The following is a 144,179-nucleotide window of genomic DNA, read 5'->3' on the forward strand; positions in this document are numbered from 1 at the left end:
GGTTGGTTGCACCACATCGCTCGGATGCTGCGCAACGTGGTTGATCTGCCAAACCAACACATATGTCATGCAAGAGATAAGAAGGCACACTCCCTCGCAAAAACGTAGAGGCGGTGGGGGGAGAAGGTTAAGTAGAAATGGAGGGGAAAAAAGTAGAATAAATCCACGTTGGACTATCAGCCACGGCAGAGACCGATGCGAAGTAGAATCCATGCCCACCTTACCAATAAATGCCAAAAGCCCTGGGTATCTAATCCACAAGAAACCAAGCTGCCAGCGCCAGACCCATCTATCCAGCAAGCAGCCGAAGAGCGAGCCCCTGCTAACACGTGCGTAGAGGGGACGAGAAACCTGCTCTTCAGCCCCGCTCCCGGATTCCCATTCGCTCGCTGCTTCCTGGCCCCGCCCCTTCTCGTTGCGGATTGACTCCCTAAGGATTCGTGGGGCGAGGAGAGCTAGTCCCGCCCCCACAGCGTGTTAATAGGTGAAGTTGACACCGGGTAGCCACCGGCAGCTCTTTAAAGGGATCGAAGCCGAGAGCAGGTGGGACTGTCAGCACTGGGGGTCTGCGGTGCGAGTCATGCTCGTTTTTAGGACTATGCATGTGCCGGGGCTCTTGGAGCTGGTGGCGGGAGCCGGTTGGAGGTGCAGCAGGAGAAGGGGCCAGCTCCTAGCCCGGAGAGAGTGGTGGTGCACCCGCAGGAGGTGGGATAACCAGTACCAGGCGAGCAGAGGCATCATCAGCTCGGGCAGAACTGAGACCCAGAGCAGGCAGGACAGACTTGGAGAATCAGGTGAACTTGACAGCGACCCTCACCAGAGGACGGAGCAGTAAGGATTTTGGTTAATGTCTGTCTGAAAAGCTGTATGTTCTTTAAAGCATCACATCAAGAGAGAGAGAGAGACAAAGATATATCTATTCACTGCTTTGTGGAGCCATGTGAGCTCTTTATTAAAAATCATTTTGTACATTCGAGGAGGCACTTTTGACTAAGTTGAGTAGCGGTGGTCAGTCCCTTAATAAATACTTATAGCGCTTCAGTACCTGAATGTATATATTTTTGGGATTAGACTTGACACCTCAAGAAGCAACGATCAGTGTGCGTTAGACAACTGGAGCGAGACAGATGCTGTTTTCTGGCTGCCGCTTTATTTGCAGTTCATAATCCAGATTACCCAACAGATTGTCACTTTTAGGATAGAAGCAATGATTTCCTGAGTGCCAGGTGTCTGGCTGAGGTGGTGTATGGAGGGGAGGGGAGTATTTATTTTTGATTCTTAATGGGAACATCATGATAGCGCGGGGTGGAGTCTGTTCAGTTTATATGGGGGGGCGTCTCTTTGCTAAACATTTCGACATTCCAGAAAGATACCATCTTTTGGAATACAGTCGATAAACACATGCACTCAGCAATGTACATTGTCACTAGTTACAGCTAGCCAGACATGGCAACAGACTGAGTATTTTTTACTATTAATATTGGCGTCTTCAGGGTTGAGCATAAAGAGATGTAACTGTGCTGCAAAAATACTGTTACTCAGATTTTGGGTGGGCCTAGGCAAGAAGTGGGTGGGCACCAAATGTTCTCCCCCCCCCCCCCCCCACCACCAAAAGATATCTCAGCTGGCAGGAAAATGCTTCTTTCCACCTTGTCAGTCTGCAGAAGGCATGAGCTGAAAACTGAACATGCGCAGGTGCCGGTATCGTGGAGAGTAGAATTTTGTTACTATCAGGGGAGTCTTCAGCTGACAGAGCTTGGGATCGCCACCAGCTACCGCTAAACATGTGCTACTGTTGGGTGGGCCTGAGCCCTAAGTGGGCGGGCTCTGGCCCACCCAGGCCCACCCGTGGCTATGCCACTGCTCAGGTGGGGCACTCAATCCAGCCCATTCTACGGACAGTGCACAGACACACACAGAGGCCCAGGTTTGGTTTTCATGGGACAGTGTCTCCTAAATGAGCAGATTTTGCAATGCCATGACATCAGTGAATGTCACTCCTAAACTGGGATACGTTGGGTACAATCTCAGAGTCTATTAGATTAACTGCTAATATCAATACTTGCATTGTGCAGAAACAAACCTTCTTCTAGGGATCAAAAGATGGATTATGTACCATTGTGTTTAGTAGGTGTTTTTCTTCTGTACAATTAAGACAATTTCTGCCATATTTTGTTAAGTTTCAGTTGGCATCTTGCAGCCAGTCCAGAATCTTCTTTCTCCTTGTGTTTAACAGAAGGATCACTTGATACGGACAATTCTATTAACAATGCTGATCTGGTGGTTTTCTCCTTTTACCAAAGGGTCCAGTTTTCCTCTATCAAGCTGCTTAGCGATGGTTGTGGGTATGTCCCATATGTCCCAAGTAATCCCATCTTAATTCTTCACAGTGTTTTCCTGGCACAGTAATGTTACAGCGCTTGCATAGCTTCCATAGGATGAGATGTTCTATGTTGTGGGCCGATGATCAGAACTCCTGCAGTGGAACAGCGCAGAAACCTAGCTCGCCAATGCTCAAAGGAAATGATAGTCAAATTATATACATGCTTTAAAATCTAAATAAATAAATAAATAAAAAGCAAAAGCGGGGGGGGGGGGGGGGGGGGGGAGTGCTTGGCGCATGCGCGGAAGAATTTGGTGTTAAGCTCAGCTCCTGAGCGCATGTTTTCTGTGCCTTTAAAATATAAGTGTTTCAATTTTTAAAATTATTATTATTTTACTGGGAATACTTATATTTAAAAACAGGAAACGGGTGCCAATGCGTGCTTTCACTTTTGGGTTTGCTCTGACTCTCAGCACTTATGGGCTTGCATGAGCTTCCTTCTGCTTCCAAATTATATAAAAAGAGGCAGATTTTAAAGAGAGAATCATGAGAAATCCTCTCTTCAAACACCCTGATGCAGTGGTTCCCAAACCTGGTCCTGGAGGCACCCCAGCCAGTCAGGTTTTTAGGATATCCACAATGAATATTCATTAGACAGATTTGCATGCACTGCCTTCACTGCATGCAAATCTCTCTCATGAGTATTTATTGCGAATATCCTGAAAACTTGGCTGGCTGGGGTGCCTCCAGGACCAGGTTTGGGAACCACTGCCCTAATGCCTGCTCTGAGCTGGCGTTATTTCTTTCAGTAGTGAGGTGGCTTTGTTTTGTGTGCTATTCTCTGAGCATTGGGAGGGAATAGGAAGTAACCTCAATACACCTATTTGACTGCATTAGCATGCTATTTGTGCGAATCTTTGGCAGTGGCGTAGCTACAGGGGGCCTGGGCCCCCTCAAACTGACTCCGAGGCCCACGGTTTGGCTGATGGGGGTCCCAAACCCCCACCAGGTAAGGCATCTGTCCCATGCTGTTCTTACATTGCTGGTGCCCGGTGCTGAAAGTAGGACAGGGCGCCAGCAATATAAGACCATCGTGGGACAAATGGTTTAGCTTTCGGGGGTTGGGGACCCCCGCTAGCTAAGGTACCTTCTGGAGAGGGGGAGTGGTAGCGAGGGGAGCAGCGGCGGCGAGGCAGAAGTGACGGTAGGGCAGAGGTGGTAGCGGAAGGGCAGCAGCAGGGAGGCGGGCCAAAATGTGACCCCCCCCCACCTTGGGCTGTGGCCCCCCCTCCCATCGAGGTCTGGCTACACCCCTGATACAAACAAGCAGGTCCAGGGAGCGTGCACAGGCCCGGGGATGACTATGGTGGGGGGCCCCGGAGGTGCGTATAGGCCAGGGGGGTGCACGGGGAGTGGTTTGCCTCGGGCCTGGCTTTGTCTCTTGGCATCCCTGTATGTGGGCCTTTTATTTGGGCCTCCAGCAGACTTTTTGAGAAACTTTCCATGCAGTGGTCAACTTTATAGGCTTATGGTAGCAGTTGTTTCTCAAGAAATTTTGAGGTATTGGAAGAATGCATCTGTACTGAATGTTACCTTTTGGTGGAACTCTGTATGTTTGATATACTGATATGAGGCGATAGCAGCAGAACGAGCTGGTCGCTTTGATGCCTTTTCTGCCATTTGGCCTCCTCTTTGTCATCATATGGGGTTACTGAACTAATTTGGGTGGAGTTTTGCTGTGGTTGTAGGGGGAGGGTGGGGTGAGGTGGGGGTTACACCATTTGGCAATGTTGATTTGTGCTTAAATTGAAACTAATTGTGAACTTTAAAAAAACATAGCATAATAAGAACATAAGTACCGCATACTGGGACATCCTGAAGGTCTATCAAGCCCAGCATCCTGTTTACAACAGCGGCCAATCTAGGATACAAATACCTGACAAGATCCCAAAACATTCTATGCTTCTTTTCTTTGAAATAAGCAGTAGATTTTCCCAAGTCCATTTTAATAATAGCTTATGGACTTTTCTTTTAGGAAGCTATCCAAACCTATTTTAAACCCTGCTAAGCTAACTGCTTTTACTACATTGTCTGGCAACGAATTCCAGAGTTTAATTAGCAGTTGTAGGTCTGCAGTTTCATTGAGGTATGTACCATCTTTTCCAAGCAATTTGCTATTCTTTAGTTTGCCAATTTGTCTATCACGTCATCCAGGTTCGCTTAGACTTGTTTCAGTTTCTCTGAATTGTCAGCGTTCTATTCCATTTCTGGCACAAGTAGCTCCCTGACACCCTCCTCAATAAACACTGAAGCAAATAATTTACTCTTTCCACTGCTGTGGTCTTTGTACTCCTTGTCATTCGGTGGTGAACTTCCTCAAAGCTTCTTGAAAAGTTTTTATTGTGAGTTTTTGCTCTGTGACAAGCTTTTCAAAGTCATTCATTCAGTTGATCAAACTCATTTCTTTTCTGGTGAGGAAGAAAACCAGCTTCTTAGCCAGCCACAGTTAACTTATGTTCAAACACAGTGTATCAGAGGGTTGCAGTATTCAGAGCATCTGTATACAGCTTCACAGATTTCAACAGCAGTCAGAACAGACTCTGGAGCCCTTTTATTAAAACTTAGCTTACACTAAACACTGCATGCCCTATTTTATACTTATGGGACACATAGCGCTTAACACATGCTAAGCTTTGGTAAAAAGGCCCCTTTGGTTTCCAGTCACCAGATTTCAATATTTGATCCCTCACTGATAAGTCAAAGGGGGTGTCTCACTAAGAAACCAGTACTTTTGGTTTCTCTTTCACCTTCTTCCTTTCAACACTGCACACACATTTTTGTTGGCAAAAGGAAACCAAAATCAGAATTCCTGTTTCCACACCAAACACATCTGAACAGCGACACAACAACTCCTGAAATATATACCTTTCTACCTAAAAGGGTTTCCCGCAGGAGCATAAACAGAAAGCAACTTTCTCCTCAGTTCTCTGCCCCCCTCCAGCAAAAACTCCTTTTTGAATCTACTGCTTGAGCTTTCAGCCAAATTTAGCTGTTTCTAGGACTCCTGCTAATTCTCATGCAGGAGCTTCCCTGTAAGGATGCTGTCCTTTTTTTTCCCAATGTACATGCTCAGCACAAACATTCAACCAAAACCAATATTTGCAGATTTTTAACTATTGTTACCATTTATGTTTATCACTCCCTAGTCACAGTTGCATATCACATCTCCTGTCAATCTGGACACTGTACAAACTCACCCGAGATTGGAGTGTTTCTCCCAGCATGTACATTTATTTATTTAGATGTTCCTCACACCTTTTCAGAAGTAGCTCAAGTTGAGTTACATTCAGGTACACTGGGTATTTACCACAGGCTCCAGCCCCTGAAACAAATATAGCACTGCTAGAATGCTATGCCTCCATCTCCAAACCACAGGTCAAATTTTTTTCTCCTATCATACCTGTAAAAATACTTGAAAGTGTAAAAGTACACACTGATAGTTCAACAGGCCGATGCTCAGAACTGCCACAGTAAGCCAACAGCACTGAAACCTAGCTTGCCAGTGTTCAAAGGAAATACTACTGCTGCCACTACTTACATATGCAGCAGTGCTGTACACTGAACATGTAAGAGACAGTCCCTGCTCGACGGAGCTTATGATCTAATCAGTGGCGTAGCCACAGGTGGGCCTGGGGGGGGGGGCCCACCCATTTAAGGCTCAGGCCCACCCATCAGTAGCACGTGTTTAGCAGTAGCTAGTGGGGATCCCAAGCTCTGCCAGCTGAAGACTTCCCCCTGATGGTAACGAAAATGCTACTCTCCATGATACTGGCACCTGCACATGCTCAGTTTTCGGCGTAAGCATGCTGCAGACTGCCAAGGTGGAAAGAAGTGTTTTCCTGCCAGCTGAGATATTTTTTTCATGGTGTGGGGGGGGGGGGGGGGGGGGGGGGAAGGGAGAACACTTGGTGCCCACCCACTTCTTGTCCAGGCCCACCCAAAATCTGTTGTCTGGCTACGCCCCTGGACCTAATCAAGACGGACAAATAAGGGATACGGGAATGGCAAGGTGGGAATTGTAAAACAGACATGGGTACTGAACAAGTGAATAGAAGTTAAAAGCAGCATCAAAAAGGTGAGCTTTTAGCCTAGATTTGATGACGGCCAGAGATGGAGCTTGACATACTGGCTCAGGAAGCCTATTCTAGGCATATGGTGTAGCGAGATAAAAGGAACGGAGTCTGGAGTTGACAGTGGAGGAGAAGGGTACAGATAAGAAAGATTTACCCAATGAATGGAGTTTCCGGGGAGGAGTATAGGGAGAGATAAGAGTGGAGGGTGAAATGATATTCAAATTATATGTGCGCTCTAAAAACAAAAGCAAGGTGTGGGGATGTGCTTGGTGCATGCACTGAAGAGTTTTGCAGTAAGCTCAGCTCCTGTATGCATGCACCTGGCAAACCCGAACGAGAAGCACACATTAGTGCCTGTTTTCTGCACCTTGTAAATATAAGCTGTGACAAAACTGTGTGTTTTAAACCTGTAAAATTGCCTTTATTAACTCTTGAAGTGCATTTCTCTAGTTTGGTCAGCAGGTGGTGCATGTTTTATGTTAAAGCTGTTTTAGAAAGTGCATGCCCTCTTCTAGTTTCACTTAGTGAAGAAGTGAATCTTCAATACTGAGAGCAGTATACTTTTAAAACTTGTTGACTGGGTTCTGATTTGTCTTGAGTTTGAAATTACCCAGCAGTTGTTGCTGGCTGTTGCTTCAGTCTTAGCCCAGGAGAAAAGAGAGATGGATCTCTTTGCTGAGACTCTGTGAATTACATGTCCTGCTCTCCCCCGGGTACTTTCTAGGAAGTAAGCAAATGTCTAGTTAATGTTATAATTGATCCATATTTCAGTTACCTGTTATTGTTTGTTGATTGCACTTTTTTTTTTTGTTCATTGTTCCAGTGTGACAATAAACCTGTTTAGTTTGTTGACTCGGCCTGTCTGGACTGATAAAGAATCCTGGTGGTTTCTGTGTTGGGTCTGTGAGTGCTTTCTGAGAACTGTGGGACTGCTGGGAGTGTGGCTCCAGTAACCTAGAAATCACCGGGGATAATTTGAGAGCATGAGACTCGCCCAGAGGTGGTTGGGATCCAGTCGGTGGGAAGAGGGTGCTAGTGTAGAGCACAAGCGGCAGGTGTAAGCGGACCTAAGCTGTGCTGGGGATAGACTCTGTAAATATCCGTGGGGTAACCCCAGGTGGGTAGCTAGGCATTTTGTGACATAAGCGTTGTAAGTACAAAAAAGTTTTTGAAATGTTTATATTTAAAGGTGCAGAAAACAGATGCCAATGTGTGCTTTCATTTTTGGGTTTGCTCTGACTCCCACACATTCGTTTCTCACTACCAGCACTTAACGGCTTGCATGGGCTTCCTTCTGCTTCCAAATTATATAAGAGGCAGATTTTTAAAGAGAGAATCATGAGAACTCCTCTCTTCAAACACCCTAATGTTAGTTTTACAGTGGTAAGGACGCCTTTGTTTTGTAAGCTGTTCTCTGAGCATTGGAAGGGAATAGGGAATGTGCTCATTAACATGCATTTGACTACATTAGCATGCTATTTGTGCTAATCTTTGGCATACTCATCTCCCGTGCTAGAGCCTCTGCGCTCACTAATGCGGATGCTAGTCGGGTGCTAATGGCCTCTAGCGCCCGCGTTTGGTTCTGCGCATAAGGGCATGAGTTTGTGAGGCCTTATAATTTGTCATTGATTATATCTGCTCTTTGCTGTTCCCCAAAATCTGCTGCCCTAGTTGACGGCATTATTCTGTCTGATGGTTAAGCTGGCCCTCCTGAGAATGCTATCTTGGAGGTTCTATGTAACAGTCCAGAGAGGGTTCAAAGTACAAAACACAGCAAAAAGCACCAAGAGCCTTCAGAGACGGGACACAGCTCTTGGTGAAAATCAATGTTCCAATGAAGACCCGACACGGGCCGTGTTTCGGCGCACAGCGCCTGCGTCAGGGGTCAACTCTGTTCAATTGTCAAGCTTCTTCCCTGTAGAATAGGGAAATGATCTGTCTGGTTAGTGAGTAGTTACTCGATTCATCAAGATCATAAGGTCCCTTCATTCCTTGATGTGTTGGGTCCTCATTGGAACATTGATTTTCACCAATAAAGAACTGTGTCCCGTCTCTGAAGGCTCTTGGTGCTTTTTGCTGTATCTTGGAGGTTCTAGACGTAGGCCCCAACATTTTAAAATGATTGAGAATGCCAAACATAGTACAAATGGAAATGGGCCCACCCTGAACACAGTGAAAGGAGCTTGCTGTATATTGAGGGTGCTCATCACCTACAGAGATGGTTCTAGATATCAACTCTCTATCTGAAAGCCTGAATTTGGCTTTTTATTTCCATTCCAATTTGTGCAGTTCTGCCCTTTTGAGAAATCCTGTAGGCCAGTGTTTCCCCAAGTCCGGTCCTGGAGTACCCCTTTCCAGTCAGGTTTTCAGGATATCCACAATTAATATGCATGAAAGATATTTGCTTATAATGGAGGCCGTGTATGCAAATTAGGTTAATGCATATTTATTGTGGATATCCTGAAAACCTGACTGGCAAGGGGGTACCCCAGGACTGGACTTGGGAAACGCTGCTGTCGTCAGAAAGCACTGAAGACTTTCTGCTGCGTGGTGCTTAGAACCCTCCTATCTCCTGGGTGATCCTACCTAGCTGTGATTTAATAGCTAATAAGAAGGTGCCCAAAGGGCTCAGTCACCTCTGCTAGGGACTTAGAAACATTTCCAGTAAACAGTTTTATTTTTCTTATTGTGAAAAAGCTGCTTTTAAACAGGAGATTTAATCCTTCCTGTTTTGCCCTTGGTTCTCACCTAATCATGTCTGTAAAGGGGCCAAGTGGCTGATACGAATCCCCCATATTGTGCAGATTCTGCTCACATCAGCAACATCTGGACTTGGGCAGGGGAAGCAACTGGAGCAAGCCAAAGCTGTGATGTCAGCACTAGGGAAGGGCAAGAAGCTAAAATAGCCAAAAAAAAAAAAGCAAAGTAAGGTGGCTGAGATGCTCAATGTGATAAATGCAAATCAAGTCCCTTTATACAGGATTTGAGGCTGACTCCCTGCTATACAGCACAAAGCACACCGCTCTAACCTGCAGGAAGTCCTTATTTTTCTATTTAGACAGTAACTGTCTGCAAAAAATAATAAAGCCAGAGACGAAATGGTTGACCATCTGATTAGTGCCTGTAGCAAAAAAGCCCAAGCTCTGACTATAAATGGTGAAAATGTGCAAAAAAAATATAGTTGTACCTGCAGCAAACAACTGTCAACTATTGGGGTCAAACCATTGAAAAGGCTATAGAAAATGAATAGGTCAAGATCTTGTGACTAGGGTTACCATATGTATGTCCTCTTTTTGGGGACACGACCGGGTATCTGGGCAGGGTTTGCCAGCCTGCCCGTTTGTCCAGATTTACGGAGGAACGGGCAGGCTGGTGGATAGGCAGGTGGGCCTTAGGTTGTCCTATCCTCCCCTCTCCTCCTGTACCTTATTGTAATGCCCTGGTAGTCTGGTGACCTCTTTGAGGCAGGAAAGAGCCCCCTCTTTCCTGCCTGGCATGGCTGCAGACTTGCTCTCAGTGCTGCTTCAAAATGGCTGCCAAGAATTATAGCGGCAGCCTCGTGAGACTTCTGCAGAAGTCTTGCAAAGTCACTGCTTGAACTCTCAGCCCCAAAGAGGTCACTAGACCACAAGGGCACTACAGTAACGTACAGGAGGGGAGTGGTAGTGAATGAATGGCATCGTGGGTGGAGGAAGGCTGGAAAATTGGGGACTGGATATACATGGGGGGGGGGGGGGGAGAAAGGGAATCTGGCTTTCTTTGGGAGTGTCAACGTGAAGGGGGTGGGGGTGTGAGGGGGCGGGGCATGTGTCCTCTTTTTCCTTAGGGCAAATATGGTAACCCTACTTGTGACACTTTTAAAATACAAACTGACAGACACTTGAAGTACAACACTCCTGACTTAAGGGTCTTAGAAAAGAAAAATGTAGGACTAATAGATGTGGCAATACCTGATAATAGTATAATTGATGAAAAACAGCTGGAAAAAATATCAAAATCCCATGATTTACAAATTGAAGTGAAAAGTCTCTGAAGCAGAACATTGATTTTAATACTAATTGTGATTGGAGCTCTTGGACCAAATACTGATTGGACTCCTGAAAAACTTGGAAATTTGAAATGTAAAAGACATAACCTCCATCAATTTTGCTGAAAGTTACCCTCCTTTGAACTGCATACACTTTGTGCCAATATCTCTGATTTCCAGGTCCCTAACTAGGGCCCAGATGAATGGAATTAACCAGTTGGCATGGGATATTCCACACATGACAATATAATATTGAAGGATTTGATGCCAGAATCATCCAGTACAGGCAGAACCAACTGCTCCAGTCAAATCAGAGACACTTCTATCCAACCATTAGTGGAGAAGCTAACAGAAACTGTTAAAAGCCTGACAAAGAAGAAACAGTTCACTTTTGGAAGAACCTATGGGACAACAAAGATTGTAACCAGGAAGTTGCATGGTTTAAAAGTGGAAACTAAAGTGGCTGGAAAACCCACAGAAGGACTAGTAGTAATAATATCAAGATTAGCTGGAAAAAAAAAAAAGAGCAAAGAAGATATTTTCCAGGTGCTGATTGTCTAGTTCTTGACAGCTGCCTGGTTTCTGGCTCAAACATGTATACCTTGGAGGAAAGGAGAAACAGGGGTGACATGATACAGACGTTCAAATATTTGAAAGGTATTAATCTGCAAACAAACCTTTTCCGGAGACGGGAAGGCGGTAGAACTAGAGGACATGAATTGAGGTTGAAGGGGGGCAGACTCAGGAGTAATATCAGGAAGTATTTTTTTCACGGAAAGGGTGGTAGATACGTGGAATGGCCTCCTGCGGGAGGAGGTGGAGATGAAAACAGTAATGGAATTCAAACATGCGTGGGATAAACACAAAGGAATCCTGTTTAGAAGGAATGGTTCTGTGGAATCTTAGCGGAGATTGGGTGGCAATGCTAGTAATTGGGAAGCAAAACCAGTTCTGGGCGGACTTCTACTGTCTGTGCCCTGACCATGCCTGAATAGATATGGATGGGCTGGAGTATAAATTTTAAGGGGCTTCGACAGCTTCAGAACTTGTAGTACAAGAACAGTGCTGGGCAGACTTCTGTGGTCTGTATCCTGAAAATGGCAAGGACAAATCAAACTCGAGTATACATATAAGGTATCACATACCATGTAAAATGAGTTTATCTTGTTGGACAGACTGGATGGACCATACAGTTTTTTTTTAATGTTCTGTCATTTACTATGTTACTATATTTACATCCAAGGATACTGCAAGGAGGCCAAACTGAAGACTTGTTGGCAACTGGGAAGACCTGCCTCCAAAAAGACCCAGAAAAGGGACAGTCCCAAACAACTACAGGCCAGTAACCTGTCTGCCACTAATATTCAAACTGCTGACATGAATAATAGTAGACACAGTCCAGGACCACTTGGGAGGGAAGGGGGAAACAATTTGCATCTACTGGAACAAAAAGGAAACCATTGAAGCATCAGAGGCACAAAAGATCCTCTTCTGTTTGATAAAATGATCCTGGAAAACTGCAAACGATGAAAAATGAACTTGAATGTAACTCAAATTGATTACAAGAAGGCTATTGACTAATTGCCACACAACTGGGTTTTGAAATGCCTGGAAATAAATGCAGTGAGTGAAAAAAAAATCAAACTTTGTACAGAAAGCAACAAGTCAGTGGAAAATAGAACTGACAGTTGGCAGTGAAGTGGATCAGGTGATTCGTCATGATTCTACTGTCAATCATGCTGAGACTGGAAAGACCTTTCCAAAAATTTAAAATCTACGGTGCATGGATAATTTGATTTTCAATAGAGCTTCATATTGCTACTACGTATCATCTGAATAGTCAGTAAAGATATTGCATAGGATTTGGATTAGCCAAATGTGCCACCGTAATTGTGGAAAAAAATGGTTGACATTGAAGGCATTTCTGTGCCCTCTAGTAAGGTCAGCAAGGGACTAGTCCAGGGGTGGGCAACCACAGTCCTCGAGGGCCACCACAACTCAGTTTTTCAAGATTTTCAGAATGCATATGCATAAGAGATCCATTGAATACAATGGAAGCAGTACATGCAAATCAACTTCATACATATTCATTGTGGCAGTCTTGAAAACCCGACTGGGTTGTGACCCTAAAGCAGGGCCGCCAAGAGACAGAGCCAGGCCCGGGGCAGGGTGCTGCAGCCCCCAGCCATTTGGGCCACCGCCGCCTTCTCCTACCTTACTGCACCTGCTCCTCCCTCAGTCTGTCTCTCTCCTGCTCCTGTGCGCCGGGACCAGGTTATTGAGTTACTAACATGGACGTTTTTCTGCCATAATGGAACAAAACAAAAACATCCAGAGCTATACGTTGGACGTTTTGGTCTAGACCTGTTTTATTAACGGATAAACCACAAAAAAGTACCCTAAATGACCAGATGATCACTGGAGGGAATCAGGGGTGACCTCCCCTTACTCCTTCAGTAATCACTAAACCCCCTCCCATCCCCAAAAATGTAATTAAAAAAATTATTTACCAGCCTCTATACAGTGGCGTTCCTAGAGGGGGCTGACACCCTGGGCGGATCGCTGATGCGCCTCGCCCCCCCGGCCAAAGAACTCCCGATCCCCCGCGAAAGAACCCCCCCCCCGCCGGGTGCACGCCGCTGGGGGGGGGTGCCGCGCGCCTGCCGGCTCTTCGTTTTCATGCTCCCTCTGCCCCGGAACAGGAAGTAACCTGTTCTGGTGCAAAGGGAGCATGAAAACGAAGAGCCGGCAGGCGCGCGGCACCCCCCCCCAGCGGCATGCACCCGGGGTGGACCGCCCCCACCGCCCCCCCCTGGTACGCCACTGCCTCTATGCCAGCCTCAGATGTTATACTTGGGTCCATTAGAGCAGCTTGCAGGTCCCTGGAGTAGTCAAGTGGTGGGTGCAGTGCACTGCAGACAGGTGGACCCCCTATCTCTTACACTTGTGGTGGAAACTATGAGCCCTCCAAAACTCACCAGAAACTGTACCCACATAGAGATTCCTCCTTCACCCCTAAGGGCTATTGTAGTGATGTGCAGTTGGGGGTAGTAGGTTTTGGGGGGGCTCAGCAGACAAGAGATGGGAGCAATGGTGCAATGTGTACCTGAGAGCATTTATTTGAAGTTCACTTCAGTGCCCCCCTAGGGTGCCCCATTGCTCTCCTGGGATGTCCATGTGGCCAGTCTATTAAGAATGCTGGCTCCTCCTACATCTCAATGGCTTAATTTTGTGCGTTTTTTTCACTTGGACGTTTTTATTCTGAAAATGGACCAAAACGACAAACAACATGCAGCACAAAAACATCTAGCAAATAGCTATTTAAAAAAAAAAAAAAAAGACCTTTCTCTGTTTTGAAAATGGCTATATTCCCCACTTGAATTTTGGACATTTTTAGCAAAACATTCAAATGTGGACTTAAGATGTCATATCGAAAATGCCCCTCCACAGGTAGTAAATCACAAAGCTTACTTAAAGAAGCCAAGCAAGTGTACAGATAGGTACAAGTAAAAAAATCGAAGAGAAGAGTGGCACCAACATAAACCACTCCACGGACAGTATATAAAAGACACTGAAGGAAAAGTCAATAAATCTAAAATGTGGCAATGGCTGAAGGAAGGACGCCAAGACGACGCCATGGAAAAACACAACAAAGCAGTGGCCATGATACACTGGAATATCTGTCGAAAGTATTATTTGCCTGTCACAGCAAATTGCTGAGGCCACAAAATTGAAACGTAGAAAATGAGCAAACCAAAATTATCTGAGACTTTAGATTATAGACTTGGAGCACAATATATCCATTATTACAGTGGTTCAGAACTGCGGAATACTTGCATATTTTTATGCTGATGACATCTGTTTTTTTTTTTTAATCTACTAAATACTGATTTCACAAAAATCCAACATTGCTTTCATGCTGTTATTGGCTGTCTCTCTGAAAACTCACTTGAGTTTTTTTAAAAATCCATCAAATTCGGTAGCATCTTTGCTCTCGGGACAGACCTCTTTTCTCTCTTTCACTCCCATAAGTACATCTCCTATAGTTTTAGTAGATCAGTTTAAATACCTTAAGAGTGAACATCGATCGTAATCTATCTTTTGGCCCACAAATTTTAGCCATGGTGAAAATGTTTTGGGGCACTTAGACTTTGTAAGTCTAGTGCTTTGAAAATACGCCTCATAGTAACCTGTGGAACTTTGTAAGTCTAAGGTCTTTGAAAATGAGCCCCTCAGTCTTCTACTAATAAAAAAGTTTCTATCTAGATGAATCATCACAGAAAATTGTGCTTTATGCATTAATCATGTCAAGATTGGACAACTGCAATATTGTTTATTTGGGAGTTCCATGTTATGTACTTAACGTCTTCAATCTATGCAAAATACCACAGTAGATTGATATCTCATGCTAAAAGATACGATCCCATGACTCCTCTTGTGATGAAATATAATTGGTTACCAATATCATCCCATATAAAATTTAAACTTGTTCTGGCATATAGAGCGCTGTACAATATGACTCTTGCATCCCAAAACAAAGCAGGGTCAACATTTCTTCTATCACTACCGTCTATAAAATTAGAAGGTAATGCAAAAGACATAGTGAATTCTGCTAGGAAATGGTCTGACCAAGGGACTTGTTTCCAGACTAAGTTGTTAATGCCTAAATGTGCCAAAGGGCCTGTATGAACTGATAACAAATCCAAAGCATGTCCCTTCTCATGGGTAGGATGAGAAGAAAATAACAAAAGTGAATAAGAGGATATTATAGAAAGGTCAACAGTCTCCAGATTAATCCTATCCTCCAAATGGAGATTTACATCACCCATCAACAATAAAGAATCAGTACTAACACTATGCTGAGACAAAAAGTCAATTGATGACTGCCTGATTTCTTTCCAAGGACCAGGCGGTCTATAAATCAAAATGAAACCTATTGAACCAGAGATCAACAAAGGAAGAAGCCTTAACTGGATGATTAAAACTGATTTAAGCCATTCTCCGCAGGAGCTACCACTTCAGGCTACCATCCTATATGTGCTGCAGAGGCCTGCCCCCACCACCCCCCAGTATATCAAAATTTAATAAGCATAAACAGGGCTTAATTTGTAGACAAAAAGGAAGTGGAACTGTGCAGGTAGGGGCAGAAGTAGGCTGGCTGGGAATTTGACCATTGGACAGAAGCAACAGAAGCAGGGCTAGATTAGGGAGTAGAATAAGTGTCCTCTTCTTTGCTCCAGGTCCACACCCTCACTCCGTCTTCCAGGTAGTCTGCCTGGAAGGAAGGAGCTGGAGCAGAATACCCCTGTTGCTCTAGAGTCTGAAAAATGTGGTGAACTGTGTTCTAGGCCATTCCCCCAGAAATTAAGCCCTGAGCATAAACATAAACCACTCCCCCCCCCCCCCAAAAAAAAAAACCAACCCAAAACTGTTTTTGAAGCATTCTACCATCTCCCTCCCCCCTACCATGTGTACTTCTGTCCATAACTATGTTAAACTGACAGCTGAAATAGCAAAGCAGACTGTATAGGCTTTGGGAAATGGAGCCTGATGTTGTCCACATTATCTCAGCAGGAAATCCATGCAAGTTCTTCACTGAGCGTACTTCTCCTCTTACCGATTATTTAAAATAGGGAGTCCTGATCTTTCTCGTTGTATAAAATGCGGGTATCCCAGGGGGGATGTGGGTCATATGTTATGGCGTTGTCCTTTAATTCATTCCTGTCGGGCCACCATTTGTCTTGTATAACTGGTCAGGTGATTGCTTTTCACCCATGGGGACTGGTCCTTGGATGGGATAGAGCATTAGCTGTACAGCGAAGGGGCACCAGGCTCCTACTCCAAAAGTCTTGGGTGATAGCATTAAAATGCGTCCTTCGACACTGGCTGCAAACTGAGTCACCTTCACATTGGGAGTAGAGGAGTGGGCTGCAGGCTGCATGACATATGTGTCTTGGAGTCTGCAGGACTGAGGGGTATTTCTAACAGAAATGAAGTTTTCTGTTGGATTGGGATCCATAAGTAGAGAAGTTTGATTGGGATTCGTAAGTAGAGAAGCAGAGCAATGAAACTTCCTCACAGTTGATGTTCAAACCAAAGTTCCATGCTTTTAGAAGATTACTGAATAAACGTTAGTTTGAACATCAACTGTGAGGAAGTTTTGTTGCTCTACTTCTCTACTTTTGGTGCCCTCGCTACAGTAGAGTATATTCCTTCTGTTTTGTGACGGATTGGGATCCATACCTTATTCCCTTTCTCCAAGAGCACAAAGTTCAATTGTAAATGTTCTTGGACCTTCCAGACAGTTGCAACCTTAGAACTGGGTTCGGATCTGTTCCTTACAAGTTACTACTGTTTGGTTGGATTGGTTGGGGGATGTTTGGAATTATGAGGGGAGGTTACAGATAGATGGGAGATTCTGTTTATCCTGAATAATGGAGGGAGCTATAAGAGTTCAGGCTCGCTCCAGCTTCCTGAGTCGTGAGGGAGGTTGGTGAAGGGGAGATGGTGGGTTGGGGTTTCTGGGTTTCATGAAACCATTGTACCTTTATTGCCTTTCTCTTCTTTCCTCTGTCTGACCACATTGTACTTTGTTTGTTGAAAGAGGATTTCTGTTGCTAGTTGAGGGGGGAGTGGGGAGGGGACTCTGTATTAGTAGGTGAAATAAGGGAGGTATTTTATAAAATTACTGAATGAAGGCAAAGTTTGCTTTTGTTTTCTCATGTAACTTTACACATTTTGTATAATCGGTTTTATGTTGGCTGTGGTTATTACGCATTGTCGTTAATAATAATTGTTGAAACATAAAACTTTAAAAGCAAGCAATAACATTTTAAACTTAATACGCTACTCAATGGGAAGCCAATGCAGCTTTTCCAATACCGGGTAAGGTACTGCACATCAGTAGTAGAAAACTGAACATAATTTTATGTATTAAGGCCTCTTCATGTTACAGAGACAAACAAGACAATGACAATGTTTGCTCTTGGGAGTTACAATTGCAATAAAAGGCAGGGTTATTATGTGACTGGTAAACTGTTTAAACAACTACCAAAAGAAATTTGGCAATGCCACAGCATGGCACTTGCTGAAAAAGTTGCTAAGTCAAATACTCTTACAGAATTGTGCTCATTTTTTTTTCTCCAACCTTCACCAGCACCTGCTGAAACAACAAACAAATTCAAAACTAACAGAAACTGATTAATGGAATCAAGAACAGAAAAGACAGCTGGCTATCTTTAGAATTTTCACCCACAGCCCAGCTGGCTAGGTTTTGGCTGAAAATGAATCTAAGATAACTGTAGAGAGCTGGCTGATGAGTGCATTGCCACTTTAGTCATGTAAATGGTCCTGGGCAAACTTTTCTGGATGCACCCCCTCCCCTCCCAGACTTTATGTTCTCTGTATTGACCACCACTCTCCCTCTGCTCCGCATCCCCTGCAAGCTCCTCTTTCCCACCTCCTGTTACTCTGATACTGCCAGCTGAGTACTTCCGTTTCCTCTTCTGTAACAGCTGACAGGACCGCAGCCCCTTCAAGAATATATATGTGTGTGTGTGTGTTTCAGAAATATCACAGTATGTAATGAAGGTTGATTCTGTGAGAGCGATGTTTAAAAGACTGAGGCATCTAACTATGAGTTAGGCTCTTACATACACCTCCTTGAAAATTTACTGGGGCTAAGTTCCTAAATTTATACTCCTAGTGGAAAACAGGGGTGGATTAAAAAAAAAAAAAAAAGTGCTTAGCACAGATTTTCAGCATTAATGCACGGTAATGTCCGTTAGCGTGCACTAAGCTTCAGTAAGAGGGCCCCTAATTTAAGTGCCTAAAGGCCCCTATTACCAAGCTGAGGCAAAAGGGGGCCTGCGCTGGCATTGGTGCGTGTTTTTGATGTGCGCCGAGGCCCCCTTTTACCGATTCCAGGTAAAAGGTAGGTCTTTCTTTTCTGCAGGAAATGGCCGTATGGCAAGTAAAGCACTTGCTCCGCAGCCAAGGGCTCCCACGCTAACCCGGCGGCGTACACACCGGCACTACAAAAATAAATAAATAATTTTTGTAGTGCCAGATATGATGGCGGACTGGGGGTGGGAACTGCTGTGGTAGCCCAGCAGTAGTTCCTTTTTACGGAAAGGGAAATGGGACTTGATATACCACCTTTCTCAGGTTTTTGCAACTACATTCAAAGCGGTTTACATATATTCAGGTACTTATTTTGTACCAGGGGCAATGGAGGGTTAAGTGACTTGCCCAGAGTCACAAGGAGCTGCAGTGGGAATCAAACCCAGTTCCCCAGGATCAAAGTCCACTGTACTAACCACTAGGCTACTCCGCTCAAGTGGTAAGCACACGTTGGGCTTACCGCTGCTTTGTAAAAGGGGTCCTCGGTGCCATGTGATGCTAACACCACTAATCGGTTAACCATACACTTGTGCTCAGTTAGGCACACTTAATTGTGTTATCTACCAGTGCATTCCTTTATGACTTTATTTGAATACATATATCTAATGCAACCATCGGTATTGACTCCTGAGGCAGGCCGTCTGTGGCCGAAACACGGCTCTTGTTGAGTCGACGATACCTGTTATTAATATTAGAATAAATTACTGCACTACACCCATTTGTTTGCAGGACTTTTGTGTCACCTTTGCTGTTTGTACTTCTGTTCTTGTGTGCGAAGGCTTGTTCTTCCCTTCTTTTGTTTAGAAAAATAGGACAGGCAGAATTTAACGTGCTAATGTCTGTTAGCGCCCGCTAATCTTTAGTAAAGGGGCCTCAAGTTCTTAATTCTAGGCAAGTGAATGGCAGGCCTAACTTTTAGGGTCATAAATTCAGGTGAATTTTCATCTGAGAGCTTCTGCTCCTAATTCTGGTTGAAAATGAGGGATGAACTTAGGAAGTCATTTTATACATATAAGTAGCAATTTCAGAAAGCCACTGCTGTACCTGTAGGTCTGCAGCACTCCATAGGAGTCTAGTGCTGGTCAGTGTGTTTCTAAATGCCAGCCGCCCTGGGCAGTTTTATGCCAGGTTATTCAGCACCAGGTCATTCCTGGATACCAGCACTGAGTATCCTGGTATAATCAGGGCACTGGCATTTATCCGGTTACTGGCGATATTCATCCTGGTAGCAACATATACTAACTGGATTTATCTGGATAGTTATCCAGTTAGCACACTTAACACTAACCTGCTAACTCCTGGCTCTGCCCCTGGACATCCAGCACTGACTGGTGATGAAAGGTAAATGTAAGAAATTATTTATTAATCAATTATTCAGCAGTAAATCAGCAATCACAATTTTTAGTTTCACCAAATGGGAGATACTTATGAATTAGTCTCTGTCCTCCGTGACTTACATCATATATACCTTAAGGTCACATTCCGTTACAGATGCAGTTTTTAGATAATGCTGAGCAAAGCATTGCGTTTAGGCAGTTTGAACCCTATCCCCCAGATTCTATATATGTATTTTTATTTATTAAGATTTATTTACCGCCTTTTTGAAGGAATTCACTCAAGGCAGTGTACAGTAAGAATAGATCAAACATGAGCAATAGGCAATTACAGCAGTAAAAATACAAAATATGGCATGGTATACTACTTACAATGTCAACACAATATGTAATAGAACATTTTAATTGATAGTGAAGGGTATAAGCAAAGATGGAACGTGTAGATAGGTAAGAGAGTAGGAAGAGTTAGAGAGTAAGGTGATTGATTTAAAGAAAGTTGCACATGAGGTCAGAGAGATGGTTAAATATTATCTCAGCTAGGGCAGTGGCGTAGCCAAGGGTGGGACCCACTTTGGGCTCAGGCCCACCCAGTAGCAGCACACGCATGAATGTGGCTGGCAGGGATCCCCAAGCCCCACCAGCTGAGAACACACAACACCTGTCCCTCTTGCATGCCTTGTAAATAACAGATCTTTGCCTGCAGCGACAGATACGTACTGTTCGCATCAGCCCCACAGCCTTCCCTCTGATGTATTCCTGCCTATGCAGAAATAGGAAGTTGCATCAGAGGGAAGGCTGTGGGGCCAGCATGAGCAGTGTGTATTAGTTGCTGCTCGCTGCCAGTGAAAATCTGCTACTTAAAAGGTATGCGGGGGAGGGGGGATGTTTGAGAGACCATATGGCATGCAGGCAAGAGAGGGAGAGACCAAATCACTTGTGGGACAGGGTAGAGTTTTTATTTATTTATTTACTTAGTTAATTTTGTACATTTATATCCCACGTTTTTAGACCCATTTGCAGGCTCAATGTTCTTTTGCCCACCCATCATGGGCCTAGGTCCACCCAAAATTGGGTGTCTGGCTATGCCCCTGAGCTAGGGTAGGAGTGTATTCTGGATTTGTGTGAGTAACTTAATTAGGGTAGAGTAGGGTTAAATGGTCATTTTTCACAATGGAGGAGGGTGAATAGTGGAGTGCCGCAGGGGTCTGTACTGGGACCGGTGCTACTTAACATGTTTATAAATGATCTGGAAAACGGAACGACGAGTGAAAAGATTAAATGTGCGGATGACACAAAACTATTCGAAGTTGTCAAAAAGCATGCAGATTGTGAAAAATTGCAGGAAGACCTTAGGAAACTGGAAGACTGGGCATCCAAATGGCAGATGAAATGTAATGTGGACAAATGCAAAGTGATGCACATTGAGAAGAATAATCCACATCATAGTTACTTGATGATAGGGTCCACCTTAGGAGTCGACACTCAAGAAAAAGATCTAGGTGACATCTGCCAAAAAAGCAAACAGGATGCTAGGAATTATTAGAAAAGGGATGCAAAATAAGTCCAAGAATAATACCTCTGTATTGCTCCATGGTGCAACCTCACCTTGGTTGCCATATCTCAAAAAAGATATAGCGGAATTAGAAAAGGTTCAAAGAAAAGTGACCTAAATGAAAAAGGGATGGAACCCCTCACATATGAGGAAAGGCTCTTCAGCTTGGAAAAGAGACAGCTGAGGGGGGTATGACTGAGGTCTATAAAATCCTGAGTGGTGAAGAATGAGTAGAAGTAAATCAATTTTTTTACTCATTCCAGAAGTACAAAGACTAGGGGACACTCAAGGAAGTTACATGGAAATATTTTTAAAACAAATAGGAGGAAATATTTTTTCACTTAGTGAATAGTTCACTAGTTGAGCTCTGGAACTCATTGCCAGAGGAAGAGGTAACAGCAGTTAGCATATCTAGGTTTAAAAAAAAGGTTTTGACACGTTCCTGGGGGAAATGTCCATAGTCCATCTCAATTGAGATGGACAAGGGGAAGCCACTGCTTGCCCTGGGATTGGTAGCATGGAATGGTGTTACTATTTGGGTTTCTGCCAGGTACTTGTGACTTGGATTGGCCACTGTTGGAAGCAGAATACTGGTCTAGATGGACCATTGGTCTGATCCAGTATGGCTATTCTTATGTTCTTATGCCCCTTGAGCTATATTTCAGAGTTAATACGAGTCTTCAAGCTGTAGAAATGTTGGGTCAAAATGTAAACTTTGTGGTCAGAGTCTCTCTTAAATGCTGGCTGTGGCATTTAAAGCTATATGCAGATTTTAAGCACCAGCTGCTGTTTGAATATTGGCTCTGAAAATTGGGGTATTGAAGTACCTGCTGTCATTGACAATATCAGCAACCAGGACCCAGATAACTATCCAGTTAATGTAAGACAGCTTTATGTCCTAATAGTTATCTGGGAACCAGCGCTGGATAAAATCTGACTCTGCCTTGACCTGTCTCGGTGCTCTCTTAATAGCGCTGGGGTGGTCTGGTTACCTGGGTAGGGGGGTAGGGAGGAAGGAGTGGGTCCTTAAGTCATCCTGGGAGTGGGGGGGGGGGGGCACACACACACAAGGGAAGGTTTGCCTAGGGCATCAGATACCCTTGGTCAGGCTGTGAGGAGTTCCCGTGGGTGGGAGATGGGTATTAGACTATTTTTTTTGTTTCTTTTGTTTATGGGGAAACAAACTCCTTGGGATGGATCTTAAGGGCCTAACAAGTACAAAAAAGGTCCTTGAGGGATCCCAAAGCTAGGCCTGGTGACAGACTGCCTCCAACTGCATGAAATTACATACCTTTATACTATATGCCCATGCTAGTCCTTAAACTGAATGCCTTGTAATCCGTTTATTTATTTATTTTTTTAAATAATCTTTATTAGACCATACCAAGCAAGGTAAGTGGAGGAGTGGCCTAGTGGTTAGGGTGGTGGACTTTGGTCCTGGGGAACTGAGGAATTGAGTTCAATTCCCACTTCAGGCACAGGCAGCTCCTTGTGACTCTGGGCAAGTCACTTAACCCTCCATTGCCCCAAGTACAAATAAGTACCTGTATACAATATGTAAGCCGCATTGAGCCTGCCATGAGTGGGAAAGCAAGGGGTACAAATGTAAAAAAAAAAACAGGCCTCAAGATAATTGAGTAAAGAAACTAACAATTTACAATTTCAAAAGGCAATCCACAACAATTCGCATGGACTCTTAGCTATAACCATCAACACCCCGTAATAAAACAATGCCCAGAAACCCATGCTACAGCAACCATCAATACTGGTTTTGTTTATTCTACACTATGATGATCACTGTCACATAAAAAGAAAAAGTATAATCCTTTTATTTAAAAGGAAATGCTTTGTAGGTTCTCGTGATGACTGCTGTTGTCTGCTTAAAATTGTATCTGTTACAGTATATCTGATGGATGACATTTCTTTTATTGGTGTGTATGAACTGCTGAGTTCCAGCTGCAGTGCCAAACTCCAATTAAAATAAAGTGAAAAGAATTTGAAATCATGAAAGCAGAACCCTTCCAGCCAGCAGTGGGAGCAGAGGCAGACTGTGACCAAAAATCAGCCTGGGTAGGAGTGGTCCCTCATCTCCCCTCAGTCTCTCTCTCTCTCTCTTTTTTTCCTTTCTCCCCTCCTGTAACTTGTGCTGCTCCAGACTCCAGCTGCTGTCCTGGAAGCCCCACCTCAGTTGATATAAACAAATTCCAGCAGCAACAGGTCCCCACCCAGTCTGGCCTCTTAAAGGCATAGGAGCTTGTGAGCTGGCAGCTATTCCTATGTTGCTGAGCTGAAAACCCCTGTGCTTTTAACAGGACAGGCTCTGAGGGGATATAATATTTACATCTGTGGCCCACTGAGACACCCCCTCCCCCAACACATACTTAGGGATATATGGGGCCCCTCCACTGCCACTCCTGTAGAGAATAGTGAACAAACTATACATGCAGAATGAGCTGGGAGGCATGGGGCTGTATGATGGTTGTAAGCAGGGCTTTTTTTGAGGGGGTACTTGGGGGTACTGAGTACCGGCACCTTTTCCATTGTCTGCTAAAATTGACCCATGGACCCCAAGTTTAATGAAAGAGCTCAGGCTCTACATGCAAATTCTGCCTTGTCATAGATTCTGTGACTGGTTGCAGGGGGCCTGGCTATTGTGGGGTGGGTCTCTCAGTGATTACCCCACCCCTGAAGGGTGGCCTGGCATTTGAGTACTGGCACCTTTTTCGCTAGAATAAATGCACTGGTTGTAAGAGACACCTCATTGTGTAGACTTGCAGATTTTAGTGTAAAGCCTCGGTTAAGGTGGTCTAGGCAGCTGCCTGGACAGTGCCGGGGATAGTAAGACAAGAGGGGTACACACTATTATTTATTGATTGGGACCAGAGCCAGGACTAGAATTACTTAGGGGCAGGGCAAGCTTTGCATCAGATTTCACACTTCACACATGATGGAAACCACACCAGTTCTCTTGCTGAAACCAGAACTTTACTGTCCTTCAATTGATGATACAGTTTCCACATTGCAAAACAGATGGCCAACTATATATAATAAATATACTCCTCCAGTAATACAAAAATACAGACATATACTCCTTATTTCTCCTTGTTACATAAACCCACTCACCAGATAGGTGAGGGCTTAGCTTGCACACTTCACTTGAAGGTATAATTCAGCAGCTGTTAATTGTAATCAAGACTCAATTAGTTGGTAAATACGGGCTCCTTGCTATCTAGGTGATAGACACTGTGGCTGTACAGTGAAGATGTTAACAGATGGTAAAACAGTTCTTTTCTCCTCCTGCCTGCTATGGTTAGAAGTTGCAGGATACCTGGATGTCACAGCAGAGAAAATGGCGGGGGGGAGGATCAGCGGTGGGGGGGGGGGGGGGGGGGGGGGGGGGAGGGTGAAAGCAGGGGGGCCAGGGCTAAATTTGCGGGGGCCCATGCCTCCATGGCCCCACCTAGCTACGCCCATGGCCGGTATGCAGCCCCGATATTTAGTCTGACAGACATCAAGATCATTCAAAAGCTAAGTAAAGATGATAATTTTGCCTTAATAGGAAAAACGGTAGAAGAAACAAAGAAAATTAAGTACATAAAATATAGTATAATATACATAGGCATTTTATACCAAAGACCGATGTCGAGAAAAGGTGGGAAATATTTACCATATGTGAACTACTAATAGTGTACCGCCAATTAACGGAGTACCGCCTCTGATGGTCTGAAGTTACCATATATGTGTGAATAAGTATAACAGTAATCAAATACTGTACTGAATAGTGTCAGAGTTTTGAGCATCTGCCCCTAAATGAATTTTCTCTCCTTTTCCCTGGACTATATAGGGATGGGAATGTTCCCCATATCTCCCCACTAAAACATAAGAGTAGCCATACTGGGTCAGACCAATGGTCCATGTGACAGCATGTGATTTCCTGACTGGTGCAGGAACAGCACCTTCACAGAAAGGCCACAACAGAAACTAGCTCCAAGCTGTCTATCTGTTGAGTGCTGGGGGCCTGGAACCAGGGCTTTTTTTGAGGGGGTACTGAGTACCTGCACCTTTTCCATTGTCTGCTACAATTGACCCATGGACTCCAAGTTTTAATGAAAGGCTCTACACACCAATTCTGCCTTGTCATAGATTCTGTGACTGGTTGCAGGGGGCCTGGCTATTGTGGGGGGTGGGTCCCTCAGTGATTACCCCATCCCAGAAGGGTGGCCTAGCATTTGAGTACCGGCACCTTTTTTGCTAGAAAAAATGCACTGCCTGGAACACATTGCTGTTGTAAAATGCAGTTGGTCCTTGGTGGCCCACTCCACTGCCTGTGTACAGCCAAAAAAAGGCCTCTCCAAATTGTCTAGAAAAGACTTGTGGGGGAGGGAGGAGAATGGTTAAAAACAGGATGATTTTGATTATCTGTGAGGCTGAAGAGTGGTTCCTCTATGCAGTAATTGTGGTTTTTCTCTTTCTCTTTCCTGACCCTCAGGGACCCTGGTGGGACGAGTATGCTGCTTCACCTCAGTGATCTGCTTTTCTACACCATCGCAGAAGGCCAGGAGAACATCTCTCTGCACAAATTCACCAGTGTAAGATGGTTTTTAAACTCTCTCATGGGCCTCATGAGAAGGGCCTGAAGTGATGGGGGAGGGAGGAATAGAATACTATGTTCAGACTGGCCAAGACCCAGCATTTTGCGTTGTCACCTACCACTGTCTTACACTGGGCCTTGTATTGCAGGCGGTGAAAGCCACAGGGCTGCTAGTCACCGACCCCCGTCTTCGAGACTGTATGGACCTCTTGCAGGAGTCCTCTATCGGGGTTCAACTGGATCGCCATCTGTTCCGAAAGTAAGTGAGGGAACGGTGAAAGGAGGGATAGGAGGGGACAACAGAAGAAATTCTCATAAGCAGCACCACAGCTCTGAATAGTGCTCATGTGACGCGTGGCCAGCTCTTGCTTCTCATCGTGCTGCGTTAGTGAAAATTAGAGCCCTAACAAAAGTCTTTGAGCTCCATCCCTGTGTACAGCCCCCTTTCCCTTTTGTAATTTAAGCGAGTATTTGCAGAATATGGCTTAGGCAGATGTTTAAAGAGTTGAAGGGAGCTCTCAATAGTATGATTCAAGATACGCTCAGCTTCTATATATCAATCAATTAAACCCTAAGGATCAATAGAACCAGGGAATCATAATATGATCTGTCAGATCAGCGTACCCGCCCTTATTTGGCTAAATCATTCAATGAGCCAAGCATACTTTTCAAGGGTGGTATCGCAATCCTCATCAATCCTTATTATATTTATAATGAGTTTGTTCATAAGTACCTCTTTTCAAATTATTTTCTTTATTTTCTTTTTGTTAGGCTAAAGCCATTTTATAGCAATATAACATCAGGCCGAAGCCATTATGTACATAATTACTTCAGATTCTTTCTTCTATATCTATATAAAGATTTAGAAATTGTACATAGCTTTTGTAAAGCTCTCAAGTATTGGAGACAAGATGTCACCGACATAGATCCGTGTTTCGCATTTCCACGCTGTTTCAAGGTAGTCTCCTATATAAAAAAATAACAATTCTTAATACATGGCGATACTACTATGTCCCGGTACATGACTTGATCTTAACTAACCGCAAGTATATCTGACGGACGGCGTCTAAGATGGCCGTCAGTACTTTTCACTCAGGTTTTATAACCAATCGAATCACTTTAAACAATGAGCACCAATCACAATACAGGAACTGAACAGCTGACTGGGACTGAATAATTTTAACAAATGAAGATCATGATATCATCAGATCAATGTTTGCCATTCAATTTCTCGATTAAGTCCGTCTGGTTCTGTTGTATTAAGTGTAAAAATCCAGAATTGTTCTTTAAAATTTAACACTTTTTCAATATCACCACCCTCCCACCCTTCTTTTATATGATCAATAATTCGCCACTGTAGGTCTACTATGGAATAATGACAATCTATCCAATGTTGTACCAGTGGAGCCTCTAATTTTTTATTGAGGATCTGCGGTTTATGTTCGTTAAGCCTAACTTTACTGGTCTCATACTACGTCCCACGTAGATCTTTTCGCAAGGACATTGTATAATATATACCACTATTTTGGTGGAACAGTCCGAATCATTCGCAGAGGTAATCTTACGGTGTGTTTGAGGATCAGTCCATATCAGTCCTATTATTGAAGTTTCACACCATTGACAGTGGTCACATTTTAAATGTGATTCTGTTGTTTGTTGTCTTGCTGACTCATTGAATGATTTAGCCAAATAAGGGTGGGTACGCTGATCTGACAGATCCTATTATGATTCCCTGGTTCTATTGATCCTTAGGCAGATGTTTGGCATTCTATCTGCGTCTGTGCACACACATCAGTGTAAATGCTATTCGAAACATTTAAGTGTGTAAGAATAAAATAAATGGTGTGCCCTTGAAATCAGCACTTTGAGGAGTTGTATTTACTAATTTTGAAAATTGGCCTGTTTTTTTTTTTCTCCCCAACTTCTGCTCTCAGTTATGAGCTGTGTGTGGATTTTAGTGTATTCTTTGATCCAGGGCTCAGAGCAGAAAACAATGAGGCAAGAGAAAACCTAGCATACTTAAGTGAAAACATTTAAAAATTATTGTCTCTTCCCTGGACACAATGAAGAATCTTGCAAGATATTGGGGGTGGCCCCTCCCCCCGGCACCCACAGAACCAGCTGTTATGCTGGGATGAGTCCTAATCCATAGCGTTGTCACTGAATGTGTGATGTTTGTGTCCCTTTACCTGTGCTTCAATTCTAACCCCTAATTCTGCAGTTAACATTTTGTGTGAGCTTGGGCTGGTAGGTTTATCTCTCTCTGTTTGTAAAGAGCAGCATTACAATACTTTTTTCCCCCTTCTGAAGGTGCATTAGACGATAAATCTAAATAATTACTGCTGATGGACATACACAGTCGGTAAACTCAAACCAGCTTGGAGGCAATGGTCATTAGGGCCCAGCAATGCCCTCTTCTTCTGTTCGATCTCTTAAGTATTTGTTTTCTCAAAAGACAGCCTAAGCACCATTGGAAATACGATCCTGAGCTGCCAGTACATAAGAATATAAGCATTGCCATACTGGGACAGACCAAAGGTCCATCAAGCCCAATATCCTGTTTCCAACAAGCGTGCAAAGAAAAGCTACGAAAATGGTATGGGATTTGCGTTGCAAACCGTACAAGGAGAGACTTGCTGACCTGAACATGTATACCTTGGAGGAAAGGAGAAACAGGGGTGACATGATACAGACGTTCAAATATTTGAAAGGTATTAATCCGCAAACGAACCTTTTCCGGAGACGGGAAGGTGGTAGAACTAGAGGACATGAATTGAAGTTGAAGGGGGGCAGACTCAGGACTAATGTCAGGAAGTATTTTTTTCACAGAGAGGGTGGTGGATATGTGGAATGTCCTCCCGCGGGAGGTGGTGGAGATGAAAACAGTAATGGAATTCAAACATGCGTGGGATAAACACAAAGGAATCCTGTTTAGAAGGAATGGTTCTGTGGAATCTTAGTGGAGATTGGGTGGCGACGCTGGTAATTGGAAACAAAATGGGAGCTGGGCAGACTTCTATGGGCTACGCCCTGATCATGACTGAAGAGATAAGGGATGGTCTGGAGTGTAAATTTAAGGGGCTTCGATGTTAGCGTCATAGCTTAGTACAAGAACAGTATTGGGCAGACTTCTACGGTCTGTGCCCTGAGAAAGGCAAGGACAACTGAAACTTGGGTATACATATAAAGCATCACATATCATGTAAAATGAGTTTATCTTGTTGGGCAGACTGGGTGGACCGTACAGGTCTTTATCTGCCGTCATTTACTATGTTACCTGGCAAGATCCCAGAACAGTAAAACAGATTTTATGCTACTTTCAATTACACGTTGAGTGAAGAAATATTTTCTCCAGTTTGCTTTATGTTTACTACTTAGTAGCTTCATTACATGCCCCCTAATCCTAGTATTTTTGGAAAGAGGAAACAAGCAATTCACGTCTACTCAGTATTTTATAGACCAAAAACTGGCACTTTTAGCAGGTGTTCGTTCTACATAGGGGGTCTGACCAAGAAATTTAGCAGTCTTTTTGACTTGCTATGTACAGACTCTGAGCAGTAGCAGGGAGCAGTGTACTACTCCATTACTTTACTTTCCTCTTCTGTGCCTCCTTACTGTTTTTTTTTTTTCATGACTGCAACTTACAACTGCTATTTCCCTCCCTTTCTCCTGGTCTCCATGCTTGTAACGCTAACCTGATTTCCATGATGTAACCTGATTCTTTATATCTGCTCTGAACTGCTTTGATGTACTGCTGGAAAAGCAGTCTAGCCAGAATATTAAACAAACTACACTTCAGCTGACAGAGCCAGATGGTGCCTGCTGTCCTGAGCACAGTTACAGGGCTACAGGTAGCAGGACCAGAAGGGGTGGAAATTGGACAGTGTGGGAAATCCGGGTCTACTGCCGCATGGGACACAACTCTAGCGTTATAAAGTACAGATAGCAGTGTTGATGCATACTGAGAGCACAACTGGAGGCTCTCGGGCCGGATGTGCCATCTTTGTACATAGAGTGATGGAGCTCCCAGCCACGTGTGCAGGGAGATGGGGGGGGGGGGGGGTAGAGTGTGAGAGCAGTAGAAGGGCACCCCACCTGCTGCCCATCCTCAGGACATCTACTACTACTTAACATTTCTAGAGCGCTACTAGGGTTGTGCAGCGCTGTACAAATTAACAAAGAAGGACGGTCCCTGCTCAAAGGAGCTTACAATCTAAAGGACGAAATGTCAAGTTGGAGCAGTCTAGATTTCCTGAGTAGAGGTGTAGTGGTTAGGTGCCGAAGGTGACATTGAAGAGGTGGGCTTTGAGCAAGGATTTGAAGATGGGCAGGGAGGGGGCCTGGCTTATGGGCTCAGGAAGTTTGTTCCAAGCATGGGGTGAGGCGAGGCAGAAAGGGCAGAGCCTGGAGTTGGCGGTGGTGGAGAAGGGTACTGAAAGGAGGGATTTGTCTTGAGAGCGGAGGTTACGTGTAGGGACGTAAGGGGAGATAAGGGTAGAGAGGTAGTGAGGGGCTGCAGATCGAGTGCATTTGTAGGTTAGTAGGAGAAGCTTGAACTGTATGCGGTACCTGATCAGAAGCCAGTGAAGTGACTTGAGGAGAGGGGTGATATGAGTATATCGGTCGAGGCGGAAGATAAGATGTGCAGCAGAGTTCTGAACGGACTGAAGGGGGGATAGATGGCTAAGTGGGAGGCCAGTGAGGAGTAGGTTGCAGTAGTCAAGGCGAGAGGTAATGAGAGAGTGGATGAGAGTTCGGGTGGTGTGCTCAGAGAGGAAAGGGCGAATTTTGCTAATGTTATAGAGGAAGAAGCGACAGGTCTTGGCAATCTGCTGGATATGCACAGAGAAGGAGAGGGAGGAGTCGAAGATGACACCGAGGTTGCGGGCAGATGAGACGGGGACGATGAGGGTGTTATCAACTGAGATAGAGAGTAAAGGGAGAGGAGGTTTTGGTGGGAAGACAATAAGTTTGGTCTTGGCCATGTTCAGTTTCAGGTGGCGGTTGGACATCCAGGCAGCAATGTCGGATAAGCAGGCCGATACTTTGGCCTGGGTTTCGCAGTGATGTCTGGTGTGGAGAGATAAAGCTGGGTGTCGTCAGCATAAAGATGATTGTGGAAACCATGAGATGAGATCAGGGAGCCCAGGGAAGAGGTGTAGATTGAAAAAAGAAGGGTCCAAGGACAGATCCCTGTGGAACTCCAACAGAGAGCGGGATAGGGGTGGAGGACGAACCATGAGAGTGTACTCTGAAGGTACGATGGGAGAGATAAGAGGAGAACCAGGAGAGGACAGAGCCCTGGAACCCAAAAGAGGACAGTGTGTCAAGAAGTAAGTTGTGATTGACAGTGTCAAAAGCGGCGGATAGGTCGATGAGGGTGGAGTAGTGACCTTTGGATTTGGCGAGGAACAGATCATTGCATGCAGACTTTAGATAGTGCCGTTTCTGTCGCGTGTAGGGGGTGAAAGCCGGGTTGAAGCGGATCGAGGATGGCATGAGAGGAGAGAAAATCAAGGCAATGGCTGTGAACAGCGCATTAAAGTATCTTGGAGAGGAAGGGTAGGAGGGAAATGGGGCGGTAGTTGGAGGGACAGGTAGGGTCAAGTGATGTTTTTTTGAGGAGTGGTGTGACTACAGCATTCTTGAAGGTGTCTGGGACAGTTGCAGTGGAGAGAGAGAGGATGAGGGTATGACAGATGGGAGGGGGGTGATAGTAGGAGAGATGATGTTAAGTAAGTTGGTGGGGATGGGGTCTGAGGAACAGGTTGTGCATTTCGAGGAGGAGAGAAGATGGGCGGTTTCCTCTTCGGTGATATCAGGAAAAGAGGAGAAGGAGGCCTGGGTTGGTTGGTTGAGGGAGTGGGTTATAGGATGAAGAGGAGGAGAAGGTTTGGTGGTGAATCTTTAAGCTGTGTGTATCTGTGCCATGAAAGAGATGGAAAACAGCCTGGTAACATCTAACTCCCCCTCCCCACACACACACACCTTCCTCACCCTTTCACAAGCTGCTGTGACTGTGCCAGGAACCAGATGCATCAGCATCTCTCTCTCTCTCTCTCTCTCCCATATACAAAATACAGCAGAGGGACAAATCTTTGATGTCCCAGTGTAATACACAGATTAATACAGTGCCACATCCAGGCATATATGCACAATGCCATACTCGTACATGTAATGGATTTGCTTCTACAGGTTCTCACAGATTGTACACACGCATACAGTTTCCATATACAGACTGGCAATGACACACAGATGACTCTCTCTCTCTCTCTGCATACCTGGAATGCTTGGGGAACGATTTCCTCTATATGTAGCTCTAGTGCAGGCTCTAAGCTCAGGCAGCTGTTCCTGAGTGAATCATTCTGTCTGCTCTCAGCTGTGACTGGGAACAGGCTAGGCCATGTTAATACTGTATTGGGTCCTAGGCAAACATACATTTGTGGGTCCCCTACAATGGGCCCTCATGTACTTTCTTTCTCACCGCCCCCAAGTCACATTCACTTTCCTTGCCCCCCCCTCCCCCTCATTATACCTTTCCAGAAGTAGTAGGGCAAAGTGCGGAGGGAAGGTATGTTTTGAATTTAGCTCATACTTTGTCATAGCTCAAGGTAAGTTACATTCTGGTGCTTTCCTGTCTCGGGAGGGCTTACGGTGCCAATTCTATTAAGAGGTGCTTAGATGTGGGAAGCACCGGTTCTCTAACACCTGGGCACCCAGGTTCCATTATACAATATTAACATAAACCGGGTCTCTGGCGGGTGTAAATGGCTGTGGCCGAGTGTGGGAAGTAGAATGCACATAACAGATAGTATTCTAGAAGTTGTGCGTAGACGTGGGAGACACGCCCATACTCCACCCACATATACCCCTCCCCCTTCAATTGTGTGCATTCTTATAGAATAAGACTTGGGTCGCTTTGTGTAAGTGGCACTTTTTGCAGCATTTGTGCCTTTTAAGTTTGTACCTGAGGATTAAGTGACTTGCCCAAGATCACAAGGAGCTGCAATGGAATTTGAATGGGCTTCCCTGGTTCTCGGTCCACTGCTCTAACCATTAGGCTGCTACTCCACTGCACAAGAAGCTAGCTGTGGGTGTGTCAGCAGTAATAGTTTAAGAGTGAGCAGGGGCAGTAGGCAAGCACATGATTTAATGGTTAAAGGTGGAGAGCTTCCAAGTTACCCAGTTCCAGGAAGGAGACTCCCAGACCTGGATTTCTAATAACCCTACCTTGGTGCATTATGGGACCTGCAGCACTGACTTCAGTGGGCAAAATCGGGACTACAAATAACACCCTGAGTTGGGACCTAAGTTCAGAAATGGGGCAGGCCAAAAAGTCTCCCTCCTGGAGTTGGGTAACTTAGCAGCTCTGGAGTTCCTGGCTGAGAACCAGAGAAGCTGGGCAAGTCATTTTCACCCTCATTGCCTCTGGTACAGCCCAGAAATGCCAAGGATAGATTGCCCTGAAACATGAGCTGTATGGGTGAGGAGTCCGAGGTATAAATTTAAAACCTTCACAAATGAAAGACGCAAACGAAAATTATATTTAGCATTTTTTTAATGCTTCTGAAAGGATATAGACCTTGACTGGCCACTGTTGTTGGAAGCAGATACCGGACTAGATGGACTATTGGTCTGACCCAGTATGGCTATTCTTATATAGCACCAGTGCAAAGCTACTTAGCTTAGAAAAACTGGAGCCTCTGCCGGCATGGCCAGGTTTCGGTCTCTTCTTCAGGGTAGAGGTCCAAAATGTAGTACGCGATCTCCCTTTCAACGTCAGGAAAGATCTTTGCTTTGCTTTTCTAACATAAAAAAGTATAATGGAATAAAAGAAGTTTACAATTTGGATCAATGACAATTACACAGTGCTGCATAAAAAGTTATATGGGATGCAGCATTTGTGCTGTAACATCTGAAGATCCTTCTAAAAATTTGTAAAATATATGTTTTGAGAAGTGTGCTGAAAATGGTGGCAAATAATGATTTAACTGCTGGGATTTTGTTCTAGTATTGATTTTTCTATCCTTGCATATTGAATTTTGGTCCTATCTATTGGATTTAACTTTAGGTGCCAGCATTTAAGCCAGCTCAAAGGCTGGTGTAAATGCTTTTGCCTTAAGTACTGGCAGTTAGATGCATAAATGACTTGCATAACTACAACTTATTGCTAATTACTGCTTGTTAAGGTGTTCTGCCCTTTCACTGAGTGTTTGTGTACTGCTATGGATTTATAGCCTGCCTCACTGACACAGACTACTCAATAATTACTGTGGATTCTTTTGGATTCGTATTAGATAAATGAAACCTTCATTAGAGGTGCTAAATTCTACAATGATTAAGGTATATACAATGAGTAGCTATATAAACACAATGATTAGCTATATAAACAATCATTACATCACTGGTCTCTACATCTAAGCAATGCTAAGAGTTCTTAGACCAAGAAAAGAAGCAATAATACACTATACATACAATCATCATTGGTCCTTACATCATCCAGCCTCTTATCATCAGCTGGGGGGGCCCGTTACAGCGAAAGCCAGGAGCTTTTTAGACCAGGAACAAGTCTTCTGTGCAGTATGCACGTTACTCACAGATGAGCTCCCAATTTCACTGGAAGAAACTCCCCTTTTTATTAGGCTTAGAACTCATGTTCAGAGCTAAGGAAAATTACAGAATGCTTCTCTGTTTAGGTAAACAAGCCATACTGTGGGAACATGGTCACATATTTTCCAAGTCCAAGTGGCCAGTCTGAACTTCTGAAATTAAGCTCCATCTTTCCCTTCACATAACAAACTAATTAGAGCTGTGTCTTATCTTCTGCATTCCAACTTGTTTTTACACAATCAAAGTTAAACAATCATTTTTAAACAGGATTACTTCTAATCAACAATACAGACCCTGAGTGCACTGGTCGGTCAAGACAGAGTTGAAAAACAATCTTTAAAATTCACTTGTAGTACAGCTTGGTATGCTGCTTAAACCGGAGTATAGAACATCACTACGAGAAGACTCGAAACTCTTGAACCAAAATTTTTAGTGCAGTAATCAGCAAGGAACAATAACAGTTCAGATGTGCTGTAGAAGAGTTTTTGCCTTGCAAATGGAAGTTTGTTCTGCACCAGCTCTCTCTCCATGCAAGAGAGAAGCTGGGAGAAATTCAACAACATGCTGAGAGTAATGTTTAAACTTTTACACTGTTGAAATCCTTGATAACATCACAGTAGCTTCAAGGGAGTCATATAGCAAAATATAGCAGTTTCAGTTCACAGAGGAGAATGCTGCAGTCTAACTCTTCAGCCCCGATGGAGAGAGATGGGGAGGGGCAACTTGCCCAGCATGCAGAGAAAACAAAGCGAGCCAATAGAAAGAGCCTCATAAGATACAGGAAGCTGGACATGTGCTCTGAAAGAGTCTATTAAAGGGAACTACAGGATTACGGGGATTTGTAGTTCAAGGGAACAGTGCCATCTAATTACAGATAATATAAGCTGGAATAAACAATGCCTAATATATATATACATAAACACCCTACCTCCATGCAAATGGGGGCAGAACATAATACCAATTATAGGCATTTATCACCAATTAAGTGCCTATTTAGCACCAATTAGCTAATTATGCACATAACTGACCCTACTCTATAACTGCGCCCAATTGCTCGTCCAGCTTTGGGAACCACTTATAGAATTTGGGGGAATATGTTCTAGTGACACATTTGAAGAAGGTGGAGAAGAGGATGTAGGGAAGAAGAGTGACTGTTTTAGGGGGGGTACAAAGAAGAGTAATTGTGCCTTGAGATTGAAACTCAGGACACCATGCACAAAGCTTACTGTGCTTGCAGTGTTTGCTTTAGGCTGGTTGTAGCCAGTCTAAAACAAAAGTTATTTCACGTCTAATGCACAAAGGGGTTCTGCACCCCTATTACCATTCCCAGTAGCAGCATTCTGACAGATGCAAAGATCATTTTCCGTGTACTGAATGCCTACCTTTAACGTGCAAAACAACAGCAGGTCTGGAGCTGTCCATTAAGTTTTGCACAGTATCTCTGGTGGTGTAGTGACCCTCACCCCTCTGGCCCGCCCTTCTCACAATGGTGGTTCCCAGCTCCTGCCTGGTGCATCCTGGGATGCACTTGGAGGGGCTAAGCAATCATATGAGAAACTATGGTGCTTAGCCCTTCCCAGGATGCACCAAGCAGGAGCTGGGTGCTGCCATTTTGAGAAGGGTGGGCCAGAGTATGCAGAGGAGTGAGGGTCACTAGACCACCAGGGATACTACTATTTTGAAGGTGGGCCCAGAACTGGAGGGAGTAGGCGTTGCTCCTGCCCTCCTGCTTTCAACTTTCACAAGAGGTATGTGGAGGGGTGGGGTCACTAGACCACCATGGAGTTTTTTGAGTTGTGTGTGTGTGTGTGGGGGTGATCCAGGAGGGGTCCGATCATTGCTGGTCATGTCCACAAGAGCTGTGCCAGGAATACTCTGACTCTTTTACTGACCAATGTTCAAAACTAACAGCGTGCATATAATTTACATGCTGTTAGTGTTGAGCATTGGTTGGTAATTCTGACTGTGTTTTTCCGGCACTGTTTTGTACAGCACCAGAGTTTTTGTGCATCGAGGCCTCAGTCACAGAAGGAGATTGCAAACACTGTTAATGGACAGGACACGACCCATGCTGGATATGCTGGATCTCAGATCAGAAATTTGCAAGGGGACCCCAAAGCAGTGGCGTACCAAGGGGGGGGGGGGGGGCGGCCCGCCCCGGGTGCACGCCACTGGGGGGGTGCCGCGGCGTGCGCCTGCTCCAAGTTCGCTAAACTTCATCATTCATTCTCTACAGCTCTCTCTGCCCCGGAACAGGTTACTTCCTGTTCTGGGGCAGAGGGAGCTGCAGCGAAGCGAAGTTTAGCGAACTCGGAGCAGCGGCGTGCACCCGGGGGGGGGGAGTCATTTCACCGGAGGGGGGGGGAAGGTGTCATTTAGCGGGGGGGGGGGGCGCATCAGCGCTCCGCCCCTGGTGCCATCCAGGCCAGGAACGCCAGTGCCCCAAAGCCTGCCAGTTTTGGGCAGACATGGGGCCCCCTGTGGCATGGAGGCACAGGACAGTTGGCCTGTTTCACCCCTTAACGTCATCCCTAGGCATGGAAACCTCAGCCCTGGGACTATTCTCTTAATAAGGTCTGCCATCCTCTCACGTTTTTTCTTTGCTCTTTAGTATCTTAGTTTTCCCTTCTTTCTTTTCTTAGGTGTGTGAGCAGTAATATTGTACTCCTGACCCAGGCTTTCCGTAAGAAGTTTGTTATTCCTGACTTCCAAGAGTTCACGGGCCATGTTGACCGGCTGTATGAGAATGCCCAGGCACAAACTGGGGGCAGGGTAAGATGCCAGTCACTAATAATGGTTTCAGCAAGCTAGGCCTCACTCTTGCTATTTTCAGTGAAATCTAGCCAAGCTGTACATCTAAAGGCAGATTTCAACATTTGGTGTGAATCTGAGGTCTGGAGTTAAATCAGACTAACAAAATTATAGGTCAGAACCTTCATGGTCAGTGCTCTCTATTATTGATGGGCTGCAAGTTTGAGTTATAAAAAAAGAAAAGTCTTGAAAATGCCTACTTATGGCTGCAGGGTTAACCAGGGTCTCTACATGGAAGTATATTCAACCCCCCATATGTATCTTAATTGGTATCCTAAAATGTGGTATATATTAGAAATAGAACACTTCTTTTATTTGATGAAGGAGGATTGGCTCTCTTATAAGTTTTGTTGGTCTCCTTTGCTGTAACAAAGACAGCCAATGAAAATATACTAGTTTCTATTTAGTATTGGCCTCTGTTAAGTTGGAATCTTATTTCTTTGCCAATGATTCACTTTTTATTGATTCTTTTGGCTGCTTAGCATCTGTGCAAAGCTTATTTGTTGTCTTGGAGTTCTTGATTCATAAATTTATTTTATTTATTTATTTTTTAAGTTTACTAATAACATTCCAAGAATGAGTCTTGTTACAGAAAATAAAGAGGATTAACACAATTCTTTCATCTTTACAAATCATACCCTATAAAAGGAGGAAAAGAAAGAAGAAGAAAAAAGCAAATTATATATAATCCTATGTTAGTCCACCATTTTAGAAAAGGAGCAGGCACAATACTCTAGGAAATTAAAGTTCAAACAAAATTACACTATTGCAAGCATGGAGGGGGAAATCACAGGAGAACATCAAATCGGATTATGGTGTAGATGTTAATAACGCTTCTGGATTTGGGGGTGGTGTTATTTCCTTCCTAGATTCTAAAAAGAACTTAAATGTACAGGATCAAAGAAAACATATTTCACTGAAGACAGCGTCACTATGCATTTACATGGAAAATTCAGCCAAAACAAACCGCCTAGCTGTAAAACAGACGAGCGTAATCTAAGAAAACTTTTGCGCCTCTTTTGGGTTATTCTAGATACATCTGGAAAAATTCTAATTTTACAACCCAGGAAAGTTTCTTCCCTGTGTTGAAAGAATTGTTTAAGTATCCAGTCTCTATCTGGTTGCAATTCAAAAGTCACAATAAGCGTTGCTAACTTTAACCCAGCATTATCATCCTCAAGTATTTGTGTGAGATGTGGAGAGGCATAATCGAAGATGAATGCCTATCTCCATGGGCGTCTATGTCCGAAAACGGGTACGTGAAGAGGCGGGACAGACCGTATTTTTGAAAAAATGGACGTTTTTCAACTGGGCGTTTGTTATTTTTAGCGATAATGCAAACTAAAAACGCCCAGCTCAAAAACGTCCTAATCCGAGCCATTTGGTCGTCGGAGGGGCCACGATTCGTAGTACACTTGCCCCCCTGACATGCCAGGACACCAACTGGGCACTCTAGAGGTCAGTGCGGTGGACTTCAGACAACGCTCCCACATGCATAGCTCCCTTACCACGGGTGCTGAGCCCCCCAACCCCCTCCCCCAAAACCCACTACCCACAAATGTACAACACTACCATAGCTCTTAGGGGTGAAGGGGGCACCTACATGTGGGTACAGTGGGATTTGCAGACGTCCCATTTACCAGCACAAGTGTTACAGGTAGGGGGGAGATGGACCTGGGTCCACCTGGCTGAAGTGCACTGCAGTACCCACTAAAAGTGCTCCAGGGACCTGCATACACGCAGGCCTCTAGGACTGGTTGCTGCTATATAACATTGGCACACCAGTTGACACCTGAAGACTAATCTCTCCAAAAACGTCCTTTATTGGAATAAGCACGCTTACTCACAGTTAACTGCAGATCAGAGGTTGTGCCCCACTGGCAACGAGTCTCCCTGGTACTGAGATTAGCAGTATGTCAGAGCTGGCAGAATGCTGTACTATGCCCTCTTTCAGCCACATTCAAGGGAAGAACTAAGTTCTGTAACGTGGCTAACACGTGAAAGAGATCTAAAACTGGCTTACAAAAATTGTCACTACCTCATGGACTACCGGAAACAAAACAGGGCACACTCTGACCCAGTAAGCAGGGGGAAAAGCACCATGGGAGTAGAGCCTACCAACTACCAACAATGTGAGCATTTGCCACAAGCTAGTGGAATCACGGAGCCCAATACCCTACACCCACATAACAGAAAAGGTGTCACACTCATCCGAGAGCCACATCAGAACCAGGGAAAGGCTGTCACAGGATAGAACACATTCTGCTCTCATGTGGGTACAGCATTTGAGGCTGGCATAGAGGCTGGAAAAAAAGTTTTTAAAGTGGGGTTTTTTTGGTGGGAGGGGGTTAGTGACCACTGGGGGAGTCCGGGGAGGTCATCCCCGATTCCCTCCAGTGGTCATCTGGGCAGTTGGGGCACTTTTTTGGGACCTGTTCGTGAAAAAAAAAGGGTCCAAAAAAAGTGACACAAAATCGCGGTAAAAACGCCTTTTTTTTTCAATTATCAGCTAAAGACGCCCATCTCTCCTCGGCCGATAACCACGCCCCAGTTCCGCCTTCACCACACCTCCAACACGCCCCCGTCAACTTTACCCGTTTCCGCGACGGATTGCAGTTGGAAACGCCCAAAATCGGCTTTCGATTGTACCGATTTGGGCGCCCACGGGAGAAAGACGCCCATCTCCTGATTTGGGTCGCAATATAGGCGTTTTTCTCTTTCGATTATAAGCTGGTTAATGTCTCAAAAACAGTTCCTTCAACCAGGGGCGTATCTGGAATCCGGCGGTAGGGGGGGCCAGAGCCAGAGAGGGGGGGCACATTTTTGCCTCCCTCCCCCCCTCCCCCGCCGCCGCCGCTGCATCTCTCCACCCCCTCCCCGCCGTCAACCCTCCCCCGTTGCTTACTTTTGCTGGCGGGGGGCCCCAACCCCCGCCAGCCGAGGTCCGACCCGCAATCTCCATATTTCTTCTTCCTCCGTGGCCATGTGCTTCAAGGAATTAACGCTGCAGTGCTGATTGGTTGAATCCAGTTCGGCGTCTGACGTCGCAGCGACGTCAGACGCCGAACTGGATTCAACCAATCAGCACTGCAGCGTTAATTCCTTGAAGCACATGGCCACGGAGGAAGAAGAAATATGGAGATTGCGGGTCGGACCTCGGCTGGCGGGGGTTGGGGCCCCCCGCCAGCAAAAGTAAGCAGCGGGGGAGGGTTGACGGCGGGGAGGGGGGCCAGGGCGAAATCTGCGGGGGCCCAGGCCCCTGTGGCCCCACGCAGATACGCCCCTGCCTTCAACCACAAGCTGAGCAGTCAATTCCTTTTTATAAGGCTGTAGGTAATACATTTTTGAAATTGGGGGAATATGCTTGTTCTGGTATTTTTAATATTGCAAACGTATTTTTTAAAGTTATTAAAGGTGCTACAGATACTTGTTTTGGAAAATGTATTAATCCTAATGTTTTGATCTCTGATGATTCTTTAATGTTTCCATTTTGCTCTGCAACCGCTTATCCTCCTTAATAATATTTGTTTGGATTTGTTGAGAAGATTTTATATCTTTGCTATTAGTTTCAATCTTTTCTTCAATCACAGAAATTTTCTTTTCCAACGTAGCAACCCTCTCATGAGGAATTTGAACTTGTTGTAAAACTGAAACCAACTTTTGTGAAAAAGATGTCTCTAGTCCCATTAGGGCTTCCCATATAGTTTGTAATGTTATGACAGTAGGTTTAGCTGGTAAAAAAAAGACTTAATGATGATAGTTCAATCAAAGAAAATCTAGGAGGCTCCAACTCCTTCCCCAGCAATGTTACAACCAGGGGCGTATCTGAACTGCGGCGGTAGGGGGGGCCAGGGCCAGAGAGGGGGGGCACATTATAGCCCCCCCCCCCCCGCCGCCGCCGCCGCCGCCATTGCCGATCCCCCTCCCCCCAGCCGCTGCCATTGCTAACCCTCCCCCTCCGTTGCTCGCCTACCTTCGCTGGCGGGGGACCCCAACCCCCGCCAGCCGAGGTCCGCGTCCTCCTGCCGCTGCCGGCTGCCTTTGGTCCTTTCATTCTTCCATTGAAGCTGGCGCCGACGAAAAAGTTTCTTTTGAATCTGACGTCGCTGCACGTTGCACGTTGTACGTGCAGGACGTCAGACTCAGAAACAATTTCTGAGTCTGACGTCCTGCACGTACAACGTGCAGCGACGTCAGACTCAAAAGAAACTTTCGTCGGCGCCAGCTTCAATGGAAGAATTAAAGGACCAAAGGCAGCCGGCAGCGGCAGGAGGACGCGGACCTCGGCTGGCGGGGGTTGGGGTCCCCCGCCAGCGAAGGTAGGCGAGCAACGGAGGGGGAGGGTTGGCAGCGGTAGGGGGGTCCAGGGCGAAATCTGCGGGGGCCCAGGCCCCTGAGGCCCCACGCAGATACGCCCCTGGTTACAACAGCAGCCCCGCTGCATTGCTGTGTCATGCCCAAGTTTATGGGAGTGATCGGCGATCCGCTGCTTGAGTCTCCCCCGCTTTAGGGAGAACATGGCCTCTTTGGACCATGGGAAACCCCGTTCAGACAATCGTTGCTCGGTTGCAGGCATCAGCGGCAGCGGCTTCCTAATCTCTGAGCTGAAAGAGATGTCGACTTCAAGCTGTGGGGGCGGTTCACCTCCCGCCGTTCCCACCTGCGGCGAAGAATCACAGCGTCCAAGGGCTCCTGGAGTGGTGAAGCGATCCATGGGCCCTGCTTTCGGCAAGACAGGTGCTGCAGGGCTAGAGCGCTGTCTGCCTCTCCGTTTAGGCATAAGGTAGGCAAGGAAGTTTTTCAAATCTAAAAAGGAGTTAGCGCGAGTCCAGGAGCGGCCTCACAGAGCTCCCTACATGCCGCCATCTTGCTCCTTCATAAATTTATTTAATATCTATCTATCTATCTATCTATCTATCTATCCATCCTGCATTAGCCTGAGTAGAACTCAGGTTCAATGTGGCTTACATAACAATTAGAAATTCATGAATATGTTCAAAATATATCAACAGAAAGTAAAACACTTCATATAATGTTAGACCAGTAAAACTTGAGTTAGGAGCAGATGTAATTAAATATTTGGGGCCCTGTTTACTAAGCTACGCTGTAGGCGTTCAAACTTTTTAGGGTGTCTCTGTCAGCGCACGCGAAAAAAGCGTGGCTTAGTAAACAGGGCCCTTAGTGATTTAAGCCAGATAATTGAAATATGGAGGAAAAGGGTAAGGGCTAGGATTAGCTGGGATCAGGGCTTTTTTTGAGGGAGTACCTGGGGGTGCTGAGTACCAGCACCTTTTCTATTGTCTGCTAAAATTGACCAACGGTCCCCAAGTTTTAATGGAAGAGCTCGGGCTCTACATACCAATTCTGCCTTGTCATAGATTCTGTGACTGGTTGCAGGGGGCCCGGCTATTGTGGGGTGGGTCCCTCAGTGATCACCCCACCCCTGAAGGGTGGCCTGGCATTTGAGTACCAGCACCTTTTTCGCTAGAAAAAATGCACTGGCTGGAATAGAAAGGAGTGGTGTGAGGTGGGATGAGGTAAAAATTAATGCCATGATTTTATTTGAGAAAAGTGCTTATTTTCTTAAAGCCTAGACTGAAGAAGTGAGTTTTCAATAGACTTTGGAATAACAAATAATCATTAGTGCATTTGATGGTTTTAGGTAAGGAGTTCCAAATTTTAGTGCCTTGATACGAAAAGTGAGCAGCATTATGTTATAATAACATTAAAAACAAAATTTGAAAGAAATGATATGGCAGATAACCACGGAATCCAGTCAGGCTGTCCATTGAGTTATAGTTCTTAGTTCTTGCCACTAGAGGAAGCAAACTGCAATCCTCCAATCCCTTAAAGGGGAAATTTAATAAGAAACATTTAAGATGGAGGATTGCTAAACCAAGTGACAAGAGTTGGCCCTTCCCTTCTTGTCACCTGAAGCATAGTAGATTTTAGCTTGCTGCTGCTGAGCGTATCCATGTTTTAATGTTCTACAGCAGTGGCATAGCTATGGGTGGTCCAAGTTGGCACAGCCACCCATTCCTGCCTTAGGCCCACCTAGTCTAGTGACCACTGAGGCCTCCAAAATACCTCAGTGGCAGTGCCTCATTCCCTTCTCTCCCTTTTCTCTGCTTGCAGCCCAGCATCTACCCGTCTGTCTCTGAACAACCCCCCTCCCCCGGTCTACCTCAGACCCAGCGCTGATTCCTGTATTTTACCTGCACCAGCCCTGCAGGCCTCCCTCTACCGTGTCCTCGCCAGTGAAGAAATATGAAGTGACGTCATCAAGGGCAGGACACGATCGAGGGCAGGGCTGGCATAAGTTGCGTATTGGAATCACCACTGGCAATTGCTCGGAGGTAGACAAGGGGGCTGGGGGGGGAGGAGGTTCAGAGAGAGACAGGCAGATGCTGGGCCGTGGGTGGGAGGGGCAGAGAGAAGCAGAAATCTTGGGCAGAGGAGAGGGAGAAAGATGAAAACACGTGAGTAGGAGCAGAGGGGATGAAAGGGAAGAGAAGGAGAGATGGATGTAGGGGCAGAGGAGAAGGTTAAAAAACTGTATTTTCTGTATGTACGGGGGTGAGGGTGGGGTCTGGTTATGCCCCTGTTATACAGAAAGTATTCAATACAATATAAATTACCCTTCCTGTACACAATGAAGGAGCTTGCTCAATATTGGGGGTCCTGAGCACCCACTGTCATCCACTGAGCTGGCTCCAATGGTTTACTGGACAGAAATAAGCAAGCAATATTACAATACTAGTAAAAAAGGCCCGTTTCGTACAGAAATGAAACGGGCGCTAGCAAAGTTTTCCTCTGAGTGTGTATGTTTGAGAGAGTGAGTGTGTGAGAGAGAGTGAATGTGCGCGCGTGTGTCTGTGTGTGACAGAGGGAGAGTGAGACTGGGTGTGAGTGTGTGTGTGAGAATGAGAGTATGTGCCAGGGTCTCCCCCCCCCCCGGTCTGTCTCCCAGTTGCAGTTGCAGGGGGGATTCCCCCCTCCCTCCCAGTTCCAGGGGGGTTCCCCCCGTCCCTTTTTCCCAGTTGCAGGGTCCCCCCTCCCAGTTGCAGGGTCTGTCTGTGTCCCCTCTCCTTTTGTCCTCAATTTAAAAACGACAATGTGAAGCAGCAGCTCCTAGGTTTGCTTGTTTGTGAGTGTATAGCAATGACGGCTGCGTGGGGGAGTTGAAACAGAGATTAACCAATGGGCTTCCTTGCTTACCGTACACTTGCTTGGGTCACTTCCACTCCTGTGTATTAAACGTCCTGAAGCATGTCATAGGTTTGCTTCTTTTGTTTTCAGTGAATGGGATGACGGCTGCGCTGGAGTCGTAGCCAGTGCTGTTTCCTCCCCCCCCCCCCCCCCGCTTCCGAGTCGCCAGTGGTCCTCGACCCCGAGCCCTCACCCACCTCCTCCACATTGGACACTCGCCGCAGCCATTTGCTCGCCGTGTTGCCACCCTCCCTCTTCGTCCTGTGCGAGAGTGTGAACCTGGACTTGGAGAGGAGAGGGAGGGCGGCAGAACGGCGAGCGTGCAGCTGCGAGTGTCCATCGTGGAAGAGGGTGGGTGAGTGGGACGGGGTCCATCCGGTTTGTTGGGTTTTTTTTGGCGTGCCCGCTACTCCTTGGCGCTGAGTGCAGTTATTTCTTCCTTCCCTTATTCCGCCTCCATGGCTGGTAGCTTTTTGTGAGGTCGAAGCGCTGCCGGGCCGCCTCCTCTTCCACATTCCGCCCTCTCTCCCGCCTCCTCTTTGTCGTTCCGCCCTCTCTCCTGCTTTCGGCTATTGATTGGCTCCTTGAATGTGCTCCGCCCTCAACGTCATTACGTTTGACGCGAGGGTGGGGCCCACATCTGCTGCTACAGAGCTTCGAACAAACGAACTGGCTTCATTGACGTCAGTGGTCAATGGAACGTTGAGAGTGCTTTTTATGTCCAGATGGGGCGTGGCCTAGGGCGCAGATGGGCGTGGCTGAGTGCGGGAGTCCGAATAGCCTAGGTCAGGAGCCACAGTTGGAGAGAGGTGAGCTTCAGAACGTCTGAGGGGGATTCAGAATGTCTGAGGGGGATTTTATTTATATAGATAGTTAAGATATAACTTCATTATTTATGCATACAAAAAGGACCAAAGTCCTAGGGGAGGTGAAATAAGTTAAAGAAATATATAAATTAACCTACTAATACAATTATGAAAGAGAAAAAAAAATCTTCAGCATCTAGTCAGTCCAAGGAAACCAGTCTGTTATTTTGTTCTGCTTTGAGCATCCATTTTGTGGCAGAAACCGTGTTCTACAGTGCCTTCCCTAATCTTGCCTCACAATTTAATCCATTTGGCTCAACAGTGTTCCACTTACAAATAAACTGCTGCTCCTTATATTAAAGTATTTTGGAGATATCACAACCTTAAAGTAACTACACACATTGTAACACCCACCTGTATAAGAGCACATCTTTTTTCCTGTTTAAGGATTTGAGTAGACAACCAATTAGGCATTTAAAAGGCTACATTATATTACAATTTTTGAACCTTGGTTTTTCTTTGTCTTGTAATTTTTGATTCTGGGTTTTTCTTTTGTCTTGTATTTAATTTTCTGAGGTTTTATTTTTCCACATTTTTTGTTTGTCAGCTTGCCCAAAGCATACCCGTTTCATCATCTGTTCCAAAAGTCCACTTTCATTGGACGAGCTCACTTTTTCCACACTTCAGCAATCTCGCACCTTGCCACCACCAGAAATGCCAACATCCATTTCCTTCTCAAGACCTCTATGGCTTCCAGTGGAAGAGGAGGCACATTTTGGGATACAGCTCCACTTCAACCCCTTCTTAATGTATGGAATCATGTGATTTGTACATCATTTGCCCAATTACGTTCACTGTTGGCTTTTTCTGATTTTTGCTCTGTTGTGCAAAGTGTGGTGATATTGAGGATAGATTACTGGAATTCTTTGTACTTGGGAAGTATCTGCCGTGAGAATCAAAGCATTGCAGATAGTACAGAATGCTGCAGCGAGGGTGGGATCATAATCACTCCTGCTTTGAAGCAGCTATATTGGTTGCCGGTGCAATATAGGATTCATTTTAAGATCCTGTATTTTCTTCACCAGACTGTGTATGGTAAAGTTGCATGGTATTTTCAGACTGTAATCAAGTTGTTTGTATCTGCTAGGGGATTGAGATCTGATTATACAAATAAACTGTCAACTGATTCATTGATAAATATGTACTATGCTCTTGCAAGGGTGGCAGCCTTTTCGGTTGCAGGTTCCGTGTTGTGGAATATGCTGCCTGGTCATTTGCGCTACTGCTCTAATGTAGACCACTTTGAGAAGTTTTTGAAGGCTCACTTATTTGTTCAGGCTTTTTAATATTTGGCAGCCAGACTTTTGCAGTGTCATTTGCTGTTGTTTTGGGGGCTAGTGAGTATCGTGATTGTTTGAGTTGTGTTGTAATTGTGATTGTTACCCACTTAGGTTCAAGCAGAATGTTTTATAAATAAATAAATAAATAAATTCCAGGCACATCTCCCAAATTCCTAAATGGTTGGACAGGACCACCAGATGTGAAACATTCCCCTATTTGGCTACACTCATGCTAGAATTCTATTGACACAGAAGGAATCATCTTGTTCAGCCTTTCAGAAGTTAATTGCCATCGATATTGGACTTGGCCATTTTCCACTAGCATGGCTGAAATAGACCTTCTCAAAACATTCGGCACAATTTGGTCCCACTCCTCTCTTTAGGCGTCTTTTTACTAAGCTGTGGCTTTAATGTGCCTTTGTGCAAGTTTTTCCTGCACATTAGGAACTGGTTGACGGACAGACGCCAGAGGGTGGTGGTGAATGGAGTTAGCTCGGAGGAGGGAAAGGTGAGTAGTGGAGTGCCTCAAGGATCGGTACTGGAGTCGATTCTATTCAATATATTTGTGAATGACCTTGCCGAAGGGTTAGAAGGTAAAGTTTGCCTATTTGCGGATGATACTAAGATCTGTAACAGAGTGGACACCCCGGAGGGAGTGGAAAACATGAAAAAGGATCTGAAGAAGCTAGAACAATGGTCTAAGGTCTGGCAATTAAAATTCAATCACTAAATAGCTCCAGTCTTATTGAATACAAAATATCTTTATTAAACACGTGTGCTTCAAAACCTGCTCACGTGTGTTTAAAACCTTTATTCACAAACAATGTTCTCTTATATCTTTCATACTCATTCACACCTTATAGTACCTGCATAGAAAATCTATAACAAGGAGGATTTATATATACATGACTTTCTTGAATATCATTACACACTGTGTCAGAGTTCATAATTTCTTGTCTCTCAAAGAGACTTCACAGAATTAGAAATACGGGACCTTTGCATGTGTCCATTCACTCTGCTCTTCCGGTTTCCGGTTTCACATAAAGTTTCATGAAAGTTCAAGACAAACCCCAGCACACTTCTCTGGGGATAAACAACTCCACTTGCAATAGATTTCAGGCACTACATAAGCAGAATGAGACTTTCAATCTCATAACTGCTGTTACTCCAGTCCTTAAGCAAGCATCGGCTCCTCTATGCAGGACCGCATTTCGTTCTCTTCATCAGGAGGAACCACCATATCCCTTTAACCAATTCTGTTTGGCAGCGTGCCAACAAAGGACTTTCTCAGGCCGGGACCAAACAGAATTGGTTAAAGGGATATGGTGGTTCCTCCTGATGAAGAGAACGAAATGCGGTCCTGCATAGAGGAGCCGATGCTTGCTTAAGGACTGGAGTAACAGCAGTTATGAGATTGAAAGTCTCATTCTGCTTATGTAGTGCCTGAAATCTATTGCAAGTGGAGTTGTTTATCCCCAGAGAAGTGTGCTGGGGTTTGTCTTGAACTTTCATGAAACTTTATGTGAAACCGGAAACCGGAAGAGCAGAGTGAATGGACACATGCAAAGGTCCCGTATTTCTAATTCTGTGAAGTCTCTTTGAGAGACAAGAAATTATGAACTCTGACACAGTGTGTAATGATATTCAAGAAAGTCATGTATATATAAATCCTCCTTGTTATAGATTTTCTATGCAGGTACTATAAGGTGTGAATGAGTATGAAAGATATAAGAGAACATTGTTTGTGAATAAAGGTTTTAAACACACGTGAGCAGGTTTTGAAGCACACGTGTTTAATAAAGATATTTTGTATTCAATAAGACTGGAGCTATTTAGTGATTGATAATACGAGTGCTCCAGCAGCTCTATTGAGTCCCTAATTGTATAACATTATCAATTAAAATTCAATGCCAAGAAATGCAAAGTGATGCACTTAGGGAATAGAAATCTACGGGAGACGTATGTGTTAGGTGGCGAGAGTCTGATAGGACGGGGAGAGGGATCTTGGGGTGATAGTATCTGAGGATTTGAAGGCGACGAAACAGTGTGACAAGGCGGTGGCTGTATCTAGAAGGTTGTTGGGCTGTATAGAGAGAGGTGTGACCAGCAGAAGAGAGGTGTGACCAGCAGAAGAAATGGAGTGTTGATGCCCCTGTATAAGTCGTTGGTGAGGCCCCATCTGGAGTATTGTGTTCAGTTTTGGAGGCCGTATCTTGCTAAGGATGTAAAAAGAATCGAAGCAGTGCAAAGAAAAGCTACAGGAATGGTATGGGATTTGCGTAACAAGACGTATGAGGAGAGACTTGCTGACCTGAACATGTATACCCTGGAGGAAAGGAGAAACAGGGGTGATATGATACAGACGTTCAAATATTTGAAAGGTATTAATCTGCAAACAAACCTTTTCCGGAGATACGAAGGCGGTAGAACGAGAGGACATGAAATGAGATTGAAGGGGGGCAGACTCAAGAAAAATGTCAGGAAGTATTTCTTCACGGAGAGAGTGGTGGAAGCTTGGAACGCCCTCCCACGGGAGGTGGTGGAGATGAAAACGGTAACGGAATTCAAACATACGTGGGATAAACATAAAGGAATCCTGTAAAGAAGGAATGGATCCTCAGGAGCTTAACTGAGATTGGATGGCGGGGCTGGAGGTTGGGACCACCTTAAAGGAATAGATAGAGTAAGCAAGTCTGGAGAAACAACCATTTTAAAAAAATGGTGGACACAAAGTCAATTGCTCCCACAGTCGAGATAAAAATCCAAATAAAGAAGATGAAACCAGCTTAATGAATAGTTCGGAAGTAGATCCATATAATATCTGAAAAAATAGACAAGCAGCTTTGAAAATAATTCTTTCACTAATAGGAAGCCAGTGAAATTTGGCAATATATGATTAAACACTATCATACCGGTTAAGTTTGAAAATTGATCTTGCTGAGGTGTTTTGACTGAGTTGCAATTTGTTTTTAGAGTATATAGAATTAATACCTCAAAAAAGAACGCGATAATAATTTAAATGAGGTAAAATTAACATCTGGACATGAGAGGAAAAAGCCCTCTGGCCAAAAAATACCTAATTAGATGCAATTGTCACAGTTTATAAAAAGTTTTATTCACAAGATGATTAATATGAGAACCATAATACAAAGAGGAATCAAGAATTACCCCTAGAACTCAAAACTCAGTTTCTGTTGGAAAAACTCTGTCATTAGAAAGGGTAAGGCAAGAAGATACTATGACTCCCTGATTCCTAAACCATAAGAGTTTGGTTTTATTGGGATTTAACTTTAAGCTGTTAAACTGCACCTATTTCTGAATTTTGTCCATCCCTGAAATGATCTGATCGATCAAGTTTTGATGGACAACAGGGACCATAGTAAAAAAAACAAGATGTTATCTGCATAAGACAATAGTAAAGATGGTGAGAAGAGCAGCCACGTGAAGTAGCTAAGTGAACCAAAGACATGGGCGTAGTTTGACTGTTTCATTGGGGGGGGGGGGGGGAAGGATGGGGTGGGGCATATTAGCATATTAATTTGCATATATGCAAATGATATGCTAATATGGAGTAAGGAAGGAAGAGCTGGCTTTTTTTCGGAATAACCATAATGAATATGTATATCTCATACATATACATTATGGTTATTCCCAAAAAAGCCAGCTCTTTCTCCCTTCCTTCCTTCCTTCTTTCCTCCTTACCCAGCACTCCCTCTTCCTCTCCAGTAGTTTCCCCACCCCCTTTCCCATACCATGCCAGTGTAGACCTTAGAAATGCATAAGCTCTATATGTAGATCCTTCAAGAGGTAGTGCGTCATGATTTAGGCTCTAAAACCCTTTCTGATGTTTTGGTGCCACCTCAGTAAGGCCAACACACAATCTCTCCACTGCAAAACACTATGCACAAACTTGTGCAAAAACCCACTCATAACCTTACCAAACCATAACAGCACTAATTCCAAGGACAGGACGAGCTACAACCTTATGCGTGTAAAGGCAGCACTGTAATTACATCGGGGTCTAAAACACCAGTACACTACGTAGTGACAAAAAAAAACAAAAAAAACAAAAAGGGCTGTAAATACTACACACTAGCAGAATACTGCACCTTGATCACACATGAAAAACACATGACAACAGATATGGCACAAGAAACTTGAAATAAAAAAATATGAAGGCAAAATACTGAACTGGAAAGTTACCTCAAGAAGTCAGCATGCAGCAATACTAGAAAAATTGAAACTTACATGCAAAATATCACAGATGCACATTTCCAAAAGCTGACAAATTCCAATTAATTAATTCTGAATAAAATACTTTTTTCTACCTTTGTTGTCTGATCATTTAGTTTTTCTATTCGCTTTGGTCCCAATGTCTTCTGTTTTATGCAGTGTCTTCTTTCCCTCTCTAAGTTCCCTCCAATTGTACCTACCATACATGTACCTCATTCTACCACAATATCACTTTGTATTCATTCATACCATGTATTTGTTCAGACCGCAATCGGTTAAGGCTGTTAATGGTTATATGTAAGCAACATTGAGCCTGCAAAAAGGTGGGAAAATGTGGGATACAAGTGTAGCAAATAATAATAATAATATTTTTTCACTCACCATGTCCACCATCCTCCTGTGTCCTTATGCGTCCTGTCTACCATCTGTAGCCCTGTCCCTATCCTTCCTCAAATTTTAGTATCTGCCCTCAGTTTTCCGATCCAGCCCTTAAATTCAGCAGTTTTCCCTCCATCCATATCCAGCATTTTGCCTCACTCCTCTCCCCTCCATCCATCCATGTGCATCTACTTCCTCTATCTTCCCTCTCCTCCATCCATGTTCAGCATTTCTCCTCTCTCCCTTCCCCTCCATCCATGTGCATCTCCTTCCTTTGCCTTTCCTTCCCTCCATCCTTGTCCAACATTTCTCCTCTCTTCCCTCCCCTCCATCCATGTCCAGCATTTCTCCTCTCTTCCCTCCCCTCCATCCATGTGCATCTCCTTCCTGACTTCCCTCCCCTCTATCCATCCATCCTTGTCCAGCAACTCTCCATTCTCCCCTGCCCTCTCCTCCATCCACCCTTATCTAGCAAATTTCCTCTCCCCTGCCCCCTCCATTCATCCATCCATGTCCAGCAATTGTCCTCTCTCTCCTGCCCTCTTCTCCATCCACCCATATCCAGTAAAATTCCTCTCTCCCCTGCCCCAATTCATCCATCCGTCCTGCCCTCCCCTCCATCTATCCACATCCAGCAACTCTCCATTCTTCTCTCCTCCATCCATCCATACCCAGCAAAATTCATCTCTCCTCTGCCCCCATTCATCCATCCATGTCCAGCAGTGCTCCTCTCTCCCCTGCCCTCCCCTCCATCCATCCATGTCCAGCAACTCTCCATTCTCCTCTGCCCTCTCCTCCATCCACCCATATCCAGCAAATTTCCTCTCTCCCCTGCCCCTATTCATCCATCCATCCTGTAAACGGGCCCGCTGCTCCAGTATGGGGGAGGAAGCTGCCTCCCCAGGAATAGCCAGATCTTCACAAAACTGCCACCAGGAAATACTTCAAAAACATTCCTTTATTTTCCAGATTCATAAACAAACTTCACTCCAGAGTAGAGACTTGCTTCTCAGGCAGGGCTGTTCTGCCTTGCTTAGTACATCAGCCAATTACACAAAGACTTTGCCCCAGTGGTGTGCTGGTAAATTTTTAACAGGCTCTCTCCCCGGTCCACCTCGGCGCCCCCCCCCCCGTCCACCTCGGCGCCCCCCCCCCCAAAAAAAAATTGCAGAGCTGGCTAAACCCGGGGGGAGGGGCGGCGGCCAACACATTACTCTCTCCAGGAAAAAAAAATTAAATGATCCCAGGTTCCAATCTAATTCATGTTTAATATGGGATAAAATGCCATAAATAAGTAAATAAACAAACTTTTAACGTTGGACATATTCCAAACACTATAATGAAAATAAAATTATTTTTTTTCTACCTTTGTTGTCTGGTGACTTTGTTTCTCTGATCATGCAGGTCCAGTATCTGATTCTGCTGCTCTCTATCAGTTCCCTTGACTCTGTTTCCAGGGCTTCCTTTCCATTTATTTCTTTTCTTTCCTCCTTTCTTCTTCATTTCTGGTCCTCCGCATACTTGACTGTACAGTGGATCCAGCTTCTGCCTATTTTCTCCATCCATGTGCAGTTTCTCTCCTCACTTCCTTTTCCCTCATCTAATCTCCTTCCTCTATCTTCCCTCCATGTCCAGAATTTCTCTTGCTCTCCCCGCCATCCATGTCCTGAAACTCTCCTCTCTCCCCTGCCCCTCTCTATCCATCCATACCCAGCAATTCTCTTCTCTCCCCTGCCCCCTCTGCCCATCCATGCCCAGCAATTCTCTCCTCTGCCCATCCATGCGCAGCAATTCTCTCCCCTGCCTCCCTCTGCCCATCCATGCCCAGCAGTTCTCTCCCCTGCCCCCCTCTGCCCATCCATGCCCAGCAATTCTCTCCCCTGCCCATTCATGGCCAGCAATTCTCTCCCCTGCCTCCCTCTGCCCATCCATGCCCAGCAATTCTCTGCCCTGCCCCCCTCTGCCCATCCATGCCCAGCAGTTCTCCTCCCTCCCCTGCCCTCCCGCTCCCATCCAGGGCTAGCGATGTCCTTTGCCCCCCCATCCACCCCTGCCGCTCCCATCCGTCCATTTCAATTACCTGCCTCGAAGTGCCGCATTATCTAAAGCCTGCCTGCTGCCCGTCTCCAGCTGCCTGACTTCCCTGCTTGCTTCTCAGGAGTTGGTTTGCGCCCTTAGTCCCGCGCCGCGGGAAAAGGAAATGACGTCAGAATGACATCAGAAGGCGGGACTAAGGGCGCGAACCAACTCCTGAGAAGCAAGCAGGGAAGGCAGGCAGCTGGAGACGGGCAGCAGGCAGGCTTTAGATAATGCGGTGCTTCGAGGCAAGTAATTGAAATGGACGGATGGGAGCGGCAGGGGAGGATGGGGGGGGGCGAAGGACATCGCTGCACATGGATGGAAGCGAGAGGGGAGGTAAGCATGGCGCCCTCCTGCCATGCTTACCTCGTGCAGTGGAGCCGGCTCGCCCCCTTCAACAACCGGCTCGCAAGAGCTGTCAAAATTTAACAAGCGTCTCTTGCGAGCCGGTGCGAGCCGGCTCCAGCACACCACTGCTTTGCCCCCTTCCCTGAGGGGAATGCAAGAGCCCTTTGGAAATCCCTGCTTTTTTTTGTCCCAGCCAGTAACAAACAAATAGTACTTGTCCCACAAGCAGGATTTCCCCTCAAGACAGTTAATCACCAAGCAGCCTTTACTTCCAGGAGGTGCAATACTTTTGGGACTTCCTCAACCCAAGGTATTTCAGCCTGCACTGCTCCTATCCTCCTGAACTGAACCCCTCTTCCCACCAGACAGCCTTCCTTCATAAACAAGCCTTCCAACTTCAGAGGTTCTCAAAATAATCAGGTTTCACCAAAAGAAAAACAGGCTTCTCTACTTAAGCAGGGTTTAAACCAAAATAAATTCCCAAAACCATGTAGGTTTCCAAACCTTCAGGGGCTGCCTTCCTCCGCTCTCAAGCTCCCATTCCATTCCTCCTTCTTCCCCTGCTCAGGCTGATTAATTCCCCCTTCCATCCAATCCTCCTCCTGCTTCTCAGCCCACCCCTCCCTATTACAGGTGGGCAGCATGATATACTGATTGCTGGTCCCAGGACTGGCTCCTTCATTCACCCTCCCTCTTGTGGTCAGAGACGGTATATGGCCAGCTTGCCTATCCCCTGGGATCTCACTGCTAGGACTGGAAATGCATTCTGGGATATGTAGTTCATGGTTCTGCTGCTTCACTCTATACATCAGAGATGTAGCCTTGTCACAATCCATGTCCAGCAATTCTCCTCTCTCCCATGGCCTCTCCTCCCCTCCATCCATCCATCCATCCATGTCCATCAACTGTCCATTCTCTACTGCACTCTCCTCCATCCACCCATATCCAGCAAAATTCCTCTCTCCCCTGCCCCCATTCATCCATCCATGCCCAGCAATTCTCCTCTCCACTGCCCTCCATCCATCCATCCATGTCCAGCAACTTTCCATTCTCCCCTGCCCTCTCCTCCATCCATCCATATCCAGCAAATTTCCTCTCTCCCCTGCCCCCTCCATCCATCCATGTCCAGCAATTCTCCTATCTCCCCTGCCCTCTCCTCCATCCACCCATATCCAGCAATTCTGTTCTCTCCCCTCCCCTCCCATCCATGTCCAGCGATTTTCCCTGCTCTCCCTCAGCTCCCCCTATAGCCCTCCTCTCCATTCCTTCCTCCGGCGCGTTTAACCTTTTTATTTTTAGTGGCAGCAACGGCAGTGAAGAAGAAAGCACTCGGGCTTGGCTCCAACTTCTCCCTTCTCTCACACAGTGTCCCGCCTTCTGCGATGATGTATTTCCTGTTTCCGTGAGGGCGGGACACTGTGTGAGGGAAGGGAGAAGCTGGAGACGAGCCTGAGTGCTTTCTTCTTCACTGCCATCACCGTCACTGAAAATAAAAAGGTTAAACGCGCGGGGGGGGGGGGGGGAGGAACGGAGAGGAGGGCTGTTGGTTGGGGTGCTGAGGGCGGGACGGAGGGAGAGCTGCCTGCATCGTTGTGCTGGCCCTGCGTTTGGGGGGGCAATGCCCCCCTCATCCCCCCCCCCCCAAACTACACCCAAGGCCAAAGAGTAGGGTGAGGGAGTGGCACTTCCAAAGACCACAAGGGAGACAGGAAGATTCTTGTATCTAGAGTTTATTAAAAAGTAACAACATACTTGACATGGCACTGTGTTCGGTTCTTAGGCACCTGCCTCAGGAGTTCAGAAAGATGGTATTGTGGTAGGGAAACTCTGTATGGATTGTATTCAAAGTACACACATTCACAAAGATCCCAGAGGAGATTGGTGAGTGAAACGCAGATGAGCTTAAAAAAAATATTCGGCAGTGCCAAACACTGTTTGTATCGCTCCCTCTCTTCCCCCACACCCCCTAGTCTGGTCTTTTTCATTCACTTCCCACACTGTGTGTGCCTAGCATCTCTCACCCTCTCTGGTCCGGTCTCTCACTTTCTTCTCTTCCTCTCCTCCCTCACTTTCTGGTCTAATATCTCTTCCCCTCTGCTTTCCACCAGTGAGTTTGGTGTCTCTATCTTTCCCCCACCCTGTAGGTCTGGCATCTCTCCCTCTCCCCTCAGCCCATGAGTCTGGCATCCCACCCCTATGGGTCTAACATCTCTTCTTGCTTATTCCCTTTTCCAAGATCTCTCCCCCTTTCTTCCCCTTCACCTCTGGCATCTCTCCCTCTCTCCTCCCCAAGTGTCTGGCATCATTTTCCTTCCTCGTCTCTCCCTCCTTCCCAGCTCTCTCTGGTTCAGCGGCATCTCTTCTCCCTCTTGCTGTGGGTAGTGCTGAAGGCATTCTGCTTCCGGCTGTCCCAGTCCTCTTCTCTGCTTGGTCCTGGCTTTTCTGATGCAACTTCCTGTGAGCAGGACCAAGCAGAGAGAAGGACCCGGGCAACCGCAAGAAGCATGCATTCAGTGCTTCTCATAGCTCACTGCTGGTTGAGGACTATGGAAAGAGAAAAGAGGGAAGAGAGATGCCACCAGACCTGCTGAATGGAAGAAAGGGAGAACGGCTAGACTGCGGGGAAGAGAGCAGGGAGATTGAGGTGGTAAAAAATTGGCTTTTGTGTTGCTGGTTTTAAGGGTCTGCCGGTAGCCAACCTAGCTATTGCAAAACTGACCAGGTCGGCCAGTTGGCAATCCTAGTATTTATTTGGATTCAGTTCATACCTTTTTCAGTTGTAACTCAAGACAAGTTACGTTCATGTATATTGAGAGGTGTGCTCTTTTCCTCCGTAGATCGCTGACTACATACCCCAGTTGGCCAAGTTCAGCCCACACTATTGGGGTGTGTCCTTGTGTACTGTGGATGGGCAGCGGTAAGGAAGAGGGGGCAAGGGAAGGTAGTAACTGCACTTGTGCTATATTATATGATTTTAAATTGCACTGTGCCTCATCTAAATGTTACTGTCCCTGCAATGTCTTCTACGCCCTATCTCCTTTTTAATTCACTCTGACTTTTCTCGGGCGCCTTCCTTTTTCTTGTCCCGTTCTGTCTCTCTCCATTTCTCACCTTCTCTTTCCTTCTTTGCTCCTTCATCTTTTGCTTGATTGTGCTCTTTCTCCAGTTCTCTTTCATTCTTTTGTCTGTGGTTCCCAGTCCCCCACTGATCTTTCTCTCTGTTGCTTCCTTTTTATCTCTCCTGCCTGATTTCCCCCCTCCCCCTTCAGACATTCTGTGGGAGACACAAAGATCCCATTCTGCCTGCAGTCCTGTGTGAAGCCCATGAAATATGTCATTTCTGTGAATGATCTTGGTGCGGATTATGTCCACCAGTACGTGGGCAAGGAGCCCAGCGGTCTGAAGTTCAATAAGCTTTCTCTCAATCACCAAGGTCAGAGATCAGTAATGTGCTTGTTCATAAATGTCTGCATAGTCTGGACAAGCTGGGGGGGGGGGGAAGGGGAGGGGAGGAAGAGAATACTACTGCTAATAATAATCATTTCTCTGTCCCTAAAAGGCTCATGGCTTTTTTGTACTTGGAACAATGGAGGGTTAAGTGACTGACTCGCCCAAGGTCACAAGGAGCTGCAGTAGGAATTGAACCCAGGTCACCAGGATCAAAGCCCAGTGCACTAACCATTAGGCTACTCCTCCACTCCTGTCTTTTGTATTGAGATTGTTGTCTGAAGAGGCACTCTACAGACACATGTTTTGTGCTTTACTTCTGACTGACCCCCTGATGCAGATGACAACCGAAACATAGCAGCGGCTGAAACGTGATATACTAATACAGCTGAAGACTGGGAGTTGAGACTGATTGGTTGCAATCTGAGCTCTGTCCAGTCTCTCTATCTACATGTCTCTGTGATCTGGTCAGGATGTCAGTGCTTTTCCATTATCACCATCCCCTCCCCAGAAGCATTCAGCAGTGTCTGTGTGCCAACCCCTCTGGAGGTGAGAGCATGTATTTATCTGATTGTGATGGGAATAACATCAAAATCCCATTTAAAAAGAATGCTCGTTGCACCTGACGCTGAGAAATTGTTCGGTGGAGTATACTGGGACTTCATGAAAGGCAGTATCACTGAAAGCTGGTCTTGTGTCACTCTTTCTGTTTGTAACTTGTGTTCTCAACCTGAAGTGTGTGTCCTAAAGAACAGAGGGTGCTCTGGGCTCTGCAGTTTGGAGGTGGCTATTCTTTGTTATTATACTAACTGTAGAAACTGGAGCTGAAAGAATTAGATCCAGTACAGATGCTGAGAGCATTAAAGTGGGTAAAACACTTCTTGAGCAGAGGGAACAATGAAAGACCTTTGCATAGGTGAATCAGTGTTTTACCCACAGAAACGAGCTTTTGTATTACTGCCCACCCTATACCTGAGTACAAGTGTATGTACACATTTGAACCAGAAAAACAGATTTTGGTAGACTGTTCAAAGGATCAACCTCGATAAAAAAAAAAAAATCTACTTAAATAAAACAGTAAAGTTTCAAGCACTTATTGAATTAGTGTTTCTAGAACTTATTATAATTCTAAATTAAAGCACTTTTCAAATTGCACTTTACGAACTAGGAGGAAAAAGACCTAAAAAATGGGGAAAGCAAATCAATCATTGTACATTAGAAACTGTATCGATTTCCAACATCATCATCGGTCTGAAAAGAACCTTCAAGTTTTTCATTTATATATACATCAAAATTAGCAACTCTGAACATCAATGAGCCATCAACTTAGTGTTGTATTATTCATTTGCACTTATCTTAAAAAGTTCCCAACAGAGCCCATTTAACCCTTCATCTAGGCTTCATCAGGGGTTACCTTCAAACAACAAAGCTCTTGTGATCTATGAAATACTTGATTAAAAAAATCCTCATATATTGATATTTTTAATGTTTTGCTACTTTTTAGTTAATAAAACTAAACATATTTATTTTTAGATGGGCATATGAGGATATGACGAAATGCCTAGCACCTACCTAGGGTTAACCCTGCGGCCACCTAAAGGGTGCCCGCCTGCATCTGTGCATGTGCTTTACACTTGCATACCTTCCACTCCACCGCACTGTTTCTCTTGCCTCTGGGCGAGTCTCCCACCCGCAAGTTAATTCACAGATGGTTTCTGAGGACACTGGGGCCACAATCCTAGGAGTCTCACAGTTCCTAGAAAACACCGACAGACCAAAAACACAAAACACCAGGATTCTTAGTCAGTCCGGGACAACAGAACTAATACACTAATAGGTTTATTATCAGAAAAGTGGAACAATGAACGGTGAAAAAATAAATGAAATTAGAGAGGAAGGGACGTCACAAAGCTAAATGGCTGCTTGATTCTTTAGCTCCGCACACTCTCACCCAAATACTGAGCCAATTGCGGTCAATTGCATCTCCTTTCGAGCGAATTAGCTGAGGACAGGTGGAGAGAGGCGACTCCCAACACGATGAGTAAAAAAAGTACCGCGCCGCTACGGGATAGCGAGCACCTGTCCAAGCAGCAGTTGGCGAAGGGCCTATCCCGTCATGCATCCCCTAAACCGCGGAGCACACTGGAGTCAGAACCGCCCGCCCCTCCGTGAGGAACGGGAGGACCCTGCCCCTACAACAGCCCTCCCGAAGGAGCTGAAAAAGTGCTTCGAGGAGATACGAGCCGAAATTCTCGCTTCCAAGGAGGAAATCCTCGAACATGTAGACTCACTCAGTTTTGATTTGCGAGAATTGGGGGGCAGGGTGGAGGCGCTCGAAGAGAGGGCGGACGAGCAGGCAGAGAAGAATTAGGATGCCGACAGGAGATTGATTAAAATGGTGGAGAAGGTTGAAGAGCTACAATATCACCTGGACAAAATCGAAAACAGGGGGCGCAGGCAGAATCTCCGCTTCTGTGGGGTACCAGAGGTTGGAGGTCCGGAAGATGTCCCGGAGGTGGTGCGCACCATCTGTACAAAGCTGATGGGAGAAAGCTTCGACACGGGAGCAATGGGTATTGACAGAGCCCACAGAGCATTGGGGAAACCCAGAGATAATAAACCGCGGGACATTGTGGTCAGATTCACAGCATATGGGAGCAAGGAGCAGATATGGCAGAAAGCGAGTCAGAATCCGCTACTGGAATACAATGGGACACGGGTATCGATTTATCAGGACCTCTCACTGTTCACTTTGAACCAGAGAAGAGAAATGAAACCAGTTATTGAAATATTGACCAAGGAGAAGATACCTTATAGGTGGGCTTTTCCGTTCGCTATCTGTTTTGAGATCAAAGGAGAGAGGGCCCGCTGTCGAAAAGTGGAAATGGCATGGCAACATCTGTTTGTAGCGGGTCTGGCCCCGACTGAGGTTCCGCCGGCTGGGATGGCACCCTCCACTAAGGCACAACTACAGCGGTGGAAAAGGGTGGAGAAACCATCGAAGAAGAATACGGCCCAGACGTGAGAGGCGGCGGAGCCGACTGACTATGTTGAACTTGGAATCTAGTGCTCCGTTGGGAGCGTAATGTGAGCCATGGACGTAGTTGGTACCGAAAGGACAATGCATAAGGGCTGGACATGGGGTGAGCAGTTGGGAGTGTGTGAAAGCATTGAGGGTGGGAGAAAGGGTGCGGAGAGGGGGGATTGAGGGGCACCTCGTTTGTAAGTATTTTGACAGGAATTTACAAGTGTTATCTGTTTGGCTAGTGGGGCCTCTTTCTTTATAGTCCCAAGTAGTGTGGGGTCACACTGGTTGGTGGGTCGATATCTAAGGATGGGGAGGGGAGGTCAGGGGTTGGAGGGGAGGGAATGGGAGGGGAATTTAGGAAGTAGGGAGGGGTTAGATGGGGGAGAGGGTTGGGGTGGGATTGGTAAGAGGGGGGGGGGGGTGGGGGGGTTCGGGCTTAGACCAAGCATTTCTTTAACAGAAAGCTATGAAAGGATAAAGTGGGATGGTGGACCTTAAATTTCTGACTTACAACATAAAGGGATTGAACTCGCCCTATAAGAGGCATGCCTTGGAGCGAGAACTACGTCTGATGCACCCTCAGGTGGTCTTTCTGCAGGACACCCATCGCCGTAGGAAGAACGAGGGGCTACTGTCCTCTCAGCAGTACCCCTTGGTGTGTTGTGCATCCGATGTGAAAGGGGCTAAGAAAAGAGGTGTAGCCATCATGTTTCATAAAGATGTCCAGGTTCAGATACTGCATGAGAAGCGGGAATCTGAGGGGCATTATCTATTTGTACATGTTATGCTGGAACTGGAGGAATGTACGCTGTCATGCGTGTATGCTCCCAATGAGAGGCAGGAGCGATTTTTCCTCCGTCTTCAGAGGGATTTGCAGGCATTTGCAAGAGGCAGGGTGCTGGTGGCAGGAGATTTCAATACGACCATGCAGCCGGGTCTCGATAGGTCTGCACCTCCTGCTCCAGGCAATTATAGAGTCTCTCAGGCTTTGAAAAACTTGGTGGAAGGGCTGGGGTTATGTGATGTGTGGAGACAGGGGAACCCTAGAGGGAGGGATTATACTTTTTACTCCTGGATGCACTTATCTTATTCCAGACTGGACTGTGTTTTTATTGATAAGACTCTGCTAAGTGGGGGGGGGGGGGGGGGGGGGACTCCTCAATCGGGCATATTTCAATATCAGACCATGCTCCGGTCTGGGCCACCATCCCCTCCCTCAGGGAGGAGGTTGGAGACAGAAGATGGTCCCTTAATAACTGTCTGTTACAAGACCCGGACACGGTGGCTAGATTTGTCCCAGTCCTAAAGGAATATTTTGACATCAATATATGGTATGGGATGCCTTCAAGGCAGTAGCAAGGGGCTACTTCATCAAGTGTGCTAGTCAAAGGGCCAGGGTACGAAGGGTACGTTTGGTTCAGTGTATGGAGAGGTTGGGGGCCTTGGAGGACAGGTACGGGGTGACTGGCTCTGTGGCTGATTACCGAAGGTTCCAGGAGGTGAGGTTGGAGATGGCTGACTTGCATGAAGAGAGTTTGCAGTTTGTACATGCCCGCTTAAAACAGGTATATTATGAAAGCTCTAATAAGCCAGGACGGTTGTTGGCCAATAAATTGCGGAAGATGAGGGCTGACCGGCAAATTCTGAAAGTGAAAGATAACAAAGGGACCCTGTTGCAGACCTCGGCTTTGATTAGGGAGAAATTTGCCCAGTACTACGAATCGTTATACAGGGAGGATGCGGCTGTACAGACTGGGGAAATAGATAAATATTTGCAAGACAGAGGCTTGCAGGAAATGTCAGAACAGCAAAAGAGAGACCTGGAGGCCCTGGTGCAGGTAGCAGAAGTACTCCAGGTAATTAAATCATTGCCGGCTGGCAAGGCCCCGGGATTGGACGGGTATACAAATGAGTTTTTCAAGACCTTTGGGGGGGCGCTGGCACCGTATTTGGTGATGGTTATTAATTCAGTGAGGGAGGGGGCTAGGCTTGGGTGGCGGTAATTCCAAAACCAGGCAAAGACAAGGCAGAATGCGCATCCTATCGCCCCATCTCGATACTTAACGCTGACGTCAAGATATTGGCGAAGGTGCTGGCAAACTGCCTGGGCAGGGTGCCACCTACCCTAATCCATCCGGATCAAGTTGGCTTCGTAGCCAAGAGGCAGGCGATGGACAACATATGTAGAACGTTGAACTTACTATATAGGGCAAAAGTAAAGGCCATCCCATTAGTGTTGTTAGGATTAGACATGGAAAAGGCCTTTGACAGGGTCCACTGGGGATACTTGGACAAAGTTCTTCAGCGAGTGGGGACTGGGCAGTTCTTTAGGTCCTGGATCCGGGCTCTTTATTCGGTGCCCCAAGCATGCGTGAGAATTAACGGGGGGAATTCAGGGACATTTAGGTTGGGAAGAGGAACTAGACAGGGCTGCCCTCTGTCTCTCTTGTTGTTTGCTTTGGCGATGGAGCCACTGGCGGCAATACGTGAGAATGTTGATATCGCAGGAGTCCGGGTAGGAGCCCAGGAACATAAAATAGCACTATTTGTGGACGATGTTCTCTTGTATTTGACAAAGCCTTTGGTTTCACTCCCCAATCTGATGAGGGAGATAGAGGGTTACACCAGGATATCAGGATACAAGTTGAATTCTAGCAAATCAATGGGTATGACCGTGGGCCTCTCACCAAGTATGTCGGAAATGTTGAAGACATCCTTTGCTTTTAAATGGGCAGAAAGGGATTTACGGTACCTGGGGGTGCAAATTCCTAAACATTTGCCTGAGCTGGTTGATGTGAACTACCCGGGACTTAAGAAATAAATATTAAGAGACTTGGACCGCTGGATGCCTATGGGGATATCTTGGCTGGGTCGGATAGCTACCATTAAGATGAATGTGCTGCCACGTCTCCTGTACTTATTTCAAGTAATCCCTAAGCGAGTGTCTCGATCATTTCTGTCAGGTTTGCAGGAAAGCCTAAACAGGTTCATCTGGAACCAGAAGAGACCGAGGCTCTCCTGGGCGCTCTTGTATAAGAGTAGAAAGGAGGGAGGACTGGGAGTCCCAAACCTCTTCTGGTACTATTGTGCGGCACAGTCAAGGGCGGCGGTAGAGTGGTTTCATGCAGATGAACATAAACTATGGGTCCAACTGGAGCAATCCTTGGTGGGAGTTTGTAAACTAGGGCATTTAATGTGGTTGCCGGCTAGGTATAGAGGTCAGGTAGATAAATTTCCGCCTACAGTGCAAACCACATTTTACTATTGGGACCTTATGTTTGGGGAATGCCAGCCCCCAACTTCTGGCCTTGCACCAATAGTAGACAACCCAGGGTTCCCCCCAGGGGTGGGAGATACTGTCTTTTGTAGATGGGCGAAAAACGGTCTAGACATGTGGGGACAATTACATGTGGGAACAAAAGTGATACCCTTTGAGAACTTGGTAGAAGATTATAGACTTAGGATGGATGATCGCTATGCACACTTACAGACCCTTCACTATTTGCAAGGACCCGCCTATGTAGGATGCATGAAGAGGGAGGCCCATCCCCTGGAGCTTTTGTGTGTAAATTTTAAGACCACACGGGGTATGATATCTTCCCTATATACACATCTGATAGCTCGACACAGACCCTCTCTTATACACAGGAGGAGGTGGGAGCAAGAGTTGAACTTTGCTCTACCAGAGAGAGGCTGGGTGCAGCTCATGGGCGTAGACTGGGGGGGCGAGGGGGGGCAATGCCCCCCCAAACGACGAGGCGCCACCGCGCCAGTAGTAAAAAAAAAAAAACACAAGCAGGCACGCGCTCCTCTCTGTCCGCTTGGCTTCCTTGCCCTCTCTGTCTGCATCCCGCCTTCCTCTGACATCATTTCCTTTCGGGTGGGACGCAGACAGAGAGGGCAGGGAAGCCAAGCGGACGGAGAGGAGCGTGTCCGTCTACCCCCCTCTCTTCCTCCCTCCCTCCGGCGCAGGCAGCAGTCTTTTTCAGCGTTCCTGGCAGCGGTAGCAATGTACACGCTGCCTTCGGCTCTGCCCCGAAGCCTTCTCTTCAAGTTACTGTTCCCGCATAGGTGGGGAGCAGAGGGAAGGAGCAAGAGATGGATGGGGCTGGGAGCGTTGGGAGCAGAGGGAAGATGGATGGGACTGGGAGGGGTGGAGAGCGGAGGGATGGACCAGGAGATGGATGGGATTGGGAGTGATCAGGCACAGCAGAGGGAAGGAGCAGACGATGGATGGGACGGAGGGATGGTGAGCAGAGGGAAGGAGCAGAAGATGGATGGGACTGGGAGGGTGGGGAGCAGAGGGAAGCCTACTGGAAAGAAGACACTGCATAAAACAGAAGACACTGGGACCAAAGCGAATAGAAAAACTAAATGATCAGACAACAAAGGTAGATAAAAGTATTTTATTCATAATTTATTAATTGAAATGTGTCAGCTTTTTGAAATGTGCATCTGTGATATTTTGCCTGTAAATTTCAATTCCTTCCTCTATATTAGCATATCATTTGCATATGTATATATGCAAATGAATATGCTAATATGCTCCGCCCATTATTTGCCCCCCAAAATGAAACAGTCAAACTACGCCTATGGTGCAGCTGGAGAGAGGTATACTGAAGTCTGCACAATCGGTGGCATTGCAGGAGAATACACTCAAAGTTTTTTTACAGGTGGTATCTAACGCCTCTAAGGTTACACCATATGTACCCGCCCCCCCTTGGTACACCACTGCTGCTCATTATCTTGTAGACTTCTATCATATCACCCCTCAGCCGCCTTTACACCCAAAAGCTCAGTGGTAAGGGAAGCTTCACTGTTTGCACGTCCAAAAGAAATGAAAGTGCCAGCATATATCTGCGCATGAACCAGAATGGTGTTCTATGCATACATATTAGCCTTCCAAAAATTTCTTGCACTTAAAAGGTTTTGTGAGGCTACTGTTTATACACAGAACACCATTGTCGTTCATGTGCAGATTTGTGCTGGTACTTTCATTTTCTTCAGACCTGCCCACAGAGCTGTTACCTCTCATTCTGTCTTTTAAAGTTACAGGTACTTAGTATGGTCACAGAAAAAAAAAATTAAAATATTGGCATTAAATCCTCTCGACTAACCCTTCTACACTGCCTCGGACCTGGTGGTGAATTTCTAGAGTTGTGTGCACGTTTACTTCTCTGCATTACTGAGGAATACCTAATTACCATTCATTTTAATATACTGTGCACTGTGCAAGTTAACTTCTGTGGTGAACCCTTTTCTGCATTGTGAACTCAGTGATGTGCGCATCACCTCCTGGGAACTGGCGCTTCGGCTTGTAGTAGCTTTTTACATCCTCCCCTCAGCCCCCAACACCGATGGCTCATTCTGTCCAGGTCTTGTGATGCCAACAGCTGGTCCTGTTTCCCTACCTCTATACTTCAATGTCACACTGGCAGGCTGAACTATACATCTGTGGCCAGTAGATGGCACTAGTACATGGCTCCCCTCCCAAATGCAGTCTGGCAAATGTGGCCCTCCCTTTTCAAATGTACTTTTATGTGATCTTTATTAACATTGTCACAATACAGAGAGGGTCCAAAGTACAGAACAGAGTCCAAAATACAGCAAAAAGTACCAAGAACCTTCAGAAATGGACACAGTTGTTTATTGATAAGAATCAAGTTTCCAATGTGGACCCGGCACGGGCCGTGTTTTGGTGCAAATTGCCTGCCTCGGGTCGAGTATATTCAAAGACCAAACTTCCGTTTGATTGACAAGTAGTTAATCAATGCTTAGAGATCATAAGCCAATATTGGCTAATTCAGCATAAAAAGTTTACAGCTTTAGAATTACAAATAGTAAAATTACGTAAGAATAGCTATACTGGAGCAGACAGATGGTCTATCTCGTATCCATGCCTCCATCTTTCTTAAAAAACAACAACCCACAAATGATAGAGAATCAAAAACACAAAACAAAAATTAAAAAAAACCCTCTTTATTCTATCTGTAAAACATGACAATTTTAACACACAGGAGGTGGTGGCCAGTGGTTAGAGCAGCAGGTTCAAATCTCACTGACACAACTTATGATCTTCAGCAAGTCACTTCAGTCTTCAGGTGTATACAAATTATAAGCCCCCCTCTCTCAGCCAGGCAACCCTGTCCTCGGACGGCTCCTGACCACCCATTAAAAATGAATCGTTAGGGGAGGTGGGCCTTTCTGTGCATCGCTAGGAAAACAGCGGTGCATTACTCGAAATGCACATTTGAATGGTAAGTAGCTCATTTAAATAACTTAGCATGCAATTATCATTAGCTCCTACAGTGACACAAAAAGAAACCACAGAACCCTTTTGTGCACGTCTCGCTGAATTCCATACTTGCTAAACTGGCTAGAACTAGTATAAAAAGCATGTTGCTGGCATGTTAATTTTTGTGCATCTGGCTGTGAGACTGAGGATTTCCAGCACATACTAGCTGGATTTTGAACTTCAGGGCCAATCAGAGCATTAGCACAGGGGGGTATTTGACCAATATCAGTGCAGATTGCTTTCCCTCAGGGCTTAGGCTGAAAAGAAAACAGTCACCTCTGCAACAGCTTTAAAACAGAGGGCAGACACCACCTGCTGGCCAAACAAGAGAAATGCACTGGGGAAAAATACATCACAGCCACATATTAAATCACAGACATAAGTCCCCTGTTTTGCTACAGAGCACATGTAATGAGACTGCAGTGAAGTTATGCATTGACATGAGCAAACCACCATTGCTTTTAGGAAGTCATGCCGAGAATTGGTTGTGCAATATTTTGTATTGCGATTGTTGTTTGAGGAGGCACTCTACAGATAAACGTTTTGCTCTTTACTTCTGATTACTAATGCAGGCGACGGCCAAAATATGGGCTGTGTCGGGTTTGAATAAAATATTGCTTCCTCTGACATCAGAGTTTGCTTTTTTTTTTGTCCTGTCTTCTTAATGGTTAAGCCAGCCCTGTCCCCTACACAATGAATTGGTGGCTGAAAAGAGTAAGGGGTGTCTAGATAGTTTTATGAACAGAGACACAGGAGGATGGTAGAAAGGAAAGAAAACTCACATTCCAATCGATATGGAAACCATTTATATAATTAAAAAAGCAAAATTGGAAGACTTGGGATTTCATTATGCAACTATCCAAACATAATCTCGGGGTGAGTTACATTTCTGACAGAGTTGGGAGGTCCCAGTCTCAGAGGGTGCTTACAGTTTGTTTAAATTCTGTGTTAAAATTTCATGTTTTACAGATGGAATATATATGTTTTAAATTTTTGGTTTGTGTTTTTGATTCTTATTCATTTATGTAATTTTTTAAAGAAAGATGCCGGCATGGATATGAGATGGACCATCTCTCTGCCCCAGTATGGCTATGCTTATATAATTTTAAAGCTGTAAACCGTTTGTTCTTAATTAGCCAATGTTTGGATTGTTTGTACAATATTGTTTGAATGTGGTAATGTTAAAGATCGCTTTGGGAGGGCCACATTTGTCAGACTGTGTTTGGGAGGGGTGCCACGTACTAGTGCCACCTCCTGGCCATAGATGTACAGTTCAGGCTGCCAGTGTGATATTGAAGTGTGGAGGTAGGGAAAGAGGCACAGCTGTTGGCATAACAAGACAAGGACAAAATGAGCCATCAGTGTTGGGGACTGAGGCGAGGATGCAAAAAGCTACTACAAGCTGAGGTGCCAGTTCCTAAGAGGTGTATGTGCACATTACTGAGTTTGAAATGCAGAAAGAGGTTCAGCACGGAAGTTAACTCAAGCAGTGCACACAGGTGCACAGTATATTAAACTGAACGACAATGAGGTAATTAGGTATTCCTCAGCAATGTAGAGAAGTAAATATGGGATTTTAACATGCACACAACGCTAATAAAAATTCACCACCAGCAGGGCCGCTGAGGGGGGAGGGGCTAAATTCCCCAGGCCTAGGACCAACAAGCTTCTTCTTGCTGCCCGGCTTCCAGGTTTGTCCTCCCCTGCTCCTGCATGCCGCCTATGACCTGGATGATTGCATTAGTGCAATATTGCGTTAATGCAATCATCCAGGTCCTGACTTCCGGCAGGAGCAGGAGAGGACAGACCATGGGAGCAGGCATTCAGGAAGTGGCTTGCCGGGCCTGAGACAACCCCCCCTCCCCCCCCGGAGGCAAAGACAGAAAGGTAAGGGGTGGGCGGGCAGAAGTAGCATTGCGAGTGGGGTGGGGGCAGCCTGCGGTGGTCTGGTTCTGCCCCGGGCCCGGCTAGGTCTCTCAGCAGCCCTGACCCCCAGGTCCGAGGTAGTACAGAAGGGTTAGTTGAGAGGATTTAATGCCAGTTTTTTTTTTTTCTGTGACCATACCAAGTACCTGCAAAGACGGAATGAGAGATAACAGCTCTGTGACCATATCTGAAGAAAATGAAAGTACCAGCACACAAGTGCACATGAACGACAATGGTGTTCTGCATATAACCAGTAGTCTCACAAAACCTTTTATGTGCAAGAAATTTTTGGAAGGCTAATATGTACGCACAGAACACCATTCTGGTTCATGCGCAGATATGTGCAGGTACTCTCGTTTCTTTTGGACATGCAAACAGTGAAGCTGCCCCTTACCGTAGAGCCTTTGTGTGCATGTGTCTGGCTGGCTTTCCCTGATTAGCACGCAAGTTCTGCAGTCGATGAATTTGCATCTCATCGGCTTACTGCGACTGTTTTCTCATTCATTTCCCAGTATCAGCCACACACTCAACTATTGCTGCATGGCTTTCTGCATCAGCCCTTGAGTCGGTAACCTGTGGCAACCATGTGTTAACACATGTTGTTAATGAATAGGCAGGAAATAATGTGTTAACTCATGTTTAACTATGGGTTAATGAAACAGCTTCTTAGAGTACACTAACCAGCTTATTTTCGAAAGAGCAAGACGCCCATATTTCGACCCAAATCGGGAGATGGGCGTCTTTCTCTCATGGGCGCCCAAATTGGTATAATCGAAAGCCGATTTTGGGCGCCTCCAACTGCACTCTGTCGCGGGAACGAACAAAGTTGACGGGGGCGTGTCATAGGCATGGTGAAGGCGGGACTGGGGCGTGTTTATTGGTCGAGGAGAGATGGGCGCGCTCGGCCGATAATGAAAAAAAAAGGGCGCCAGAAGTGAGAATTTGGGTCACTTTTTTTGGACCCTTTTTTGTCACGAACAAGTCCCCAAAAAGTGCCCCAACTGCCCAGATGACCACCGGAGGGGATCAGGGATGACCTCCCCTGACTCCTCCAGTGGTCACTAACCCTCTCCCACCAAAAAAAAAAAAGAACTTTAAAAACTTTTTTCCCAGCCTGTATGCCAGCCTCAAATGTCATACCCAGCTCCATCACCGCAGTATGCAGGTCCCTGGAGCAGTTAGTGTGTGCAGTGCACTTCAGGCAGGTGGACCCAGGCCCATCCCCCCCTACCTGTTACACTTGTGCTGCTAAATGGGAGCGCTCCAAACCGCCCCCAAAACCCACTGTACCCACATGTAGGTGCCCCCCTTCAGCCATAAGTGCTATGGTAATGGTGTAGAGTTGTGGGCAGTGGGTTTTGGGGGGGGATTTGGGGGGGGGGGGCGCAGCACCCAAGGGAAGGGAGCTATGCACCTGGGAGGTATTTAAAATTTTTTTTTACTTTTTACAAGTGCCCCCTAGGGTGCCCGGTTGGTGTCCTGGCATGTGAGGGGAACCAGTGCACTACAAATCCTGGCCCCTCCCATGACCAAATGCCTTGGATTTGTTCATTTTTGAGCTGGGCGCCTTCGGTTTCCATTATCGCTGAAAACCAATACCGCCCAGCTCAAATCCGCCCAAATGCGATGCATTTGCCCAGCACAAACTGTATTATCGAAACAAAAGATGGACGCCCATCTTTTTCGAAAATACGGTCTGTCCCGCCCCTTCGCATACCCGTCCTCCGAGATAGGCGCCCATGGAGATGGGCGTTCGCGTTCGATTATGCCCCTCCATGGCATTACTTAGTTCAAAATAACAAGGGAAAGGGAAGGGGAAATGGGACTTGATATACCGCCTTTCTGTGGTATTTTGCAACTACATTCAAAGCGGTTTACATATATATAGGTACTTATTTTGTACCTGGGGCAATGGAGGGTTAACAAGCAAAATACAGACTAGAGAAATCAGTTAGAGCAAGAGAAAGCAAAATTGATATGAGTATGCATGTGAATTTTAGGGGTAACTTTATACTAGCCCGAATTGGGGAACATTATGGGCCTGATATTCAAAAGGTTTTAACAGGGCAGGAATGGCTACTGCCTCATTAAACTACTCTGGGCAGGCTGGGAGGCACTTAACTGGGCAGCGCCGTTCAATATAGAGGCCGACTGAATTTAGGTTTCAGTTTTGGATTCAGCACCAAAACTGGACTATTTGTGCAGATTCAGGAACCCCTCCCCCAGAGCGGGTGAAATGCACTACCTGTGTGTTCACCCATCCATCGCTTGAGCACTTTTATGAAAGCCACCCTGTGCTCAGGAATGAGGCTTTGAAAATTCTTCTCCCTGGTCTTACATTTACCCCGTGTCTGGGCGTGAAGGCCTGTGCACCTGTAAGAGCGAAAAGAAAAGTTTCATGAGGGCAGGCAGAGCCAGTGCTGCTGTACTTTTCATTCCCCATCTGCCTCTGTCTCATTCTTTTACCATGTTTTCTCTCTTCTGCCAGGTAAACCTCACAACCCCATGGTGAATGCTGGAGCAATAGTGATTTGTTCTTTGTTAAAGGTGAGAAGCCCTGGGCCAACAGCACAGAACTGCTGGGAAACTATATGAGGCCTTTGGGAATAAAGTGATTGTATGAGAGGTATCCCTGTATGCACACTCATTACATAAAGTGCAAGGTATAGGGATACAAAGCCTCTTACCTCTAGGACTGGATAGTTCAGGGAATGAACACAGAGATACAGCGCCTGTCACCTCAGGGACTGGATTACTCTGGGGATGGGCACATGGATACAGAGCCTGTCACCTGGGGGGGGGGGGGGGGGGGAATGGCTCATGATGGGCACAAGGAAAGCCTGCTGTGTCAAAGACTGCATAGCTCAGGGGATGAGTGCAGCATTTCAGAGCCTCTAGGACTGGCCTAGATTCCATATGCCAGTGTAACTTTATAAGCTTTCCTAGAAAATTAGCATCTTTGCTGAATTGCTTCTGTTTGTATTTCAGATGGGATCCAACAAAGCTGAGAAGTTTGACTATGTGAGTTGTTTGTTTGTTTGTTTTTACTAAGGGTTTGGGTGAAGACCAGAGTTGGATATTATGAGCTGGAGAAAAATTTCCTACATGCATGCCTTTCTGGTTGATTTCCATAGCGAGATCTTTCTTGTCTTTTTCTAAGGGTGCTGTAAAGAGATGTTCTTTCGACCTTCAAGTCCAGAATGCTCTTGGGATCCAAGTTCAAATCTCAGCTCTTCTATTGACTTTGTATGTGACATTAGCTTGTTGGGCCCTTTCCTTCTTCCTTGATTTAATGGCATTGGATATTTAATATGTGTATCTGTGTCTTTTTTTTTGTATGTGTGCCTTTGTCTGTCTTTTGTGTGTGTCTTGTGTGTATCTGTGTGTTAGCTTGACTGAGAGAATAGAGGAGAGGGGTGGTTTGAAAGGAAGAATTTCCTAACTGCTAGGTGTTAGTGTATAAGGGGTCCTTTTAATAAAGTGCGCTGAAAAATGGCTTGCGGTAGTATAGGCGCCGGTTTGGGGCACACACCGATCCATTTTTCAGTGTCTCTCGGCGGCCCTGATAAGAGCCGACTCAAGTGCATACAATGCTGTTCCACACCCTCAGGTTCCTTATAAAGTTCTTCTGCCCCCCTCCCCCCATAACAAGATAGGTTGGACCACAGGGGCCATGGGTCCACCAATATTTTGCACAACACCCTCATCTCCCCTTACGTCCCTACCCATAACCTCCGCTCTCAAGACAAATCCCTCCTTTCAGTACCCTTCTCCACCACCGCCAACTCTAGGCTTCGCCCTTTCTGCCTCGCCTCACCCCACGCTTGGAACAACCTCCCTGAGCCCATACGCAGGGCCCCCTCCCTACCCATCTTCAAATCATTGCTCAAAGCCCACCTCTTCAATGTCGCCTTCGGCACCTAATCACTTCATCTCTTCTCAGGAAATCTCATCTACCCCAACTTGACATTTCGTCCTTTAGATTGTAAGCTCTTCTGAGCAGGGACCGTCCTTATTCGTTAAATTGTACAGCGCTGCGTAACCCTAGTAGTGCTCTAGAAATGTTAAGTAGTAGTAGTAGTAGTAGTTGAAAGCTTGGGGGCAGAGCTGGAGATTGTATTTTGGTCCCTCCAACCAAAAGGATGTTCTGCTGTCCCTGCCCATCCATAAATTCTTGTTAAAATCCATGAAGAAATCATTAATTGTAGCATTGGCTGCAAGTAAATCTCCAGCAGTACTGATCCCTTGGATATACTTGTTCTGTTAGGCTTCCATGGCTAGTGTCACAATCGTTGCAGGTATCTGGGTGGTACATGTTTTAGATGAGTGGAACTAATGTTTCAGCCCTTATTGCTGTGGCTTTGTTTAGACTGGTGTGAAGTCTCCAAGGTCCTGAAATCTGATTGACTGGGGTTTGAAATGGGTTGTTTCAACTGTGGTTTCCCTCCAAAACTTAAACTTGTGACCAATGCACTTTCTCACCTCAGTTTTCTCACCAAAATTGAATTAATGGCTGATGAACTTTTCTGCCTCAATTTCCCAGCAAAAATGTCCCCATCTTCCAGAATTTAAACTGTATCAACGAATCTTCCCACCTTCCAGAATCAAAACTGCTCCCATGAAACATCTCAAACCCCAGCCGATTAAGTTTGAGGTTCCACTCTATAAAGACAACCTTGCAGACTTCACACCACCCTGAAGAAAGCCACAACATGATGGCTGAAATGGCAGTTTCACTTACCTGGACACTGTACAACCCAGACAGCTGCAATGATTCCCTTAACTACTACTACTACTACTACTAACTAACATTTCTAAAGCGCTACTAGGGTTACGCAGCGCTGTACAATTTAAACATAGAAGGACAGTCCCTGCTCAAAGAGCTTACAATCTAAAAGACAAGAGAACAATCTAAAGACAAGTGTACAATCTAGTGGACGAGTTAATCTGATAGGGTGGATAGATTGGGGCATTCTATATTTCTCAAGCGGTTAGGTGCCGAAGGCAGCATTAAAGAGGTGAATTTTAAGCAGAGATTTGAAGATGGGTAGGGAGGGGGCAAGGCGTATGGGTAAAGGAAGATTGTTCCAGGCATAGGGTGAGGCAAAGCAGAATGAGCGGAGCCTGGAGTTGGCAGTGGTGGAGAAGGGTACTGAGAGAAGGGCTTTGTCCTGTGAGCGGAGGTTACGGGCGGGAACATAGGGGGAGATGAGGGTGGAGAGGTAGTGAGGAGCCGCAGACTGAGTGCATTTGTAGGTAAGGAGGAGGAGCTTGAATTGTATGCGATATCTGATCGGAAGCCAATGAGGTGACTTGAGGAGAGGGGTGATATGAGTATATCGGTTCTGGCGGAATATAAGACGTGCAGCAGCGTTCTGAACGGATTGAAGGGGGGATAGATGGCTGAGTGGGAGGCCGGTGAGGAGCAAGTTGCAGTAATCAAGGCGAGAGGTAATGAGAGCGTGGACGAGAGTTCTGGTGGTGTTCTCAGAGAGGAAAGGGCGAATTTTGCTGATGTTGAAGAGGAAGAAGCAACAGTTCTTGGCAGTCTGTTGGATATGCGCAGTGAAGGAGAGGGAGGAGTCGAAGATGACTCCGAGGTTGCGGACAGTCAGTCAAACGCATGACAGATGTCATGGTAATTGACAATTGGTGGTTTGTGTAGCACAAAGAGAGGAATCATTCTCATTATTCTTTCCTGCATAACTTATACCCAGAGCTCTGGGGGTGGGGTTGTTTTGGCAGATATTTATTTACTGCCTTTTTGAAAACATTCACTCAGTGTCGTGTTCAGCAAGAATAAGTCAAACATAAGCAATAGATAATTGCAGCAGTACAAGGTATGGCATAGTGTACTACTTAGCAACGTCAACACATTTTAATAATCCGATTTTATCTTGGAAAATCTTTGGTTCCTTATCGATACAAATTGTTTGAAGAGAAATGATGGCTTCACACAGAGTTCCAGTACGGCTTTAACCCAAGTCCCTGATGAAAGACTTGTTGAAACCCGCGGAGTCGGGCGTTTTCAGGGGAAGCCAGACAATCGGTCAGACACAGTGACCAAGAAGAGTGAAGTGGCAAGCAAGAAACACAGTGCATATCGTTGAGAACATTAAGAGATAAGTTCACGTTTTGAAGTCTTTTATATTTAAATTAAAGCACTATTTACAATAAGCTCTAGCACATAAAAACAAAGAGTAGCCCGATGAATGAAGTGCTACACCACATGGCAAAGAAATGAATTGCCTTGAATAGTGGTTTTATGCTGAGGGCACTCTTTAATAATAAAAGCAGGAAAAAAAGAAAAAAGTAAAAAAAACTGCTTAACAAAGAGAGATACTGCTTATGGAGCTGGAAGCTTTATTAATAATACAGCATATTTAGTCTTGGTTCTAGTATTTTATGAACACATTTTAATAGACAGCATAGGGTGTTAGCAAAGATGAAACATATAGATAGATAAGATACAGGAGTTAGAAAATAAGGGGAATAATTTAAAGAAGTTGCACATGAACTCAGAATGGTGCTTGAATATTATAATCTTGGGCCTCAACGCACAAAACCTAGCACCAGCGCTAGGAGCGATTACTACTGGAACTGTGTTCATATTACTATACGCAGGATGCACAAAAAGCTCCAACGCACATTTGAACGTGTGCTGAAGATCAACGCAAATTGTATTTAAATGCGTTGAAATGAGGTGATTCACTCCGAATGCTCCGAAAACAGTGCAGACACTAATGCTGGCCTTAACGCTGAAAACACACCGCCAGGTTTGGGATGGCGTTCGGGTTTTGAGGAGAGGATTTCTTTTGCTTTTTCACATTAAATTGTCGGTTTTTGGCTTCTTTTGAAAGCCCATACAGTCTGTAGTGCTGATAGTGAGGGAAAAAAAACTATGTCTGCGAGTCTGAGCAAAGCCGGGGGTGAGGGTGGGCATGAGCACACCTGTTTTCCTGCACTTTGGCATGAGCCTCTCAGAGATTTAAGCTGTAAAAATTGAGGGGGGGGGGGGGGGGGACATATTTCATGGAGCAGGAGAAGGGCACCAATGTGCACTTATTCTTCCCATTTTGCCTGGCATGTGCAGGGCCACCGAGAGACTGGGCCAGGCCCGGGACAAGGCCGCCCCCAGGGCTCCCCCACCTGAGGTCACCGGGCCGCCCTCCACCCGCCACCGGGCCCTCTCTCCACCCCCGGGCCCTCTGCACTGACCTTAAGTGCCTCACCTTTGAAAGCGCAGCAAGCAGCGGCAGACCACTCCTTCCTTCTGTGTCCCGCCCTCGCGGAAGTTATGTCAGGCGAGGGCGGGACAAGGAAGGAAGGAGTGGTTGCCGCTGCTTGTTGCTGCGCTTTCGAAGGTGAGGCGGTTAAATTCAGTGCCAGGGAGCGACGGAGGGCGGGCGGGCTGGACTGTGGTGGTGGCGCCGAGCCCCCCCCCCCCCCCGTAGGCCTGTGCCTGGGGAATTTTGTCCCCCCCTGTCCCCCCTTCTCTCGGCGGCCCTGGGCATGTGTACAGGAGTTTTGCAGTACTTGCAGTTCTTGTGCACATGGTTCAGTCACTTTTCTCTCTCTTGCTTTTGCTTTACTAGTGCACTTAAAATTTACATTTCATTTGCTTTGTGCATTGGGAAGCTACTTTTCAGCACTGTTCTTGTGCTATGGGATATGCACTCTTGCCTCTACCACTGAAGTTTTGAGCATTGGGCTCTTGGTCAGATCATGCCATGGTTACAGCCCAGAGGAAGTGACCTTTCATTAGACGCCACTAGAAGATGCTGTTACTGAATCGGACAAGAAGAGAAGTTTACATTTAACAATGTTATTGCATCCAGAAGCAAGCCTGGGAAAATCCAGTCCATTGTTATAATAAAGGTATCAAAGCTGGCCTTTTCCTCGTCCACAGATTTGGAGTTAGGGTATTAAAACTCTCGGGTTATGCTCATGCATGCATCCAAAGATGCTTTGCCAAGAATCTACAGATTACTAGAAGTCATGGCAGCTGGAGTGTATGAGATAAAGAGAATCTGCAGCCTCATATTGCATCTTCCCATACACAAGCCCTCAGGTAAGACTGTCATCATTAGACTGCCCTGTTACAGCCTATGAAGCTGTAGAGGTGAGAAAGTTAATGAAAACAGGCACAAGCCCTGGAGAAGACAGGCTGATGGGTTTTAGAAAGGGGAAAGGGAATAGGACTTGATAAACTGCAGTGGAGGAGTAGCCTAGTGGTTAATGCAGTGGACTTTGAGCCTGGGGAACTGAGTTCAATTCCCACTGCAGTTCCTTGTGACTCTGGGCAAGTCACTTAACCCTCCATTGCCCCTGGTACAAAATAAGTACCTGAATATATGTAAACTGCTTTGAATGTAGTTGCAAAACCCTCAGAAAGGCAGTATATCAAGCCCCATTTCCCTTCCCCCTTTCTGTGGTTTTTTGCAACTACATTCAACGCAGCTTACATATTATATACAGGTACTTATTTGTACCTGGGGCAATGGAGGGTTAAGTGACTTGCCCAGAGTCACAAGGAGCTGCAGTGGGAATTGAACTCAGTTCCCCAGGATGAAATTCCACTGCACTAACCACTAGGCTACTCCAAAATGTTCCCCTCCTGAGCTTGCTCCTAAGCTAGCCAATGACTGTAAAGCTGTCCAGCGGGGAATTGCATTATCTAGTTAAATGCTGAACACAAATATTTGTTATTCATAAACCTGGCATTGAGCGTATCAGATGGTTGGAATTACATTTGTCCAAGGTTATAGAGTGAAACCAAACAGATTTCATCAGAGAAGAACAGAAGTGATAATGTGAGGCAAACTCTGGATCATATTCACTTAGCTATTGGAAAAAAACAGGAGCCAGTATTGCTATTTTTAGATACAGAGAAGGCTTGTAAGTGTGTTGAATGTCCTTTTCTAGAGGAGTCGATGCATGCTTTTGATTTGGATGCGTTTTTAGATGCCTGCAGAGCTTGTACAAGAATGCAAGGACTTGGGGTTAATGTGTGCTCAGACATTTTCGAGCATGGGACTGTAAGCATTTATAATCTATAAATGCTTACATATGTGAGAGGTCCTGGGTTCATCTCCCAGACGAGCCCCCACATATGTAAGCATTTATAGATGAATAACTCTTCTGGGCAAAGCTACCCAATGAGTAATTCCCAGGTTCCGTTTACAGGAGTCTGGCTAAACCAACTTCCTAGCTCTGTCCAGGGGTTATATATTATAAAGGAACCTGGCTGTTCTGGGCCTACACCAGAACTTTTCTTCTGTTAGAGAGAACTGGAATAAAAGTAAAGTCACTGCTGTGAAATATATTAATTTATTATATAGGTAAGAAAATAGAATAATACACCCTACACTACAGCTCAGCTGTACAAATGTAGCTCCCTTATGCTGATAAGCAACTGTAGAATGTATTGTCTAACTAAAACACTGATATCACTGGTTACTAGGTTATTACACAATCCTGATTAGTAATACTGACTAGGTCATGAAGTAATACAGTTAGCAGCACATCTTCCTGATCACAAAGTTCTGACTAACCCACCTTTGCTGAGGTAAGAACCCACTAGCTAATCCCCGACTATAGGAAATAAATCCCCATAATTCTCACCGAGCTGACTCTAGGTGGTCTCTCAGATGAAGTGGACACAGGTTTTTCCCTTTAGACTCCAGCTGTTTTCCACAGCGAGTCCCCGTCTTAGGAAACAGCACAGGCTCTCTGCAGCATGCAGGATTACAGTCTCTCTGGCCGGTAGAGCTGAACCAACAGGTACTTTCTTCAGATGGTCAGTTCACAAGGTTGTGGGACCACTTCAGGTCTCACTGGTCTTCTTTTCAGCTACCCTTCTTCCAGTAGAACCAGACAAATTCTCCCTTTCTTCCTTTCTTTCTTCTTCTGTCTGTCCTTTTTTCTCTGTCCTTTTTCTGGTTCCCGCTCTCTGGCCCCTGATTCCCAGGTGACCAGACAGCAACCAATCAGGATCTTGTCCAGCTCCTTCCCTGAGCAAGAAAAAAACCCTTTTAGATCTTCCAGTTGGTACATTGGTATGCATTCCTGTCTCTCATCAGACTTGCTGGCACCATGGCCTTACCCCCTGTAGCTCATCAGGGAGGTGCAAGGGTCAGGTAGCCCACTGCATATCCTTGAGTTTTTTCCAGACCTGCCAGTTATTTACCACAAGCAGAGCTCTGCCACAAACAGAAAGTTGAATCTGCTTGGTCACTGAAGTGCAGGGTCTTAGTTCACAGACTCCATCTTGACATAGTTGTATACACAGACTGAGATCAGCAGAGTGAGGCTCACAGGGAAATAGCCCTACAGGACTCTGCAGAGGTGTCCTCTTTGTAATAGAACCTTTGGGATCTGGCACAAAGAAGGAGGAGGAACAAAGCACAAAATCACATTTTTGCCTATAATATTCTATTGTACATTATTGATCTCATTAATTCCATCCTGCTTCTGATGGCAGGAATTAGAGAAATGGCAGGAAGGTGGACATCAAGCATTGGGTGATTCAGCTCAGAAGAGTAGTGAGATACCCAGCATGGAGTAGCAATTGTACCCTAACCACAGTATCACAGTAGATGATGGCAGATAAGGACTGAAATAGACCTCCTAGTTTACTCAATATCTGCCATCATCTACTGTGATACTGTGTTACTATGTAATATCCAAACAGTCTCAGGGAATTTCGAAACAGTAAATTTCTCTTTAAATGGAATAATCAGGCTATTAAGTACCTGTGTGGTTTTTTTTTTTTAAATCCCTGAACACCTATCAATGCTAGATCAGTTTAATTACCTTTGCCTCTATAGTAAAATAAAATCTGTCAAGACTGGAGGAAGAGACGACCATTTAATATTTCTTGGCTTGGCAAAATAGCCACACATAAGTACTCTGCCTTGGGTGAGCTTTCTTCTTGAAACACTGCTGTTATTCCTCCGGGCAAATTATTCAGGAAGTTTAATAAAGACATTATTACTCTCATTTGGAATGGACATAACTCTGGAGCGAGCAGGTCAAAGACCTTGGCTTTTCGATTTAGATCCACAGTGACTGACCCCATCAGTGCTGGGTGAAATTGAAGATGAGTTTATTGCTGGGAACTATTCTAAGAAGATGATGTGGTAGAAAGGGAAAGAAATTGTCTCCTCTTATCCACTAATCCTATGTAGGTTCATGTGACAGAATGGGAGAATATTTGAGCCTTGTATAAAAACATTTGGAGTTTCAAGAACAAACAGAAGCCCTTTATTCAGGACAGTAATTTGTGCACAAAACAGAGATCCGGTCCTGCATTATAGATTATGGCATACTTGAGATCCCTCAGCTATCGCTAGCAGGGTCCTGGAGGTTTTCCTCAGCTCCTTCCAGCAGTCTCCCTGACTTTCCCCAACTCAGGTGCACGTGTGCACATAGGATGTCAGCAGTCAGGTCTCACAGAAACAGATCGGCGAACATGCCAGAGACTGGCGCTGAAGAAGACCAGCTGGTCGGGGTTGGGGACCCCTGCCAGCAAAGGTACCTGGCGGCGTCGGGGGAGGGTTGGCAGTGGGAGGGAGGTCAAAAGTGGCGGGGGGGGGGGGGCGGCGGCTGGGGGGCTAAACTGTGCCCCTCCACCTCCCGCTGAGGTCTGGCTACGCCCCTGGGAAGGCCTACTCCCTCCTACACAACAGAAGGAGTGGAAATGGACATAATGACTTCCAACCAGGGAGGAAAACAAAACCGTCTTTATTGAGCCAAGCACCTGAGTAGAGACCCGACATGGACGGTGTTCCGGTGGATCTAGCAGCCTGCCTTAGGGTCAGAACTCTCTGTATATAAAAACAGTAATAAACATAAATAAGAATATTTAAATGAATGCCACTCAATAAAATATGAATACCAGTCAAATAAAAAATATAACACATTATCTGTGAAGAACTCCTTGATCTGATTACACAAGTGACCCTGAATTACCCTAGGATGGTGATGCACATTGCACAACTGTCTTCCTGAATATGATGACAGCTCTAGGATTCACACAGGTGATCAAATCTCCAACCCATGAAAAGGGTCACATTCTAGACTAGAGAGCTGCATGGGGAACAGTGATAGCGGGATTCCCACAGGAACTGTGGGAATTCTGTGGGGATCCCCTCCAGGTCTGCAGGGATGAATCCAGGTCAGTGGGGATCCTGTAGGAATGAACCCAGGTCTTGCAGGGAGGAAGTGCATAGCGATCCGAGTTTTGCCTTCCCTCCCCCGAGCCGCAGGGTGCCCTCCCAGCACATACCTCAAGGCACCCTGGTGGTCTAGTGGCTTCTTCAGGACAGGAAAAATCCCCACTCTTTCCTGCCTGCTGCCTTTGAACCTCTCGCTGTCACCAATTGTTTAAAATGGCTGCCGAGACTTCCGGTGGCAGTCTTGCGAGACTTCCACGGATTGATATCCCATAATACCGGATAGCAGTATTGAAATAACACCTCTATCATGGACAGACCATTTTCTAATTAAGTTTTCCCTAAGTGAACACATGAAACAAATGGCACCTCCTAGAGTTTGGAAAGAGATCATAAACAAGAAAAAGTTGACAGCTGAGAATTTTCTAGAGGCCTTGCACTATCCACATATGGATGAAAAGACAACTACAGTGTCAGAACGGGTTGATATTTGGGAACACACACTCAGCTAAGACCGTTGAGAAAATGGTAGCACTAAAAAAGGTCTTATGCACCACTCACAAACGCTAACCTTGTTTTTCTCTAGAACTTTGGACCCTTAAGTGCGAAGGATGGAAACTGGAAAGGAGATGGCGTAAATCTTGCCTGGATGAGGACAGGCTAAACTATAGGAATCACATGACAAAGTACCCCTACAACAGAACAAGCCTGCCCAGTCACAACTGAACTGTAGTGATTTTGCTGCATACTTTGCCAACAAAATTAAAAGTTGCCACCAGGATTTACAGGCAGTCCCACCCAGTCTCCTATTAGCTAACCAGGAGCGCACAAACTCTTCCCCTCCTGACACAGACATATGGGACTCTTTTAACCCAATAACAGAGGAGGGCCTTGACAAAATCCTAAGAGAACTTTGACCAATTACCTGCTCCCTCGACCCCTGCCCATCAAAGATAGTGCAGCAGGCAAGTATGGGCCTCATTGAAGGTGCCACAAAAATCGTGAACACCTCGCTTTCTAATGGGCAACTACCAACAGCATGAAAAAGGGCAGTGGTGTGTCCTTTGCTAAAGAAGAACAACCTTTACCAGGACAAACTTGAAAGTTACCAGCCAGTATGCAACATCCCATTTATAGGAAAACTATAATGATTGGCTAGAAGAGATAAACCAACTATATATTCTACTTATCCCTCCTCTTCACGTGCCCCCATGTAGCGCCTTTTCCAGATCACCTGATTGCAGATCCTTTTAGGCCCTCTTAAGTATAAAATCTGTTAATTGTCTATATTGAAAAGCCTCACGCTGTGTTAATCCATATTCCTCACTGAGATCATTCAAGGATAATAATCCCTGCTCCTCCTCCTCCTATATGTGCCCCAAGGTGCGTAATGAAGCTGTTGTCCTTCTAGCAAATATGATATCTTCTTGTCCTGGGGAGAAACCCAAAGCATACATAATAGGAGTAGATAGAAAATATTTTCAATCAGGAAAAAACCTGGTTTGTGTAAGCCATGTTGACAAGATGTTGAAAACTTCTGCTCAGTGTGCTGCGGTGGCCAAGAAAGTGCACAGAATGTTGAGTATAATTAGGAAAGGGATGGAAAACAAACACGAGGATGTTATATTGCCGTTGTATCGGTCCATGGTGCGACCGCACCTCGAATATTGTGTCCAAGTCTGGTCACCGCATCTCAAAAAAGATATAAAGGAATTGGAGAAGGTGCAGAGAAGGGTGACGAAAATGATAAAAGGGATGGAACGACTTCCCTATGAGGAAAGGCTAAGAAGGTTAGGGCTCTTCAGCTTGGAGAAAAGGTGGCTGAGGGGTGATATGATAGAAGTCTACAAAATAATGAGCGGAGTAGAGCGGACAGATGTGAAGCATTTGTTTACACTTTCAAACAATAATAGAACCAGGGGGCACAAGATGAAGCTAGAATATGGTAGATTTAAAACAAATAGGAGAAAGGTTTTCTTTACTCAGCCTGTAGTTGGACTCTGGAACTTGTTGCTGGAGAATGTAGTGAAAGAAGCTGGCCTTACGGAGTTTAAGGGGGGTTTGGAAAAGTCCATTGAACATTATTACATTTTTTTTTGGGGGGGGGGGGAGGTTTGCCAGGTTCTTGAAGCCTGGATTGGCCGCTGTCAGACAGGATGCTGGGCTTGATGGACCCTTGTTCTTTTCCCAGTACGGCGGTGCTTATGTGTTAAGGGGTCTCTCGCATAAACAGGCATCTCCTCAGTGATGCTCTGTTCTATGACTAACCATTGTTTCTGAGACCCCTGCAACCATTAAGACATAATCTGAAGCTGCGCTGCTACAGGATAAAGGGCAAAATGCAGGACCCCCCCCCCCCCCCATGCCCCCACCTGTTTCATCTGGTGGAGCATGGCTCTATTCACCCTGAGTGTCCTTTTCCTTTTTCCAAATAGAAAGAAAAGCTCTTCTATTTAACAAGTGGAAAAAAAAGCCCTTAGGTAAATCAATAGGAATAGCCATGAAGAGATGTAACAATTCTGGTACCACAATCATGTTTGTGGCATTAATCCGTTTCCACCAGAAAGGACTTAAGCCTTCCCAGCTCTCTAGTTCCAAAAGTAATTCCTTAAGCTTAGGAAATTAAGCTCATGTAGTTCTGAAGGTGAAGCTGACAGTTGAATGTCCATATAACGCATTGACTTTTCTGCCCAACAAAATGGAAAGTGGTGCTGTAGTTGTCGGGCAGAATTCTTTTCTATATTGATGTTTAACATTTCAGACTTATCCATATTTATCTTGAATCCTGATGCTTTGCTATAATTATGCAGCACCTCAACTATATGAGCAAGGGACATCTCTGGATTTATTAAAGTCAACAAGATATCATCTGCAAATGATTTTATGAGTTTGCGCGTCATATCTTATACCCTGTAAGCTCCGTGAAGATCTTAATAATCAAGCTAGGGGCTCAATGGACGGGGCAAGCAGTAGGGGCAATAAAGCACTTCCCTGAATTGTATCCCAAAATAGTTTATTATTAAAGTGAACTGGAAAGAGATTTGGATTTTGAATTACCAAACCCAAGCTTTAGATGAGTTATATTCTGGTACAGTAGGTGTTTCTCCTCCAGAGGGCTTACAGTCTAAAGAGCTAGATTTACTCATGTGCAAGTACCCTGTTAGCATATTCTAATGCCGTATTCTAATAGTAAATAGTAATAGGAAAACATATTCTAATAGGTCCGACTGCATAAAATATGACCTCTGGTCAATAATGATGGTTCTTTTAGAAGCCCTATTTGCGATTTCCACATTCTTATCACAAACACAGAAACCCCAGATTTAGAAAGCTAGGATTTATATGTGCAAATCGTGAATACATACACAGGCAAGAGAATAGGTGGGGTCAGGGCAGGATTGGGGCAGGGCCCAAAAATGTGTGTGAGTGCCGAACGTAGAATGGTATTATCTGGCTGCGCAATTGAGGATAATATTGGATTGGGATGTAGCACAGGGAAAGGCGGGGGTAGTAATTGAACAGGAGTTTTCTGGGTTGCAACCCCTGGGTACGTTGCTCTGGGATTCACAGGGAGGAAAGGAGGGGGGAGGAGGAGGAGTAACTAATCCCTTTTTGAGTCATTTGCTAAAAGTTTGGCAGGAGGCTAGAAAGCGGTGGGGAGGGGGGGTCAGGGTTTCTACGTTGGCTTCTCTGAATTGGGAGGGTAAGTTTAGAGTGAGGCAATGGGATAGAACCTTTTCTAGATGGGCGCAATTGGGACTAGTTAGATTTCGGGATGGCTTTCGGGGGGGGGCAGGTGGGCATCCTTTGAATATCTTAGGGATAGGTTTGGTTTACTGGAGGGGGATTTTTTTTGCCTATATGCAAATACGGCATTTTGCTATACAGCAGGGTTGGTTGAGGGGAGATCCAATTAAAGGGGAGTATTTGGAAAATCTTTGGATGTTAGTGAGGAAACATCCAAGGCCTATATCGATCATATATAAGTATATAAGAGGATGGAAAAGGAGTAAGCATAAGTTTATGCAGGCCTGGGAACGGGATTTGGGGAAGACCTTTACGGATGAGGAATGGGAAAGGATTTGGGGGGGGGGGGTACGAGCAAGTTCAGTGTGTGTGCTAGTTCAGGAGAATGCATACAAAATAATTACCCGGTGGTATTATACGCCGGACAGACTTCATAAAATGTTTCCTCTAGTATCTGATATATGTTGGAGATGCGGGGAGGCATGGGGTTCCTTTTTGCATGTTTGGTGGGAATGTGAGGGGTTATTTTCTGTGTGGGAGTCGGTGGGTGGGGCACTTTCTGAACTGCTTCAAGTGCCTATACCTTTGTCTCCCCAAGTTTGCTTATTAGGGCTCAGCCCGATCAAGTTGCAGTGGTGGCAAGAGAGGTTGTTCCGGTGGGGACTAGCGGCAATAAAGTGTTTGATTGCAGCTACTTGGAAATCTTCTCTTCCGCCTAGCATGGATCAATGGAAGGGGAAGGTGCGGTATCTATTTCACTTGGAGAGACAAACAGCTGTAAGAAGGGATTGTTTTTGGATCCGTCAAAGAGGGTGGAAACTGTTGGAGGGGAAATTATTATCTTTGGCTTAATGGGAAAGGGAGGGGGGAGTAGGGGGAGGGGGGATAAGGGGGTTGAGGTACTGTATAATGTAATCTGTTAGAAGGTTGTGAATAAGTTGCTGAAGGTTTCTATATATGGGACTTAGGGGTTCAAACCTTCTAGTTAGGTTTGGGGAGGTATTGGCTGGGGGGGGGGGATAAAAAACTATGAAAACAAAAATCTTGAAGTTGGGTTGCTCTATTGAAAACAATGGAGGGTTTTGGAGGGGTTAAGTGGTGTTGCTTTCCCGACATATGCATCGGGCATGGCAGTATTGAATGTTTTCTTTTGTAATGTTGAATATTTCAATAAAAAATTTATTGAAACCAAAAAATGTGTGTGATTCTACCGAATGATTGGCGGCTCTGGTCTTAAGGGCAGATAGACATTGTAGGTTTGTAAAATGACAGACATACACATCTATATGTCAGCATTTACACATGAATGTTTTGAAATACTGACAATACAGAGGTCTTTTACAAAGGCATGGTAGCATTTTTAATATGAGTTAATGATTAGCGCATGCTAAACACTAAAAACGCCCATAGGCAGGGCTGCTGAGAGACTAGGCCAGGCCTGGGGCAAGGGCACCCTGCCTGGGCCCCCTCACCGCTGCAGTCCCTTTCTCACCTGCCTGCCTCCACGGCTCTGGGCCCCCTGCATTCGAAGTGGCAGTCGCAGATCTCCTCTCTTCTGGCCTTCCCTCCCTGTGTCCAGCCCTTGTCTGATGTAACTTCCAGTTTCCGTGACGGCGGGACACAGGGAGGGAAGGCCAGAAGAGAGGAGATCTGCTACTGCTGCTTCAAATGCAGGGGGCCCGGAGCCAAGGAGGCAGACAGGTGAGACCGGGGACTGTAGCGCCGGCGGCCTGACCCCGGCACCGGGCCCCCCTTAGAGGCCCGGGGAATTTTGTCCCCCCTGCCCCCCCTCTCGGTGGTCCTGTCCATAGGAATATATGGATGTCTCTAGCATGTAGCGCACAATTATTTTTAGCACATGCTAAAAACACTAGTGCACCTTTATAAAAGGACCCCTATGCCGAATGTGAGATGTGCTCAGAAAAAGAAAAGATATATAGTGCAAATAAATCACTATGGGGGTCTTTTATAAAGGTGTGGTAACATTTTTAGCGTGAGCTAAATGCTAGAGACACCCATATGGGTGTCTTTAGTGTTTTGCACACGCTTATTTTTAACATGTGCTAAAAACACTAGTGTGTCTTTTTAAAAGGACCCCTATATGAATGGACTTGGGCATTCTTCAGTCATCGCACATCAAGAAGATATCATTATAACAGCATAATGGACTCCCGCATGAAGTGAAAACAATATATGAGCACCTAAGCTTCAGGAAAGCATTGAAAACCCACCTCTTCAAAAAAGCTTATCCCACTGATCCAACATAAATCCCCAAACCCAGCAACACAAGATCATCTACGATCCGTACTGAACAATTTATTATCCGCGACCCCATGACGCCTGAAACACTTCTACCTTTGACTACAACACAACCTTGTATTTGTTATCAACCGTAATAGCAATCGCCACTACGATACTTTGTAAGCCACATTGAGCCTGCAAATAGGTGGGAAAATGTGGGGTATAAATGTAACAAATAAATAAATAAATAATAATAAAAGACAAATACTTATCTCAAACAATGTCCTCTTTGTTCTCTTTGATGAAAACATTTTTACTGATGCATTGTCCAATCACAACAAAAAAAATCTTCAAACAGTCCCTTTTTGTGGGGGGGGGGGGGGTGTAGATCTCTTTTCACATAATGTTTCTTCAGGGGACTGCGCATGGCTATGTCAGTACAAACATTTTCATCAAGGATAAGAAAAAGGACATCGTTTGAGTTAAAGACCTATCTGTTTTGCAGGGCCTACTCTTTTGATTCTATTTAATTGTCGTATATTTTATTTCTTATTTCCTTGTCCCTCATTGTACCCATTGACCCCTACCTTATCTGATCCTTTTTTCTAATTATATTTGTTTATAACCTACCGTACTTGGGCGTCCACCATTATGGTATTTTGTAAGCCACATTAAGCCTGCTAATGTGTGGGAAAATGCGTGATATAAATAAATAAATATTTGTCTCTTATATTGTGCTGTTATAATGATGTCTCCTTGATGTGCGATGATTGAAGAATGTGCAAGTCCATTCATATAGGGGGTCTTTTACTAAGCCACAGTAACATTTTTAGCTCGCAGTAGAAATCAGCTGGCTGTAAACGCCAAGACGCCCATAAAGAATATAATGGACATCTCGGCATTTACCGACAGCTGAGCTCTACTGTGAGCTAAAAATAGTACCGTGGCTTAGTAAAGGACCCCCATAGTGATTTATTTGCACTATATACAAACCCACAACCATAAATACTCCAGGACATACCCTCCTCCCTACCTCGAACAGTTTGAAAATACTCGGTGTCACACTCGAAAGCAACTTTACCCTCGAGAGCCAAGTAAACTCTGTAACAAAGAAAATGTTCTATTCAATGTGGAAGCTCAAACAATTAAAACCTTTCTTCCCAAGAACAATTTTTCGATACCTAATACAATCAATGGTCCTAAGCCATGCAGATTATTTCAACGTAATCTACGCGGGCAAAGAACAACTCATTAAAAAACTCCAGACCGCCTAAAATACAGCAGCCAGGCTGATATTCAGCAAAACACGCTTCAAAAGTGCCAAACCCCTCTGAGAAAAGTTGTATTGGCTCCCAATCAAAGAACGGATCATCTTCAAAATCTGCACCTTAGTCCACAAAATCATATACGGCGTAGTCCCAGAATACATGACAGACCTCATAGACTTACCAATAAAAAACAAAGTCAGATCGTCAAGATCCTACCTAAACCTACACTACCCAAATTGCAAAGGACTGAAATACAAACGACTTATGCAGCCGGATTCTCCTACATAAGCGCACAACTATGGAATGGGCTCCCAAAAGCTGTGAAAACAATCTACGACCACTTGAACTTCAGGAAATCACTAAAAACCAACCTCTTCAAAAAGGCCTATCCCAACGACCCCACGTAACCCTCTTCACCTACCAACACAGCATGACAATGATCGAACAGGACAACACGCAATCTTCATCCATTCCGACCTCCACTTATACCTCATACAATCACTATACAACTTTGTATTTGTTATCCACCGACTGGGCAAACGCCTTTGACGGTACTATGTAAGCCACATTGAGCCTGCAAATAGGTGGGAAAATGTGGGGTACAAATGCAACAAATAAAATAAAATAAATATATATTGGGCACATATATATATTTTTTTATTTCTGAGCACATCTCATATATTGTTATTGTATTGAATGATTTTTACCAAACCATTGTTGGGAATTTGTCAGGGTAGGGTTTGGTTTTTGATTTATCATCTTTTTATAATTTATTGAAATGCTTACGTGCATAATGCAAGTACTGACATAAGGATGTATATGTTGCCATGTTGGTCTTTTGAATGGTAACACTTGTGAAATGGATGCTCCCTCTGTCATAGCCAGTGCATACAGGTTCATTCCTTCATGTATTTTAGAAAAGGCTCTTTATCAGCAGAAATGGAGCCGCTCTGGCCATGTTCTGTGTACATCAGTTTTCCTCTTGTACACTATTTATGTGTGATATATGGGTAGAATTGTGTTTCAGCTTCAGGATGCATGCATAGTGGTTGGGGGGTATGGATTGCTGTTGTTTTAATTGTACAACAGGCTTGTGGTGTAGCAAGACAATAATGTTTTGGAAACAAAAAAACAGTGCACGTGGAGGGTAGTTTTATAAGGGGGTGCCTAGTTTAAGAGGGCAAACAAGTACCTATTTTGGTGCTATTTTATGAAGACACATAGAGGGGCATTTTTAAAAGAAACATCTAAGTTGGAATTTGGACGTCTTTGTAAGATGTCCAAATTCGGAGGCGTGGAAAAGGTCATTTTTGAAAAAAGATGGACTTCCATCTTTGTTTTCAAAAATACCATGGATGTCCTTGGATTTGGATGTCTTTGATTTTCATCCATTTTTTAACACAAAGACGTCTAAATGGAAGGTGTCTAAAACAGAGGTGCAGTGGCTTAATGGTTAGTGCAGTGGGCTTTGATCCTGGCAACATGGGTTTGATTCCCACAGCTGCTCCTTCTGACTTTGGGCAAGTGAAATGCATAGGGGGGCATTTTTGGATATGACATCTAAGTCTGAATTTGGACATTTTTTGTAAAATGTCCAAAATCAGAACAGGAAAGGTCATTTTCTAAAAAAAAAAGTCTATCTTTTCCTTTTGAAAGTGCTGTTGGAAAAATGTTTTGTGATTTGGGGGAGGAAGGGGAGGTGATCTTCGAGTCCCTCCAGTAGTCATCTGGGCATTTGGGGATCCTCTTGTGTGGAGTAGAGGAGTAACCTAGTGGTTAGTGCAGCAGACTTTGGTCCTGGGGTAAATAGGTTCAATTCCCACTGTAGCTATTCATTATAAAAACAGGTCTAGCTCAAAACATCTAAATTTGATGTCTTTGTTTTGTTTCATTATTGCTGAAAGACGTTCATGTCTTAGGAACACCCAAGTCCCGCCTTGAACACGCCCCTTGCACACCCCCTTGAGATTTGGACATCCTTCTGACAGACTTCAGAGAAAGACGTCCAAAAAGAGGTTGTGATAATACTGATTTGGATGTTTCTGTGAGATAAACATCCAAATGCTGACTTATGTCACTTTTTGGACATCTATCTCTTTTGAAAATCAGCCTGTTGGTAACATAGTAAACGATGGCAGATAAAGACCTGTACGGTCCATCCAGTCTGCCCAACAAGATAAACTCATTATACATGGTATGCAATACTTTATATGTATACCCGAGTTTGATTTGTCTTTGCCATTTTCAGGGCACAGACCGTAGAACTCTGCCCAGTGGTGTACATTTAGGTACTTTTCTGTTTTAGAGGGCTCACAATAACAAAAAAACAGAGTTAAAGTAGAATTCTAAAATTTCGAAAAGACCTCAAGACTCACCTCTTCCGGAAAGCCTACCCAGCAGACCCGAACTAGTTCATGAACAATGCATCACATCTTTCGATCTAAGAAATGAACAGTACCCCTTCCACATAATCCTATTACTTCAAACCATACGAATTTTACCACTCCAGGTATAATTAAGTGTACTTCTACCCTTATCTTACTCTGTATTGCTCACTAGAAGCTGTAGTCCCATCCCCGGAGACTTATCAGCCTCATTAGGATTACTTCTCTCTATATGCTACTATATATTCGTCCCAGAGTTGTATTCTCTTTTCCAGAACCTTATCAGCTTCCTTGCACCTGCTGTTACTCTATTTTCCACTCTGTATATATTCCCAGAGTTGGTACTCTCCTCTCCGGAACCTGTAAGCCACATTGAGCCTACTGCTATGCGGGAAAATGTGGGATACAAATGTAATAAATAAATAAATTTGAACCTGGGTCCCTTCATTTACAGTCCACCATACTAACTATTAAGCAGCGTCTCTGCTCTCTATGGACATCTGTGTGGCCATTTTCTAAGAAAGCCACTATACAGACATCCATGCCCCTTGTACCCCTCCCCCCATGCAAAATTTGGCCCTTTCAGTTTGTAAAACGGATATTTATGGGAAGGGAAAGGGAAATGGGACTTGATATACCGCCTTTCTGAGTTTTTTGCAACTACATTCAAAGCGGTTTACATATATTCAGGTACTTATTTTGTACCAGGCTGGACGTTTCCAGCGCGTGGCCGTCCATCTCGCATATTTTCAAACGGGCTGTATCCTGTTCAAAAATATATGTGAGAGAGTCATCTATTTTTGACGTTCAGACTCTGTCCTTTAGAAAATGCCTCTCACTAGTGTAAGTGGCAGAAATCAAGCCTTCATTGCAGGCATGGGCAAGTATAATTGACCACGTGTAGAGTGTATTTTATTTAAAAAATCTTGTATCCCATATCATCTACAAATATGGGTGGCGAATGAAAACCATACATAATTTAACAACGTAAAACAAGTAACTGTACCCACATACTTGTCAGCTGTGCCCATCTCTACCCTTGCATATGCCATCATATGAATGTGCGCACTTTTATGATGGTCTGAATTTTATAACAGACCATTTATGTCTGCATGTAGCCACATACAGTATGACACTGATTATCTGGACTACACTCGGCAAGGGGTGGTCCGGATAAGCGTAAATCCAGATGATTGAACAAACCCGTGAAATATTAAAATTGCTCATCAGAAGGATACAGTACTGTCTGGAGCTGGATAGAAAGAAGGCCCCGCAAAGCTCCGCTGAGTAGCGCAAGTCTCATATGGATGCGCATTCACGTAATGTGACCCATGCATGGCACTCGAGCACTTGCAATACAGTGGAACTTCGCGGGGGCTTCTTTCTATCCACCTCTGGACAGTTCCATATCCTTCTGGTGAACAATTTTAAATTTTCAACTATCTGTGGGAAATGGAGACTTGGGGGAGATACTGGTCTGGATAACTGGACACCCGGATAATATGCATTTGGATAATTGGTGTTGTACTGTACTTGCAAAAATGATTTTATAAAATGACTCCCTTAATGTGCATGGGAACTACACTCTAAAGATCCAAATCTTTGTTATCAACATTAATAATATTGTGCCCCTTTTGAATGGGGTGGAGGGATGCTCACGGTATGTCATGTTTGAGTGGGAGTTGTGTGTATAGGATGCCAGGATTTTAATGAGAACCTAGCCTCGGCTGCTTGGGGCAGAGATGCTGAGCTACGCAGGGTATTGATGACTATCTTTGCCTTCTGATTCTCTCCTCCCTACAGGTGATGCAGTTCCTGACCAAGATGACAGGGAATGAATATGTGGGTTTCAGCAACACAACGTAAGAACTCATGTTCATTTTCATGGGGGCTCCGAGGGGTAGAGGATGATCAGCTGATTTAGAATATCATAGATGAACTGAGCCATTTCTAGTGTTACTGTCCCGTCCAGACCTGATAATTATCGATGGGGTGCACGGACCTGAGGAAGGCGTATACTGCAAGTTCAAGTGTAGCAGGGATCAGAATGTTATACGGACTGGCTCTTCTGTCTTTGATGATCTGGAACCACAGACAAACATGTGCTTTGGCCTTGTTTGCTGTCTTGTGCTTGTTGCCTTCCTCCTTCTTAGTAAGGGAAATGGATCTCATTGCTGCATCACATTGCACTGCTGGTTGAAGGAAGGTGAGGGGGTGGCAGGATAGGGGTGGAGTTGTATCTTTATTCACAGTAGATCCCAGACCTTCATGGACCGCAGGACAGAGGGCACACTCATGAGCTGGCAGGAGGATACAGGCAGTGATAAGATCACACTGCTAAACCTTCTTACTCATTGCCTCCTTAGGTTTCAGTCAGAAAAGGAGACTGGAGATCGAAACTATGCCATTGCCTATTATCTGAAGGAGAAGAAGGTAACAGAAAGGCTGTCCAAGCACAACACCCTTTCCTAGGAAGGTCCCCTTCTCCCAGACACAGCACCCCTTCCTGGGAAGGTCCCATTCCCCTGAACCCTGCATACAATGGAGCCCCTTTTAGTGCCCCTCACTGTAACAGGAGAGAACAGTTTCCCTACTGAAAGTTGTCAAAGAGATCTCCTGCACGGGATACAGGGCATTGGCCTACCTAACCTTTTGCTCTCACTTTACTATAAGGTAATGGAAGACTTTTGTCCATTTATGCTTCACTGCTCTCTGCTTCTACTAGTACATTTAGGAAAGGACTGGCTGACCTTTTTTTTTTTTTGGTGGGGTGGTAGAGGGGGGAGGGAAGCTGAAAACAGTTGGCCCAGCACTTCAGTCTCTAGCTCAACTAAAACCCAACAGAGGTGGGGTACTGATATAAGAGTCCATCATCCACAGCTACACAGCTCGTGCCACCCTCTCCCATTGCCAACCTCCCCAGCTATCATAGTGACAGTACTCAGCCAAGAATCACAAACAACATCTCTCCCTGAACGTTATACAGCTGCACTTGGGGCCTTGCTGCACCTTATGCCTGGAATAGACTCCCTGAGCCATTACGTCAAGCTCCATCCGTGGCCGCCTTCAAATCCGGGCTAAAGGCCTACCTGTTTGATGCTGCTTTTAATTCCTAACTTGTCACCTGCTCGTAACCTTTATCTTGTCTTCCTCTCTTCAATAGTCCCTTCCCTATGTGTCTTATCTGTCTGTCCTACCCTTAGCCCTTATTTGTCCTGTCTGTCTGTCCTGCTTTAGATTGTAAGCTCTTTTGAGCAGGGACTGTCTTTTCTTCATGTTAAATTGTGAAGCGCTGCGTACGACTGGTAACGCTAGATTTGTAGTAGTAGTAGTAGGTACAGCTACCCGGTTCCAGCAGCTTGCCACCTGCCCCTCCAAATGTTCTCCCCACTCTGCCCTGTACATCCCCTGTAACACAGGCTTCAGTCCATGCAGGCCACATCAAAGGCGGCGGCGGCGGGGGGGGGGGGGGGGAGGATATAGGTGGATGCACTCAACCCCCCACCATTAAGATGCAACTACTCCTCAGTCCCCCTCACCCATATCCTCCAGATTCTCCTGATATAATTGCCCCTCCACACACATGCTCCATCCCTCAGAGCCCCAAAAATATACACTTCAAAATACAGTACTTCCCCAGTACAGTACACAACACACATACATGCACCCACACACACACACTCACTCTGTCTATTGTGCAGTGTATGCACAAAAGCATCATCCACAGCCTCCATCCCCAGAATTGCCAACTAGCCCCAGGTCAGTTGGACAGGTTGATCCAGTTCTAGTACAGCCACATCACATTCATGGACCACCAGCTCTGATTAAGAGAAGTGAATGGGGCAGTTACAACTACCACACCATGTATGAAATAGGGGAAAAGTAGGAATGGATCATTTGTCTGGTCAACCTGACATGCCTGCATAATACAATTCTCAGTTACCCCCAGTACTCCCACTTCCAATCCCAGTAGTCCTCAATTCAAAATCTACAGGAGAAAATTACAAGCCAAATGAACTTATCTTGGGGCAGTTCACCTCCTTTTAAGCTTCCTGACCTGGTTCCAACCTTCTAAGGGAAGGGAGTAGGAGTGAGCGTGGGGGAGAGCACTCAGATCTGTTGGGTGTCATTCAGGGGTCTGTCACCTAATCAGTCTGCAAATGTCCTTTCGGGTTGCTTTGGTTCTTTGGACCCAGTCTAATTTGCCCTATTTTGAGATGTTCTCACACACATCTCTCCTGTCCCAAAAGTCACGCTTCTCCCACCTCTCACATATTATTGTACTTCTTCTCTCACACCTTCATCTGTTCTCCACTCCTCCTTATCTTCCTTATTACCATCCATACTCATCCACCTCTTTCCTCTCTCTCCACCACCTCTTTGTGTCTCATCTCTCCTTCATTCTCACCTCTTCCTTCCCCCTCTTAATCCCCTTGCCCTCCTGTCTCCTATTCTGCAAACTCTATGGATGGGAGGCAGCCCTCCCTGGAATTTTCATTGTAGCCCTTCAGGTCAAAGACTTGGGGGTACTTGCTCTCAGTGAATCACAGTTCCTTCCCATCATCATCATCATCTCTCCACTCTTCCCAGTGCTCCAACTCACTCATACTTCCTCCCAAGACTCACTCATCCTTCAGCTTCATTTATTCTTCCTCCCAGTACTCCCTAAGTCTCATTCATTCTTTCCCCAGCCACACTTGCCTTCCCCCAGTGCTTTTCACACCCCAGACCAACTCATCCTTCCCCAATATTCATGCCAAGCTTCACAGCCTCTAGTTCTCCCCACATCCTAGTCCACCTCCCTTAGTGCTCCCCCACCCCCACCACCTTTCCTTTCCCTTGCTATGTTCCCTAGAGAACCACTTCTCTTCTAGTGCTCCACGCTTCATTCCTCCTACTGCTCCAGGAGAAACAAAGGTGGAATCAGCAGCCACATCAGCCCCTCCTCAAAGTGAGCTCTGTTCTCTTTGCAGGGGTTGACAGGTCAACCAAACCTACCCATATAGACTCTTCACCACACATCCCACCCCTCTCCTGGTCCAGCAGCAGGAGCTAGCTGATCTCACAGTAAGCCTCAAGATTGACCCTACAGCAGCAGGAGATGCATGTGCTTAAGTGCTGCTCCTGCTGCTGGTCTCAGGGAGGCGCAGGATGCATGCTGGTCGAGGGAAGGGCAGCCATGATGCAGAAAAGAAGCATCAATGTTAAGAGACTTACAGTCAGCAGAAAACCACCACTTACGCTGGCCAGTTTTCCATCCTATCAGCTGCCAACCTCCCTCTCAGAAAATCAGCCAGGCTTTTGGAACCCCACTGCATACCATATTTAGGAACTTATTTGCATTAGAGATGTAAAAATAGGAGCTGAAAAAGTGGGTGAATTTATGAATTTATTGTCCGTTCAGTACAATTGACTCTGACCAAAACATAAACGTGAATGACAATATTACAGAAGTCCTTCACTTACATCACACTTCAAGGTATTCAGATCTAATGTGCCAGAAACACTCAATTACAGTCCACAGGGCTTTGCAAATAGATAAGTCTTTAGGCCCTTCCGAAAGTGTTTAACTCTATCATAGCACAAAATTGGTTAGGTAACATAATTCACAATGTAGAGGTGTACAATGAGAATGCCCTTAATCATACCATCCAACTGTTACTCATGCTTAGTGGTAGGATAACATCCCACTGACACTCCTTTGGGAAACCAATTTAACCCTCCATTGCATCAGGTACAAAATTAAATTGTAAGCCTGCTGGGGACAAGGAACTATGTGCTGCATCTGGAAAGACATGAGCTAGATACTAAAGCGATGTGTTCTGTGACCTCAACCTTGCTGAACAATTTAGAGAAGGGAAAAAAAAACTTTGGAACTTTGTACTGATTTCCAGCACTAGGCATCTAAATCTAGACAAATTAAATTGCAGACTAAATGTAGAACCTTAAGTTTTTCAGGCCTAAATTTAAGATAACTTTCAGCGGAACATGTTCCTAAATGTAGGCATTGAACATCTTTTGAAAACTACTACTACTACTACTTAACATTTCTAAAGCGCTACTAGGGTTACACAGCGCTGTACAATTTAACATAGAGGGACGGTCCCCGCTCAAGGAGCTTACAATCTAAGAGACAAGTGAACGGACCGTCCGATAGGGGCGGTCAAATTGGGGCAGTCTGGATATAGTGAACGGTAAGAGTTAGGTGCCGAATGTAGCATTGAAGAGGTGGGTTTTAAGCAAAGACTTGAAGATGGGCAGGGAGGGGGCTTGGCGTAAGGGCTCAGGAAGGTTGTTCCAAGCATAGGGTGAGGCGAGGCAGAATGAGCGGAGCCTGGAGTTGGCGGTGTTGGAGAAGGGTACAGAGAGGAGGGATTTGTCCTGTGAACGGAGGTTACGGGCGGGAACATAGGGGGAGATGAGGGAGGAGAGGTAGTGAGGGGCAGCAGACTGAATGCATTTGTAGGTAAGGAGAAGATTGAATCAAATGCGGTATCTGATTGGAAGCCAGTGAAGTGACCTGAGGAGAGGGGTGATATGAGTAAATCGGTTTTGGCGGAATATGAGACGTGCCGCAGAGTTCTGGACAGATTGAAGGGGGGATAGATGGCTAAGTGGGAGGCCAGTGAGGAGTAAGTTGCAGTAGTCAAGGCGAGAGGTAATGAGAGCATGGACAAGAGTTCGGGTGGTGTGTTCAGAAAGGAAAGGGCGAATTTTGCTGATGTTAAAGAGGAAGAAGCGGCAGGTCTTGGCAGTCTGCTGGATATGCGCAGAGAAGGAGGAGTCAAAGATGACTCCGAGGTTGCGGGCAGATGAGACAGGGAGGATGAGGGTGTTATCAACTGAGATAGAAAGTGGAGGAAGAGGAGACGTGGGTTTTGGTGGAAAGACGATGAGCTCAGTCTTGGGACTAATTCAGTTTCAGGTGGCGGTTGGACATCCAGGCAGCAATGTCGGATAGGCAGGCTGATACCTTTGCCTGGGTCTCTGCGGTTATGTCTGGTGTGGACAGATATAGCTGGGTATCATCAGCATAGAGATGATACTGGAAACCATGAGATGAGATCAGGGCGCCCAGGGAAGAGGTGTAGATTGAGAAGAGAAGGGGTCCAAGGACCGATCTCTGGGGAACACCAACAGATAGGGGGATATTTTTGTAAATTTTTGATGTACCACTGAGACAGTGGGGGGTACAAAGTGTCTTGGTTTTTTTTTTTTCAAAAGCTCACCTCTGAGATTCCTCTCTCCTTGACATTCTCCTGCTAAGGTCGGAGTGGCCACAGCAGTTAAGCCCTACCACAGCTACTGCTCCCATCTGTACAGGTTTCCTTTCTGAACAGGAAGCCTGCAATGGGGATGGGTGGAGGTGCATTTTCGAAAGGACGTCCAAGTAAGGGTTACCATATGGCTCCAGAAAAAGGAGGACAGATTGAGCCAGTCTGGGTTTTACTTCCATTGCTTTCAATGGAAGCAAAACCCGGACTGGATCAGTATGTCTTCATTTTTTTTTGGAGCCATATGGTAACCCTAAAGTCAGAATAAATACGTCAGGATTTCCTGTTTGAAAATACATGAAATGGATGTCCGTGTGCTGAGGAAGGCCAACACTAACAGCCTTTTACAAACTGGAACATCCAACATATGAACAGCAGAAAAAGCAGGGACAAGGACAACTGTGTGGCTGTTCTCCTAAGAATGCTGTCAGACAGATGACCTTGTCCCATTTGGTAATCGCTGTTGGATGTCTGGATTTTGGGCCCTCTCTAGTCCCACCCAAAACATGCCCCCTTGCTGCTTGGACATACTGCAGCGTTGGATGTCCCGTTTCTGCCTTAGCAAAATCAGGATTTGGATGTTTGAAGCACATGGACATCCGTTTGGGCATTTTGAGACATCCATATGCTTCAAAAATAAGCTCCTTAGCCTCTATGTGGACCTCCATGTCCCGTCCCCCCCCCCCCCCCCCCCGTGATTCTTCTGCACCTGTAGGAGCAGGGAAAGGAAGCAGGTGCATTTGCATTGTTAAATTGCTCATTTTCCAATCTCAAGCTCAGGACAGATGGATGGAGTAGGTAGGTGCATCCTCCAGACTGGTTACAGTCTAGGTTGCAAAAGATTCTCAGTGGGAGAAGAGTTCCTGCATGGCTGGAGTTTCAGAGCCATCCTTTGGATCTGTTGGTACCCTCCAGCAGGGCCCTCGGTTTGTGTTCGAAGAGTGTGTGCCTTAGACGTTGCCCTTTGGACTCCATCCCCAAAAGATGTATACTGTATGATGCAAAACTTCAGAGAGAGAAACCGCTGTTGTGTGCTGTCTCTTTACAGTGCTTCCCTGATGAGGCTGACATGATGGCAGCGCTTGATTTATATTTCCAGGTAAGTGGGGTGTTTTTGTTTTAATGTTCACTCACCAGTATTCATTCCAGGGGATATAGTTAGGTTCTTGGACCTTCCGACCATCCTATTACTAAATGAAGGGTGATTCTATCATTTTTTTTAAATAACAAAGAAACATTTCAGCATTTTAATAGAATAATCATAAAATTCATTGAGTGCGACAGGGAAGAAAATGCCTACATATCTTTTCCTCTGTTGTCCCAAATTGTAGTTTTCCATGAATGGTGTTTCTGCTTGAGAACAGGGCTGTCAAGTAATATAATTACAGCAAGGATAAGGTTTTCTGCTAAAATGTACTTTTCTCCCCTCCCCATCTCGTGCAGCTCTGCTCTATCGAGGTGACGTGCGAGTCAGGCAGTGTGATAGCCGCCACACTGGCAAATGGCGGGATCTGTCCCATTACAGGAGAGCGACTGCTCAGTGCCGAAGCAGTGAGAAACACGTTAAGTCTCATGCACTCGTGTGGGATGTATGACTTCTCTGGCCAGTTTGCCTTCCATGTGAGTGTCCAGTTTCATCTCTTTCACCTCTCTTGGCTTTATGAGGTGATAGAATCATGGATAAAAGTCTGCTTTAGAAAGATGAAGCCCCCCCAACCTCCCCTCCACCCGGTAGATGTTTGTGAGGAAATTCTTTGAGCAACAAATCAGAAAAGGAAGATATCATTCAAATATCTGATAAAGCATAAAAAATAGACATAAAAGCAAACCTTTTATCTTTGTGTGCATTCTAGTTTTTCATAAGAATATAAGTTTGACCCACTAAGACCAAAGGTCCATAGATCCAAGAAGCCAATCCAGGCCACAAGTACCTGGGGATCCCAAAACGTAGGGACGTTCCATGTTACTTACCCCCAGGGGTAATCAGCAGCTTTTCCCTAAGTCTACCTTAATAATGGTTTATGGACTTCTCCTCCAGAAATTTGTCCAAACCTTTTTTAAACCCAGCGACAACAACTGCTTTTACCACATCCTACAACAGCGAATTCCATTGTTTAATTGTGGCCTGAGGAAAATATATTTCTCCTGTTTGTTTTGAATGTACTTTTGTACTTGAGAGATTAATAATTGATTTGCCTTTACCCAATCCATTCCAGGATTTTATAAAGATCTATCATATCTCCCTTTCAGCCCTTTATCATGTTTGTTTTATTTTTCTGTGTTGTTGAGCTTTTATGTTTTGTTCATTTTTTTTGCTTTTTTGGGCAGTGTTGTCAATAATATGCACTGTTTTGAAATAGTGCTCAGTATTGTGAAACAGGGAATCTTTTTTGTTCAAATAGTGCACACTTGACGACACAGAAAAAAACATTTGGGGGGTTTTCCTGTTTTGGATTAAATCAACAAATGAGTTCATATCCCTTTCATTTTGGTTACTCTGCTTGGTGCCTTTACTAATTCTGCTACCTCTTTTTATACGTTCAGTAACCAGAATTATGCACAATACTCAAGGTGTGGTTGAACCATGGAGCGATACAGAGGCATTTCGGAGGTCAAACGTATATTCTTATGAAAAACTGGAATACACACAAAGATAAAAGATTTGCTTTTTTTGTCTATTTTTTGTGCTTTGACAGATATTTGAATGTTTCTGCTTGCTTTCTTGGCTGCTGCCAGAGACCAGCCCAAGGATTTCAAGGTATTGTCCACTGTGACACCTAGATCATTTTCCTAGGTGGTGATGTCGAATGTGGAACCAAGTTTTGTGTTGCCATAAATTGGGTTATTCTTCCTTAAGTGCATCACTTTCTATGTATTCACATTAAATTTAATCTGCCATTTGGATGCCCAGTCTTCCAGCCTCCCAAGGACAGGTCCTCCTACAATTTCTCGCAATCCAAGTGCTATTCAAAAATTTTGAATGTTTGTGTCATCTGTAAATTTGATCAACTCACATGTTGTTCTCTTTTGTACACATCATTTATAAATATGTTAAAAAGCAGCTGTGGTATTCCACTACAGGGCCACCGAGAGGTGGGGTGGGCTGGCCTCCAAGGAGGGCCCGGCCCCTGCATGGATCTCCTCCTGCTCCTGTGTGCCGCAGAGCAGAATTATCGCGTTAACTCTACTCTGCCAGCCACAGGTCCTTCTTCCTGCCACGTACCACCTCCTGTGTAAAGTACTTCCTGTTTGGATGCGGCAGGAAGAAAGACCTGTGCAGCTAGCAGAAGACAAGCAAGTAAACAGGGCGGGGGGAGGGGACAGACCCAGAGGGGTGTTTGCCCTGGGCCTGGCTTTGTCTCTTGGCAGCCCTGCTCCTCTATTCACATTTCTCCTCTCAGAAAATTGACCATTTTTAATCCTATTCTTTGTTTTCTCTCTTTTCAACAGTTTCCGTTTCACAATAGTCCAGTAGCATATTGAGGCATACTTACACTTTGAAAATGAGCCCCACAGTCTCTTATCCTGAGGTTTTTAATTTCCTTAAGTCTTTTCCCTTTTACCAGCTGTGGTAAAGGGGGCCTCAACATGTGTGTAAAATATCTGCTGACACCAGCACCAGCCCCCTTTTGCCGCAGCTTGGTAAAAGGGGCCCTTAATCACCTCACTCGTGGTTCCATTTTACAGATCATTTATAAATATGTTACACATACTTTCTCTCTGTTCCCCTTGTGTACCCAGTGACTGGAAGAGAGGTACTGTCAGAAAAGGGGCATCAAACTTCAGGAATTTTTTTTTAATACCACCTGAGTGCTGCTGAGCTGTTCTCTGAACATAAACCTCAACCCTCTCTCTTGTACAATGTTCAGTACCCTGACAGCACTTTCCTGATGATAAACCATAGGAGAGGGTTAGAATACAAAATGGAGGGCTGACAGCTGTGGGGGGACACTTAACCCTGTGTTTGTGCTCCACAGGTGGGTCTGCCAGCAAAGTCAGGTGTGTCAGGAGCTGTTCTCCTTGTGGTGCCCAATGTCATGGGAGTGTTCTGCTGGTCACCCCCTCTGGATAAAGTGGGTAACAGCGTCAGAGGCATTCAGTTCTGTCAGGTGGGTTTGCTTCACCAGCACATGGCCATATACGTGCACAACAGCAGATATAAACTTGTGAAACACATACATATATGCACTCACTCCAATACTTGTGTACTGACAGCTGTTATTGTGTCCTCTGCCTTAGGAACTAACTTCACTCTTCAATTTCCACAACTATGACAACTTACGGCACTGTGCTCGGAAGCTGGATCCCCGTCGGGAGCGTGGGGAACTCAGAGTGAGGACCCAGAGTACATGCTCCTGCCTCCTAAGACCCAACACAAATCCCCCCTTCCAGCACTGAGGAGATTGAGTTAACACAGAGAACGGGGGGGGGGGGGGGGGGGGGGGGGGGGGGGAGGGTATGTGTGACAAACCTCCCCAAAAATAATCAGAGCAAATGCTAAGGGAGGGGGAGTGGGGAGGTCTCCATCTTTTTCTCCCTTTCCTCTTCCAAAAACCAATGCCCCAGGAGTCCTGAATTCCCTTAAGAGGACTAGAAGGCAAAATCTCATCCAAGACTGACCCCATCAGTACTGTTCCAACTGTGGCAGCAGGCAGCACCACTGCAGAGGCAGCTATCTTCTATCCCCCCTTCCCCCCAACCCCATAAGATCAGAGCCATTGCTTATGGGATGTGTCCTAACCACCACTTTTGACACTACTATGCTACCTACCATAAGGTCTCTAGCAGCAGCGATTCCTACCAGAGCCAAAATAAATAGGGCTCAATCCTGAAAAGCAATTATCTGGATCACAGCACCTGCTACGCAGACAATGGCTGCTGACCGGTGTAATCTGCAGATTTTCAAAATTATCATGATAAAGCTGCTGAAAAGTCACTGCAGACTATCTGGAGAGCAGCAGGGCAATCCAGTGGCAGAGATGGAAGTTAAAGACCGGCAATATTCAGCACCTCTATCCAGATAACTTAGAAGAGATCCAGATTGTTATTTGGAAAATAGTGCTGAATATCACATTTATCTAGAAAACAGTGATGGTCACTGTCATACCCAGGTATTGGCTGGTACTGGAGATCTGGTATAACTTTAAATGCCACAGCCACTATTTAAAAAAAAGTGACCACGCTGTTTAAATATTGACCTGATCATTTTACAGAGGAGTAAAAGGCCAGCACATGTGCACAGGTTTTACCGTGTCTCTCTTTTTTGCCCCTCCATTAACTCTTCCATTTCTGTCTCACCAGAACCAAACCGTGGTGAATCTGTTGTTTGCTGCATACAGTGGTGATGTGTCAGCACTCAGAAGGTAAAATATAGCTATCTGCAGCGTGGATGCAACGTGACCATTGCTCAGGACACACTATCCCCAGAAATTACCCCACCCTTTTCTCCTCATGAAGCAATATGTCTCCCTCCCATCTCCTCTCCTTTAAGGTTAGGCCCTTCTTTGCGTCTCCATAGATTTAGTAATGAGACACTCCTACTTATTAATTCCCAAAATTAACCCCACAGCATTTTTTACCGTACCATCTGAAAACTCACAAGGCCATTCAAGAATGGACAGGCAGCTCTGGAAATCAGGGGTCCCAATAAAATATGGAAGGGGGAAAGAGAGACATGCTACTGTGTTAAGAAAGTGGATCTGGAAGCTTCAGAAGGGTCCAATTTCCTACCACCGTAACAAGGGTGAATTCGCTCGAGTATGAATAGTTACAACTTTATGTTAGAGGTAAGGTCCAGGATCTGTTTGCTGCTGTTTCCCAGGGCCGCCATGAGACTTAGCCGGGCCCGGGCCGCTGCTGCCGCCCCCCCCCCCCCCCCCCCCCGATTTTTTGCCACTGCTGACCCCCCTCCCAGGATCACTGCTGCCACAACTGAGATACCTTGGAGCTGGTGGGGATCTGTCCTGCTGCTGTCGGGAAGCGATCACTCGGGCCCCGTCAGGCACAGGAAACACCCCGGCGCCAGGCCCCCTTTGAAGGCTGGGCCTGGGGAATTTTGCCCACCCCTGCTGCTTCCTGTCCCTTCTCTCGCTGGGGCTCACCAGATATGGGATTTGCATGGGCTGAGTCACTCTGTTCTAATGTCCATTCTTCCTTTGCAGGTTTGCCCTCTCTGCCATGGACATGGAGCAGAAGGATTATGATTCTCGAACAGCACTGCATGTGGCTGCTGCAGAAGGTATTGTACATGTTAATATATTTCCAAAAAAAGTTTTTCCGGCTAACAGGTCAAAGCAGTGTACAAAATAAAAATAAAGAAAACATCATAACACGAAGAACAGCATCATAAAATTGCATATTACTGAAGGCCCATCTCTTTGATAGAGCATATCAAAAAGATCAACCCATGTGAATATGCACAACTCGCCTATATAATTTCAGAATTGTTTCTTAATATCTGCTTGTATACTATTACTTTGTTTCTATCATCATGCTTACCAAGATCATGCAATACCAAATGCTGATATTACTAACATTCTTCCACTACTCACGATGTATTGTAAGCCACTTTGAGCCTGCAAAGAGGTGGGATACAAATGCAACCAACAAACAAACAAACAAACAAACAAATAAGAGACTCCACACAGGAGAACCCCCCCCCCCCCCAATTTTTTTTCCTATTCTCTTTCATCTTTTAAATATTTAAATACTTCACCAACAAGATATCCAAAACCTCCAATTATAAACCAAACGCCTGCTTAAAAAAGGTATATTTACCGATTGTCCAGCCTTGCAGGTACCACACTGATAGTGCCTTTTTTTTTTCTTGGTATTAGGACACACAGAGGTGGTGAAGTTCCTGGTAGAAGCCTGCAGGGTGAACCCATTTGTTAAAGACAGGTGAGAGGATCAGGATTGGAGGAGGGATTTGTGGGATGCTTGGGAACGTAGCATACGTTTCCAAGAACAGTAAAAGTGAGATATTCCTCTCCCATATTAACTATGGTGTCAATATTCAATGTGCAGGGGTGAGAAGTTTTAGTCATGAGCTGAATTAAGCGTGAATATTGAAGGCCGGGGCTATGTCAGTAAGTGGCACCAGGAAGGTGCATGGGTATGGTTGATATCAGTGCTATACTTGCACATCTAACTGAGCAAAGTTAAGACAGCTTTTGCACAGTCCAGCTTGTCCAGTTAGGCAGGCAACTGTATTCATTCAGTGCCTGTATACCTATCTCCTAGCTCTGGCCCAACTCCACCCCTGGACTGTCTAGACAGAGCCACAGTGGTCTCAATTGATATTCAGTGGCACTGCCTGGTGAATATCTGCCAGCTGAATGCAGTTTAAGTGGGCAGGAGCCTCTCCTGCTTGGTTAAATTGCTTTGAATATTGACCCTTCTGGGTTGAATGGCAGGGGGAAGGCTAGAAGGAAAATCTGTAGACTGCGCAACTCTTAGACCAGCATCGACTGAACTGCCACCTTTCTCTCATGCCTGTAGGTGGGGTAACATCCCCCTGCAAGATGCCATCAAGTTTAATCACCTGGAGTTGGTGAAGCTGCTGCAGGATTACCAGGAGACCTACAGCACGTTCCTAGTGCAGGAGGAGACAGCAGTGGAGGACTTGTCAAAGGAAAATCTGGAAAGCATGGTGTAACATGAGTGGGGCATGGCCACGGTAGCCCTCTTCTTCACCCTGTCAGCACACTCTGCCCCAGACCTGGCTCTTCTATACATTGCTTTGATCTTTTATTACTATATATTTAAGACACCCTACTCCCACGATATCATGCTTCAAGTATTTATGACCCCAGCAGTTGAATGTACCCAAATGCTGCTATTGTAGGGGTGGAGTGGGGCTGATGCTGAACCTTACAGCAGCACCACAGTTTTGTGGAGAAAGGAAGAGAAAACTTCCAGTACTGAAGAAAGAGACAGAAGGAAAAAGACCATTGTTTTTTTTTTGCTGCCAGCTCCTTGTGATCTTGGCCAAGTCACTTAACTTACTGTTGCCTCAGGTACAAACTTAAGATTGTAAGCCATCTGGTGACAGGAAAATGCCTACTACACCTGAATGTTAACTCACCTTGAACTACAGAGAAAGGTGTAAACTAAATCCAATCTTCACACTGTGGTTGGTGGAAAGATCCATTTTACAGAAATGAATGGGGCTTCTTGAAGACTATGATGTCCTATGCAGCACTGTGATATCACAAAGAAATGGTCAGGAGTTTCTTTATCCATCCAGATAGTCAACCATCAATAACAAGAGGAAAAGATAATGCTTCTAACTGATTAATAAAAGAAGAAAGGCTTTTTAATGAAAGAACAGGCACTAAAATATCACTTTTCGTACTTTTCCTAATTTTCCCCTAGGTGGCAGTGACACTTCAAATGAAAAGGAACAATTTTTATACACCAAAACATTTCCATATAGAAAATTCCATTTTGGCCCGCCCTCCCCAAGTCACACATGAAATTAATTATAAGGTTTTTGCTTTAACTGATTATGGGAAAGCTGGCTAACAGTTCTATTCAGGCTCACACTGTTCTGTGGGTTTCCTCCAGCACAGCTAGGAAAGGAAAAGTACAAGAAAAGCTCCATGACAGAGCGCTTCTATGTTCTTTATTTGTACAGGCCAAAAGTTCACACAGATATATATCTGTATTTTTAAAAAAGACATATTACAAAACTTTTTCCATTGCAGGAAGAGGAAACAAACATCCAATACTTTGTTTGAGATTTGCAGCTTTATAAATTAGCAAAGAAAGATTTGTTCTCATTAAAGTGTTTGCTTGTGGTCAGCATTTGTTTATATGGAAAGTTTTTCAGACACAGCAGGAGACATGTCGGATGTTGCAATCTGAAGCTATTATCAGGTGCCTGCCTGCCTGCCAGCAACTGGGTACAACAGATGATAAAAATGTTTGCATTTTGCTAAGGTGTAAATAAAAGATATGCGGATTGCAGGCCAAACATGATGCAAAAATATACAGGCATCTAGCCACCTCTGGAATGGACTCTACAACAACATTTCAAAACAAGTGAGCCATTAACTCCCCCCCACCCCCCCAAAGTTCCCCCAGGTGTCTGGTGTTGCAGTAGCAGAGCCAGGGTTGGAACCCAATAAATAAGAAAAAAAGAGGAAAATAAGATGATACCTCTTTATTGGACTAAATATATTTTTTGACTAGTTTTCCTTTGGAGGCCAAAGCCTCCTTCCTTAGGCTGGGTCAGTATACTGCTGCTATGATCTACTGTCCTGACCAAAGAAAAGACGTTTTGACCTTCAAAAGCTATTTATTTATTAGGTTCTTTCTATACTGTCTTTCTGTGGTATAGTCAAAGCGGTTTACATATTAAATTCAGGCAGCTAGTCAAAAATTGTATTGTTAGTTGGTATCACTATTTTCCATTTGTGTTTTATTTGTTAATTTATAACGCCGTGATTAGAGTTTTTCCATGCAGAGAAGAGTGGCAAGTCTCACACTGCCCCCTCCCATCCAATATATTTTGTTCTATTGTATCTGGAAGACTGTTTCCTTACCGATGTCAGTTTTATTGTGTGTGGGGCATGATCACCTTCACACTATGAGCTGTGCCGGCACTTCACAAATAAAATAACAGAAAATCAAATAGCAGTGCCAAAGGGCGGAGAGAGATCCCTTTAATCATGACCATCAGAAAGCATCCTTTCCCTCTCTCCCAATACCTGGTTAGACTCAACACTTTCTTGAAAGGTAGCATCTCTTAAGGCATACCATGCTGAGTACACTATCACTTGGGGTTATTACCCACCCCAGACTATTCAAGGTGCCAATCCTTTTCTGATCTTTTTGAAATGCAGAAGCAAGGGCAGCAGTCACCCTGAGAGGTGCGTCTGCAGAAGATCATGGGTATAGCTCCTGAAGGAGCTGATAAAATAACTATCTTATAGCAGGAGTGAGTGTCTTTATAACCACCACAACAATAAGCCAGTTCTTAAAGGTGTCCTGTAATGAAAAGGAAACATGCAGTTACACGTAAAACTGTATAGTACTGTGGTTCTAATTCTGCCCATATCTTGCTTTCTTAACCCCTCCTTTCCAATAGAGTAGGGTTTTGCTTTTTCCTCAGCATACCATCTGCTTGTCACAGAGATGCCAAGTTACCCAGTTCCAGGCTGGATATTTTGGGCCAGTTCTGGTTTTGAACTTACATCTCAAAGCAGGGTGGGATTTGTAGTGCTGGATCCTGCCCATTACAGTCGGTGCTGCAAGTCCCAGAATGCACCAGGATGGAGTGGACTGAAATCTAGGGCTGTCCAAAAATCTCCAGCCTGGAGCTGGATAACTTGGCATTCCTGTTGTCAATAGTACAACTTAGTTCTGAGCTGCCACTTCTGAATACAGCACAGTGAAGGCCTAAAGGTACCTGCTGCATAGCCCCTCTCATTCCTCTTTTAGGGGAGCTGACGCCTTTCCTTTGTGTTTCATGCTGGATCTGGAAGGCAAGGCATCATAGCAGCTGCATAGAATGCAGACTATTCCTAGAGTTATGCCTAAATTGTTCCTACCCAGCCATAGCTGTACCAGAAAACATGGCAGATGCCAGAGGAGGGTTTCGCAGACCTGTCCTGGTGAACCCACAGTCGGGTTTTCAGGATATGAATTATATGGGAGATGTGGCATATGCAAATGATATTCACTGTGAATATCCTGAAAACCTGAATGGCTACAGGGTCCAGAGATGCCAGTCCAGGCTGGAGATTTTGGGACAATCCTGGATTTCTGAGCACTCGATCCTGGTGCATTATGGGACTTGCAGCACTGATTTCAATGGGCAGGATCAGGCACTACAAATCCCACGCTGCTTTGGGATTTATGTTCAAAACCAGGACTGTTCCAAATCTCCAGCCTGGTACTGGGTAACTTGACATTGCTGAGGGTCACGCAGACAAGTTGTTGACATATCTGAAGGCCCCTTAAGAAAGTGAAATGAGAAGGAATCAGGAGAGAGCTTTGCATGACAGCTTCTAGCCAACTGCTACAGTAATTACTCGCAGAAGTAATATTTTCACCACTATTGTAATACTGCTTGTAAAAATGGTTTCCTCAGGAACAGAAGGAAAACTGTGTGTTCTTCACCCCTACCCACTCTTATAATGTTCCCTGTGCTGTCTCACTGGAAGAGCAATAGGGATGGATAACTTGCACCACATGAATTAAAGTGCATATGCAACGGCAAAAGGTTGAGTGCTGTCCTATCCCAGCCAGAGCAGCATTTTTACCTTTAATGCAAAATGCAGCTTGCTGCTAAAACAAACAGCCAGGCCAGGCCAACAGGTGCTATGTTAATATTAGTGCCCTGACTTAATGTCACACAATACGGGCTTTGCAAGCATTGATACAGGTCTATTAATATTCTTCTTCCAGCACGCATGGGGCTTTCCCTCAGGAAATGAACAAAATCTGGATTAAAAACAGAAAGAAGTCAACCAGGGAGAGCAGAGATTGATTCTATGTGCCTGCTTTACAAGGTTCTACTATTTGGTAGGGCCTCCCTCTACAGGCGAGAAGTGAATGAGATGTACTGACAGCACAACACACAAATTTTTAACAAAGCTTGACAGCCTCCACACTTACTGCCATGAAATGTCAAAGGGCATACACCCTACTGCAATATTTGCAGGGCCCTGGGCATCTCTTTATAGCATAGCATACTGGACTAGGAGAAGCAAGAAGTCAGAATTTAAACTGCAAGGTTTAGAAGGACAAGATTACTATGTGGGTTTTTGACACTCAGGTTGCAGTTGAAATGGTTCGTGGACCAGCAGGAGAAGCACTGTTCCCAAATTTAAATGCAACAACCTGAGTGAAAACTTGGCAGCTTTTACTGGTTAATCTTCCTCCTCCCCCCCCCCCCCCCCCCCCCCACAATTACATTTTTAAAAGTTCAAAATGCTGCTTAGCTGTCCAATCAGCAGCATTCTGAAGAGGCATATGAAACTATAAAACTACAGATATTCAGGCACAGCAAGTCCAGAGTGTGTTAGCAACTCGCCATCCCACAAGCCAAAAGCAGGCACCACAGGACCACGAAACTGGGCAGCGATCGTATGGATCAGGGAGTTCTTCTCTACATCCACCAGGCTCAGTTTTCCAGCTTCATAGTCCAGGAAAAGTCCCACCTTGCCAGGGTGCCCAATGTTCATGATGGGTATGGTCTTGTTGGCCAACATGGCATGCCACCTCTTGTGGGAGTAGGCGAACACCCAGGAGCGCGTATTGACCCCGATACACTCGTCCCTGGACATATCAGCATCTGCTGCCCCGATGCGGAACTCTTGAGACCGCTTCACTGTCACCTCCCAGTAGTGCTGACCACTAGTTACAGGCGTATCTCCCAGGACCACTGCCCATTCCCTGAACCGCTGCAGGTTTTGGGGGACCTTAGTCGGGTCTATCCCCATCATGCGATAGATGACACCGGTGTCCTTTTTAATGAGGTCCAGGCTGCTGTGGGCTGTCCTCCCATCCAGCTTGAAGCTAATGTCTATAAAAACAAAATGTTAAGACAATTGCTTACTTTGCTATCAACGGGGAAATCCATATGAGCCCATTCAAATCAGCAGCACCAATGCTGCTAACCGACCTAGAGGAAGACTTCGGGTCAATCCTACTGCATTTTAGGATTTGTAGCTTGCTTCTCTTCAGAAATTACCAGTCACCGTGAAACGCATCTGGGGCAGGCACTTCAATTCACATCTCAAAACCAGACCAGTATAAAATTTCCCTTGAAATTTTATTTGCACATGCATATCCCACTTTTTTCCACATGGATGTAGACTCAAAGTGAAATCACTGGTGACAGCTCTGTAACATCTCCAAATACCTCATATCACTTCCTGAAGCAAAGTTACTCCCCCCTCCCCCCCCCTGGGTGCTGCTGTCCTGATCGTTATCAGACACCCGTACAATGGTATTAAACATACGCCAAAATATAGCAACAGAATTTGTCCTGTAAATGCATACCTGGGAGTTCCGTAGAAAACAGGAGTACAGGAAGTTATGCAGGACGTACTCTATTTATGCATTCCAGATATGCAATTATTTTAAAACAGGTCCCTACGGGAGGCCTACTCCCTTTGCACCATGTGCAGAACCCGTTGGGACAACTTTTGGAGGGTGCAATCTTCCCACCCCAAAAACGAAAATCAAACCTTCCCGCCAGTTGGGGAAATGCGAAGTAAAACTGTCACCACCACCTTCTCCCTTCCCCTCCCCCACACAATCACCATAGAAACCCAACACGCCCGCTACTTACAAGCGCCCCGCGTGCCAACGACGTAACCTCGGAGACCGACCCAGCTCCGCCTGCTTAGCACCCGCACGGGCAACGCCGCCATCTTCCCTCTCTCACACCGTCCGAGACCCACTCAGCCGACCTCACCCCAGACACGTGACATAGCGGCTACGAGGAAGACGCAGCGCGCTCCCTGAAGCGCTTTTGCCCCGCCTCTTTTGCTGTGCGTCTGGTCTGTGTCACATGTGACAGGGTAGAGGAGGAGGATGAAGCCAGGAGGGCTGGCGCAACTGGAGATGAGGAGGAGTGTGTTCAAGAAAGAAGAAGCTTTTCATCACTATATAGGGCCACCTCAGTTCAGTGTTAGATATGATGAAGTCCCAAAGCCAGCCTGCTTTTGAACTTACATTCCAAAGTAGTGTGGGATTTGTAGTGCCTGATCCTGTCCATTGAGGAAAAATCAAATAAATAGCTGATAGCTTAGGATTATTTAACTAATTAATACAACAGAAATAAATAGATTAGAAGTTAGGCTAGAAGCAGTACTACATAGGCCAGGGCGGCCGAGAGACTGAGCTGGGCCTGGGGCAGGGCCACTGCCTCTCCCAGGAGGATCGCTGCCACTGCCCGCCCACCAGAATTGCAAATACCTTGGCTGGCAGTGTTGCAGGAATTGATACATGAATTTGTGATGCTTCAGGAGTCAGACAGCACACACCAGAATGAGGGAGAAATCTTCTTTATTTGCCAGCAAACAAAGCAGGACATCAGTTCTAGCTCTCTTCTCTCTCTCTCAGCTCTCTGGATGTTATGGCTTTTGTCTGTCCTCTTCAGCTCTCTTCTCTTCTGTCTGTTCCTTCTGCTCTCTTTCTCTCCTGTTGTCTTCCAGCTTTCTTTCAGCTCTCCTTCCTTTCTTCTGACGTAAACTGCTTCTGCTCCTACTTAAATACTGTTCTATCCCCCTCCTAGCCTTGCCCCCCCTTACTCTCCAATTGGTTAAGGAATAGATTGGTTACCTGGCCTCAACCAATCATTACTTTAAAAATATCAGTTACATAGGTTCCAGACATCCTAAACTGACCTGTGACCTGGGGCCCCTTACACCAGACATTTGGTCTCCAGAACTCTTACATTTCTCATTATGATTGATTTCTCATCTATAGCTTAAACTGGGTTCCCTTAGAGACTAAGAGGCCCCATCTGACATTGGTTATTCTCATATTCCTAGTCAGCTTCATACTACCTGCTAGCTGAACTCTGGCATTCATTAAAGGGGTCAAAAGCCAATCTTACTTAATGGCATACGGCTATGGTCTGTTATTACTTTCAGGAGGCCAGTCCTACACTTAGCTATAATTAATCAAGGAGAAGAGAGCTGACTAGTCCTGACCTCGTTCACCTATCAGCTTATACATTGAACCAGCTAGAACTATGGCTAAGTCAAACCACATGTTGATCTCTTCACTGCAGCCCTACTCAGAACGTCAGACAGAGAGTTGAACAAACATTCCACACAGAATTATTAATTTACACAGAATACAGCATATTCTAAAGTAAGCATCCTTATAAGACATATTCTACATACTTATAATGGTCTATATATCTAAGCTATCTCCTTATAACAAAATCTACATATCAAGAACTTCTGAAATAGTATTTCAGCTTTAAACTACAGTATGCCTAACAGTATACAAATGTTGAGCTAGCATTCATTATTCACAAGGGTGAAAGAAATTCCTGTCTCTGACCTTTCTAACCTTTATCCTGGCAAAGCTAGATTTAATCCAGATGGCATTCCTCCATCTTGCTTGCAAGGTAAAAAGCTAGAATTCAAACACCACTTTTAAACCCCAGATTTTAACAGAATTAACCCTTAATATAATTTCTCAGAATTATTCTTTGCCCATGGCTGCCTCATTCCCCCCTTTGAGACTAAAATCAGCTTATGCAGAGATAAGTCTCACAACTCAAACTCTGGAGATTATAGTGATCCTAACTGGGAATAGACTTGTGAATCACCATTACCCTACTTGTTAAGGTCCGACGGCATACTGCCGAAGCACATGAGGCCAGGAAACAAAACAAAAACCCTGCTAAAACTAAGACTATTAGGGAAATGAACAAAGGACGTATCCAGGAGGTCAATGACCACCACCAGGAGGTAAGGTCTAATCCTCCTCGGTAATCCTCCACATTAAGGCTGGCCAACTGTAGGACTTTATCCATGGCATGCCTAACTACATGCGTCCTATTTATGACAATAGTACAGCACTCTGAAGAATTTAACACTGTGCAGAGACCACCCTGAGCTGCAAAGAGATAGTCAAGGCCCATACGATTATACCGAGAAACTATACTTAATTCATTAATTTGATCCTGCAATGCATTGACTACCACGTTCAGCTCATGAACTAAAACATGAAGTAGGGACTGAAGTCTCCGGGTAGCCATACCTAGTTCAGTAATACCCGCTACCGGGCCTCCAATTGGAATCCAGGCCGTGGCAGAAAGGGCTACAAGTCTCTTTTAGTCAGAGGATAAGTAGAATTGATATACTGGAGGGCTAATTCAATCGCCTCATCCTCTGTGGCAACGGAGGAAGGTAAGGACAAAGCCTCTCGCTTAGAGCGGTGCGGGGATGGTGGCTTGAGAGGAATAACTTTAGGAAAATAATTCAAGGTTACCAATACACAAAAATCATATGTGGAGGGAAGAATCATGTGGAGGACATTATCACAGAGCCAGTAATGACCAAGGAGAGGGTGAGGAAAGTTCCCAATAAATGTTGGCTCAGGCTGGACAGGGTACTTAGGGTGCCCATAATGCGAGCCCCTATCCCAGGGGGAACGAAGACGAAATGGAGACTTTGCACACCATAGGCGCCAATCCCCAATTGTGACAGGCTGCTCATTTGTTAGTAACTCTTCATACCCCGGGGACTTATGAAAGTAGAAAATAAGCTTGGACACTATAGTCTTCTCAGTGGTACGCTTAGGAGCCAGATAATCACCTGGGTCATAATCTGCAGGTACGGTAGCAGGGCACATAGGAGTACCTGGAGAAACTACCCACACAGATTCTCCTTTTTCTGGGAGAACATTAGTATAGTTACAGGGAATGGGAAGAACAGTTGAGATGCTTCTTGTTAAACAAAACACTCCAGAGGCTGGATAGGGAGACGTAAAAACTGGCCTTAGAGAAGATTCAGAGGGGGAAGTAGCATTATAAAAGGACCACCAAGTATAATCCTGGCTCCAAGGGCCTGAACTCGAAAAGTAGGGAGGTATAAGAGCTGGGAGTTGCACAGGGACAGGAACAGCTGGGACATCTGTGGTATAAGGAGAAAATCGGGAACACACAATACAAGGGGAAGTAATCTTTGCCTGGCTAATTAGTTCCTGGACAGAGTGTAACCAAAGGTTGGAGCGAGTTGGGGTATTAGGAACAAGGAGGCAAGGAGTAGAAAACAACAAAAGCATCCAAACTACTAACATTTTCTTTCTTCCTAATCTAAAACAAATACAGCAAACTAATTAAGCAATAATATTTCAACAGTCTGTGCTAATCACAGATTACTCTCATATAGTGTTCTCAGTCTTTGAGTTCTTATACCAGTTGGGATAGACCCTCAACTGACAAGGATCAAGCTCTCAAATTCCAAGAAAGCCAGAATCAGGCAAGAAAGAGTCTCAGTGTGAAGCCGAAGTTCAGCCGCTCCTGCAGTATGCAGTTGACCCTTCTTTTCAGCTAGTAGATTCTTTGGTTCGGGTCAGGCGCAACTTCAATGGCTCCGCTGGATCTCTTTCTGCTCTCCACTGTCTAGGCTCCGTCTGATCCGTGCTGGGCTCAGTCTGGTCAGCAGACTTAATTCGAGACCAATGGACCCATGGAGTTATCCCTGCGACCTTCACAGCTGTAGGAGTAGAAAGCAAAACAGTAAAAGGTCCTTTCCATCGGGGCCCCAGAGGCTGAAGCCTCCAATCTTTCACCCAAACTCTATCCCCTGGCAGGAAGGAATGTACCTGAGCCTGGAAGGGGACAGGGTTTATTTCTCTCACATAAGACTGAAGCTCAGAAATTACCTTACCCAGGAGGGCTACCTGCTCCTGCACCTGGGCAGACCCTAAAATCCCTATGTCTCCCTTAATTCCCTGTAAAATGGCTGGGGGCTTCCCATACACAATTTCAAAGGGAGAGAGGGCTGTTCCTCTAGTTGGGGTGCATCGGAGGCGAAAGAGGGCTAGTGGCAATGCCTGTGGCCATTTCAATTGGGTTTCCTGACAAATCTTTGCTAGGCTATTTTTCAAGGTTCTGTTTGCTCGCTCAACCTGCCCTGAACTCTGGGGACGATAGGCACAATGCAATTTCCAGGTAATGCGCAATGCGCGGGACAGGGCCTGAAGTGTAGCTTCAACAAAGGCGGGACCATTATCTGAACCTATGGCAAGGGGCAATCCATACCTGGGGATGACATCCCTAAGGAGAGCTCGAGCTACTTCTGTGGCTTTCTCAGTGACTGTAGGATATGCTTCCACCCACCCAGAAAAGGTACAGACCATGACCAAGAGATATCGGAGCCTACCGCTCCTGGGCATTTCTGTGAAGTCTATAACTAGGGACTCAAAGGGTGTTAGTCCTCTAGACTGAACTCCTGGTGGAATACGGGGTCCCTGACGAGCATTATTCTGGGCACAGAGAGTACATCGGGCAGAGGCAGTGGCAACCAGACTATCCAATCCTTCCAGCACCACTACTCGATTGAGTAGACGGGCTAGTGCTGTTTTCCCTAAGTGTGATAGGTCATGAGCTTGAGACACTACAGGCCAAGCTAGGTGGCGTGGCACCAGAACTCTGGTATCAGGGAGATGTAACCAGCCATCAGGTCTCCTTACTGCACCTTCTTCTTGAGCCCATCTCTCTTCCATTTGGGTATACATAGGTGTCCATTCTTGTAATCGAATTTGGAACAGGGGAGTCACAGTACTTGCTGGGGGTCCTCGAGCAGCTTCCTTGGCCACCCGATCAGCATGGCGGTTCCCTCGGGCCACTGGAGTATCTATTCTTTGGTGTCCCCTACAGTGAATGACAGCTACCTTCTTGGGGGCCCAAACAGCCTCTAGCAGCTGAAGTATTTCAGGTCCATACTTAACAGGTTGGCCTGCAGCATTTATGAGTCCCTTTTCCTTATACAAAGCTCCATGAGCATGTAGGGTTGTGAAGGCATACTTAGAATCAGTATAAATATTGGTTACCAGTCCTGCTGCTAGCTCCAGAGCTCGTATGAGGGCCACAAGTTCTGCTTTCTGGGCTGAAGTTCCTTGGGGCAGGGCTCTCGCTTCTATCACCTTGTCCTCTGTCACCACAGCATAGCCTGCCAGTCGCTTAGAGTTCTCCACATAACTGCTTCCATCTGTAAAATAAATTACATCTGGGTCCCTCCAAGGCACATCTTTAAGATCTGGTCGACTGGAGTACACTTCATCCATACAAAAGAGTAGCAGGATTGAATGTAGCCACTGTTTCCAGGTGTATCCGTGGATTCTCACACAAGCTGGCTTGGTACTTAACCATGCGGTTATTTGTAAACCAGTGGTTGCCCTTATACTCCATGAGGGTGAGAACTGCATGGGGGACTTTAACAACCAGTTCTTGCCCCAAGGTCAACTTATCAGCTTCCTGGACCAGTAAGGCTGTTGCTGCAATGGCCCTCATGCAGGCTGGCCATCCTTTAGCCACTCCATCCAGCTGTTTAGACAGGTATGCAACAGGCCTCTGCCAGGATCCCATCATCTGGGTCAGCACACCCAGAGCAACCCCCTGTCGCTCGTGGACATACAATGAGAAAGGTTTCTCCACATCAGGAAGGCCTAACGCAGGGGCTTGGAGTAGGGCTTTCTTTATAGCAATGAAGGATTGTTGAGCTGTAGGTCCCCATTCAAATGGTTCCTTTTCACCCCCCTTTGTGGCTTGGTAAAGGGGTTTCGCCATCAATGCAAAATTTGGAATCCAAATTCTGCAAAATCCGGCTGCTCCCAGAAATTCCCTAACTTCTCTTCTGGACTTGGGTTGAGGAATTGCAGCAACTGCTTGCTTCCTACTGACATCCAGTCTCCGACTTCCCTGGGAAATACAGAAGCCCAGATACTTCACTTCTGACTGACAGAGTTGGGCCTTTGAGCGTGAGACCTTATAGCCTGCATCCAAGAGTAGCTCCAGCAATTCTCTAGTAGCCTCAAAACACTCTTCCTGGGTCACTGCTGCAATCAGGAGGTCATCTACATACTGGAGTAAAACTCGCCTGGAAGGCTCAGATTTAAAAGTCTTAAGGTCTTGTCCTAGGGCTGTCCCAAAATAGTAGGGGAGTTCTTGAACCCCTGTGGCAAGCGGGTCCATGTATACTGAAGCTTCCTTCCTGTTACTGGGTTTTCCCATTGAAAGGCAAAAAGCAATTGACTGGCGGGGGCCACCCGAATACAAAAGAAGGCATCTTTTAGATCTAGTGTCGTGAAATGGGTAGCTCCAGAAGATATCAATCCTAACAGGACATATGGATTAGGCACTACAGGGTGTAATGAGATAGTGGATTTGTTGACCACTCGTAAGTCTTGGACTGGCCGGTAGTCCTCAGTCCCTGGCTTCTGAACTGGCAATAGTGGCGTATTCCATGGAGACTGGCAAGGACGAATAATTCCATAGGATAACAGACGATTCAAATGTGCTTGGATCCCTTCCAGAGCCTTTCTGGGAATTGGGTATTGGCGAAGATGGATTGGCCGGGCACTTGGGAGTAAATCTACATGTACAGGAGGAATATTTCGGGCCAACCCTGGGGGATTATCTTCTGCCCATACCCCACTGACCTGAAAGCTGTCTGCCAGGGGTAGGTCAACTTGGCCCTGCGACTGATGCAGCCGCCATTCTTCTTCAAGAGGGCAACAGAAACTCAATATACCCTTAGGGCTGGATGTCAGGGGCCGAAAGGAGACTGAAGTCTGGCCATCAGAGTCAAAAGAAATTTGGGCCCTAAGCTTGGACAGCAGGTCTCGGCCTAACAAAGGGATTGGACAGTCTGGCATATACAGGAATTCATGAGTGACTGTGTGTGAGCCTAATTGGCATCTACGGGTCGTCAGGAAGGGCCTCCGGTTCTGCACCCCCGTGGCTCCCACCACTCGGACAGTTTTTCCAGACACAGGCGCTAATCGTTCCGTCACAACAGAATGTTCAGCTCCTGTATCAATCATGAATGGAATTGAGCGGCTCCCTATAGTTAACTTGACCATAGGTTCCTGGGAGCCCAGTTTGTAGGAACCCGGTCTGTCCTATTCGTCCCATTCTGCCATCTCGGCTATCCCGATGATGTCAGATTCAGGAGGCTCATATCTTCCCTCTCGAACTCGGCCTCGGCTTCCTCGATCTCCTGGTCCCCTTCTCAGTCCCTGGCGCCTCTGGGGGCATTCATCTTTCCAGTGCCCTCTTTCCTTACAATAGGCACACTGGTCCCTCTCCAATCTTGGTCTGGGATTCTCCCCCCTTGGCCGGGATTGATTGAAGGAATCTCGGGGCCTGGCTGGTGGTCCGGGGTCCCACTTTGGCTTCCATTAGCTAGAGGTCGACCTCGATTAAGGGTGGAATTAGTAATGGCTGCCGCTAAAAGGTCGGCCTTCTTCTGCATCTTCCGGTCAGTCTCTCGGCGCACCTCCTGATCTCTATTAATGAAAACCTTGGTTGCGATCTCAATTAGCTGGGTGGTATTCATCCCTGCGAATCCCTCCTGACGCTGCAACTTCTTCCGGATATCTGGCATACTCTGGGCCACCAATGCGCTATTCACCATTCTCTGGTTTTCTTGGGCTTCAGGATCAAATGGGGTGTATGTTCTGTAGGCTTCAATTAGTCGCTCTAGAAAGGCCCCAGGGGATTCAGTTGCCCCTTGGAGAATTTCAGAAACCTTTGCCAGATTAATGGGCCTCTTTATGCCTTTCCTCATACCTTCCAGCAAGTCCCGGCAATAGCCAGACAACAGTTCATAGTGCTGCCCATCATTTGGATCCCAAGCTGGAGCTGCGCGAGGAAACCGAGCTCTAACCCATCCCTCTGGGTCCTGTGTCCCCCCGGGGACACGCTCTCGCGTGATGGCCTCAGCATTTTGCAAAATCTTCCGCCTCTCCTCAGTTGTGAAGAGGGTCAGGAGAAGTTGTTGACAATCAGTCCAGGTTGGGTTATGGGTGGCCATAATGCTAGTCACTAGGTCCACCACTGCCTGAGGCTTTTCAGTATAAGAGGGGTAATGCGTCTTCCAATTCAGGAGATCGGTGGTTGTGAAGGGTACATACTGATAGGCCTGTGCCTGTATAACCTGACCCTCATTATTAGGATCCGGTCGAGTGATGGTTACCTGTCGGAGTGGCAGAACTCTCGAGGAGGTGGGAATGGAACCTGAGGTAGAGCTAGGAGCTACCCTCCTATCATGCTCAAAAGTAATTGCAGCGGGTCTAACCCATTCAGGGGAGGTAGGTTGAACCCCTGAGGGATGGGGAGGGGTACTCATAGACTGAGAGGTGGTCACAGGTGATTCAGTCCATTGAAAGGGATGCCGGGCCCCTAATGAGTGGGTAGGGGTATTAGAGGGAGAGGCTGGGCTGTCAGGAGTTGAGGAGTCAGGGAGTGGAACCCAAAGCGGGTCTTCAGAGGTTAACAGGAGAGGATGTGGCACAGAAGGGTAGAGACTGGGTGAAAAGTCCAACCTAGGGTGTGGCAGGTGTGGCACAGGAGGGGAAGAACTATCCGGAGAAGCCTGTGCTGGAGAAGCTTGGGCTGGGCGGCGTGGATCTCTAGGGGTGGCACGGAACCCCAACAATGGGCCATAAGGTGGTGGCTCAAGGTCTGAGGGGTCATCAGAGAGTATGGGTTTCTTGGACAGGGTAGGGGCGGAAGCCACCGATTGGGTGGTAGGCTTCCTGGGGCTCTTTCCCTCTTCTAGTTTAGATTTTCTAATCTTTCTTTGAACTTGGCCTAACATGAATTTTACTGGGGATCCCATATAAGTTTTCAACCACGAGGGAGGGTCAGTCACAAGGCTGTCCCAGGAATCTATATAAGGGAGTTGTTCAGAATATTCTGGTTCTCCTACAACTATGCTGTAGATATTACTTCAATATCTAAGCTGCCACTAGGGGGCCACCCCACTCCCATAGATGGCCACTCAACTTCACACAAGGTTCTTAAAGTACTTGAGCTTAAAGTCTGTCCATAGTCATTAATTAAAAATCCTTTTTTGAAGTTCTTAAGCATACAATCTAGGGGGGTAGCAATTTGTCTAGATGATGTCCCACCCATAATGCTTACAGTTACAACACACAAAAGGGAAGGAGTTTTTTTTTTTTTTTTTGAGAGTGCAGTAAGGGGTCCCTACTCTTTTAACATTCACGCATCACACATTCCATACAGAAAATCCCACCCAACAATTTCAGATTTATCAGATACAGATAAGCTCAAGCGTTTTCGCTTCTAGTCCCCGCGACTAGAAGGTACTAGGGCCTTCGCTGAGAGTTGATCAGGCTCTCCTTCCTCAATTTTTGAGGGGCTGATTTACAATTTTCTAGCTAGAATTACAATACAAAATACAGAATACATACCCGGCGAATGTTCTCCAGTCAGTTGGGTGCTGGGATTAATGCAGGATTCATCCCACCGCTGCCACCAAGAATTGTTGCAGGAATTGATACATGAATTTGTGATGCTTCAGGAGTCAGACAGCACACACCAGAATGAGGGAGAAATCTTCTTTATTTGCCAGCAAACAAAGCAGGACATCAGTTCTAGCTCTCTTCTCTCTCTCTCAGCTCTCTGGATGTTATGGCTTTTGTCTGTCCTCTTTAGCTCTCTTCTCTTCTGTCTGTTCCTTCTGCTCTCTTTCTCTCCTGTTGTCTTCCAGCTTTCTTTCAGCTCTCCTTCCTTTCTTCTGACGTAAACTGCTTCTGCTCCTACTTAAATACTGTTCTATCCCCCTCCTAGCCTTGCCCCCCCTTACTCTCCAATTGGTTAAGGAATAGATTGGTTACCTGGCCTCAACCAATCATTACTTTAAAAATATCAGTTACATAGGTTCCAGACATCCTAAACTGACCTGTGACCTGGGGCCCCTTACACCAGACATTTGGTCTCCAGAACTCTTACATTTCTCATTATGATTGATTTCTCATCTATAGCTTAAACTGGGTTCCCTTAGAGACTAAGAGGCCCCATCTGACATTGGTTATTCTCATATTCCTAGTCAGCTTCATACTACCTGCTAGCTGAACTCTGGCATTCATTAAAGGGGTCAAAAGCCAATCTTACTTAATGGCATACGGCTATGGTCTGTTATTACTTTCAGGAGGCCAGTCCTACACTTAGCTATAATTAATCAAGGAGAAGAGAGCTGACTAGTCCTGACCTCGTTCACCTATCAGCTTATACATTGAACCAGCTAGAACTATGGCTAAGTCAAACCACATGTTGATCTCTTCACTGCAGCCCTACTCAGAACGTCAGACAGAGAGTTGAACAAACATTCCACACAAAATTATTAATTTACACAGAATACAGCATATTCTAAAGTAAGCATCCTTATAAGACATATTCTACATACTTATAATGGTCTATATATCTAAGCTATCTCCTTATAACAAAATCTACATATCAAGAACTTCTGAAATAGTATTTCAGTTTTAAACTACAGTATGCCTAACAGTATACAAATGTTGAGCTAGCATTCATTATTCACAAGGGTGAAAGAAATTCCTGTCTCTGACCTTTCTAACCTTTATCCTGGCAAAGCTAGATTTAATCCAGATGGCATTCCTCCATCTTGCTTGCAAGGTAAAAAGCTAGAATTCAAACACCACTTTTAAACCCCAGATTTTAACAGAATTAACCCTTAATATAATTTCTCAGAATTATTCTTTGCCCATGGCTGCCTCAGCAGGGATCTGGAGGCCCCGCCTGCAGAAGAGGTCTTTCTCCAGCGCTGCTGCTCTCTCTTTCCTCTGCAGTATTGGCTGCCCCTGTGGCTGATTTTTCTCTTACATCGCGCATGCTCGGTTTCAAAACCGAGCATGTGTGGCCTGAGGGGAAAAGCAGCCGCTTGGCAGGCAATGTGGCATGGTGAAGAGCAGTGCTGGAAGAAGGTCTCTTCTGCTGGCGGGGCTCCCCACCAGCCAAACCTGAGGTCTTGCTGTGTCTTCTCTGGGTCCTCCCTACCTCCAAGGGGGCCTTCGCCAGAGTTTTCTCTCTCCTGCCCCTGTCGGGACACGATCACCCGGGTCCCGTCAGGAGCAGGAGAAAGACCCCAGAGCCAGGCCCCCCTTGGAGACCCAGGCCTGGAGAATTTTGCTCCCCCCCCCCCCTCTTGGCAGCCCTGCAACAGGCAGGAAAGTCTGCAGTTAAAGATTGCAGACCCAACACCTCTGCCCAAAATATGATGAGAAAGTAAGGTCTTGTCAAACCCTGAGACCTACAGGTGACCTGAGGCCTTGCCTGGGTGGGCAACACATGTCAAGAGGGCGAGTCCTAACCAGACCCCAAGAGGGTGTGCACTATTAAGATAACAGTTTAACTCATGCTAGGGCAACCTAAAGGACCAGGATAAATCATGTGTGACAGGTGACCAGGCATATTTTAAAGGTATATAAAGCAGGGAGAAACTTGTATTCAATTCATCAGAAATAGGTTTGATCTGTCAGACTGCTTCTCGTTTGTGGATCCACATCCTAATTAATTAATTCTTATTCTGGTACCTTGAATATTGTTTGCATTATATTGAATTTGTTTATTGCTGTGACTAATAAATTACCAAATTTGATTTTTAATTTATTAGCTGGCGACCAAGAAGAGCCTCCCCAAGATTCTGGAAGGCTATGGGACAAACTACAAGCACACATTAAGGTAAGGGAGGCAGTTGCCTCAATTGTATTTTGTCCCTGGCTTTACAGACAAGTGGGTAATTTTGAACTCGAAACTTAGAAATACTTGCAGGTGTAGTTAGGCCCCAGGTATAACTCTTACCAGGTCCACAGGCAGGATGCTGGGGAGATCATACACAGGGCAGTGTGTTGGGGTTGGTAAAAATGGGTACCTAATGGAGTAAAAAGGATCTGGTGCCAAACAATGTGTGCCCCTATGGGAAAGGGAGCCCTGCAGGGAAGATATTTAGGAAATAGGGACCTGAAACCTGCTATGGCTAAGTGAAATGTTTATGTACAGGAAAGCTCATGGCAATGGCCAGATGCAGGAAGCTTTGCCTCAGATAAATTGGAATATTTGCAAGTAAAACACGTGTCTAATGTAAAATCTGATGAGTGGGTACAGTTTTGGAAAGGATATGATCAAGCATCTATTAATGATTTGGCTGACAAAATATAAGAAACGAGTGATGCTAAAGGTTCTGTTAAAGATTTGGAAAGTAAAGTTAAATATTTGTATACAAAAGTACAGATTCAGTTCCCACAGCTCCTCCACCAGCTTATGCCTCAGTTGTGGGCAAGGATAGGGAAAGAGAATTTGAGTTAGCGTGCTACAGCTCTTGCAATGGTATAGTCAGTGTGGGAAGGTGCTGTGGGAGGTGAACAGATAATTGAACCAGGAGGTGCTGCAGGAGGGGCTCCATTAGAGGTGCCACAGCAGCAGCCCCCAGCACGTAGGAATAATTATAAGGGAAACAGATCAATCTGTAAATAATGAGGATGAAAATGATTATTCTATTGCTTGCAGAACTAGGCTTTAGATGCAGGAGAAGGGTGACCGGAAAGATATGGTCTGGGAGCACCCTCTGTGCCTAATGTCTGGAGGTAATGGTAGATTAGATGTCTAAATCCCTGGTCTGCACTAGAGAGCTGCACGGGAGTGGGGACAACAAGAATTCCGTGGGGATCCCACAGCGATGGACTCGGGTCCGGCAGGATTTCTGCAGAACCACACAATTGAACTGACCTATGTTTTCCCTCCCTGCACATACCTGAAGTCACCCTGGTGGCCTAGTGGCTTGCTTCAGGGCAGGAATGATTCCCACTCTTTCCTGCCCGCTGCCGCTGATCACTGCCACCGCTTGTTTAAAATGTCTGCCGATACTTCAAGCAGTGGCCTTGCGAAACTTCAGTGGAAGTCTTGCAAGGCCACCATTTGTAGTCTCGTTGGCCATTTTAAATAAGCAGTGGCAGCGAGACAGATCAGCGGCAGCGGATAGGAAAGAGTGGGGATGTTTTCTAACCTGAAGCAAGCCATTAGACCACCAGGGTGACCAGTACATGTGGGGAGGGCACCTGGGGCTGGAGGGGAGGTGGATGCAGAGTGTGGGTGCATGGAGGAGGGGGAAATGGGGCAAGGAGGTTAGATTGAGAACAGGAGACCATCTAGCCCAATGGGTTGAAGCCAGTAGGCGGAGATTGCCGCCACACTGGTTCACTCAAAACAACAGCAAACACTATTGAAAACAGTAGCAAAAGACTTTTAGAAATGAGGGACTGCCTATGTGTGGTCCATCTGTAAAAAGTCAAAATCTGTTCCAGTTGGTAGGTAGTGCCTTAAAAGGTAGAGGACAAAAGGCTTATTTGACAGCTTTTTAATTTATTTGAAAGCTTCTCATATGTAGATATAAATATCATGAAATAAAAACTGAATATCACTAAAACAGCTTCAAAAATTATTGCTGGTAGAAACAGCACCAATAAAGGCTGTGTTTTGTGCTCATTTTTCTACACTGCTCTGTATAATACAGTAATACATAGCCAAATTTTATTGAGGATATCCTGTTGAATGGTGGGTTCATCTTCTGTTGTAATCTGCCTTCGGAAGCCTAGTGTTCTATTGGATGTAAAATTAAACTCTCCTTTCATTTGGGCACATGCAATCACATCTTCACCTCATCTCTTTTGTACAAATTAATTATTCTGTTTTGAGCATGTTTCAGGGACAATTGATTTTCATAAGTCAAAATAATAAAAAATATTTCATGCAGATCTCTTTCTTGGAGGGGGGAGAGCAATGTGACTGCTGTGTGGCAGGAGCTGGGTAGGCAGGGGGCTGAAATGGAGGAGATTACTTGTGGTGAGGATAGGTTAGATTCCTGTGGGGATGGGCAGGGACGGGTTGGATTTCTGTCTCTGTGCAACTCTCTAGTCTGCATACCAGGTAAGGGCAAGAACTACCTGAGATCTGGGAGGAACCGAGGAAGTAGCAAAAAGAATTGGATGCTTTAATTCATTATGATCCTTCATATGAGGACTTAAATTTGCTGCATGGGGAGGGGAGGGGGATGAGAGATGGAGAAATGTTGGACATAGGGGTAGTGGGGAGGGAGAGATGGTAAATGTTGGACATGGGGTGGTGAGGAGGGGGAGATGGTGAAATGGACATGATGGTGGAGGGGAGGAAGAGATGCTGTAGGGGGGAAACGAGAGATGTTGGATGAAGTACAAGGGAGGGGGAGAGAGGCAGAAATGTTGGACATGGCAGTGGAAGGGATAGAACACTGCATGAGGGAGGGGAAAGAGAAGTATTGGGCCAATGGCACAAGAGAGGGAGAGCTAGTGGTAAGTTGGGGAGAGGGATATGTTGGACCTGGGGTGGATGAGAGGGAGAGAGAGATCAGGAGATGGAGAGGGGAGAAAGGAGGAGATGTTGGATCCAGAAGCAGAAGGCAGTGATGGAGAGATGCCGGACAGTTGGAGTGAGGGAAGAGGGAGAAATGTTGGAACATGGGGGAGAAGGAAGGAAAGAGAGAAGGGACAGAGATGTAAGACTACAAGAGTGGGGAGAGGAGACAGAGGGAGCAGATGCTGGGAATGATGGAACCTGCTGGTGATTTGGAAACACAACATTGTTCTTATTCGTAGAGAGACTAGCCCCTGACGCAGCCCTTTTTTGGGCGAAACACGGCCTGTGTCGGGCAACTGTCATATACGGTATCTTCAATAAAATATTTTGGATAATATACTGATCTGCTTGCTCATTTTCCACGTTAGATTTCGCAGATCGTTTGCCTTGCTGTTTTCTGGGACCATGTGGGAGAGGCCAGGAAGGGGGTGGCAAGGAAATGAATAAAAGGATAGTGATTACAGAGGATAGAAATATGGTAATGAAAGGGAATGGAGGGCTGGGGAAGGAGTGAGATGGGGAAATGGAAAAGCTAGTGGGTGAGAGAAGATGAAAATCTGATAGGTAGCTGTAAACTAAAAAGGAGGAAAACAGTGAGGGTGAAATTTGAGTTAACAGCGAGGCAGAAAAGAAGAAAAAAAGAGAGGAAAGAGCTAAAAAAACAAACAAACAATATGTTGGAAGTAGGTGTAGTGAGAGGAAAAAAGACAAATGGACAGCATCCACTTGAACGAGAATTAGAAGATAACAGACAGGAAATCAGAAGAGAAACTGCAACCAACATGATGGAAAAATACAATGCCCAGACCACAAAGTTAGAAAAAAGCAATTTATTTTGAGTGTTTTAAATGGAATATTTTGGTTTTGGGAAATCTGCATAGCAATTGTGTTTGTATTGTGTCCAGTAGAAAGGCAATGCATTTCTGTTTTTATTTCTCCAGTGTTGCAGTACATGCAGAGCCGGTAGTGGGAAGCGGGGCTGGAGGTTGGGAGGCGGGGATAGTGCGGGGCAGACTTATACGGTCTGTGCCAGAGCCAGTGGTGGGAGGCGGGACTGGAGGTTGGGAGGCAGGGATAGCGCTGGGCAGACTTATACGGTCTGTGCCAGAGCTGGTGGTGGGAGGCGGGGATAGTGCTGGGCAGACTTATACGGTCTGTGCCAGAGCCGGTGGTTGGGAGGCGGGGCTAGTGCTGGACAGACTTATACGGTCTGTGCCCTGAAGAGCACAAGTACAAATCAAAGTAGGGTATACACAAAATTAGCACACATGAGTTGTCTTGTTGGGCAGACTGGATGGACCGTGCAGGTCTTTTTCTGCCGTCATCTACTATGTTACTATGCTAACTTAAACTTTTGGGGGTTCCTAGTTCAATTTTTGTCTAAATATTTTTGTTTCTGATTTGTGATCCCCTGTTCAGTATTTGGCAGGTAGGGAAATCAGAGGGAAGGCAGGGAGGAGATGGGAACAGGGAGGGGTCCCTAACATGTCTAACAGCAGTTCTGACCCATGCTGTATAGCTGGTAGGGATCCCAAGCTTCCCCAGCTGAGGACCTCCTCCAAAAACAGCCAGAACCTCCTTCGACCAATCTCCTCAGTCGTCGACAGCATCCTTGAGTCATCGACAGCTAAGCATTCATAGGGTGCTGACATCAGTGGCTTAGGGACGTTGCTGCTGCCTGCCAAACTTGGTAAAAGAGAGTTCTGGCCACCTTCAGAGAAAGCTCTTTGAGCAGGGACTGTCTCTCTTTGTTAAATTGTACAGCGCTGCGTAACCCTAGTAGCGCTCTAGAAATGTTAAGTAGTAGTAGTCTTCAGCTGGCAGAGGATCCTTATTAGCTAATGCATTTATATTTTGTGGTCGGGGCAGGGCAGAGCAGAGAAAATTTTGTGCCTACCCAAAATTGGCTGTTTGGCTATGCCACTGCTGCTGACTGGGTGTTATCAAGTGTGTTGCACAGAATAAAGCTAATTAGATATCAGCCAAGACCAGGAAACAACAAAAGAAGAATAATTACTCAACCTACAGTCAGTTGAGATCTTTACAGGACACAGCTTCCAGAGGAAGGGGACGAGGTGGCCATGGGAGAGATTCTACCCCGCCTGAAGTGTGCCACCAAACCACCATACCTCTAGTCAGGAAATCTAGACTGCCCCAACTTGACATTTCGTCCTTTAGATTGTAAGCTCCTTTGAGCAGGGACTGTCCTTCTTTGTTAAACTGTACAGCGCTGCGTAACCCTAGTAGCGCTCTAGAAATGTTAAGTAGTAGTATGTCACCAATATGGACACTGGAAAAGAGTGACCCAACAACAATGCTCCGGATCAGCCCTGAGGAATCACAGTGCCCCACGCTGGAGCCACTGGACAATGTTGTGAGCATTATGGAGATAGCAACTGGACACCAGCTGGGTACTCATCTGGAGTTCCAGAGGGGGGAAAAAAAAGCCTTGGATCCTCGCTGGAAGGGACACTATCATGTGCTCCTGATCGGGTAATCTGCAATCAAGTGCAAAGGGATCATCTCATGGATCCACCACATCTCACACTGCAAAAAGGCGCCACTGCCACCACAACAGCGATCCCCATTGGAGATTTGCACATTAAGTTTATAAGGAAGAAGTAACAGAACTGTTCTACTTGAACTATCAGCGGGCATTGCAACTATTTAAAGAACTGGAAGGACTAAGGATTACAAGACTGCTCAAAGCCTGCAGTTGCTGAATTCAATATTTGACCTTATTACCACTATCGTACTTACTTGAATTAATTTGTGCTGTAATCTTGCTTACCATGTTAGGTAGGTTTTGTTTTCTAACTTTACTAATTGCTGTTACGGAGGGAGGTATGTCTAGTAATTCTTTTAGGGGATTCTGAGGGCTACTGCTAAAGATTTTGACAGAACATCTTGTTGGGTGTGTGGGAAAATTCCTTATAATGCTGGAGAAGGGGTACCTTTATCTGCCCTACCCTTCTCGTTCTCAGAAATTAATTTTACTCTCTGGCCAGCCTTGATGAGCTGAGCCCCTACCTTTCTCCAGTCAGCAAATATCAGTAATACACAGTGGGTTTAGATTGGCTCATTCATGTGCATTTAAATTTAACCTTGTAGGATGGGTGGTCTTATGTGTATGCGCACACAGGGTGGCCCAGACTATATGGTACAAGCACCTGTCAGTATATAGCTGAAAGAAATTGCAGTCACATTACCTTTCGGGGACATGGGGAAGTGTTTTCTGTCTCTCAGTCTTACTATAGTATTAACAACCTCATTGCTGTTCCCTTCTTCAATTACATTCATTATTGTTGGAGGGATGAGTGGCTTAGTGGTAAAGTTAGAACATGTTGTTATGATTTTCCAGTAAACCAAACATGGTTCCATATGGTTATGCAAGCCAGGATGCACTCTGGCTGGATGTTTTACTTCATCTCCTTTATTACAGACTAGCCGTTAAGCCCGTTAAAACAGGCGAGATTTCCAGCTACCCTCCTCGCCGCCGCTCCCTCCCCCTTCCGTGCCGGGCCCCCTGCACTGACCTGACAGCGCCTCTCACCTCCGTGTGAAAGCACTGCAGGCAGCAGGAGATCGCTCTGCTGCTGACTGCAGCGCTTCCACACGGAGGTGAGAAGCGCTGTCAGATCAGTGCAGGGGGGGCCCGATATGGAGGGGGATGGGGGGGGAGGGTGGAGGTTGGTGCGCACGATGTTCGTTTCCAGGCTCGAGCGGCAGCGTCCGACAGTCCGACTCTGTTTCCCTCTCTGTTCCGCCCACTGACGTCATCACATCTTGACACGAGGGCGGGACAGAGAGGAAAGTCTCTACTGCGCATTTGCAGGTGAGTCAGTCACTTGCCATTTATATGTTTGATGTGGAGAGTATGCATACAACTGCTTACCCTTCAGGCACAAAAGTACCTGTTATGATAGCCAGTGGCATTCCGACGCTGGCTGACACCCGGGGCGGATCGCCGATGCGCCCCCCCCCCCCCGACGAAATGACACCCCCCCCCCAGGTGCACGCCGCTGGGGGGGGGTACCGCGGTGCGTGCCTGTTGCCCTGTCTCCGAGTTCGCAATTCGCATGTGTTCATTGCTCCCTCTGAGTCTGCCCCGGAACAGGTTACTTCCTGTTCCGGGGCAGACTCAGAGGGAGCAGTGAACACATGCGAATTGCAAACTTGGAGACAGGTCAACAGGCGCGTGCCACGGCACCCCCCCCAGCGGCGTGCACCCGGGGCGGACCGCCCCCACCGCCCCCTCCTTTGGTACGCCACTGATGAAAGCACACTGGTGCCACAAATCTGCATTACTCACACTGCACCCCAAGGATGCATTAGAAATTAGAAAATGAGTTGCTGCCTCAGGAAAGACAGAGGATGTTGGTTTTTTAGGATGTGACAGGGGAAAGCCACACAAAGGGTGGAGGTGCACTGGTTTCCTACATGAAACAGTCGGAGCAGAAAAGGAGTAGGGAAAATTGGCTCTTCTCAAACAATGAAGGAGACATGTAGGTAGATAACAGTCTTTATTACAAAACATCAAAATCGACTCAACAGCAGCTGTGTTGTCGAGTCAATTTTGATGTTTTGTAGTAAAGACATATCTACCTACATATCTCCTTCATTGTTTGAGAAGAGCCAATTTACCCTACTCCTTTTCTGCTACGGTTTTTGGGATGTGGCAGAAACTGAGAGATTATGAATGATTGTATTCCCTATGTGTGGAGTGGCTAAAACTGTTCAGCTGGCAAGAAGGTTGTCTATTATTCTGGGAAAGGTTTTGAATTATACTCTTCAGGGATTGCTGCGATTGTCTGAAGAGTCCAAGCAGCTACTGCTACCCTGTTTCCCTGAAAATAAGACATCCCCTGAAAATAAGACCTAGTAGAGGTTTTGCTGAATTGCTAAATATAAGGCCTCCCCCAAAAGTAAGACCTAGCTCCAAATTGTATCTTCCACCCCCCGGCTGAGCCCGCCCTCAACTCCCCGACATATTACCTTCCATTCCGTTCCGGACACGCTGTCCTGCGTTTAAAGCTCAGCTGTTATTTTAAGTCGCTGCGGCAGCTCGAGTCCAGTCTCTCTCGTCAGTGTCCCGCCTTCCTCTGATGAGGTATTTCCTGTTTCCGCGAGGGCGGGACATTGAAGGGAAAGGCTGGTCAAGCCGCCGTTGCCCTTCCCCATAGACATTCGGCAGCCTCCTGAATCTTTAAAACTGAGTGAGTGTCCCAACAGAAGGTACATGGGGGGAAGGGGGAGAAGGGGGTATTAGGAACCCTAAGGACTAAGCTTACTTAGAATGCTGTACTTATCTTACGGTAGGTAAATGGAGATTCTGTGCACTGTATTGCTCAGTCTCCTTTTTCGTTGTAGGGGGATTGTTGTGCTGACTCATGTTTCACCAAGCTGTATCAAGGCTTCCCCTTAATTTACTTAATACTGACTTCTTGTCCTGCTGCTGTGAAATTAAAAAGGCTGCTGAAATTCTAGGAAGCTACTGCTAAAAGTTGCAGTGGCCATTTTCTCTAAGAAGCTGCAATTTTACTGTAGTACGGTATTTTGAACAGCTTGTAGCCTCTGCAGCTGATATTGAGGTAAGCCTTGGAGTAAAGAACTGCAATAATCCAATCATGTTACCGTGTTTCCCCGAAAATAAGACATCCCCTGAAAATAAGACCTAGCGCATCTTTGGGAGCAAAAATTAATATAAGACACTGTCTTATTTTCAGGGAAACAGGGTAGTTGCCCTGCAGAACAGAGTAGATTTAGATTATGTGCTTGTGACCAAGGAGAAGTTTGTGCTTTAATAGGAGATGAGTGCTGCACTTAGAACACCCCAGAAGTGGATGCCATAGTGGCTAAAGCACAAGAGACTGTAGCCCAGTTACATGCTAAAGGGGGCATGGGATGTTTCATGGCTTTTCTCATGATTACTTGGTTTAGATTCCAGAGGAACATGGATATTACAAGTAACATAGTAGATGACAGCAGAGAAAGACCTGCACGGTCCATCCAGTCTGCCCAACAAGATAAACTCATATGTGCTACTTTACGTGTATACCTTACCTTGATTTGTATCTGCTATTTGAGGGCACAGACCGTAGAAGTCTGCCCAGCACTTGCCCCGCCTCCCACCACCGGTGCTGCCACCCAATCTCCACTAAGCTTCTGAGGATCCATTCCTTCTGAACAGGATTCCTTTATGTTTATTCCACACATTTTTTAATTCCATTACCGTTTTCATCTCCATCACCTAATAGTGTCCTGTTCCAGTGTTATGTTAGTGTCCTTTCCCTAGGCACCAAGAAATCTTCAAAGGCTATCACCAACCAAGTCCTTTATGTCACAGTGTCACCAGAGGAGACAGTGGAAGGGAAATATGTAAGGTTGAGCAAAATTAATCAGGAAGATGATAGGGATTCAGGTGCAGATTCCATAAGTTACTATAAGTTATGTCTGAAGTTGTCCAATAGGTAGCTCATATTGGACAAGAGGGGGGAATAATTACAATTTGCACGTACAGCTTGCTAAGCGTAAAGTGGTGTGCGTAAATTCCACCGCATGGATCTCAAAAGGAGGCGTGGCCATGGGATGGGCATGGGCAGGTTGTGGGCGTTCCTAAAAATTATGTGCACTTTTATAGAATACACCCGATCCGCACCTAAGTTAGGCGTGGGCATTTACACTAAGTTTTTCATGCCTAAATTTTAGTTGTGGAGACGGGCACTACGTGTATTCTCTAAATCATTCCCAGCTTTAGGTGATAGCGCTAAACACTTTTTTTTCGGTGCTGGTTTTTTTAGGTGCCATTTATAGAATTTCCCCCTTTAGTGCTGAAAATCTGTGCTAAGCTCATCATCTTTTTGCCTGTTCAAAATCCATCCCTGTTGCTGCCCCCTTTCCATGCCCCTAAATTTAGGAGTTTAGTGAAATTCTGAGTATAAATTTATGCACTCAACCCCAATAAATTTTAAAAGACCAGTTAAGGAACATAACTCTCAAAATTTTCATGAAAGAAGCAAGCTAAGTACATAAGTATTGCCATACTGAGACAGACCAAAGGTCCATCAAGCCCAGCATCCTGTTTCCAACAGTGGCCAATCCAGGTCACAAATACCTTTCAAGATTCCAAAAAAGTACAAAATATTTAATGCTGCTTATCCCAGAAATAAGCAGTGGATTATCCGCAAGTCCATTTTGATAATGGTCTATGGACCTTTCCTTTAGGAAGCCATCCAAACCTTTTTTTAAAACCCCGCTAAGCTAACCGCCTTTACGACATTGTCTGGCAACGAATTCCAGAGTTTAATTACACATTGAGTGAAGAAAAAGTTTCTCTGATTCGTTTTAAATTTACTACTTTGTAGCTTCATTGAATGCCCTCTAGTCCTAGTATTTTTGGAAAGAGTAAACAGACGCTTCACGTCTACCCTTTCCACTCCAGTCATTATTTTATAGACCCCTTATCATATCTCCCCTCAGCCGTCTTTTCTCCAGCTTAGAGAGCCCTAGCCGCTTTAGCCTTTCCTCATAGGGAAATCGTCCCATCCCCTTTATCATTTTTGTCACCCTTCTCTGCACCTTTTCTAATTCCACTATATCTTTTTTTAGATGCGATAACCAGAATTGAACATAGTATTCGAGGTGCGGTCACACCATGGCGTGATACAAAGGCATTATAACGTCCTCATTTTTGTTTTCAATTCCTTTCCTAATAATACCTAACATTCTATTTGCTTTCTTAGCTGCTGCAGCACACAGAACAGAAGGTTTCAACGTATCACCAACGACAACAACTAGTAGCTATAATTCGGGTTCTTCTTTCCTACATGCATCACTTTGCACTTGCTCACATTAAACGTCATCTGCCATTTAGATGCCCAGTCTCCTAGCTATTTAAAGACTCACCCATTCTAACCAAATATTTTTAAATACCAACTCAATTTTTTGTTTTTAAGTTGTTCTTTTGTGGGTCTGACCTTATCCATTCTTGTTTTTCAATAAATTATCTAAAATTCTTCTCAAAACAGATGTTAGTGACACTGGAACCTGCTGAACCATCCAGCCAAAGATGAACCCATTCATGGGAAAGTCATCCACGACTCTTACTAACTTCCAAATGTGTTACTTTTGCAAAACATGAAATTGTCATGCCAATAGGGGAGAATGTGTGTATGAAAGGAGAAGAAATTGGGGGGGGGGGGGGGTGGAGTATGTGAGGGAGAGAAAGGATTGTTGGGAGAGGAGTATCTTAACACAAGGAATTGGCGGTCAGGGTATGTGGCCTTTTTGGGTGGGGCTAAATAGAGAGGAGCAGGACTGGAGACAGGAGAGTGATACCTCACTCCCCCATTTCCCAGATCCCCCCCCCCCATCCCACCTTCTCACAAGATCTAGGAACCTCCTCCCCAACTCTCCCAGATCCTCCCATCCCCAGTCCAGCAAGTCTCCCATCTCTTTCTCCATTCTGGGGCAGACTGGCCTATTGGACGACTGGTCCCAAACAGCAGAAAGGCACTGTTTACTAAATCGCGACGTAATGCCAACAACCCATTCACTTTGAATGGGCTGTGTCGGCATTGCCATGCGGCTTAGTAAACAGGGAGGCTAGTTTGCAAATGCCAGACTGGCAAAAAGAGAGCTAACCGGATCAAGGAAATATGCCAAAAATGTAGAGTTATTATGGCAACAATGCCAGACTCGGCCATTTTTCACCCTACCAGTACTGTGAGATCAAAAACAATATTAATAAAATAATTGTTAATATAATCATAAAAACAAAATGTGAATCTAGACAAAAACTTTTAAATAAAAATGAGGCGAACTCAGGGCCTCTTTTACCAAACCGCGCTAGTGATTTCTGCACGGCAGTGCCGATGAAGCCCATTTAAAGTGAATGGGCTTCTTCGGCATTGCAATGTACATTGATCCAGGTCTGCACATTCCAAGGGGGAGATGCAGTAAGCCTTGTGGTAAAGTCGAAGTTCTTCAGCAAAATATGGCCCTGGCTTATTTTCAGTCTTGTTCAGTGGTAGTTATGCCCCTGATCCTGGCACAGCTTAGGGATTTTAGTCACTGGGAATTTTACTGCAGTACTAGCAATGAGGATAACAGACTAAGGGAGTAATTCTCAAAAGGTCAACTAGGTTAGGCACATAAAGTATGTGCAAATTCAGTAACAGACAGATGATCAAAAGCAAACGCCGGCGCTAGAAGCTGTTAGTGCCATACTAGCGCCAGCGTTTGCTACCACCCCATGATCAGAGCCCTGGAGTGCGTGAAACAACGTGCTCGAGGGCTCTTAGCACAAGTAGCCTGCAAATGCATGCTAATCAGTGCTTAACGCATTCATCCCCAATGATCAGCATCCAGCGCGCCAAAGATTGGGTCGCTGGCTGTGACAAACCCTGGAGCTGGCGTTAGGGTTTGCAGATCATTGGGGAGGAATGGTGAGCCCTGTCCAGCATGCATTTGCATGCTGGCAGGCCCCCATTCCCCCTTACAGTAAACCTGCCAGCGAGGGCAGTTGAGGACGTCCAAAGTATGGACGTTTCTGTGAGGGGCAGTTGAGGACGTCCAAAATTTGGACGTTTCTGCAATGGGCAGTTAAGGATGTCCAAAATTGGATGTTTCTATGAGAAAGACGTCTTTCTCATAGAAACATCCAATTTTGGACGTCCTCAACTGCCCCGTTGCTATACCTCCAACACCCCTTGAAATTTGGCCGTCCCTGCAATAGGGCAGTCGAGGACGTCCATCTTCCAATTTAAAGATGGACGTCCTTCTCTTTTCATTGGTCTGCAGCCCAGACCTGTCAACCAAGTGTGGGAGGATTGTGCATGCTCAAGCAAAATTCTCCCGCATTTCTACCCCATAATCAGAGATAATTGTGCTGCTTAAATTTGCATGCATTATCTCTGATCATAGGTCTAATAGCGCCCCGCGCTGTTCCAGCGCTATTTTAGAGAGCTATTTGGAACAGCACGGGGCTTTTGATCATCTGTCTGTAATAGCGTAAGTCTACAGTTATGTGCCTAACTTTTAGGTGCGAACACTTCCTTGATGTAACTGCAAATTAGTGCCAATTAACACTGATTAACTCTAATCACAGCCAATTGTTGATTGTTAATGCTAATTAGCACCTAATTTAACAACTAAGATAACCTGTGTGCGTAGTATTGTGTGCTAAGTGTGAAAATGGGCGTGCAATGATAAGTGTGTATAATCCTGAACACAAAACCAAAAGAGTTTTTTTTAGAACCCACAAAAGAAAAGTGTTTCCTTTCCTCATCAAGTCCTATTCATAAGGTAACAGATACAACTGAGGCCAATCTGATGCTGTTCTTGTGCAGACTCTGGGTGTTGGCAATGGTGCTCCTTCTCTGCTTTCTTCTCAGAAGCCTTGTTCTTGTTCCATTTTGACATCACACTTGCACCATATTATGAATGACTGTATTTTAATTACTGCTTAATTCTGTACCTCAATTGATCTATATATGATGCCACCTAAGGTTTACTTGTGGTTATTTATATTTTGCTACAAATGTTTTTTCCTCCTTTGGCTATGTGAAAGTTGATACATTTGCCTAAGTTAGAAACTCTTTAACTGCCTTTAATGTTTGTTATGCAGGTCCTAATTTCTGATCTGTGCAAAGTACTTCTAAGGGAATATACGATACATGACAGTTAAGGGTACAAGCTAGTTAGATCCCATCTTCTACCCAGTGCGTTGTTTCTAGCAAAAAAGGTGCCAGTACTCATATGCTAGGCCACTCTTCAGGGGTGGGGTGATCACTGAGGGACCCCACCTCCCCAATAGCCAGGCCCCCTGCAACCAGTCACAGAATCTATGACAAGGCAGAATTGGTGTGTAGAGCCTGTGCTCTTTCATTAAAACTTGGGGTCCATCGGTCAATTTTAGCAGACAATGGAAAAGGTGCTGGTACTCAGTACCCCCGAGTACCCCCTCAAAAAAAGCCCTGCTTCTACCAACCATCACGTTTTCATTTGCTTTTCTGTTCAGTGTTGCAGGTTTTTTGTAGTGTTTCTGAACCTTTACATTTCTTGATGAACTTCTTTTAGCAATGCAGGAACTCGGCTTTTCTTAACTGAGGATTCTGGGAGTTTCAGGTCTCCCTAGCATAGGATTGTGGGAGTTCAGGAGTACTCCAGGCTATAACAATAAGCGATATCTTTATAAACACTTTTTTGGCAAAACTAGAACATTTGAGCTTCCAGTTTTTAGGATTAACTTGGCAAACAGTTTATAGGGGCATAACAGACTTCACTGGTGGTAGGAGAGAATCTGCTGGAATTTTCAAAATCTCCACTAGATTATTTTGCAACCTATTGTAAGGAAGAATATATGTTATTTGAGGAAAATGGTTGAAATGGAGACACTGATATCTCAAGGTATTATCCATAGAATCTCTTCTCCCAGCTAGATTAACATTTTCTGGCTTCCAAACTAGCAGTTTTCTTGGAATGTTATTTATTGGGGGAAATCTTGAAATCTTGACTGGGTTAAGGCCCTTGAGGACTGAAGCTGCCTACCCCTGGCTTATGCAGTTTTCCCATGTGCTGATCCTGGAGGCACCCCAGCCAGTCAGGTTTTTGGGATACCCACAACGAATATTCATGAAAGAGATTTGCATGCAGTGGAGGCACTGCATGCAAATTTCTCTCATGAATATTCATTGTTGGATATCCTGAAAACCAGACTGGCTGAGGTGCCTCCAGGACCAGGTTTGGAAACCATTGGCTTAGAACAAGGGTTCTCAACCCAGTCCTCAGAACACACCAAGCCACTCTGGTGTTCAGAATATCTACAATGAATATGCATGAGAGACATTTGCATGCATTGCCTCTGTTGTATGCAAATCTTTTTCATGCACATTCATTGTGGATATCCTGAAAACCTGACTGACTGATTGTGTCCTGAGGACTGGGTTGAGAACTCTTGCAGTAAGCACATGGGAAGACTTCATAGGCCAGGGGTGGGTAATTTTGGTCCTTGAGGGCCACAACCAAGTCGGGTTTTCAAGATTTCTCCCAATGAATATGAATGAGATCTATTTGTATACAGTGGAAGCTGTGCATGAAAATAGATCCCATGCATATTCATTGGGGGAAATCCTGAAAACCTGGGTTGTGGCCCTTGAGAACTGAGTTTGCCCACCCTTAGCATAGGGAATAATGACATACAGTTTATCTGAGGCTTCTCTCCTCTTCAAGTTGCTCTCATGTTAAGGGAAGATATAGCGTCTGAACTGACTCCAAATCTGTCCACCAAACCATTCTGCCTAGTTGATACAGGCTGTGGTGCCGCTCTGTTGACACTTTCCAGGATTCTTTTCAGCAGTGGTTCCCCTCTGAAAATGTCATAATGGAATCCACTCTGAGCAATCAATGATGTTGAAGCTACTATCAATGGGAGCTGGGGAAAACTCTCCAGAAATAATGGAGGTGTTTGCCTATTGGGACATAATGATGAATTCAAGCACCGGAGCAAGGAGTGTCTTCACTCCCCCGCTGCTCCTCCAACAGCTCTTGGAGAGAGGATCCAGGAAGAAGGAAGAGAGAACGATATCGTTTGGAGGGAGAGTCCACTTGTATGTTCAAGACAAGTTGTCCCTAAGTGGAGCAGAGCACCTCCTTCCCCAACTCCTTTATTTAAATCCAGTATAACTTCCCTGTGTCTTCACTCTCCTGATGAAGAGAAGATAACTCAAAAGTTAATCATATATACAATGCGTTTTTTCTAGTGAAAAAGGTGCTGGTACTCAAATGCCAGGCCACCCTTCAGGGGTGGGGTGACCATTGAGGGACCCACCGCACAGTAGCCAGGCCCCCTCCAACCAGTCACAGAATCTTCCTGACCTGCACTGAGGACAGATAGCAGCAGAATCAGATGCTGGGCCAGCATGATCAGAAAAAGTCAACAGAGGTAGAAAAGATCATTTTATTTTCATTATAGTGTTTGGAATACGTCCACTTTGAGAATCAGGTGCTCAACATTAAAAGTTTATATTTATTTACTTATTTATGGCATTTTATCCCACATTAAACAAGAATTAGGGTGTTTTGTGGCTCTACATGAGAATTGTGATGATATGATCCCTTGTTTCATATTGTTGATGGTCTGCATTTTCCGTATGGGTGGTATATTGGTGTATTAGGTCTGCCCAGTGTAATATTTATGGTACAGTAAGGTTCTGAGTATGTTTTTGGACTAAGTTGTGCATAGTGTTTTGCAGTTGAGTGATTGTGGTTAGAATATGCTTTGAGCAACCACTTTATTCTTTGACATATGATACATATCTAATATCTAAATTTAATAAAAGGTATTAATTGTGACTTTTATTTTTATTTATTTATTTTTTCTGCGTGTTATCAGACAATTATGGATTTAAGCTCCACCCCCCGGCCCCACCCCTAACCCGCCCCCTTTAGCCTACCCAAACAGTTGGGCCACCGACCGCCTATGTCTCCATGGTAGGACTTTTCTTTATGTTTGCATCACACCTCTGGGTAGCAAGGAAGTGTACATTTTATGGCATGCAATACAGATGAAAGCTTTGGGTTAAGAAGGGGTTAGAAGAAGGGTAGCAGACATCAGCAAGCCAGTTTTTCAATGCTGTATGTAGAGTCAAGTCATTCTGGACATACTTAAGGTTGCACATTTCCTTTTGTGTGTGGGAGCAGAGATCTTGTTTTGGTTGACAGATCACTGTTCTATAATCCAGGGTGACTTTCATGTACCTTTTGCTTCCTTTCTCTTTAATTACCAGTTGGTGAAGTAGCATGTACCATATTTTTGTGACAAAACCATTACAAATGATAATCTGGAAAAATGTACAGTGCTGGACAGGACAGCTTTCTTGCTAGTAAATTTATGGTGGTGCCTTATGGATCACCTTAAAAAGAGATGATTGAACCTCTGTCCATATGGGTGTGGTCTACAGACCTCCGACACAATCGGAGAAACTAGATAAAGATCTGGTCACAGATATCCATAACTTGGAAAAGAAAAGAGTGGTGCTGTTGCTGGGAGATTTCAATCTGCCAGATGTGGATTGGAAAGTTCCATCTGTGGAATCGGAAAGAAGTAGAGGGATCGTGGATGTTTTTCAAAGTGCTCTACTCAGACAAATGGTGATGGAACCCATGAGAGAGGGAGCGACGCTGGATCTGGTGCTCACAAATGGGGATAGTGTGTCGAATGTACGAGTGGGTGTCCACCTGGGCAGCAGTGACCATCAAACAGTTTGGTTTGATATAACAGCTGAAGTGGAGTGCGGCTACTCAAAACTCAAAGTCCTGGATTTCAAGCATGCTGACTTTAGTAAAATGGGGGACTACCTGAGGAAGGAGCTGATGGGCTGGGGGAACATATGAGAAGTGGAAGGGCAGTGGTCCAGGCTGAAAGAATCTATAAATATGGCCACAAACCTTTATGTAAGGAGAGTAAATAAAATCAAAAGGAAACCGATGGGTTCTCCAAGCAAGTGGCTGAGAAAATAAAGGCTAAAGAGTTGGCGTTCCTGAAATACAGAAAAACTCAAGAGGAGGAACACAGAGAGGAATACCGGATGAAACTGAAAGAAGCCAAGAGAGATACGTCTGGTGAAGGCGAAAGCACAAGCGGAAGAACAAATGGCTAGAAATGTAAAGAGGGGTGACAAAAATTTCATCAGGTATATTAGTGAAAGGAGGAAGACTGAAAATGGAATTGTGAGCAAACCGCTATGTGGATAATGATAATGATGAAGGAAAAGCAAATTTGCTAAACAAATACTTTTGTTCTGTTTTCACTGAAGAAAATCCTGGAGAAGGACCACGATTGATTGGCAAAAGTACTTATGAGAATGGAGTGGATATAGCACCGTTCACGGAAGCGAGTGTGTATGAACAACTTGAAAATCTAAAGGTGGACAAAGCCATGGGGCCGGACGGGATCCACCCCAGGATATTGAAGGAGCTCAGAGAGGTTCTGGCGGGTCCTCTTAAAGATTTGTTTAATAAATCCTTGGAGACGGGAGAGGTTCCGTGGGATTGGAGAACAGTGGTTGTGGTCCCTCTTCACAAAAGTGGTGATAGGGAAGAAGCTGGAAACTACAGGCCGGTAAGCCTCACTTTGGTTATTGGAAAAGTAATGGAATCAATGCTGAAGGAAAGGATAGTGAATTTCCTGGAAGCCAATAAGTTGCAAGATCTGAGACAACATGGTTTTACCAAAGGTAAATCGTGCCAAACGAATCTCATTTAATTCTTTGACTGGGTGACTAGAGAATTGAATCAGGAAAGTGCTATAGATGTAATCTACTTAGATTTCAGCAAAGCTTTTGACACGGTTCCCCACAGGAGGCTCTTGAATAAACTTGACAGGCTGAAGATAGGACCCAACGTGGTGAACTGGATTAGGAACTGGTTGACAGACAGATGCCAGAGGGTGGTAATAAATGGAATTTACTCGGATGAGGGAAAGGTGAGTAGTGGAGTGCCTCAGGTATAGGTACCGGGGCCTATTCTGTTCAACATATTTGTGAGTGACATTGCCGAAAGGTTAGAAGATAAAGTTTGCCTTTTTGTGGATGACACCAAGATTTGTAACAGAGTGGACACCCGGGAGGGAGTGGAAAACATTAAAAAAGATCTGCCGAAGCTGGAAGGACGGTCTAATGTTTGCAAATTAAAATTCAATGTGAAGAAATGCAAAGTGATGCACTTAGGGAGTAGAAATCCGCGGGAGACGTATGTGTTAGGCTGTGAGAGTCTGATATGTACAGACGGGGAGAGGGATCTTGGGGTGATAGTATCTGAGGATCTGAAGGTGACGAAACAGTGTGACAAGGCAGTGGCCATAGCCAGAAGGTTGCTAGGCTGTATAGACAGAGGTGTGATCAGCAGCAGAAAGGAGGTGTTGATGCCCCTGTACAAGATGTTGGTGAGGCCCCACCTGGAGTATTGTGTTCAGTTTTGGAGGCCGTATCTTGCTAAGGATGTAAAAAGAATTGAAGCGATGCAAAGAAAAGCTACGAGAATGGTATTGGATTTGCGTTACCAACGTATGAGGAGAGACTTGCTGACCTGAACATGTATATCCTGGAGGAAAGGAGAAACAGGGGTGATATGATACAGACGTTCAAATATTTGAAAGGTATTAATCCGCAAACTAACCTGTTCCAGAGACGGGAAGGTGGTAAAACTAAAGGAGATGAAATGAGGTTGAAGGGGGGCAGACTCAAGAAAAATGTCAGGAAGTATTTTTTCACGGAGAGAGTGGTGGATACTTGGAATGCCCTCCCGCGGGAGGTGGTGGAGATGAAAATGGTAACGGAATTGAAAAATGCGTGGGATAAACATAAAGGAATCCTGTTCAGAAGGAATGGATCCTCAGAAGCTTAGCGGAGATTGGGAGGCGGGGTTAGTGGTTGGGAGGTGGGGCTAATGGTTGGGAGGTATGGCTAGTGGGAGGCGGGGCTAGTACTTGGCAGACTTCTATGGTCCGTGCCCTGAAAATGGTAGATACAAATCAAGGTCAGGCATACATATAAAGTAGCGCATATGAGTTTATCTTGTTGGGCAGACTAGATGGACTGTACAGGTCTTTTTCTGCCGTCACCTACTATGTTTGGGTGTGGCCAGAATAAAAGCTGCCTACATCCAGCATTGTACTATGTGATACAAGTCAGTTTGCAATGAAGTTCATCATGCATGAGAGGACAGTAAAGTTTGTTTAAATTATAAAATATAAACAAACCAAATACCACCCAAAACCCAGAAAACAGTAACAGATAACCATTATAAAACTATGTACACATATGTTCACTCTCACTATCTCTCCCTTCTGTGCTTTTCTCCCTTTGGCAGACGTGAGAAAGCGTGATCCTGGAGAGGGAGGTGGTGGAGGTGAGTAGTAGTATCAGTGGGAGGGGAGGGGAGGGGGTGCAATGGAGTTCAGCATGCATGAGAGGATAGTACAGTTTGTTTAAAGTGGACACTATCCTGCTTATAATCGAACGAGAAAAACGCCCAAGTTCCAACCTAAATCGGGAGATGGACGTTTATCTCACAAAAACGAATAACGCGGTATAATCGAAAGCCGAACTTGGACGTTTTCAACTGCACTCCATCGCGGAAGCGTACAAAGTTGACGGGGGCGTGTCGGAGGCGTGGTGAAGGCGGGACTGGGGCATGGTTATCACCCGAACAGAGATGGGCGCCTTTCGCCGATAATGGAAAAAAAGAATGCGTTTGTAGCTAGAATTTAGGGCACTTTTCCTGGACCCTGTTTTTTTCACGAATAAGGCCCCAAAAAGTGCCCTAAATGACCAGATTACCACCAGAGGGAATCGGGGATGACCTCCCCTGACTCCCCCAGTGGTCACTAACCCCCTCCCACCACAAAAAATGATGTTTCACAACTTTTTATCTTCACCCTCAAATGTCATACCCACCTCCCTGGCAGCAGTATGCAGGTCCCTGGAGCAGTTGTTAGGGGGTGCAGTGGACTTCAGGCAGGTGGACCCAGGCCCATCCCCCCCCCTACCTGTTACAATTGTGCTGCTTAATGCTTAGTCGTCCAACCCCCCCAAACCCACTGTACCCACATGTAGGTGCCCCCCTTCACCCCTTAGGGCTATAGTAATGGTGTAGACTTGTGGGCAGTGGGTTTTGAAGGGGATTTGGGGGGCTCAACACATAAGGGAAGGGTGCTATGCACCTGGTAACTCTTTTACCTTTTTTTTTGTTTTTGTAAAAGTGCCCCCTAGGGTGCCCGGTTGGTGTCCTGGCATGTGAGGGGGACCAGTGCACTACGAATCCTGGCCCCTCCCACGAACAAATGCCTTGGATTTATTCATTTTTGAGCTGGGCGCTTTCATTTTCCATTATCGTTGAAAAGCAAAAACGCCCAGCTTACAAACTGTTGAATAAAACATGGACGTCTGTTTTTTTCGAAAATACGCTTCGGTCCGCCCCTTCACGGACCCGTTCTCGGAGATAAACGCCCATGGAGACAGACGTTTTTGTTCGATTATGCCCCTCCACATAATTTGGTACCTGTTGGCCTGTTGCATAAGGGAGTGATCTTTGAAATAACTTGGCAGTAGTTACATAGTAGAGGATTCCCCCTTGCTAATATAGCATACTTTTCCATCGTTTCATGGAAGCACTCACAGACCCAATAAACCAAATGGTGTTTATTGTTGTGCAAAATTTTAGAGCAGTGGAAGAAAAAAAAAACCTGTAGCAGGTGACTGGATTAATCATGCAAAATTAGAACAGTTGTACTTCCTTCATAGATCGCTTGAATTCATTGAGCAAAAGTGCACCCCAGCCCTATACTTCCTAAAACCTCCCACAAATAGCACCTATTCAGCCTATCACTGGACGAAGGACAGGATACACAACGGCACCCTTTGGTCATTACAGTAGAAAATAGTATCCCTCACCATGGACTGACCACTAACTACCCTTCTCCAATGGTCAGTGTTCTCAATGGAGAAGGGTAGTTAGTGGGGTTCCCCAGGGGTCTGTGATGGGACCGCTGCTTTTTAACATATTTTTAAATGACCTAGAGATGGGGGTAACTAGTGAGGTAATTAAATTTGCTGACGACACAAAGTTATTCAAAGTCGTTAAATCGCAGGAGGATTGTGAAAAATTACAAGAGGACTTTACAAGACTGGGCGTCTAAATGGCAGATGATGTTTAAGGTGAGCAAGTGCAAAGTGATGCATGTGGGAAAGAGGAACCCGAAGTATAGCTACGTCATGCAAGGTTCCACGTTAGGAGTCA

General features: G+C 45.4%; 2 protein-coding genes across 2 annotated transcripts; one reads left to right on the forward strand and one right to left on the reverse strand.

Annotated features, from left to right (window-relative positions):
- Positions 1-500: 500 nt before the first annotated feature.
- GLS2 (glutaminase 2) lies at positions 501-106,267 on the forward strand. Its single transcript, XM_030196701.1, has 18 exons — positions 501-831; positions 25,761-25,860; positions 26,012-26,121; positions 37,115-37,244; positions 56,514-56,593; positions 56,946-57,109; positions 70,861-70,919; positions 71,361-71,393; positions 91,992-92,050; positions 92,555-92,621; positions 98,511-98,561; positions 98,906-99,082; positions 101,440-101,571; positions 101,702-101,794; positions 102,764-102,825; positions 103,624-103,700; positions 104,299-104,362; positions 104,963-106,267. Exons 1-18 carry the CDS (start codon positions 581-583, stop codon positions 105,117-105,119), a joined length of 1,866 nt encoding a protein of 621 aa, XP_030052561.1. The 5' UTR covers positions 501-580; the 3' UTR covers positions 105,120-106,267.
- Positions 106,268-108,312: 2,045 nt separating this feature from the next.
- On the reverse strand, positions 108,313-110,937 carry SPRYD4 (SPRY domain containing 4). The gene is made up of 2 exons (XM_030195235.1): positions 110,769-110,937; positions 108,313-109,997 (listed from the first exon to the last, which is right to left on the reverse strand). The coding sequence occupies exons 1-2, from the start codon at positions 110,848-110,850 to the stop codon at positions 109,459-109,461; spliced, it is 621 nt and encodes a 206-aa protein (XP_030051095.1). The 5' UTR covers positions 110,851-110,937; the 3' UTR covers positions 108,313-109,458.
- Positions 110,938-144,179: the final 33,242 nt, after the last annotated feature.

Source organism: Microcaecilia unicolor, chromosome 3 (genome assembly GCF_901765095.1).
Source record: "Microcaecilia unicolor chromosome 3, aMicUni1.1, whole genome shotgun sequence".
Classification (NCBI taxonomy): domain Eukaryota; kingdom Metazoa; phylum Chordata; class Amphibia; order Gymnophiona; family Siphonopidae; genus Microcaecilia; species Microcaecilia unicolor.

What these genes read in the sequence shown, in the direction of transcription:
- GLS2 (XM_030196701.1), top strand. Translation starts at nt 581, where the DNA reads ATGCTCGTTTTTAGGACTATGCATGTGCCGGGGCTCTTGGAGCTGGTG. An exon ending in TGTACTGTGGATGGGCAGCG is followed by an intron (nt 56,594 to 56,945) that starts GTAAGGAAGAGG and finishes CTCCCCCTTCAG; the next exon opens with ACATTCTGTGGGAGACACAA. An exon ending in AACCCATTTGTTAAAGACAG is followed by an intron (nt 104,363 to 104,962) that starts GTGAGAGGATCA and finishes TCATGCCTGTAG; the next exon opens with GTGGGGTAACATCCCCCTGC.
- SPRYD4 (XM_030195235.1), bottom strand. Translation starts at nt 110,850, where the DNA reads ATGGCGGCGTTGCCCGTGCGGGTGCTAAGCAGGCGGAGCTGGGTCGGT. An exon ending in CGTTGGCACGCGGGGCGCTT is followed by an intron (nt 109,998 to 110,768) that starts GTAAGTAGCGGG and finishes TTGTTTTTATAG; the next exon opens with ACATTAGCTTCAAGCTGGAT.